The 144,179-nt window shown below is 37.2% G+C and overlaps 1 protein-coding gene, 1 long non-coding RNA gene and 1 pseudogene across 3 annotated transcripts; 2 read left to right on the forward strand and 1 right to left on the reverse strand.

The window, feature by feature from the left end:
* Nucleotides 1-26,332: 26,332 nt before the first annotated feature.
* On the forward strand, nucleotides 26,333-28,136 carry LOC117072660 (annotated as a pseudogene).
* A 5,730-nt stretch (nucleotides 28,137-33,866) lies between these two features.
* On the reverse strand, nucleotides 33,867-113,575 carry MACC1 (MET transcriptional regulator MACC1). 2 transcript variants are annotated; one of them, XM_033193025.1, is made up of 5 exons: nucleotides 113,391-113,575; nucleotides 57,560-57,682; nucleotides 54,016-56,057; nucleotides 49,765-49,953; nucleotides 33,867-35,007 (listed from the first exon to the last, which is right to left on the reverse strand). In XM_033193025.1, the coding sequence occupies exons 2-5, from the start codon at nucleotides 57,672-57,674 to the stop codon at nucleotides 34,795-34,797; spliced, it is 2,559 nt and encodes an 852-aa protein (XP_033048916.1). In that variant the 5' UTR covers nucleotides 57,675-57,682; nucleotides 113,391-113,575; the 3' UTR covers nucleotides 33,867-34,794. The 2 variants fall into 2 exon arrangements, with proteins under 2 accessions (XP_033048916.1, XP_033048915.1); XM_033193024.1 differs by lacking the exon at nucleotides 113,391-113,575 and adding an exon at nucleotides 72,463-72,581.
* Nucleotides 113,576-113,609: 34 nt separating this feature from the next.
* On the forward strand, nucleotides 113,610-117,824 carry LOC117072661. The gene is made up of 4 exons (XR_004432898.1): nucleotides 113,610-113,714; nucleotides 114,330-114,437; nucleotides 115,685-115,858; nucleotides 117,451-117,824. It is a non-coding gene; the product is annotated as an uncharacterized LOC117072661 (long non-coding RNA).
* The last annotated feature ends 26,355 nt before the right edge of the window (nucleotides 117,825-144,179 follow it).

Raw genomic sequence — 144,179 nt, forward strand, 5'->3', positions numbered from 1 at the left:
AAGCACTTGTCAAAGCTTTTGTATACCTCAATTCTAGTTCCTCAGCTGGCATTCAGTAGCTGTGTGACCTTGGACAAGTGTTTATTCAATGCATGCCTCAATTTAATCACCTTTAAAATAAAATTAATAACAGCTGGTCTGCCCACATTAAAAAACAATGTATGAAGATTCTTTAAAAATTATAAAGCTGTTTATATATTATAATTATATATATATATCATATAATTATTGTTATGGTTTGACTGTGTCCTCCAAAATTTACATGTTGAAAACCTAATCCCTAATGCAACAGTGTTGAAAGTGGGGCCTTTGGTTAGGTGTCTGTAGGTGGAGCTCTCATTAATGGATTAATGCTGCTACAAAAACAAAACAAAACAAACAAACAAACAAAAAAACCTTAGGTGGTAGGTTCACTCCCTTGTGCCGTGTGAGGACACAGAGTTTGTCCCTTTTTACCCTTCTGCCTTCTGTTATGTGAGTATACAGCAAGGAGACTTCACCAAATGCCAGCATCTTCATCTTGAAATTTCCAGCCTGTGAGAAGTAGATTTCTGTTCCTTATAAATTGTCCAGTTTCATATATTCTGTTATAGCAGCACAAAAGGCTAAGACAATTAGGTGATTATATTATATTATTAGTAGTAAATATAACTATTAATTTTCAGAATAAACACCCATGACCCTGAATAAGCTAGGTGAATGAACAATAGACAAGCCTCCAGCATAAACAGAGAAAGATAAATTCACAGTGAGAACTCTGTGTAAGGACAAGTAAGGTGAAGTCAACACTGACTGTTTATGTTTTGAGAGGTTTTACTGGAAGTGCATGTGCAGCAAAACACAACATTCAAGCAAATGAAAATAATCATGAAATTATCTTGCCAGGAATGAAATCTTAGAGGAGGGGACTTCCAAGCTTTTATTTCTTTCCCAATTTTAGTTGTTTTTTTTTAAAGGTGTAAGATCTGGAACTACATTCTATTTTCTGTAAATTGTGCAGAGCAAGTGTGTGGTGACCGTTTTTTCCCCTCAAATTTTAATCTACTGGATATGCCCATAGAGTTTGCAGGAATAACAGCTGGTTCTAGAAGCTGTTGGAGATGTGAGATAAGGAAAGGTGAGTGTGTCATAAATGTTTTATGTGAATCTTCAAGAAAAGATGGGAAAAGGGGACTTGTGCATGTTTATTTCCTCATCTTATAGACATCATTTTTCCATTTTTAGTATGGCTATGTATACATTTAATGAAGTATTTCTTACATACACACACCCATGCGCACTCGTTAATAAATCGGTACATCTGTCATGGAAGGCATATTTAAGTGATGAAAGAAATACGATATATTAACTAAGAGTGGTCACAATTTTTTAACAATCTGTCCAGTAAAAAACAAAAATAATTCTTTTGCAAAAATGTTATTATTTTGAAGGGGATAATCCATTCTTCATTCATTCAAAAGACTTTTATTAAATACCTACTATGTGCTGGTCCTGTCCTAGAGAAACAAATACATGGGCTCGTAGAGGAGGATGTGAGGAAGCCATCCTATGCAGAAAGGCCATTCTTGCAGATATCCCTGGATTTACTCTGCCATATTCCAAAGAACTTGCTCAGAAGTCATCTCTTTATATTGTCCTTCCTGTTCTCTTCCAGGCCTCTGATTCTTTGATGTAGTTCATTTCCAAACCAAAGATCATCAAGCCTCTTAAAGAATACTCTTTAATCCACTTTTATCTAGAATGAGATGGCGGTGAATGATTCTGAGCCTCCACCCAGGAATCATGACCTGTTAAAGTGTGTTCTTCCACAGGAGTCACAGTTTGCTTTCCAGAGGATCCCCAACCAGCTCACATAGTCATCAGTTCACTCCAATGAAGTTCAAGATTAAGTGCTAAGAGTAGAATCCCCTGGTTCGCCCCTGTAATCCAAGAACTTTGAGATGCCAGGGGGGGTGAATCACTTGAGGTCAAGAGTTTGAGACTAGCATGGTGTATGTGGCGAAAGCCCATCTCTACTAAAAATGCAAAAATTAGCTAGATGTGGTGGTGCATGGCTGTAATCTCAGCTACTTGGGAGGCTGAGACAGTAGAATCGCTTGAACCCTGGAGGCAGAAGCTGAGACTGTGCCACTGCACTCCAGCCTGGGCAAAAGAGTGAGACTGTCTCAGAAAAACAAACAAACAAAACAAAACAAAACAAAACAAAAACAGCAGAATCCACAACAGTTACCTTAGACCTAAGGAATAAAATTTCATTTCTTCATCGTGACATTTAAGGCTTTAAGAACTTAGGATAAAACAATGTTCTCAACTCTTTCTTCCTCTTACCTTCCATATAACTCCATCTATTATAATCAAATGTATCTAATGTCTGCTTATTTGCTTATTCCTGCCTAATGCCTTTAATCATGCTATTCTTCCATTTAAAAATGAGAAACAAATACAATAAAGTACACAAATAAAGTACTCAATTTTTTCTTATATATCTATAAACCCATTTACCCAAACCAAGGTCCAAGACATTCTCAACACTGCATAGCACCACCTCTTCTGCCTTTCCTGTTATCACCTTCCCCAGAGATAATTATTTTTCTCATGGGTATTAATATAACTAGTTTTTTTATAGAATAGTTTGACTTGATTGTCTAAGAAGAATGAGATAATGAAAGGAAAGGGCCATATTGAAAGGAAAGCATAAATTAGTTCTTTATGACTGGAAACCTTTTTCAGTAGCCACTTCACTATGTAACAAGACCATGAGTTGAGCCTGGGTTACCATTTAGCTATTATAATATCCCAAACTAATAAAAACTGAATTTAAAAATTCACTGCTGCAGTAATCTCTTCATAGTTTTCCCAGTAGTTTCTGTGAAATAGGCTGGCCAACGTGTGACCCAGGAGTGAAAAGTTCCACACTGACTTTTTAAGAAACTATCTTATAAAAGGATTCCTTTTATTTCCTATAAAGAAATGAAGATATAAAAGTCTGTTTGAAGAGCTTATTTAAATTTTATACTTTAATGGTATATTTTTGTGTGCTTTTCAATGATGATACAAGCCTCTAGGATGCTATTCTGACTTATGTAACTCAGATAGAGAAGTTCCAGAATGGCATTCCTGAATTCTCCCCACAAAATTAGTCCTCCTTTGAGCCACTGATCAAGAGACTGAGAGTCTAACTGTTCAACCAGCTGTCAATCTACTTAACTGTACTATGAGCTTAGGTTTCTCTGACTTTTATTTAAGGTTATCACATGATAGTTTATTAAATTCAAATTATTATGTCTATGACATCTCTGACCTATGCAGTGATTCACACAAAAAAATAGAAAGTAAAGAAAGAGAAATGAGACCAGTTTGAAAAAACAATACTTTTACCAAATTTCTACCAAACTTACATCATGTATCCTGACAATCAACATATTCATTGAGGAACAGCTATCTGTAGGGCACCACACTAAGCAAGAAATAGAAGACAACTCCATTCTAAAGCCAATTGTGATCCTTAATAGTGAAGATACAAGTACGAAAATGATTACCACCTGCAGTCACGTCAAGACAAAGATATATTTCTCTATGAAAGGAGATTGTTAAGTAAAGAGAGTAAAATTTTAGGGCAATTGTGCTGATGGCCTTTGGCAAGTAAATATGATGCAAGGACAGAAGTTAGCAGTGTGAGAGGCAGAAGAGAGTCATTTTGGCAAAGGTACCAGGAACCTTCAGGTATCCCTAACAACCAAATATTTAGAACTGAAATGTGTCCAAGCTCATAAAGCCTCTTCTACTTCTGCCACCAATTCTATTGTTCCTGAAGCTGAGAGAGAAGAGAGAAAAGAGAGACAGAGAGAGAGAGAGAGAGAGAGATAACCGAACAAATGCTATCAAAGTCCTGTGATTAAATACAAGGAGTCTAATCCCCAGGGTCACCAGACATGACAGAAAATAATATTCCCAACTTTACAAATGCTCTTTGCCCTTTGCGCCTTGACTGGGCAAGTATAGTAGAAATTATAGTCATATAATTTTCCTTTTGGTTGATAGGAAGAAACTTAGGAGTCATCCAAAGTTTTCCTTTTGGTTGATAGAAAGAAACTTAGGAGTCATCCAATTTCAGTTAATATCAAGTCAATTCCTATTAGTAGAAAAATCCAACTCAGCATTGCATTTTCCGCGGCTTGAAAACTGATATTCAGAATTATCTGGCTGGAATTAGAGTTCAGCTTCTCTGCTTGTCTATGTGTTGAGCTGCAGTTAGTCTTGTGATGTCAAGCAAAATTATAATTAAAGCACTGAATAGGTTAATCCACACCTAGCCTTAATGTTTTAAAAGGACATTTAAAATGTACCTTTATATTTATTTGACAAAGAAATGTGCATAAACACCTAACTCTTTTTATATCTCATTTCATCTAGTCCATAATAGAACACTTTGTATTGTTTAAGCCTTTTGGCTGTACAGATGGTTCTTAACTCATAATGAAAAAAAAAAAAAAAGATTTGTCAGCTTTCTGTTCAACCTGTCTTATTTATATATCATGAGGACAAAGAACGTTCCCAAATGGTTCAGAGAGGGAGAATTAGTATTTGCTGCTCTTTTTCCCTCTTAGCTTCTCATTTTACTTTTAATGTTTGATCCAAAGTCATCTCGCTCCTACTCAACAGTATGGAACTTTCTTGCTTCTCTTGCCTCTTGCTTGGACTATTTGAGTCAATCCAGAATACTTCTAGAGGAAATTTATGTTTGACTGTAACAACTCTGAGCTTAACTTGGAATGGTGGTGACCATCCTTCTTATGAAAACTAACAGTTCATTACTTCCCAAGTCATTCTATTTGAATTTTGAGTCACTTTTATTTTTAGAAGTTTGCCTTTATCGAGCCAAAACCCAGCAATGAATCATTGGTCCTGTTCTGCACTATGAAGCCAAACAGAATCAGTCTAATGATCCTTCCATATACAAATCTATAATCCTTTAAGGAATCTATAGGATACTAGCTTTTTTCAGTTTTTAGTTAATTTGCTTTGTTTTGAAACAAAAATTTCCAGGCAAAATAGTGAGATTTTTCTAGAGACAGAAAGAAACAGAAGTGCCAGTTTTCTTCTAATTTTCCATCTAATTACATTTTTGATTCCAGTTCTCCATTTGACAAATGAGAACGTCCACTTCCAACTCTAGTCTTCACAAATATATGCAAGACAGAATGGTTACATTTTAAAAAGCCAATTTAGCTCATTATTCTCTACCAATAGACTTAGTTCACATGCTAGAAAATTGAAATATTTGATAAGTTAGGAAGAAAATATATGTGATTTTACAGGACTCTTGAGCAATTTTTAAAAAGAAAGGAAAGGAGTGTTTTTCCTTAATTATCTAACTTAAATTTCACCTCCTCTGTGAAGCCCTGTTCTTCCCCAGCTTCCTTTATCCTTGAGTCATCATCTATTTCCCTTTGACGTTTTGTGTAATGGTCATAGCCCAACTTTGGATTATAGTTCAATATGTAGAAACTGATCTCTAGTCTAGCCAGTGGGCTACTGGAGGACAAGAAAGTTAACCACTTGTTGTATCTCAGGCACATTGTGAGGAATCAATAGATATTAATTCACTTGAATTAGAAGTTGAATTAACTCTATTTCGCAAAGACAAGCTGAATAGATTCTATTGATTTTTTACAAGGTCATAGATGTTGGTGGTTTAGAATGAAGCTGATTCAGCTTTCCTGGTCTCATCTGGACAAGCTGATTCTATACACACCGTTTGTGCATTTTGTGAAACTATGTTCCTAAGAAAATATATTAAGCTTTCATCCTCACAGTATGCATAATAGTTGTATTTTGCAACTTACGATATTGGCTATACTCAATAAGGGGGCATTTTCTACAAGTATTGCTCTCAGATGGACACCATGGATGGCCACACACTTTTGCTTTCCATCATTTTCAGCAGAATCCTAGACACGTCCTACAAATTCATATGATTTTTAGATCATAACTCATACTTTTTAATTGCGTTGGTATTTTTGGAAGGCTTTTCCTAGCCAGGCAAAAAGACCATTCTAAACCAAAAGGAAAGCTCCATTTGGGGCTGAAAATGAGCAGACTAAAAAAATACATCCAAAGGGCAAAAATAGATATCTCTGTGTCCGATTTTTTACACCAGTCTCACAAAATCTATGCCTAGAACATTTTCACAGGACACCGGTACCGTGGAGAGATCAAATGATAAACTTATATGGCATTTGATTGGATTAAATTATACCTAGCCAGATTCTGATCAAGTAAAGAAACACACAGAGACACGTGGCACAGAGCTAAGTTCTAGGTGTTTTTACCAAGGACCTTTTCAGCCCTTTGGTGGCAGAGGAGAAGCAAGAATTGATTGGTGAAGACTATCCTTGCCCTTCTGAAGAGAAGTGATTTCTTCCTACCTCAGGATGTCCATATATAGCTGCCAAGCAGAGCCAAGGAAGCCGTCAACCTGGGAACAAATTTTGGTGGTATTGAACCACTTCTGTCTTATTCCCCCTTACTGTCCCTATTGATTTAGGGACTGAGCCCCAAAGGTCAGATATTTTAAGGAACATTCAATAAATGAGAATTATGTAGTGAACTATGGAGAGTATGAAGCAAGATGCTTTGAAACTCTGTGTCCAATCAAGTGGTGTTTCACCTTGTCTAAGCTTGTTTCCTAATTAGTAAAGTTAAATGAAGAAATTGAATGATTTCACTTAATTCCTTAAATAAATAGCAGATTGGAATCAAACTTCCTATATTTAGCTCCTCCTACACTTTATTGCTTAGGATATGTCAATAGCAGAAAACACAATTACCAGTGAGGAAAACTAAATCATCACCACCATTGTCACCATCATTGTCATTGTTATTATTATTGTCTTGTTCATCACAGCATGGAATAATATTTTTCAGAGTTTTAATTCTGTTTCTTAGAGAAGGCAATTTAATATACCCAGAGTTACAGTCATTGACCAGTGTTAAGGGAACAGCTCAATGCCTGTGACCCAATCCTTACATAACTTCAGGTGAAGATTTATTTGTATATTTATCTTTGTTGAATACCTCCTAAGTTTGTCATCTATCCTTTTTGACACCTCTTTTATTACTTAAAAGTTAAGATAACGGTAAGTATGTATTGTAATAATAATAATATATATTTTAAAAATCTGTAATTGGCATTTCCAATATTTATTACTCAACTCAACTTTCTATATATATAACTTCTGGATTCTTTCTAAATTAGTATGCTTTACATCATAGAGGGCACTCAGAACCTGTCTCCAGGCTTCACTGCTATATGCCAGATGCCAATAATACATATACTAGAGGACTCTGGAACTCTAAAGAGTCCATACAGAATATTAGTGATTCTTTTCTCTGTGTCATTTGTAGGATATAGTCTATTATTATCACGTTTGAGTTGTAGCTCATTTGGGTTTTTTTCCTTTTAGATATGAGTATCAGAAGATATATTATAAAAAAGGGTTAAATACATCCCCATTCCACTATTCCAGCTTTAAATCAAATGCTATCAGATAATGTAATATACATAATATAAATACGATTTTCTTAGTCATTTACAGTAACATTTTCACAATGACATGAAAGTGATATCTCTAAAATAAAAGTCTGATTATAATGCTGCCTTTTCTAAAACATTTCAGTGGCATCCTACACCTCATTGTTGAAGCTAAAACTCCTTAGTATGAAACATAAGAGTATCTGTTATTTTGCTCTTGCTTATTGCTCTATTCCTTGTCCCTTAATGCCACATCCCACATTCATGGGTTTTTACCCTCAGGTGTAACAATTTATGATATTTGTTTTCAAAGACAGTGATAGATGCAGGTCTCCATGTGTGATAGCAGTTACAGTTTGTTTAAGGTATATTCTAAGGTCTTAGATGAAGCATGAAGCATAGATGCTTTATGATGTGAAAATATCTGTAAGTCTATTGAGTCACAGAAACCAGGAAATAGGGACTTTCCAGGTGCTCTGTTAATCTATGTTGTTGTAAAGATGGATGATCATTAACTTCACTGAAAGAAATGGTAGCCCAGTAGAACATTTCATGCCCCAGCATAGTTCCCATGCAGGATCTGAGGAAAGGTATGTTTGTTTTCATTAATTCACATTTCTGGAAAAAAAAAATCCACAGGGTGTCTTGTATTGTGCCACAAGAAAAGGAGAAAATGTTCTCAATTACAAAGGGTCACTTTCTTGTTACCATTAACTAGATTTTTCCTCATGGAATGAATGATATCACTGCTTGTTTCCTTCTGAGCTCTCCCTAAGAAAGCCCTTTTCATTTCCCTCTGAGCTATACCTAGAAAAGCCCTTTCATTTACTGCCTATTACCAAGGAAGGGTGAAAAATGAGTTTCCTCTAAGTATTTCTGATTCACAGTCTCCTTTTTCATTTCTCTATTGTGACTTGCTTACACACAGCATATTTCTGTGATTTAAGGTTCTTCTTGTAATTCCTTTTTAGCACCAAAACAAAATGTGTTGTCTATCTTTTTATGTATATGATGAAGTATACACATTGAAAAAGTGAAAATATGCATTCTCTGTTGCACCTTGCTATTTATTTTCCTAAAAGAATGAATCCTTGAAAAAAAACAGCTGGGCATTAAAATAGCAAACATATCTAGTACATGCCAGAGAAAATTTATAATAAATTTAGAAAATAATCTTTTTATAATAGGTCCTCGGATAGTACCCTAATATCGCATATGCCTTTTCTAATAGTCCCTACAGCCATCTGAGATTGCGAGAGAGTTAGGAGCCTCACTGCGTGTGCGAAACACTAAAGTAATTGGAGCTGAGGGGAGGCTATTCTAAAGAAAGCCTGTATCTCAGTGGGGAGCTCCCTTTTCAAAACCATCTTGTACACACAATCCAAATGACATTTGGAAGCAGCAGCAGTTTTGGACAAATTGGAGCTTTTTGCAAGTACAGTCTCCAAATCTGGTTCTGCTAGAGTTACAGTCCAAAGACTCAAGTTAGATTTCAGGGCCTACCACTTAAACTTACAAGCTGTGTGACTATAAACTATTTACTTTACTTCTCTGTGTTTCAGTGCCCTCATAGATAAAGTGCGTAAGATTATAGTACCTACACCTCATAGGTGTAGGTACTATATGAATGTTGAGACAGTAGAAATGCCTGGCATACAGTTAGTGTTTAACAAACTTTTATTATTACTATGATTAAGGTAGCTAGATATACAGAAAAGAAAAAATGAGAATCACTTATGGAATCTATTCTCATTAGATTTATCTGGTATCAATACATTATAGAGCATACAGTTATTTCCTTGGTCTCTTTAGCTTTCTATGGTTTCACCGCTGTCATTTCCAGGAGAGGTCTGAATATTCCGTGGTTTTTTAATCTACATAAGGGTAACAGAAGAAAATACTTGAGTTCCAGAAATGCCTCAGCAATGGAAAAGTTACCAGATATTCAGAGCCACTCTCACAGGAGCTGCTTTCTAGCCATCTCTTCGGAGAGCAATGTCACACTGAGAATACAGAGAGGACCATGATGTAAAAGCAGAAGTCAGTGGCTCCTTTCTGTCAAAACTAGTACTCTGTTCCTGCTTCCTTGCAAAAGATGGAATAAAAGAGGAAATGACAGGGTTTCAAAGACTTGATTAGTTTGTGACTAGAGAGTCAGCTCAGGTGAATAAAATGATTAGTATGGGACCAAAAAGGGAAAAAAATACCTTAATCTGGATTCTCAATCAGATTTCTGAGATCACTTAACTCATTAAAAACCATCTCCATTCAAAATCCTTTTACATCAAACAACATGAGAAATGGGCACAACTACAAAATGAAACACAACAAAACCTCGGATGTTAGGAGGCCACGTTCAAGGTTATCAGTAAAGGCATGTTGGGATCCTCAAAGATACAACATGTTAATGAAGTAACAATGTGGACTGGGAAAACAAACACCCTTACCTACCTAAACAGCTGGCTTGATATAAAAGAACACTGTGTGCCATTCTATTCTCTTCATAGTAGTGTTCTCTCTCTTGACCAAATAAAATTTTGAGTTTTATATCTACTGTTTGAGATTATACTGAATTTGAAGACTCAGTATATCTCAATATATTTGAGGTTATATTGAATTTTCTGTTTATATTTTCTAGAGAATAAATATAAAACATTAATATTACTATTTTAAGACACTGTGGTTTACTTTTTGGAAAGAGAAGAAAGGGCAAAGGGATGGGAACTAATATAGATATACCAAATTATGTGCAACACACACATAAGTAAAGTTCATTTGATTGGTTAGTTTGCTAAATACCTAAATACTGTACATGAACTATCATGTTAATCCCTGCAATAACCCAGTAAGGTAGGTTCATTTTTATTCCAATTTTACAAATAAGAAAATAGTCTCAGGGAAGGTAAGTAATTTGCCACAATAATCTCAGTAGCTTGCAGGAGAGAGGGCCAATCTAGATTCACCTGCCTGGGAAACTTTGCTGATTGCAGTTCACCATATTCAGAGACTCTGAATAAACTCTTCCAGAGTATAATTTCTAGAAGGATCTAATTTAATGGTTAGCTCTCCAAGAGAAGCTGCCTTTCCTCTAGAGGGAAGGCATTGATAATTCTAGACAGTGATGTAAGCCTCTGCTCAAGGCTGGTTTCCTCTTTGTTGGTGAGAGCTGAATTCTCCTGGTTCAATCTAAGAAGCACAAAACCAAGTGCACTGCCTCACTGGGCAAGAGAAAAGTGATGAGCATGCAGAGAGATTCCTGGCAAAGAGGATTACAAACAGCTTGTTTGGAAAGAGTATTTGAACTTTAGAAAGAAATAGAGTTCATGCTTTTAAGTAGAGGAATGCAAATTTTGGCAATAAACTTCCTGCTTAAGAAATAAATTATCAATCCATGCCCCAGGTTGTAAAGAATTCAGTCAGATTCTTCCCATAACCTAGAACTCTCTTTGTTAGTGCTAAAATTACTTAGGACTTTGTTATTTCATTCCAATAATTAGCACTGACAACTGAGAAGAGACTAAGGTAAGAATGGCCACTAAGAGTAAGCTGGTTTTCCACATTATTCATTAAATCCTTTTAGACTCAGTCCAAGCCTCATCACTGGCATGTCTGATCCCTGGGCTCCTCTTCTAGACTGAGGATGAACCTCACCATCTCACTCTTCTTAGAGACTATATGGATTAGTAATTATCTCATTCTCATGTACTACATTTATTATATCTTTCAATTCTGGGATGCAACAAAATAGTGGAAAAATACAAGTGATAAACCAAAACAATGTATTTGGTATTATAATCTTTCACAAACCTATCATGGTTCTGAGTATACTGAATCACAACATTTTACCACAGCAATTTAAAAAGCTGAGCCCTTTTATATTTGCCAGTCACTGTTTTAAGGACGTGTTTGTATTATTCTATAAATTTTTCATAAACACCCTGTAAGATAGGGACTGTAAAGGCTCTTAGATGCCCCAGTCTGACTTCTGAACTTACTTCCTTTACACTCTGCTACTCTCCCACCTACTGAGAGGACTCAGAGCTAGAAAGAATATCTTCATTTACAAATAAAGAGGTGAAGAACCAGAGAAGTTAACTGCCTTGCCCATGCTTAAACTATTACTAGCAGAACTGAGCTAGAACCCAGTTTTCTGATCCTACTTTCAAAATTATTTGATTACAACATACCTTCCTGTAAGGGAAGTAATTCATTTACATAAGTTTTGTGCAATTTTAATGTTTTAGAGGAAACCCGTAGCACTTTCAAAGTTTCTCAGCCCCTTGCATACTATCTTCATGGCATATGTGTTATCCTTTATAAAACAGTAATACGTAATAATGTATTGTCTTAAAAATAGCATCCTTACCTCAATGCCAGATGGAAGAATATTTCTCAACTACTAAATGAAAATATTAGCTGTGAGTGATTTGAGATTCTGTTTGATGAGAAAACTGTTAGCAGAAAAAGTGGGTTTAGGCTTTGTCTGTTGAATTTTTAATTCATATTTACTTAGATAAAACAAACATATAGTAAAGTATGGGATATACTACTGTTAATGCAAGTACTCGTGTACAAAAATACCTAAATTAAACATATATTAATACTTTGCTAAATATGGTTTAAAGCCCCTTTAGAAAATAAAAACAAAAAACATTATAAAAACAGCTAATGCCTTACTACCATCTGCTTTTTCTTTCTACTAAATGTGACCGCTGTTCTGAAATGGCCATACATCGTCCCTACGCATGTCTTACATACTTTTCCTACTCACGTATGCATGCAGTCATAGGTAATGCACAATAATTTTACATGTTTAAAAACGTATTTGAAGGGGCCGGGTGCGGTGGCTCACGCCTGTAATCCCAGCACTTTGGGAAGCCGAGGCAGGCAGATCATGAGGTCAGGAGATTGAGACCATCCTGGCTAAGATGGTGAAACCCCGTCCCTACTAAAAATACAAAAAGTAGCTGGGCTTGGTAGCGGGTTCCTATAGTCCCAGCCACTCGGGGAGGCTGATGCAGGAGAATGGTGTGAACCCCGGAGGCAGAGCTTGCAGTGAGCCGAGATCACTCCACTGCACTCCAGCCTGGGCGACAGAGCGAGACTCCGTCAAAAAAAAAAAAAAAAAAAGTATTTGAGGAGTTATCTATTATACAAATCCATATTACTTTATGTTATTCCCTGACGTCATGTTTTGTTCTAGTTTTCAGTAAGAGAGTGCTATCTTTAGGTATATAAATGATATCCCTAGATGTTAGGGCATATGACAAATGTGAGTATAAGATATGACTGTGAAGGAAAACCACATATTTAAATAACAGATTCCAGTAAGGCAAAGACTATTGTGTATCTTATTATGTATTTTATCATCTTTAATGCAGATAGAATACTTCTTAAATAGAAATGAAAAATTGACATGATAAAAGTGGAGTGGAGATATAAACAAAACCAAGTATTCACACACAGAGAACCAACTGCTAAAATATCATGAAAATCTAGGACAAGGGAGGTCCACCAGAGAAGGGTAAAGACTTCCAAATGCTCTTGGATTCTAGTCCTGCTGAGCCACTAGGGCTATTGCCCATCCACTGCTCTGGCCTTTCCAATACTCCTGTCCCCACCTATCTTACTCTCCTGTGCTTACAAGCCCTCTTTATCTTCTCTCAGCCCAGCTCTGAGTTTTGGCCTGAGAAAATGCCAGTGGAACATCCTCTTCCTTTCTCTTGAAATTCTGTCACCCAACAAAGCCTCCCAATAAGTCCCCTGTCACTGGAGTTCTTTTGCAAACATCCTCCTGTTAACTACGAATTATTTTGCCTTTCTGACTTGTTGCATTATTCATGCTTTTAGCCTCATAAAATAACTCCCTAAGGCATGTTATTCCTTTTGACACAAATTTTTCATTTTCTATGCCTATTTTGTGTGACCAAAACATAAGCAATCATAAGTAATAACTCGGTGGCTTCTGGAGTGATGCTTCTCCAGAACTCTATTGTCATCCCATGTAAAAAGTATAGTATGGATTTTTCAAGTGGAAAGATTAATATCTTATTATTCCTATTAAGACTTGTAAGTCTGAAGTTAAAGATGACAATAAGAGTACTGGTTTATAACTCATTCTAATACTAGAGGAACTCCAGGAGCCCCACGACTGGAGCCAAAATAACTACAAAGTGATAATACACATGTGTATGTCACTTAAGTTTTGTAAATCACGTTTGCTTACATTACTTCATGCGATTTTCACAACAGTAAGAGGTTTAAAAATGAGTGACATGCAGACTATTAGCCTTTTACTTTGCTTCTATTTTCACAAATACATCCTTACAGAGTTCTGCAATCAAAAGCCAGAGAGAGTCTTGCCTTTCGCAAAGCCAAATCAAAAAGATGAATGTATAGCTCACTCAGAGAAACAAACCTTATGAAGGCAGTCTTCGCTACAGGGGCTTACTCATCATGCAATACCTCCTCTTGGCTGTGGACATTTTGATGAAACATTGAAATTAGAGTCAACCAACCTAAATATCTGTAACAATATCTGGAAAGGTGTATAATTCAGAATTGCATGAAGACAACAAAAGATTGGTGAACTTTCTATAGTCTACACTTAGGACTGGCAATTCTGTGTGTGCTCCTGTAACCCCAGCCACATGTAACTCCATGCCTGGAGAGTTTTCTGGAATCTGGGTGTATCTTCTCTGGAGTATTCAACTTGTCTCTTGAATGCCGTACATGGCAATTTTGTATGCTGAATTGTGTCCCCCCCGCTCCAAATTCATAAGTTGACCTCCGAACCCTCATTATTTCAGAATATAACTGCATTTTGGAGATAAGGTTTATAAAGAGATAATTAAGTTAAAATGAGGTCCTAATCCAATCTGACTAGCATCCTTCAGAGAAGAAGAAGAAATTCTAGGGGTCTGAATGCACAAAGGGTCAACAATGTGAAGAGGTGTCAAGATGGCAGCCATCTGCAAGTCAGAGAGATAAACCTTACGAGAGACCAACCTGCCAGTGCCTTCACTTTGGACTCGCTTCTTCAGAAATGTGAGAAAATAAATTTTGTTGATTAAGCCAACTAGTCTGTAGTACTTTGTTATGGCAACCCTAGCAAACTATTCCAACAGCAAAGAACATTAGTCCTGGATATTTCAAGTGCACCAAATGGCCAACTCTGTAATCAAGATATCACAAGGGTCCTGCACTTTCACCTTCCTCATCCAAAAACCCTCAATCTTGGTGCCCAGTCACCCTCCACCAACGCCCTCCTTCTCATTTTGTTTGGTTTTGCCTCATGGCTTGTCAGTCATCCTCTGTACCATGGATTTTGGTGATGATAGGGGCCCAGTAGCTTTAGATTCTGAGCATTGAAAGGAAACAAGTTCTATATGGGCTGGTCTCCAGGCACACTGTCTAAAGGGTAATCAAACATTTTCCATGAATTGTAGCCACCCTCTTACCATCATATCTTGTATGTATTGTTGTACAGAATATGTTTTATCAGTTCTTCAATGTGATTTGCCATGATAAAACAACCCCTTCTTATTATTTGAACTTTGATATGCAACATACTCCAAGAGGAGGTTAAATTTCGTGAACTGGTTGTGAGTAGGGTTAGGAAACTCATCCTACCATACTCACAGTACTATAGAGGCAAATGTGACATCAAATTATATCCTTGCAACTGCTTCTACCAGATTTATGAAATTACTCTACAGTTTCTGATTTCTTCTTACTAAGGTGCTAGTGATAACCAGTAATGAAGGTAAACCTCTGCCTAGTCCCGCCTAAATTCCTTCTCTTCTGATTTCTGTTTTCCCATGTTGTTCTTTTCCCTTTGAGGAATGAAAATTTCTCTGTGCCTGGATCCTTACTTCTTAATCTCTGTTTGTACAGTTCTCCAAAATGTATGCAATAACATTTAGCAATAAATGTCTATAAGCTCTTTTCATCTTGCAAAAACTTGGCTGCCTACAAATTTATCATCCTAGAAATGACATCTGCCTGTTCTATCAAGTTGGAAATGCTGCTCACCAATCTGAGCACTTGTGCCCTTTTCTCCAACCTGCTGGGAAGTTGGAGGAGCATGGATCTCTTGTGGGAAGAGCCTTTCCCAAATGGTGCCTGAGCTAAAAGCAGATCTCATGATGGCAGGGGTGATATCTAAAATATTTAATAACTAGTAAGGTACAAGCACAAAAACCAATCAATACCGACACATATTATGTGGCAATATGAAGCATTTTCAAATTAATCATGAGATAGATTTAAAGAAATATTAAAATTTACCAAATAACTTACTGGGAGTCTCTGGCTTTGTTATAGGTATATCATCACGGTACTTATTAGCCACTGGAGAGGCCAGAATTACATCAGAGATACAACCAGCCTGCCACTCATTGGCCTGTACCCTCTGTGATGTTCCTGACACTGCCAGCATCACCTCTCTATCACAGATTTACAGCTTCCTCCAGCTGCGAGAAACCCTGGTCTTGCTCTTATCTACTAAGCAAATGAATATTATAATCTACAAATACATGAGCTTGATTAGGTCCTCGTCCACTTATTCACTCATGTCACAAAAATTAACTGAATTCCAAACATGGACCAAGCACTAAATTCATTTTTTAAAATTTCATGAATAAATAAAATAATATGAGTAGATGCATAAGTGAACAAATGACTAAAACTACGGTGATTACTAATTCTCTTTTGTAGAATAAGTATGGATTATTCTCAAAATAGAGAGTATTAACACAGAAGACAAGGTAGGGAGGAAACTTCTACCAGTTTTAAAGAGACCAAGAAGGCAGAGAAGGGACATTTAGTTCTGAGACATCAATGATAGGACTGTGTTACAGATTCAGAAGCTGTCATTACTTGAGAGCAGAAGGAAGAAACAAAACAAAATGTTATTAACAATGACGGCAACATGTAAGTATAGTTGGTTCTACCATAAATATTTGTATAGACTTTGCTATTTTCAAACTAATATTGATTATAATTCTATCAGTTTAGCTTACCTCAACCCTGAAGAGGTTTATATTGCAATCATTCCACTCTACCTATTAAAAACTAATTATTTTGCAACTTCTATTATTTCTTTTAAAGTTGCAGATTATTTGCTTATTTCAGTGAATTTTGTTGTATTTGGGCCTATGCCTGGGGCCACAACTCCTTAAACTAACACAAAAGAAAAAGTTGAGTCACAAGCCCATCAAGACCCATTTCCTTATTTGCAAGGCACAGGCTGAATTAACGGGACTATGTTGCCCACAATTAGAGAAGCAATTGTCTTGTTCAATCGTTTGGGACTTCCTTTAGAACATAAACTTCTGAATGAAGTTTAGAACATAAACTTCTGAAATTATGGGCATATTCACATTTGCCTGACCTGTAACAGATGCCAAATAAGTTTTCCAGATAAATGACTCAATGAGTAAACGTGCTCTGGACAGACCTCAAAAGACACTTGGTTTAGCACTAGTTGGGGCAACTATTTGAAGAGGAAGATAGGCAACCCACTGTGAAAGTAACATGCAGAGAAGAATCTGAAAATTCTTTATTTGGAATGAGGGGACTTAGGGTGTGCAGCCTAGTGAAGAAATGTTTTAAAACTTTGTGGGAATGATTGTTGTCTCCAAATGTCTGAAGGAAGTACATGCAGAAGGGCATTAGTGAAATAGTTTCCTTCCACTGAAAGCAAAATTCATGAGAACAGGGAATGAGTCATATCATTTTATCTTCAGCATTTGTGGTACAGATTAGGTACTCAGTGAGCATTTATTAAATGATGAATAAACGAATGAATAAGGTACAAAAGTCAGAATTGGGCTCAACTACAGGCAGATCTTCATAAAAGGAGAATTGTTCAAAAACGGAATGCCCTTCCAGGGTGGCAAGTTTTACAAAATGTAGGACATTAAAATAAAATGTGGATAACCATCAGTTGACTTTAATTCTAACATTTCCTGATTTATGCCTGGGACTTCCAATGAGTTACTAAATATTTTCTGGGCCAATTGGTTCTGAAAGTTATACCCAAGTATGAATGTGATTGATAATCACACAAATTGCTTCACCAGTGAGATTATCCAGTCATGTAGAAAATCATAGTATTAATCCAGAGACCTCCAGAAAAGATACATAAATAGATAAATTCAATCCATCATTACTGCCAAAAGAAAAACATAGGAACGATAACAAGATTTCAAAGTAGGTATTCTATTAAACTCTTTCAATAAAGCACTTCAAACAATGAAAAGTATGTTTTATGTGGAAAATACAATTGTTCATGAAAATAGACAAATAAAAACAACAAAAATCTATCCTATTACAGATTTCTATTGAAAAATTGCTGCAATATGCGGACTGATTGGGCCATTTTAAATAATACTATACAATATATAATTTTAGATAATCCTCTCACAGACATGTTTTGATAGTCTATAGTTTTGTTGGTTAGGATGTTTTAGGGAGCTATATTGACCCTCCATGCCCCAAGAATTCATGCCAATTACTTTATCTGATATCCAGAAAGAAAATATTCATTTTTTCCCAATCAACAAAATGTTTATTTCGGTTTTTCTGATAATAAGAGCAACTCTGTCTAAGTCAAATCTTCATAGTTAATTATAATTGGATGTCTCTCAAGGTCCTGTCTTGTGTGAGGTACTCAGTGATCTAATTATTTCTACTTGAGTAGTGTTTAGTCAGGGTTGTAGTTTTTCTAAGATTTTTTAAACACTGGAATATTTTGGAAATATAATCTCCTTTATTAATGTAAGAGCCATGCCCGTAAACTTGAGCTAATTCTGTTAAGTCAGGGCTTGCTGATAGATTCCTGAATTTACCCAGAGCTTTAAATGCTACATTCCAAGTGCCCTTTGCTCTCAAGGAATCAAGGAGTGCATTAATGTACTTGTCACTGTAATATTTAATAAGAAACCTTGCTTAGGAGTTTAGAAACTTTCCATTTGAAGGTGTTTTTGCTACTAAATAGTATAGAAGCTATCAATATACAAATAAGGCTGAGAAGGCAGGAAAGCTTGTGGATTGTGCTTACTCTGCAATCCCAGTGCACAGGAAAATGGAACTTAAGAAGCAGGTGGTCCAGAAAGAATAAATCTTCAAGTCTGCTGTTTTTACTATATGCAATAGTTGAGATTAACTGTCAAATCAGGTTTTAATCTAGCTAAGGTAGATATATTTTTTAAAAAAGCAATTTGCAGTTAACACAAGCATGTCTGTTATTGTGGCACAAAACTACAAAGGAAGCAACAGGACTGAATTGTAACGATGACAACAGATCTCATTACATTTCATGTTTAACATGTTTTGGAAATCCTTTAACACAGAGAGCATTAATTCAAGGCCTCTCTGTATGTAAATTCAATAACTGATGACCAATTATATTTTATGCCATGTGTATAAATATTTGTCTAGCTCCTCCATGTGATTAAAAATGGCCTAAAAATTGAAAGATGTTCTATAGTCATGTCTTGTGGTGAGCATAGTGCTTTGCTAAGAATAGACATACAATTAACATTGTTTTCTCAGAAGTAGTAACTTCATCTATTGTTCTAAGAATAATAGGTCTATCCCTCTGATTTTTTTTTTTTTTTTTTTTTTTTTGCCAATGAGAAAAAAGAAGAGAAAGAGTAAAAAGAGAATGAGAAAGAGAAAAGTAAAGGGAAAGAGGAAGAGAAGGAAAATAAAAGCAGAGAAAGAAGAGCCTGACATTGACTGGATTGCCGTAATTAAAACAATCAATTCTCATTTAAATTGATTTGGATCATTGCTCACACTTATGGTACCTGGATTGACACCAATTAGTGTTCCATAAATGCTAACTGATGGGTTGGTTGATAACTGCAAAATCTGTATCCATGTTAAGTCACTGTCATGCTCTGGGGAATCTGGAGGATTTGCAAAGACCCTTTGCAAAGATGGGAAAGTTAAACAATGAGCTTTCTCTCTTCCTCTCCCTCTTGCAAGTTAAAGCTATCTCTATGTTTTAAATTTATTGTGCAGATAAACAAGCCTAATACTAGTTTCCATAAATTAAAAGGAACACTTCGTCCTTCCGATAAACTAGCTGTTAGGTTTATATAAAGTTACAAATTGCTTTCACTGCTGTATTTATTTTTTGATGGAATGAAGTGCATTGTTTTGTAGTCAAGAGAAACTGGTAATTGAGTAAGGAACTTCCAGATACCCTTGCAAGAATTATCCACATCAGAGTGGCGTGAGCTGCATCAGGTCTGGTCCTCAGCCTGTTTGTCCTCAGTATCTCTCCCCGTCAATTTTTGCATCTGGTACTTTCTTTAAGTCTTGCCCATTCTGGGTACTTTCCATGATTCCCTTCATCTATAAAAATATCTCATGTCCTTTGCTTACCATAGGTTTAATATGGTGATTATTTAAGCTACGGCACAAAGAGCCTGATAATGACATGGTGTTATCTTTCCCAGTTGCCACTTTTACTTTTAACAGGGACTTCAGTGTTTTGTACTTATGGTGGCCAATTGTCTTGGTTTGCCTGAAACTTCCCTGGTTTTAGCACTGAAAATTCCACGTCTCAGGAAAGCCCTCAGTCTTGGGCAAACTAGGAAAGGCTGTTCACCATAAGTGCACTGAAATAATTCTGTAAAAACTGGCAATTGAGAAAAACTTTTTAGCCTTCTATCTCAAATTGCAGTTCTCAGTTGGAGATTTTCTTAGCCTGTTCTCTCAAATCCCTGCTTAGGATAATCTACCAGGTCTCCTCAGGAGTTCAGCACATCCTGTCTTTTTTCTTAACCACCACACCCTTCAAGAAAAATTTCCCAGATGCTTGGCTGAGTGTGCTCTCTGGGTGATCCAAGCCTCCCCTTGTTTTTGTTTGTTCTATAAGGGACATTTGCTTCCCAGCCATCCCAGTGTTCATCAACAAGAACAACAACAAAAAAAAATCAAAGGAGTGACAATCTGTACTTAGACTGCCTTCACAGTTCCCCACCAGGAAAAAGAGTATTCTTTTTCTGCAGCACTTAAATTCTATAGTGGCAACAATGAAAACCCAAGGGAAATTATCTACAAGTATGAACAGACAGTCCCCAATTTATTTATGAGTTCGACTTACGATTTTTTTTTGACTTTACAGTGGTGTGAAAGCAATACTCATTCATTAGAAACCAAACTTTGAGTACCCATACAACCATTCTGTTTTTCACTTTCAGTATAGTATTCGATAAACCATATGAGCTATTCAACACTTTATTATAAAATAGGCTTTGTGTTAGATGATTTTGCTCAACTGTAGGCTACTATAAGTGTTTTGAGCACTTTTAAGGTAGGCTAGGCTAAGCTATGATGTTCTGTAGGTTAGGAGTATTAAATAAGTTTATTTTTTATTTATTTGTTTTGTTTATTATTGTTTCTAGAGATGAAGTCTTGCTATGTTGCCCAGGCTGGACTGGAACTTGTATTAACTGCACCAATATTGTTTACCATTAATTCCCATACGCAGAGTTTGACTCTTTTTTTTTTTTTTTTTTTTTTTTGAGACGGAGTCTCGCTCTGTCGCCCAGGCTGGAGTGCAGTGGCCGGATCTCAGCTCACTGCAAGCTCCGCCTCCCGGGTTTAGGCCATTCTCTCGCCTCAGCCTCCCGAGTAGCTGGGACTACAGGCGCCCGCCATCTCGCCCGGCTAATTTTTTGTATAATTTAGTAGAGACGGGGTTTCACCGTGTTAGCCAGGATGGTCTCGATCTCCTGACCTCGTGATCCGCCCGTCTCGGCCTCCCAAAGTGCTGGGATTACAGGCTTGAGCCACCGCGCCCGGCCGAGTTTGACTCTTTATCATGCCTGAGTTAAAAGAACAATGGCAGTTCCAGCTGTGTAGGTCTATCATCTTTCTGTATTTCAGATTAATCTGTGGCTTGGAATGCCTCCCATTTCTCAGGCATTGAGGATTTTATGGTGATAGAGAAATAAGGGGGCAGAAATGTTAAAAGGCTTATTGTAGGGTTGTTTAAAATGCATTTGAACAAATTAGTTGATTTTAGTAACAACAACAAAAAATCCTGACCAAATAATTTTTGTTATGGGCTGAATTGTACCCTCTCTCAAATTCATGTTGAAGTGCTAACCCTTGGTGCCTAAGAATGTAACCATATTTAGAGGTAGGGTCTTTCAGGAGGGAACTTAAATGAGGTCAGTGGGTGGGCCCTAATCCAGTATGACTGGTGTCCTAAAGAGATAAGGACATGACACATTGACACACTCATAAAAGGAAGAGCATGTAAAGATATAGGGAGAAGATGGCCATCTTTAAACTAAAGAGAGAGGCCAGAAATATATTCTTCCCCATGGCCCTCAGAAGAATCCAACCCTGCCAAAACCTTGATTTTATTTCTAGCCTTCAGTATTGTAAGAAAATACATTTCTGTTTACTAAGCCACTCAGTATTCCCCCTATCTGCAAGGGACACATTCCAAGACCCAAGGTTGATGCCTGAAACCACTGATAGTGCCAAACCCTGTGTAAATTTTTCCTACACATACATTCCTATGATAAAGTTTAATTTATAAATTAGGCTCAGTAAGAAATTAACAATAATAATAAAATCAAACAAATACAACAATATACTGTAAAAAAAAGTTATGTGAATATGATCTTTCTCTCAAAATATCTTATTGCATTGTAGTCACCCTTCTTGTGATAATGTGAGATGATACAATGCGTACCTGATGAGATGAAGTGAGGTGGATGAGGTAGGCATTGTGATGTGAATGGAAATTTCCAGAAATAAACAATTCATAAATTTTAAATTGCACGGCATCCTGAGTAGTGTGATGAAATCTCACTCTATCCTTTTCCGTAATCACTTAGTACCCATCTTAGTTATCAGATTGACTGTCACGATGTCCTTGTGCTTGTATTCAAGTAACTGTTTTTTACTTAATAATGGCCCCAATGTACAAGAGTATTGATGTAATATTTTCAAAACAAGGATGGCCACAGGTAACTGAACCCGTGGAAAGTGAAACCACAGATAATGGGGGACTACAGTAATGCAGTTTTTTACTAGATAAGCACAGAATATACTAAGTGCTCAAAACAGAGCTCTCATTAAAGATGGATTTAAAACTTTGCTCGAGACAGGAACCCAGGGTGGGTGGATTAATTATGTGCAGTGGATTTGCACCTGTCTCACTGGAACCTGGACTCTTATCCCTAAGCATACAGTAACTTCTAAGCAATCAAATAGAAAGAAATATAGACCTTTTCTAACAGTGTGAAAGGATATTCGATTTTCGTTTTTCTTCCAAACTATCAGTGAAATCTCTTGAAAATAGCTTTAGGAATGTAATATCAAGTGTATCTTCCTCTTATAAATAACCTCGATCACTAATCTCTTATTTCACCACAACCCACACCATTCCATTCAACCTTGAAAAACCTAACAATATCCGATTTCATCCCAAAGAGCATTCCTCTATATACAGCAAATTATGAATATAGTTGAACAAACATTAAACAGGAACTATATGTTGAGAAAAAAATGACTATAGGCTCTTAAAAATAAAAAGAAAGGATGAATTCTGTGACATGTTGATTAGATCTTAATAAAGCTGTCAGGTATTTTAAAAAATAACAAACATGCCACCAACAACATTGGTTGTTGTCCTTTACATTTTGTCCTATTTTTTGATGATGTCTTAGAATCATGTAATCCACTTTGATTGCTGTTGCTGTTCTACTTTCCCCTTGGGCAACATTTTGGGGTTATTACTCAGTCCAAAGAAGAGATAAAGATCTCCAGTGAAAAGTCACATGGCTGAGAAAGGTGAAAATACCACTGAGTCGGACCTGCCTTCCTGGTTTCATTTGGGAAATGTTTGAAGTAATTTGCCATGGTTGTTTTTCACTAGCAGGTCATGACACTCGATTCTAACCTTACAATGTTCACAATCAAGCATTCTGGGAACTCCTCCTCTGTCTGTCTCTTCCCCTCAGCTTCTTTCTGGCAGTAGGTGAAGTGCATCTACTACGTTATAGGTTCTGCTTGAGAGTGATTGAAGTCATAGGAAATCTGCCTCTGGTCCTCTTAGGCCAGGTGCCCGTGTGGCCTTAACGGGGTTGTAGGTGGTTTCGTCATGTCATCAGCAATTCGTAAAGTGGTATGCAGAGAGCAGATATTGCCTGTGAAGTTCCATTTACTTATCATTTGGTTTATTGCAGAAGTGTATAGAAAAGCAGGCCCATTGCCAGTCTCATACTAAGGACTCAGAAAACTAGCTTCTTGAATTGCACTTGAGGGAGAAAGATTTCCTGATGCAGCAAATAGTGCTGAGACTGAGAGATCCTCTCATCTCAGCTTCCCCAATAGCTAGGACCACAGATGTGCACGACCATGCTCAGCTATTTTTTAAAATTGTATTTTTTGTAGAGATGGGGTTTTGCTGTTGCCCAGGCTGGTCCCAAACTTCTGGCCTCAAGGGATCCTCCTACCTTTGTTTGGACGAACGGAGGAAAGATGGTGCACTTCCGGGTTCTTCTTCACCAACTTTTCCCCCACGCGCGAAAATGCAGCCTGCGCCCGGGAAGGTGCAGACCAACTGGGCATGCGCCAGGTGACGTCAATCCGAAGAGACCAACATTTACCTGGTCGCACCTGTGGAACGGCCCCCTACACACCCGTGCCCCGCCTATTGCCCTCCCACTCCTAGAAAAGCCGCTCCGGAGGGACGCCACGCCCGGCCTTCCTCAGTCCTCCACTCCTGTCGGGATGTCAGGACTGCAGGAACTCCGTCCCAGAGCCCCACCAGGGGACTCTGTCGGCCTTCTTTGCCGGAGGCCGACAGACCTCTTCCCCACACCTTAGGTGACCAAAATAAACTTGCAGTTTTGCTCCTACACTTGCCTAGTCGCTGGTTCTTTTGTGCCCGCTCTGGTGGTCTTAGAAAAACAAATCAACCTTGGTCTCCCAAGTGCTAGGAATACAGGCATGAGCCACAGTGTTTGGCCTGGTCTTTTTACAAATGGAAAATACAGTATCCTTCCTTCTTTCTCTTTACCTGATTAATAAAAAGATACCAATTAATTGTTGTTTGTTTTTCTCCCGGATGGATTTAATGCTATCTAAGATTGTTTTGTAAAACACTTAAGAAACTTCAGCTAGAGCAAACGCAGCAGCCCTACATCAAAATTGTCATTTATCAGTCTTTCGAGAGCTGCTGTCAGAAAACCTATTTTAAACTGGATTAGGCACAATGAATTTGTCTCTCACAACTAAAAACTCCAGGAGGCAATTTCAGGCATTCCGGTATCCAAGGCTTGAAGCGTGTGATCAAACTTGTGTTTTGTTCTTGTTTTGTTAGTTCTACTATCTGCATTTGATTGTATTAGTTTCATCCCTGGGCTCCACAAAGCTGCCCCGCAGCTCTGGGCTTTCCCTTCTTGGGAACAAAATGGCTGCAGAAGCTCTAGCCTCATATCTCCTCATGTTCCAGTTTCAGGGTGTCATGGCCTTGTAACTTCCCCTTGGCTAAACTAAACAATGTTTCCCAGGGCTTCCTTCACTGAGTATCTCTGAGTGTTGCTGATTAGAGTTGACCACAGAGAAATCTAAGTAAGATTTGGAAGGTCACTATGGAGCAGGAGCATTGTTACTCTTGGAAGGTGGATGTAGGCCAGGTGATCATTGCATCACTGCATTCCAGCCTGGGTAAGACAAGGAGATCTTGCCAAAAAAAAAGCCAACACAAAGAGAAGACAGAGTTTCCATTGTCATGAATAGGCAGACTTCTTTCATTAGACCATAATCGAACTCTTCCCTATCTCCCCTTCACCCCTTTCTTGATTTTTCATCATGATGTAAAACGTCTGAGTGAGCATTGAGTATATATTTCCTGGGAGTAAACCCATAGAATGGGTTTTTCTGCTCTGCTAAGAAGGGGTGCAATAGCTGGTTCTATTAAGTCATTTAACCTAATATGTGTAAGGTAAACATTACATCGGACTTGCCAATTCCAGATTCTGCTTAAAAGACTGAGTTTGGTAGAACCAGTTTAAGTAAAACCAATAACTCAATCCTAACTAAAGCTTTGATTCTTCAACGACTCACTATATTTTCATGAACAAGTTAAATGCCCCAGTAAATTCCATGTATTGAGTTTAAGTGAGCATGTAAATATTAGGAACACTTAAAATCTACTTCCAGTCACAAAAGGGCAGAGTCTTGATATCTTTGAGAACAGAAAAAAGGAAGCCATAGATTCTTCCAATCACCTAAAGAAAAACAATTAACAAGGAAATGATGGCAGAGGATGAAATGTGCTACATTAATCTCAAAGTGAGGTGGTTCAGCTTGCCACCTCTTCTCAGTCGCCATCTCTTTAAATGTGGAATATGATCCTTGGAAAGAACATCTGACCACCTTATTAACACTTTCTAATTCTACAATGAAGGCAGGGCATATAGATAGCTATATTGAACACATTGATCAAAAACACTTTTTTAAAAGGGAAAAAAATACATTTAACAAGAAATTCAACAAATGACACACTAGGGAAAACAAGGCTTTTTCCAAAGATATTTTACAGAAACAAATGTAATCTTATGTATAGTTTGTAAAATTATCTTAAAATTATGCTGAATAAATGTCCCAAATTATTGTTAACTTATTTTTATTCAAATATGTTTACTCTTTAAATGAAACACAGATATTTTAATTACTTTTACAATCAAAATTATTTTTGTAGGCCTTTATTAACTCATGAAAAGTTCATTTGCTATAAATGGAGCCTTAATATAAAGTGAGTTTTGGTTCTTTTGTACAATTTTTAAAACGATTTCTCCAATAGAATTAGGTGAAATTGGCGGGATATGGGCCCTGCGCTGCTGGGCTTTGGGCTCTGGGCCTCCAGCGCTCTCTGGCCCAAAGTGCTGAACTGCCAGAGCGGCCGCCTCTGACGCTGGGCCACTGGAGGCTGCGGAACCCGGCTTCTTCACTTTGAGTTTCCACCGCGAAGGGCCAGTCGAGGGCCCAGGAGGGAGCCTTTACTACTTCTTCCTGGTTTCATTCATGTTCTGAGGAGGGTGTCAGAAGGAGCCATGGATCCCATAGCGTTGGTGGAAGCCATTGTGGAAGAAGTGGCCTGTCCCATCTGTATGACCTTCCTGAGGGAGCCCGTGAGCATTGACTGTGGCCACAGCTTCTGCCACAGCTGTCTCTCCGGACTCTGGGAGATCCCAAGAGAATCCCAGAACTGGGGTTATACCTGTCCCCTCTGTCGAGCTCCTGCCCAGCCAAGGAACCTACGGCCTAATTGGCAGCTGGCTAATGTTGTAGAAAAAGTCCATCTGCTAAGGCTACATCCAGGAATGGGGCCGAAGGGTGATCTGTGTGAGCGCCATGGGGAAAAACTGAAGATGTTCTGCAAAGAGGATTTCCTGATAATGTGTGAAGCCTGCAGCCGGTCCCCATAGCATGAGGGCCACAGTGTTGTGCCAATGGAGGATGTTGCCTGGGAGTACAAGTGGGAACTTCATGAGGCCCTCGAACATCTGAAGAAAGAGCGAGAAGAGGCCTGGAAGCTGGAAGTTGGTGAAAGGAAACGAACTGCTACCTGGAAGCTACAGGTGGAAACCCGATAACAGAGTATTGTATGGGAGTTTGAGAAATACCAGCGATTGCTAGAGAAAAAGCAGCCACCACATCGGCAGCTGGAGGCAGAGGTAGCAGCAGCTCTGGCCAAGCCTACAACGGGAGGTGGCGGAGACCATGCAGAAACTGGAGTTGAACCATAGTGAGCTCATCCAGCAGAGCCGGGTCCTGGGGAGGATGATTGCAGAGTTGAAAGAGAGGTCGCAGAGGCCTGTCCGCTGGATGTTGCAGGATATTCAGGAAGTGCTAAACAGGAGCAAATCTTGGAGCTTGCAGCGGCCAGAACCAATCTCCCTGGAGTTGAAGACAGATTGCCATGTGCTGGGGCTAAGAGAGATCCTGAAGACCTATGCAGTTGACGTGCGCCTGGATCCAGATACTGCTTACTCCCGTCTCATCATGTCTGAGGACAGAAAACGTGTCCACTATGGAGACACTAACGAGAAACATCCAGACAATCCTGAGAGATTTTACTGCTATAATATTGTCCTGGGAAGCCAGTGCATCTCCTCAGGCCGACACTACTGGGAGGTGGAGGTGGGAGACAGGTCTGAGTGGGGCCTGGGAGTATGTAAGCAAAATGTAGACTGGAAGGAGGTGGTCTACTTATCCCCCCACTATGGATTCTGGGTGAGAAGGCTGAGGAAGGGAAATGAGTACCGAGCAGGCACCGTTGAGTACCCCCTACTGTCTTTGCCAGTCCCTCCTCGCCGGGTGGGAATTTTCATGGATTATGAGGCCCATGACATTTCCTTCTACAATGTGACTGACTATGGCTCCCACATCTTCACTTTCCCCCGCTATCCCTTCCCTGGGCGCCTCCTGCCCTATTTTAGTCCTTGCTACAGCATTGGACCCAACAACACTGCTCCTCTGGCCATCTGCTCCCTGGATGGGGAGGACTAAGAGAGTTACCATCCTAACCAGAGAGGATGGAATTGGGCCTGGCCCCCATGGGGCTTGGAGGATCCAGCCACTGACAGGTATCCCCTGAAACTGACCTGAAATCAGAATCCAAGGATTCCTCTGTCTGATTCTTTGGTCATTGTTACGGCTATGTCTGTCATGAAACCACTCATTTTAAAAAGCAGAGGCCCAGTCAAATGAGCACTGCACCCCCATGAGGGAAGCGTGACAGGGCTAGTGGTGAGGATCAGAGCAGTTCTAAGGTGACTTGTTGGGGTAAGGATCAGGACTTTCCAGTGCATGGAGTAGCCAACCCCCCTCTTCGCTGATTCCTGTCCGGTGTCACAGTTAAGTCAGTGAGGATGATGAAGTAGACACAATCTTCAGGACACCATTATATAGGCTTTCCCAATAGGCCAAAAAAATGCTGCCCATACCCAGAGCTGGTTGTTGTGCTGAGGCCAGTCAGAGGATGCTTCCCATGAGGTTTGCTACAACTAAGCAACCTTTATGTGACCCTCACTCTCTGACCACCTGGCAAGAGAAATTCAGTGCAGCAGGGGGACACAGAACTGCCCAAGCCACCCCACTGCCATTCCCTCTCTGAGCACAAGCTGGGCAAATCACTGTCCCTTGGACTCCCAGGAGACCAGTGTCCTAGTCCTGCTTTTTTTTCTCTAAGTGGCAGGATCAGAAAACCTGTGAGCCTTAGTTTGTATTTTCACTTTATGAATGAGGAAACTGAAATGGCCTTAATGGAGCAAGTTATTTCTTTTTTCTTTTCTTCTCTTCCTTTTTTTTTTGAGATGGAGTCTCGCTCTGTCACCCAGGCTAGAGTGCAGTGGCACAATCTCGGCTCACTGCCAGCTCCACCTCCTAGGTTCACACCATTCTCCTGCCTCAGCCTCCCAAGTAGCTGAGTCTACAGGTACCTGCCATCACGCCCGGCTCATTTTTTTGTATTTTTAGTAGAGATGAGGTTTCACCATGTTAGCCAGGATGATCTCGATCTCCTGACCTCGTGTGCCACCATGCCCAGCAAGTTATTTCTTACAAAGCTGCTGAAGATAAGATTATAAAAATTATAAAGCATTTTTCACACTCAAATGAAACAAGGTTGACAAATTCACTTCACAGGTCACATGCCTGTACATCTTTATGATATTTGGGTCTGAAACTTCTCACATGTTTGGAAGGTTTTATGTGTACTCATTGGGAAAATGGGTGTAATTCAGCATAAAACCTCATATTATTGTCCTGCCTCATGGAGCTGTTGTATAGATCCCAGATCCATCCCGTGCATTTGTTCCATCTGAGGCACAGAGGCAGGCACGCCACAGATTTTGCACGTGGTGACCTTGCCACTCTGCTACGATACAGTCTGCATCTTATAGCAGTGCCTTTGTCTCAGGGCCTCTCCTGACAGTCTTGAGCCTTTTAGGCAGAAAGGTGCTTCAAATGGCTATGATAAGGAATACTAAATATTGTGTTTCTACTTTATTTGTATTGTATTGGCTGTTCATGTATGTAGGAGTTAAAACAGGCTAAACTGGAGAAATAAACTCATTCTGCCCCCCCCCCAAAAAAAAGAATTAGGTGAAATCTCATTTATCTTAAAGCAAATTAGAGGACTTATCAAAAATCTTTCCATTTCTATAGAGATGAAGGAAATTTTGATACAGTGGTTCTCAAACTGGGGTGCCTGGACCAGAAACATCTGCATCACCTGGGAACTGATTAGAAATGCAAGTGATCAGGCCAGACCCTCTGAATGAGAAATTCTGGTGGTCGAGCCCAGCAGTCTGTTTCACCAAGCCCCCCCAGATCATTTTGCTGCTGCTGCAGTTGAAGAACCACTGCCATAATGATTGCCTTGTCTAAGGCCTTGAAAATGAGACTGGAGCATGTTTGGCAGCGTGCTTTGAGAAGCTCTTGGTGAAACTAATGCTGACCTCCTAACTCGGTACTCAAGCACCATACTCTAGCTTGTTTTAAATAGCTGGAAGTCACCTATTATTCAGAAACAGTGCATATTACATAATCAATTTCAAAAAGATTATGTAAAGAATAAATGAGGATATTTGTAAAGTGCTTAGTGTGCTTATGTATGTGCGCTAAATGTGCTATGCCTCACACATAGAGAACATTATTTTAATGTGGATAATTGGTATTCAAATTATTACTCTTAATTCATGTTCTCTTTTCTAAAAGCAAAACACAATACATTCTACTCATTGAACATTTATAGACATTTAAACCCAAGGGGAACACTAGAGATCATTTGGTTCAAGCTCCTTGTTTTACTGGTGAGAAAACTGAAGACCAGAGAGGCCACGTGACAGGTCCACAGTCTCATAGGGAATAATGGACAAAGATTAGAAACCACGGCTCTCAACTCCTGGACTAGTGTCTTGTAGAGGAAGCCTTTCATGCTGTACTCACTATAACAACAATAATATTTACTATGAAATTTTCTCCTTTGGCCTTACTAATTATTAGCCAGTGCCAACCTCTCCATCTCTACTTCTTCTCACATAAACTGACGCTACTACTCAAAATTACAAAATTATTTATTGGGCTTAAAACTTTCTAGATGTACATAAATAGAAAATCAATGTAAAATATACATGCAAAACATACACATTTCTACAACGTTCAGTGAAATCTTGATGCTGAACATCAGATACATATCAGATGCTACATGTGTACAAATTCAAGTTTCCTGTGTATATGCGGTCACTTTATTTTGTGTTGTTGACAAGTAAATATATATGCAAGAAATGAACCTTCGACATGCCATTTTATTCTGAAAAAAAAAATGTCTTTGGATTATCCCACCAATCATATTGATGTTCTTTAGAACTTCACTGTCACTAAACCATACAGCAACATGTGGGAGAAAAGTTCATACAGAAGGAGGAGGAGGGATTTACCTATGTATAAGAAGAAGAATGATCTATTTTAATGTAAAAAGCCTCCAGTGACATCATTGTTCATTATTCTCTTTTTCTTTTATATTGCCTCAAATATTCCTTAGATATAAACAATTACAGAAAACGTAATTTGCAGTAGCACAATATAAAAATTCAAGTCCTCTAACTTCCAGTTACAGCATTATACAAATTTGAATGTATGTATTTTCTCTATTGTATGTTCACGTCACACATTCAAGGCTGATTAGTAGCAGCAATGTTTCTCAGCCCAATGCCATCCATTGATTTAGCATTCTATTCCTTCCAGAAACCTAGTCATCCCCAAACTGAAAACTTTATATAGTATGTTCTACATTACAGGCCATGAAAATGTGCTGTATCCATTTATTAGTATGAACAGTTAATGATACACTATTGAATGCTCCTCCTTAATGGTTTCATATAAAGGCTTTAACACAAACGAAGTAGAGGATCTGTGGCTTACACAGAAAAATTATTATGTTTCAAGGTGGGCACTGAATTAAAATCTTATCCTAAGTCATGCATCATTAGACAAAAAGCCTGAGGAACTGAAAGAACCATGTAAGCATTTTCTACCTTCAAAATGCTTAAAGAAGTTTTAGATTAATGGAATTTGATGCTTTCAATGATGTCAAAGATTGGATATAAGTGCCGTATTATTTCATTGACTTACTGCCAAATATTAGAGGCAATTCATGATTACTCATTTAATCTTTTCTGATTATGAAAATCCATTATAGCAAGAAAAAATATAAAGTTCAGAAAAGTATAAACTATTTATTAAAAATTAGTATATATTTATACAAATAGAATATTTGGACATGGGCTTAAAATTCCTCTGGAAGGCTAGGAGCGGTGGCTCATGCCTATAATCCTAGCACTCCGGGAGGCCGAGGCTGGTGGATGACCTGAGGTCAAGAGTTCCAGACCAGTTGGCCAAAATGGTGAAACCCTGTCTCCACCAAAAATACAAAAATTACCCAGACATGGTGGTGCATGCCTGTAATCCCAGCTACTTGGGAGGCTGAGGCAGGAGGATTGCTTGAACCCAGGAGGTGGAGGTTGCAGTGAGTCAAGATCGAAACACTGCACTCCAGCCTGGACAACAGAGCCAGACTCTGGCTCAAAAAAAAAAAAAAAAAATTTCCCCTGGAAGGATTTGTTACAAGATTATGAAATATATTTGTGTGTATTAATATTTAAACCATTGTTTCATCCTTAAATTACAGAAATCTTGTTTTTCATTTTTTTAAACTCTTATTATTCTCAATCACAATCATAATACATGATGCAAGGTAAACCTGAAATTATTTATTTGATCTTACAACACTAATCAGCTAACAAGATCTCTGTTTTCTCAGATCTTGGAGCCCGGAAAAACCCAGTTATTAATCCCCACTATCCCTTCCCAAAATTCTCTGGTTAGCTGACGTGTTAACAAGATTCCAAGAATGTTCTAAATAAAGCAAAATCATCACTAAAAATGATTGTGTTCTGAAAGTAAAAATCCTGTTTTCTTTTTCCTTCTCTCATAATTTATTTTTAATTAAAATAAATTCTGTCCTTGAATGTGTGTCGCCCAGGCTGGAGTGCAGTGGTGCGATCTCGGCTCACTGCAAGCTCCACCTCCCAGGTTTACGCCATTCTCCTGCCTCAGCCTCCCGAGTAGCTGGGACTACAGGCACCTGCCACCACGCCCGGCTAATTTTTATGTGTTTTTAGTAGAGACTGAGTTTCACCGTGTTAGCCAGGATGGTCTCGATCTCCTAACTTCGTGATCTGCCTGCCTCAGCCTCCCAAAATGCTGGGATTACAGGCGTAAGCCACCGCGCCCGGCCAAGATTATTCTTAAATCCCAATTTGAATTACCATTGCCAGCATACCAAATATCCCAGGGTGGGCATATTAAAAGCTCTAAAAAGATTCTGTTTTTATTTTTTAGTCAAATGGACAGCTTTTATTCAGGTTCCCAAAACAAAATCCTTGTTTGGCTTACCCACATTTCTTTGAGACTGTGTGTTTTCTTTCTAAATTCTAGCAGCTTTAATGGCCCTAATGTGGCCTCTTGTTGCTCCATCCTCATCTCATCCTTGAATCTTTTATACTTTCACTTCTTCACCCCTGCTTCCTGCACCTATTCAGCTCCCACCCATCTAAGAGCTTCAGTGCTTTATGAGATCACCGCTTACACCCCACCACACCAGGACAATGCCTACTCTTCCTTCAGGTTCATTATTTCTTTCCAAGAGGAAACTTCCCTGACCCACCCCCACTTCCAGTTTCACATGATGGCATATCTATGTTTATGTGTCATAGCATCACAGCCTCTCCCCATTGCAACTGTTATTACGCATGCCATTTTATATTTAACGGTGTCATTTTTCCAAATTATCTATCACTTAGCACTACTAAAGTCAGAGTTCATGCTGGGTTTTTCCCCATTATTAGCCTCAAGCATCTATATGCCTGCCAAAAAATAGACACATATACTCTGCCTATTGACTGAATGACAATAAATGAATGACTGTCCAAATACACACATAAACACTGACAGGCAACCAGAGATTGAACAGATGAGTAAGCACAGAACATCTCTTTGTGAACTTTGCCAGCCATTAGCATTTATACTGACCCAGGGTCCTATATAATTTTTGTCCTATATAATCAGTTAGGCTGTGCTTTATAAAACACTGTGGTACACACACACACACACACACACGCACACTTGTTTGCATGAGCATGCCAACATAAAGATATCAGTATTTTTGGTGGTTAAGACCTCTCTACTCAACAGTATAATCAAGTTTCTGGTGGTGGTTGTTTTTAATAACTCATATTATTAAAAATCCCCAAGAGCTAAAGAACTATTTTATATTATAATCCTGCAGAAAAAGTCCCAAGTTAGGTAGGATTTAGAGAGGCCCCAAAATGCTGAAGGAAGCTGATGAAAACACTAGGTCCATGCACGCAGACAACAGATTTCTGATAAGTCGTATTTTCCTTCTGGCAGTCTTTCAAGAGATGATGAAAAAGAGTAGCAAGTCTCACTTAAAATGAAACGGCGTCTGTTTCCCTGTAAGTCTTAACATGCATTTTGTTTTTACTATTCTGTTATGCAGTATGATTTTTTAAAAAGAAATCGAAATAGGTTTTCAAGCAGAAAACCTACTTTGTACTGGCTGTGTAGCCTCAGACGTTCTCTCCGTTCCTTTGTTTCTTCACATGAAAAATAGGGGTGATGCTGGTGAAGCCCACTGATGAACTGAAGAGGTCAGGTGTGGAAAGCAGTCAGCCGTGACTGGCCACAGGGTGTGTGCTTGCTTTCCCCCTTTCTAGCTGCCTCCTGGGAACACTGCTTTGTTCATGTTGATAGCCTCTAGTTTACCCAGGTATCTGTGTGATGTAATTATTCAAACAGCTTTAACTTAGTAAATTTAAAATAACACTGAAAGAGAGAGAGGGCACTTTTCTTTTTTCTTTCCTTTCTAAGAGCAAAGCAGCCTAATACTTGTGTTCGAAACATACACAAAAATACATATTTGAGGATAAAACCCATCTTGCCTATCAGTTAGGCTGTGCTTTCATCAGAAAACAAAATTGGTTTTGAACATGAAGGAAATTAATATAATGCTTTTCTGAGATTCTTTCTTTCTTACACACAAACACACAGACACACACACACACACACACCATTACCTCATTTTCCCCTTACTATTTTCCCTCCCATCAAAAACACACCCTTTATTTCTATACTTCCTCAGAAGTGGAGAATGCAGTTACTCTCAAAATCTCCAAAGAATTTACTAGTACTAAAGCTCCAGTTAATTCTCTCCAGTGTTTGGTCACAGGGTTTTTCATTCTGTCCAAAGCTGATTGAAGGTCTTGTAACACATCTCTGTAGTTATTTCCATAGTGAGCACTCCAGGTATACAGAAAATCATAGGCAGGCTTCCACATCATCTATAAAGAAAAAAAAAAAAAATAGATCGGAGTAGTGTGGAAGTAGAAAGGAGAGGAAAATAGTTTTTTAAAAAAAGATGTAAAAAGCCTCTTAAGATTTAAAAGAAAACAGAATGCCAATTATACATGAACTTATTTGATGTCATAGAAAATATGGTTTAATAACTATCAGCTTCCTGCTATATCCTTGTATTTTTAAAACTAGAGATTTTAAGAATAATAACTACAAGTGAGGCCTTTTTTCCATTGATCCATCATCTATACATTGCTGTTGCCTTAATGTGAATATAAAATTCCTTGCACAATTTTTTGATGATAACAAATGTTATTGAGATAGCCTTTTTAATATTTGAGAGATTTTTAAGGTTAATTATTATTATTATACCTATCTGTGGTGAGTTTTATGACACCAAATAATATATAAGGGAGAAATAGTATATTTAACGTTTTAAATCATTTTACTCCAGCAAGTCTATAAACAAGCAAAAATCTAGCTTCTTGATCAAGTCACAATGAAAGCAAAAATACAGTTCTCTAATTTAAAACATTTCTTTCATGATATGTTTTATAATCCAAAGAAAAACCAATATTCAATGCTGCTTCTTTTTGCTTTTCCTAAGCACCTACCCATACCAATGATGTCATTGTTTCCATAGAAATAAATGTACGTCAAAGAGAAACTTCACAGACAAGCATGTATGTAATGGTAACCAAGGCAACCAGGCTAGAGAGAGAATAGAGACAAAGGCAGACCAAATAAGACAAATTGTAAAATACACACACACACACACACACACACACACACAACAGCTTAAAATGAATTTTCTCTAGGGAAACAACAAAATGAACCCTACGCTTATAATTGGAATATTTGAAATAGAAGCTTAGTTATTTGCTTATTTTGGGGGATTCACTGAACTAATTTGGTTGTGATTCTATCACTTCCAAAATATAGGAACACAGACTCTGAGCTAAATATTACGCAGAACTGCCCTTTTAAAGTAGAACCTCTATCATAGTTTAGTGATATCACATGAACTAAAGCCTTGGCATCTAATTTTCACCATCCTCCAATATCCTCATACGGTCTAATTTTAAAAATTAAAGTTAAAAGAATTAAAGACCTAAATAGGGAGTTCCATTATGTATTTGATTCAACCCACATAAAAGGCCCTAAGGACAATTTGATGTTATTTGTCCAAATTGACACTCCTGGGAAGCCATGACAACCCATTCCCTCATCTCTCTTGGCAAAGCTTAATTTTGCAAGGTAGAGAATAAAAGACAATTATGAAAGTTATACCACGTCGGTATATGATGCAGCAACAAAAATCACCTCAGATTTTTGTATGTAAGTTTTACCCTCACCAACCAGATTAATAATGTATCTTCTATGTCTGATAGAATGTGAATGAGGTATCTGCTCATCTACATTTCTGAAGATTGACATTGAAATCAAACTTCTCAAAGTACAATTGCCACTAGTTTCTCAACAATGGACTATCAGTTGAGACACAATGGAACCTTTTTGTCAGACTCAATCTTGGTTGTCACTGCTCAGTTGCAAAGAATCACTAAACAAATAGATTATTCTGTAGTGGTATTCTGTCTGTAAAATCTCTGAGACATGGATACTACTTTCCATTCACTTAAAAGTCCCTGATGCTCAACCAACTGGTTCAAATTGTCACGTATTTTTTAAAATAATGGTTTTTATAGCTAAAGGCTTCTAAGACTGTTCTAAGTCCGTTAGTGATTGAGTCTGACAAATGATGTATCTGGAGATATTTTATGATAAACAGCAACTTAAAACATTTCTGTAAAAAGGGGATGGCATAGTAGATAGCATAAAGCATCGCAGAAAACAGATGTCTCAAGAATTATAAATGGCTAATTTTATTTTGGGTTGTCCACTACACTACAGATTCAAATACTTTTACAGTCAGAAGCAGCCAAAATGGCCCCACCTACTTTCATGAGTAGAAAAGCTCTGTGTCTATGACTATCTTGCTGCAGGACTGTGAATTGCTATGTATAGAAAAGCCCTTAGGCACACTCAATCAAAAAGCAGCTCCTCCATGCTGCTGAGGGCAGGAAATGCCAGAGGTGATGCGAAAAATAGAAACTACAGATTCAGGAAAGGTCCAATGACACATCTACTCATGCATTTATGCAGAGCACCATATAACGTCTTCACATTTGGCAATTTGCACTCACAACAGCGTAGTGTCCACAGCTTTTGCAAATCAGAGAAATTTGGATACATTACTGAGTCCCAGGCCCTAATTAAGACTTTTGAAGGTGTAAAAACTTCCCAAGTGTCCCCTGAATTTGTCTGAAATGCAAGGCAGAATATTGCCCTAAACCGATTTGAGATTCCCTGGAGTGTAAACCATAATCTGGCTAGAAATGGATAAAAGAACATTGGGGTGAAAACAACAGGGCGTTGATAAACTTTATGATATACACTAAAATATGAGCATATTCTGCATTCCAGTTTTCCTCCTCATTGTAGCAAATTAAACCTGAATATTCCTTTGGTGTAAAATTTCATCTTCTATATACAAAAATCATTGGTAGCTCTCAACAAAGATGATAGAGAAACGCTTTGATAGCACAAATACAATGAAAATATTCAACATTATCATTGTTCATTAACTATTTCGCTTATTAAATCAAGGTTTATTGACTACCTTCCACTACAATAAATTTTGTTATAGTAAGAAATAAAATGATGAATATTGCATGACTCTTGCTTTTAGAAGCTTATAGCATAGGAAGGAGATAGATACTTGCACAAACACTGGCACAATGGATATAATAGGATGTGATAATAACAGAAAGACTCAAAAATTACTTGCATATTTTAAATCAGTGTGAGAAAAAAAAATGATTGTTCCATTCACTGAGAGGCATGATGCCATAATGGAAAGAAAGATAGGTTTGGGTGTCAGAGTCCTGTGTTTACATCTGAGTTCCGTTGCCTATTTGATAGGTCAATTTGATAAACTAATCAAGTTATCTCAGGTTGGAATTTTTTTAATCTATAAAATATGGATAATCATTCCCAAATTTTGTGTTCAAAATACCTCAGCAAGTATCTGGCATATAGTTTGCATTTATACTTTTTAATAGAATAGGGAAGAAAGTACTTTTTTTTTTGGTAAGGGCAAGCTAAGGAGTTATTTTCAGTCCTACTGAGCATCAAGCAAAAGGGAGGGTATCTGATAAAAAATTATGATTGGAACGGGGAGATGACCTTGAGAGGACAGACAAGGGTTTGGCACCACTTGTGCTACAAGGACAGTAAAACACGAGAGTAGAAGAGAATGCCAAGGAAAAGAATAAAGGGATACAAAATTTAATTCTCAACTAAGTCAATGATTAGTGGCTACAAGAGAGAAATAGAAGCAATAAAAGGATGGGGAGAAGCTGGAGTCAAAGGGAAAGAAAGTGAATCACATGTTTCATCTTGCAAAAGCCAAGCAGTATAATAACATCCAAAAAAAGACATGCATTGGCTTGCTGGAGCCAGCTCACACAAGCTCCCTGGATATCCTCCCAACTCCATGTTCAGTGACACCACAATGGTAGGTTAAAATGATGTCCGATCGGAATATTTACACTAAGAAAATTAACAAAAGCTATAAGTTTAGGGTTTTTCCCTTTGCAGGGCTGGATGTTAAATATGCCAGTGTAACACTCATGTCTTCCCTTTTCTGTTATCTCCACTGCTACCTGTAACATCAACAATGTGGGAATATGAAGAAAAACTTGGCAAATCCAGGATTTTGGAAATTAGCAAGCAGCAGTAGAAAATAGAGGTATTTTTAAAAGAAAAAAGTTTAAGTAATATTCTATGATGGCAAGGGGATTTGGGGTTTGAATCTTAGCTTTGCCATATGGAGAATTTAAGGTTAATGAGTCTTAAATAGGTAGCATATATGAAGCACCCAAGAAGAAAGGTTAACTTCCTTTGGCAGAAACATAAATACAAAAAGATGTTAAAATCATTATGGAGTTAGGGCACAAAATTAGAGGGGCAAGTATCATGAGAAATTGAGAAAGAATGGGAACAAAAGCATATGTCAAGAGTTATATACTTAATACACTGATAGAAAATATTAAATTTGGGGAACTATGTTTTCCCTTAATAAGTAAATCTCTAGGCCGGGGGTGGTGGCTCACGCAAGTAATCCCAGCACTTTGGGAGGCCAACATGGGTGGATCATGAGGTCAGGAGTTTGAGACCAGCCTAGCCATTATGGTGAGCCCTGTATCTATTAAAAATACAAAAATTAGTGAGGCATGGTGGTGCGTACCTGTAGTCCCAGCTGCTTGGGAGGCTGAGGCAGGATAATCGCTTGAACCCAGGAGGCAGAGGTTGCAATGAGTAGAGATCACACCACTGCCCTCCAGCCTGGGTCTCAAAAAAAAAAAAAAAAAAATCTCTATTTGCCTTAACAAAACCTGATTAATAGTCCAGGTCTCATCAATACAATAAATAGGCTAATCAGTTGTTTGATTGTCCTTTGTGGAATAGATGGAATAGATATATGAACATTTGGACACAAGTTCTAAAGATACTTTTATTTTTTCTGCATTTTTTATTAACTCATTTCATTCTAGTCTTCTTAAAAAGTAAATACATATCATCCAAGACAGAGACATAAGAGGTAATTTGTGTACATTAATTAACAATAGACTCTATGAAATTAAGCCCTAAAATACCTACCCAGTTAGGTCACAAAAAATTCTAGATTTTGTAACAAGTTGCAAAGAAAATGAAGTCATCTTTTCTGGAAATATTTGAAGAAATAAAATGGGTAGAATAAATAATTTTCTTTCTAGACTGACTAACATTTAATCCTCCGAAGGCTAGAAAGCAGTTACAGACCGCCAAGATCTCTTCCAGATTTATGTCATCCTGTATCTATTCTGTGTTTTAAAAATAGTTCTTCCTCTCTTGCTCAATGTTATGATTCAGAAAAGATATGCAGAAACTCTGCACTTGTGTTTCGAAAAATCAAAAGGAAAGCATGCTCCTGAGGGTTTGTTTTTTAGTTGTTAAGTTATTCTTAACCACAAAAATACTCTCAGCCTTCTCATTTCTATCACAAATATTTAATACATAGACAGCATTCTTACGCCTCTATTCTTAGATTTTTTATTATTATTATTATACTTTTAAGTTCTAGGGTACATGTGCACAACGTGCAGGTATACCTGTGCCGTGTTGGTGTGCTGCACCCATCAACTCATCAGCACCCTATTCTTAGATTTTTAATGGTAACTTCACGATATTGCAGTTTCATTCTTAAATAGGAAGCGTGAGGCTGATAACATAGTTGTTAACTTTTCATCTATGTGCTTTTCTCCTTATTAAAAAAAAAAAGGGCAGCAGCCTGAGTAAGTATTTAACACAGGAAGTTCGCAGTTTTCCAAAGTTCCAGGTTTTGTGTGGAAGAAGTGTGTCTTAGGTTATCTTGTCAGTGTTAGAGGACAAAGTAAAAAGTAATGGAGCAATAAAAAGTAATAAGTGGGGATGCTGAAAGAAATTAAATAGGAATAAAGGCAAAAAAAATATAGTTTTCCAAATTTAGAGTGCTCATTTCCAGAAGCCAGTAAGACTCATTAGATAATGCACTAGAAAATGAAATGCAACATGAGTAAAAGAAATTCAGATTTGAGCATAGCATTCTGTGTCTTTTTTTCCCTTATAAAATATGAATAGCAAAAAGAATGCAATTGGTTTTAACTACTTTTGGATAATTACATTTTGTCACATTAAAGGATTAGTAATCCACCTACTTTTCTCAGAAACTTATAGGAACAACATTTCATTTTCATTACCATTAGCTGAAGAAGTATTAAGGCAAGGCTGCCTTCTTAATGATTAGTACATATGTTCTATCCTCAGTACATCATTTACAATATTCAGGTAAGCTTTAACATTTCCTATAATTAGTAAGTACATAAATATTGTTGAAGGTAAGATTACTGTTGTCTTCAGAAGAGAAGGGAGGCTAACATATCTGGGGGCCCCTATGTCCTCACCAAGGAGATGCTGCTTGGTTAAAACTTGACACAATATTCTGTTGAAAAAATATAATTGGGGACAACCAGCTAAATTTGGGTGAGAATAACCACTTGGAACTTCAGGGGTTAAGCATGAGCCAGAGGAAGACAGAGGACCTATTCCTTGCTAGTGCATCTGCTTAAATAGTCAAACATTGTAGGAAAACCTGCTGGTTAAGCCATTCTTACCAACTCCTAGTTGGGAGGATTCCTCATTCCCTCCTCATCATCACTGCCACCCATGCCCCTGCCAAAAACATATATTCATGGAGACAACTGACATCAGTGTTTAGAGAAACTGGGCTTCTCCAATTTAATTTTTCAATGTAAACATTAAAACAAATGAAAAAATATAGTGTCAAGAGCTCTGGATTTAGAGGCAAACATCTTGGTTTAAATCTAGACTCTTAATTTAGCAGCTCCAGGATCTTAGGTAAGCTATCAATTTTCTTTACGCCCTTGCTTTCCTCTTCTGGCAAATGAGAAAAAAAAAAGGTGTACCCAATGCTATAAAAGAATTGCTAAGTATACAAAGGAATGGATGTAAATGTTTTCGGCACACACTAAGTGCTCAATTAATGCTAATTATAGTTGAGTTTAAAGTTAAGTAACAAAATCACAGTCAACTATCCAGGAAAAGAACCCAGGTAACCTTGCTATAAATCTAGGGCCATTTTATTAAAGTACTGCCACAACTTTATTTCATTATTAAGCAGTTCTAACAAATTCTGATTTTGGTCTTACATATAGCTGGATTTTGGTTGTCTGAAATTCCTTATTATTTATGTTCCCTAGTACTAAAACTTGAAAAAGAAAACCTAAAATCAAAAGTAGTGTCTTTAAATCCATTTTACATTTTCTTAATAATGTTTAACTTAATATGCTTGTTATTTCTATTTGATTTTCAGTGTATAATATAGAATTAAGTCAAAAATCATAGGAATATAATGTGTTACCCCAGAAATTCCACTGTGCTTTGTTTGCTTTCTTACTTCATTCCTCCCAAAATGGAGTATCTTTTTGAAATTAAAGGTTGTAACAAGTACAGAATTGTACAGAGTAGACGATGGTAATCTAATAACATCACTGTGCCAAATCTGTAGTCCAAACAATGAATATTTGAGATCTCATTCTACACATTTTACAACTGGTATGTGAATTTCCATATAATACTTCTCCCTTCTCTAAGAAATTATAAATATATTTCTCATTTCAAAAGAACAGCAAACAAAAGAATTAAGTACCAAGGCTAGAACTGAACCAGGCCCCGATCAGAACTTGATAATTCAACATCCCTGTAAGCAGAATCCAGAAGTTGCCAAGTAAGCCAGAAAACCATATAGCCCAAGGATATTTCTCTTAACTTTTGCGAGAGATAATTTCCAAGGAAAATTAAATGTTGTTAAGCCCATAAGAAATAAGTTGATCAGCCAAGCCTTTATCTCATTTTTTTTCCATGCATTGCTATTCTGCCAGTTTCTCAGATGAGAAACCTTGAAATAATTGCTAACTTTTTCCTTACATTCTTCCTATAGGCACTCTCAGTCATATTACTAAAAAAGAGTGTATTTTATTCTATTTTCCAAAAATTACTCAATGTTACATAGTTGTCAAATTCACCTTTTCCTCTTCCTCTTCGTTAAAATAATAAATAACATGTATTTAGTGACTATAATATGCAAAACAGTGTCCCAAATATTACACATTTGTTATCTCATTTGATCTTCTAAATATCCAATGAGTAAGATAGTATTATTTTCCTTACTTCACAGACACACAAAATAGATTCCCAGGAAAGTAAAGTAATTTGCCCAAGGCTTGAGGGGTAATAGATAGTAGAGGTGGAACAGAAGTCCAGCCAAGAATCTTAACCTCTATGCTCTGGTAGTCATTGAAGACTTCCCTCCATTGATACCAACATATGTACCTGACCACATCACCCAGTAATTATTAAGATGAAATCTCCCCTCCCGGCCACATCACTGATATTTAGAAGCACTGAAGTCTACTTCTATTCCTCTCCAATTACTCAAAGGCCACCCATCCTTCAAAGCTAGGATGTGTCTTCTAATTGCTCCTCACCACTTTGATATTTTTTAAATAAGTTAAATTTGAAAGGGCTTACCATTAGTATAATACAGCAGTTAGGACTTTATATAAGACAAAGTGAATTCAGATCTAAATACTTGCACTTAATAGCCATGTAACTGGATAAATTACACAAATACATTCACCCTCAGTTTGCATATATGTAAAGAGCAGATGGCTATAATGTTTTCCTTACAAAGTATATTGAAATAATAGAGATATTGTGAAGAAAATGCTCATAATGACTAGCTGACAATGAACACTTGGTAAATTACAACTATTACCATTGTCATCTAATCATATACTTTTAAGAAATATTATAACAATTCAAATATTAACAGTTTATCCCAATTCCCAGGCCAAAATAAAACCTGGTTTTTAAGGAAAAATAATCATATTTTGTGTTTTTTATGGCTCCAAAACCAGTGTTCAGAACTGATAGACCCAGAACAAGCGTTAAGTATATGGACGAATTAAATACTGAAGGCTAGGACACAGATATAAGATACGAAACAAGTGGAAAGAATTCCATGTGGAATCTTTTATTCACTTATAGAAAATGAATAATACTGCTTGAAAATCAACAACTTTCCCATCTTTAATCTAGACTTGGAATAAAGTACTTTGAACTCTCTAGCAGCCAGTCAGAAAACGAGGAACAGGTTGTGAATAGAAGATACAAAGGAAAATTAGACCTGCATTGATTAAATGGTGACTACAAAAAGACGTAAAATACATCTTCCTAATTATGAATCTCTGCAGGTGAGTAGTTTCTGAGATAAAAAAAATTACCATAAGGAACATTGACTTCGCTGATTTCCACTGGGAGAGTAGCCCATTCTGGCAGGTTGGATAAGCAACCATTCTCGACAGGACTATTGGTGCCTGTGGTTGAGATAGAGCCCAGTGGGCAAAGGTAATTTAAGAAAGGAAGTGAGGCAAGAGCGGTGGTTCACACCTGTAATGCCAGCCCTTTGGGAGGCCAAGGTGAGTGGATCACCTGAGGTCAGGAGTTCGAGACCAGCCTGACCAACCTGGTGAAACACCCGTCTCTACTAAAAATACAAAAATCATACAGGTATGGTGGCATGCACCTGTAATCCCAGCTACTCAGGAGGCTAAGGCAGGAGAATTTCTTGAACCTGGGAGGCGGAGATTACAGAGAGCCAAGATTGTGCCACTGCACTCCAGTCTGGGCAACAGAGCCAGACTCCATCTCAAAGAAAAAAAAAAAAAAAGAAAGGAAGTGAAACTTTAATGTCCTTAGTGAATATGTGTCCTTATTAAACGAGATAAAAATAGCATAATCTATATTGTTACACAAGGGTGCCAATGAGGGAGCTGAAGAACAATTGTTGTCATTTGTGGTAACCATCCCTAGAAGGCTCAGTGAAGAGCACCCAGTTTTGGCCAGTGAATTTCTTATCTCTGAATCCCCAGCACGTCCCCTTGTAAAATTCAACATTTAAAAAGTGAGCTATTTTTCTAATATTCTATTGATTCCTTTTTTAAAAAATTAAAGCTCTAAATATATTCCGAAAACTCCAATAAATTTTCACTAACTTTCACAGAAGAACCTTAGCAATGGTGACATCTTTGTATAGCATAAGTGCATTTTTTCCTGAAAGAAATGCTCTGAAAAACACACTTTGTTTATTATCAGATTCCAAGCTTTACAGTTTTGCTTTTAGGTAGTATTATCATGTCATTAGAAAAACTGAGTAACATTTCTTAAAATTTAACTTGAGGAGGTGGTTAATTTAAAAAGTGACATTCTCAAAAGTTTCCAAAGAGAGGCTTTTTCTTCACCTTAGAAAAAATTAAGAAATGGTTAAGGTATTCAGAAAATCTGACAAAATCGGTATTGATGGAACGTACCTCAAAATAATAAGAGCTATCTATGACAAACCCACAGCCAATATCATACTGAATGGGCAAAAACTGGAAAAATTCCCTTTGAAAACTGGCACAAGACAGGGATGCCCTCTCTCACCACTCCTATTCAACATAGTCTTGGAAGTTCTGGCTAGGGCAATCGGGCAAGAGAAAGAAATAAAGGGTATTCAGTTAGGAAAAGAAGAAGTCAAATTGTCCCTGTTTGCAGATGACATGATTGTATATTTAGAAAACCCCATTGTCTCAGCCCAAAATCTTCTCAAGCTGATAAGCAACTTCAGCAAAGTCTCAGGATACAAAATTAATGTGCAAAAATCACAAGCATTCTTATACACCAGTAACAGACAAACAGAGAGCCAAATCATGAATGAACTTCCATTCACAATTGCTTCAAAGAGAATAAAATACCTAGGAATCCAACTTACAAGGGATGTAAAGGACCTCTTCAAGGAGAACTACAAACCACTGCTCAGTGAAATCAAAGAGGACACAAACAAATGGAAGAACATACCATGCTCATGGATAGGAAGAATCAATATCATGAAAATGGTCATACTGCCCAAGGTTATTTATAGATTCAATGCCATCCCCATCAAGCTACCAATGAGTTTCTTCACAGAATTGGAAAAAACTGCTTTAAGGTTCATATGGAACCAAAGAAGAGCCCGCGTTGCCAAGACAATCCTAAGTCAAAAGAACAAAGCTGGAGGCATCACGCTACCTGACTTCAAACTATACTACAAGGCTACAGTAACCAAAACAGTATGATACTGGTACCAAAACAGACATATAGACCAATGGAACGGAACAGAGTCCTCAGAAATAATACCACACATCTACAGCCATCTGATCTTTGACAAACTTGAGAGAAACAAGAAACGGGGGAAGGATTCCCTATTTAATAAATGGTGCTGGGAAAATTGGCTAGCCATAAGTAGAAAGCTGAAACTGGATCCTTTCCTTACTCCTTATATGAAAATTAATTCAAGATGGATTAGAGACTTACATGTTAGACCTAATACCATAAAAACCCTAGAAGAAAACCTAGGGAGTACCGTTCAGGACATAGGCATGGGCAAGGACTTCATGTCTAAAACACCAAAAGCAATGGCAGCAAAAGCCAAAATTGACAAATGGGATCTAATTAAACTAAAGAGCTTCTGCACAGCAAAAGAAACTACCATCAGAGTGAACAGGCAACCTACAGAATGGGAGAAAATTTTTGCAATCTACTCATCTGACAAAGGGCTAATATCCAGAACCTACAAAGAACTCAAACAAATTTACAAGAAAAAAACAAACAACCCCATCAAAAAGTGGGCAAAGGATATGAACAGACATTTCTCAAAAGAAGACATTCATACAGCCAACAGACACATGAAAAAATGCTCATCATCACTGGCCATCAGAGAAATGCAAATCAAAACCACAATGATATACCATCTCACACCAGTTAGAATGGCAATCATTAAAAAATCAGGAAACAACAGGTGCTGGAGAGGATGTGGAGGAATAGGAACACCTTTACACTGTTGGTGGGATTGTAAACTAGTTCAACCATTATGGAAAACAGTATGGCAATTCCTCAAGGATCTGGAACTAGATGTACCATATGACCCAGCCATCCCATTACTGGGTATATACCCAAAGGATCATAAATCATGCTGCTATAAAGACACATGCACACGTATGTTTATTGCGGCACTATTCACAATAGCAAAGACTTGGAATCAACCCAAATGTCCATCAGTGACAGACTGGATTAAGAAAATGTGGCACATATACACCATGGAATACTATGCAGCCATAAAAAAGGATGAGTTTGTGTCCTTTGTAGGGATATGGATGCAGCTGGAAACCATCATTCTCAGCAAACTATCACAAGAACAGAAAACCAAACACTGCATGTTCTCACTCATAGGTAGGAACTGAACAATGAGATCACTTGGACTCAGGAAGGGGAACATCACACACCAGGGCCTATCATGGGGAGGGGGGAGGGGGGAGGGATTGCATTGGAAGTTATACCTGATGTAAATGACGAGTTGATGGGTGCTGACGAGTTGATGGGTGCAGCACACCAACATGGCAGAAGTATACATATGTAACAAACTTGCACGTTATGCACATGTACCCTAGAACTTAAAGTATAATAATAATAATAATAAAACAGTAAAAAAAAGAATAAAAAAAGAAAATCTGACAAATGTATTATTAATATACTTAATTCTTTAATCAGCTTGAGGCTTGGTAAAGATTTAATTTTGAGGCCAATTTTGATACTACTATGGCTACTTTACATGGCCTGAAAAGAGGACAAATATAAAATGAAATGAGTTGCTTAACCCTGGTCGCACCTTCTGACTCTGCAACTTAGTCACCATGTTAAACAGTGATGGACAGAGTGCAATGGTTAAAGTCATGGACTCTGAAGTCAAATGTCTGTGCTCTAAACATGGTTCCAGGACTTTCTAGCTGTGTATGTTTAAGCAAGTTACTTATCCTCTCTATATCTTAGATATTAGTGTCTGCCCCATAAGTTTTTATTGAAAGGATTACATTAGTTAATTTCTGTAATATTTCCAGAACAGTGCCTGTCATGGAGTCAGTGCCAGATAACTCTCCCTAAGACACAATAAAAATAGAACAAAGGGAAGAGAAAGAAGTTAAAGGAGAGAAAGTAAGTGAAAGAACCCAACTGTAGGTGTTGGCACACATAGAAGGCAATTTTTGCAGTGTGTGCCCTCTGAGGAAATGAGATACAGGAAAAAAAGCAGCCCAGTAACCGCTAGACCTGGTTATCTCCCTGCCCCAGTGCACTTCCCCCGGCTCTGCACCCCCTACCCAGAACTAATATCAGTGTGCTTTGAAATCAACTACTTGAATTGTAAATTGATCATATTTAAGAATCTCCTCCCAAAGAGAAAAATTATACAGCTGTTTTTTTAGGAGGTTGGAAATTAGCATATATTTACCCATTAGTTAAGTGACCTCATAGGTAAGATTTCTGTAGATTATTTGGAATGACCTTAGGCCAATATACTGTGGATTTTTCTAAGTATTGAATAACATGAATCTGAGTGATGACTATTACTATTAATCACAATAAGTTGAACTATCATAGAAAGTCACCTAGGGGCTTTCCTTTCTCCTTCTGAGTGTTTGTCAGCCTCAGGCAAAGACTTAGTCATTTATGATTTGGGCTCTGCAAAAGTAAATAATGGAAAAGTAGGTGGTTTGCTGGCCTCCGTGAAGATTTAGGGGAAGACAAACTATAAACAGCCACAATTAGAAAGAAGCCAGATGCTTATGGAGGCTGACAGAATAAATAACTCTGATAAATAACTCTCAACAAAACTCTTTCAAAACAGAACCTTATTAAGAAAAAAAGGTCCTGCTTTCAATTAGACAACTTTTTAATCAGTTAACTGAAATGTCCGAATCAGAAGAGCGTATCCCTCATAATATTTGTTTTTCCTTCTCAAAGGCTTCCTATCTTTCATCTCATTCTGTAAACACTTGAGTCCATTTTGTGTACTGCACTGAATGCTCTATTATGCTTATTTATAGGCTGTAATGACCTTCTAAGTTTATGGAGTTAAATGTGGAAAGATATCCTCAGTCCCTGGCTGCTCCTGGCTAAAGAGTCTTATTTTGGAGAAGTCCTGGCTGGAAAGCCAGGCTGCAGGAACTCAGAAACCAGCCTGCTGACACTTCCACTGCAGCTGCTGGAATTCAGCTGACTCGATTTGTCTCTACTTTTCATGCAAAGGTGGCTTTGCCCTGTTCACCCAACTGGAATGGTTGCATCAAAGTAAGAAAATTTTCTCCAAAAATGAATTCCCAGCTCTCTGCCAAAAACAAAGTGAAGAATACCTCTTCTGCCCTCACCAAGTCATCTCTAATAAGAGAGAGATTTCCTTAAACATAAATATCTTCAAAATGCTTGTTCATTTAGAGAGAGAGATACAGAATATTTTACATGTGCCCTTCACTGGAATATTTTTATTTATTTAATTCAACAAAAATTGACTCACAGTTCTTTATGGTAATCTAGAGAAAAATATTTAACTTGTGCCTAACAGCATACATTTGTTTTGATAAAAACAATATTTTCATGGTAAATATTTACTTTGTACTAAGTGCTATCATTCTGCAATTGATGCCTGTCGTTATTGTAGGCAACATTCTGAAGGAGATAATGAAGCTCTTAGGTATCTATTTCTCATCACCAGTGGCTCTATATCCACTTTCTTAATGCTTCTTGTCACTGAGCATTAGTTATCACAAGTGACTAAGTCTATGCCTGAGGCCGATAAATACATATTATTATACTTTCCTCTATTGTCCTGACTTGATACTGTCTCCCACCTTCAAAATGTACCTGTTTTATGACTCAAGTTCTTATAGCCATCCCCACTTACTGGCCCAATTTGATCAATGAATTCATTGATCAAAGGCCATGAGAATATGAAATCCAAAAGAAGAAATATCAATGTTTCAAAGGCTCTCAATGCCTTTTAAGAGAGTGTGTCTATATTTCAGATAGTATTGAGGAGTTACTAGCGCAGTGATTCAGTTAGTGGATCAACTTGGACACTCCCACAGTGAATTCCTGAATGTGGTACGGTTTGATTACATTAGTGTTACTTGGTCTGCAGCTTTTCACTATTGAATTACACAAATAAGTCTTACCTCAACAGCAACATCTCCAGTGTTTCCTCGATGAGGAATTTCATATGCCTCCATTTGTTGCTTTGTGAGTCGTACTAACTTTTCAGCTAGTTCCCTCCAGCCTTTTCCAAGCTTGACAGCTGAAGTCAGAATAGCAGCTTCTTGGATGAGACGTGCAACTAACCATTGGCAATCCATTTTCAGAAGAGCCTGCAGCAACAATTACATGTCACAATTAAAAGCAACTAACTTGGGTTTTTTCTCTATAAATTGGCCTTTTTATTACATATTCTACAAATGGGAGTCCTTTTTTCACTACATACATAATTGAGTTTTCTAAAGTTCAAGAAGTTGATTCACATTTAAGCAAATTCTATAAGCAAACTACAGTGGACATAACTAAGTCAGAATTAGGGGAGATTTAGAACTAATTCAGTGGCTAATTATAGGACCTTGGATAAACCACTTAACTAATATGTGTCTTTGTATCTTTAATTGTGAAAAAAGGAAGTTAAAGTACACACTTCCAATGGTACTCTGAAGTTCCAGCAGTCTAATTTATCAATCTAGAATTGGTTATTTACTCATGAGAAATAACGCCTTGCTCTATGAGAGGACTGGCTACAAAAATTTCTCTAAAGTGTATGTGAACTGGTGATGGTAAATATTGTTCTATTTTCACCAAAATATGACTTAAAACATCCCAGAATCATATCTGTTGTGAAAAAAAAAGAGGCATTCCTTCAACTTTGAACAAAGCTATTGATGTTTATAAGTTTAAAAAATATATATGTTTATTAAAATACTCTCCCTCATCACCAATAGAATGGTATTAAACATAAACTACAAGGTATTAAAGACAAAACACCAGCTGGGCGCAGCAGCTCACGCCTGTAATCCCAGCACTTTGGGAGGCCGAGGTGGGTGGATCACGAGGTCAGGAGATCGAGACCATCCTGGCTAACACGGTGAAACCCTGACTCTACTAAAAATACAAAAAATTAGCTGGGTATGGTGGCGGACACCTGTAGTCCCAGCTACTCCGGAGGCCGAGGCAGGAGAATGGCATGAACCCGGGAGGCGGAGCTTGCAGTGAGCCAAGATCGCCCCACTGCACTCCAGCCTGGGTGACACAGCAAGACTCCTTCAAAAAAAAAAAACAAAAAACAACAAAAAAAACACCTAGTCTTCTACAATGCAAAATAGAAAACCATCAGACTCTTACTTAACCACGCATGTTTCAAACAAGTCTACAAGTTTGTGTTTTGCCTTGAGTACTATTTTTAAAATATGGGATTACATCTATCCATACTTCTTCTTTGTTCAAATGAGAAAATAGAGTAGCTCCCCCTTAACCAGGAGACACGTTTCTAGGCCGCCCAGTGGATGCCTGAAACTGCAGATGGTACCAAATTTTATGCACACTATGTTTTTTCCTATACATACACACCTATGGAAAAGTTTAATTTATAAAATAGGCACAGTAAGAGATTAGCAACAATAGTAATAAAATATAACAATCATAACAATACACTCTAACAAAAGTTATATGAATGTGACCTCTCTCTCTCAAAATACCTTATTGTACTCCACTCACCTATTTGTTAACCATGGTTGATGGTAGGTAACCAAAACCACAGAAAGTGAAACTGTGGATAAGGGGAACTACTGTAAATATGCTTTGTAGCCCCTCATTATTTAATGACACTTTGGGGCTTTATCTACCAATATGAAACAATAAGTAAAAATGAATGAGCAAGTAAGGCAACTATGAAAGTTGATAGCATGTTCATTCCCCTGGAAGTATGCAGTTAGAAGGACTACCCATGGTTTTGATACATAAATGGATCCAAACCTTTATACTGAAGAGTTACAACCTCAGTGAGAAACAATACTGAGCCAGCGGGTCCCTGGTGGTGCTTTTAGTAATCTATGGAGTGGGGTTACTATTTTATATTCCAGTTTCTTGTTTTAGAGAAAAGATCTGTACTTGGAGTCACAAAACATGAGTGTAAAATCCAGCTCCCCAAAGTATAAGACTTTAAATGCATCACACAATATCTCTATTTAATGATTTTAAAAATTGATACAGTGTTAATTCTACTTTGTCTAAACCTCCATAATCATTGTGAAAATCAAATTGGATGCTGAAGTGCTTTAGAGAGTGTCAAGCATGAAGGACAGCCAGTCTCAATGTCGAGAGATGACTGAAGGATTTGGATCCCACAATCTTTTTCAGCTTATCAGGTCTCTTCCTGCCACCCCAAATTAATATGCAATCCTAGGAAAATGTATATTTACCATGCAAAGAAAGTTTCAAGAAACAACTCTATACCCCATGCTCCATTACCTGCCAGCCAGAGAACCAGGCCTGAGCCTCTTCAAACAGAAATCCTGAAACCTCCACTAAGGCTTGGAAACTCCCCACTTGAATGGACTCTCTACTAGATTTTCTAGCTAGACACTTGAGGCACTCTGATAATTATCATACCCCAAAAAGTACAGGTATGATCAGGCTTGAATTCAGACCATCATTAATGACCTTTGGGCATTACAACATTTTTAGGCCACTAAAAGAACAAAAGAAATTATTCTTCCAATTCAAACCTTTGCAGGTGAATATTGAATATGAGCTATGAGAGTTAATGAGCTATTACAAAATGCACATGCAGCTTCCACCAGGTAGGGCAGCTTCTAACATTCAGTCTCCAATAGTTCTGAATGTCCCAGGGTAGGAAAGAATGCAGCACACCATAAAAAATCTATCAACTTAGCAACTGGATATTGGAACTTTTGAATTTCAGCTCCTCTAAGTATCATTGTAGAATCATCAAAAATATTGAAAGACAGATAATGTTATATATATTTATTTATTATATGAATCATTGTTAATGCCACAGATTAAACTTGTCCTCCAAATATTTTCTACTTCTTTTGCATCTTGATTAAAACTTTGCCCACTTGCATGAACCTGCCTATATCATTTTATTTACCTTCTACAGAGCACCAGCCTTTCACAATTATAATGGTATTTAATACACATACCTACACATATATAGTACTTATACAAACATTTTTATACACACACACATTACTTTGTTTCATGAAGGCATAGTGGCTTTAAACATGAAACCAAAAAATGTTTAAATCCCATCTCTAAGAATAGGCAGCTATAGGACTTAGGCAAATCGCCTAACTTTCTAAGACTTGGTTTCTTCCATCTGTAAGATGAAGACACTAGCTATACTTACCCCATAGAGTTGTTAATGGCTAAATGAGCACTAGAGAAGTATTGACAATCATTATTTTTACACTCATGTTTTAACCATTTTTAGAAATATGCTCTTGATATTTTTTATTTGTATAAAATATTGAATTTCTACTTTAAAGGTAAAAAGTACTTTGTAATTCTCCACTGAGCCTTCCACTGGGTTGGATACTACATTAAAGAATTTGACCCTAAGAGTCCTATTTAAACATGAGGATTAAGATGAGAATACTAATATCATTATTTGGGCTGTAATGCATTGCACACATAAGAATATTAAATTGCTAAAGGATATTGGTAATACATTTAAAAAAAAAAAGAAATAGCCAGGTGTGGTGGCTCATGGCTGTAATTTCAGCACTTTGGGAGGCCAAGGTGGGAAGATTGCTTGAGGCCAGCAGCTCAAGAGCATCTTGGGCAACATAGTGAGAAAAAAACAAAAAATACCCAGGCATGGTAGCACCTGCCTATAGTCTGAGTTACTTGGGCAGCTGATCCCTGGAGGTTGAAACTGCAGTGAGTCGTGATCATGCCACTGCACTCCAGCCTGAGTGATAGACCCAGACTTTGTCTCAAAAAAAAAAAAAAAAAAAAGAAAAGAAAAAAATCCCACACACACTGAAAAGTGATCTCTAACAATGGCCAAGTTAGTTTTCTTTAGCTTGCTTTCATGTTATGGAGCCTCTCTGGTATCTTAAGAGCTGTCTAAATATTTGAGACAGGAAGAGAAGTCGTATCTGAACTGTTAAGCCCAGCACAAACAGAACTTTTAATTTTCTTTTAAAAGATGATCCAGTTTTGGGGGGAAATCACAAGTGAATCTCAAGTTTAAGAAATCAGTTTTATGATTATGTAGGAAAAACTAATTTGCTATAAAGTATCTTTAATGTATTTAAGACTGCTGAATTTTTAAACATTTCTCCTCTCACATGTTTGGTTATAAATATTGTCAAGTTAATATAATTCTCTATGGCAATTCATTACTATGATCAAGCAATACTCACCACAATAAGTTCATACAGAAACTTCCTTGTATTTCTCTCTGTGTGGCAATCTTCCTTTAACTTCTTTATAACATAAGAAACTTTTTCTGATTCTTTGACTGCTTGAAATTGATGAAAATCTTCCAGAGACAGATGTGAGTAACCCAGGACATCAGCTAAAACTTTCCAATCATAAACTTTTTCTGACACCAAGGTTAATACAACCGAGTAGATATAAGTCAACTTTTTTAAAGGCAGGGCAATTTGTTCAAGAAGATTTCTGGTTGTTAAGACACTATCTGACATAAACATTACTTGTTCCTTTGAAATCACCTTGACATTTTTGCAGTGTACAAGTCCAATCTTACCTCTGAGGACTCCTATATACCATTCTTTCACTTTGGACTGCCCAATAGCTTTTACCTTACCTTCCCCGAGGAGAGCTATTGTGTCCCCTTTGAAATATTCAAGGAAGTAATCAATCTTGCTTTGTCTTAGCACTGCCTTCAGGGTTACCCCATAGTTGGTAAAGTTCAATGTTTTATCTTGAAATGTGGGATATTTAATAAGCATTTTTGGTGATAAAGGAGCAGGCTTGATTTCCTCCTTCTTCTGCAAATAGCCTGGCAGATTTGAGAGCCTTTTTAGATTTGGAGTTGGATCAGGAGTAGTGACAGAGAACTGTGCAACTGGTTCACCATTGGGAGGTTCCATCTGAACACAAAAATCAAACAAGTGCATCTCTCTGTGCTCAACTAAAGAAAATAAAAATTGTTGATGAACTATTTCACCTGCTTCCAATTGGTTTTGTTTAATTTCTTTCCTTTCTCCTTCTGTCTTTACTTCAAAATCAGGATCACAGGAAACAACAGAAACACTTAAATCTTGTGGCTTGTCAAGTAAAAATGACTGCTTTCCCCAAAGCTGAAACACGACTGAAGATACGTTTTTTCCGCCCTTCTTAATATCAGAAATTGTAAGTTGTCCTGGCATATAATTGTGTCCACAAACTGTTAAAACAACAGTAAAACTGGGATGGATATATTTGGGTCCATAAATTCCAATTGAGGTGGTTTTGTGGATATAATCCCAAATGGTGGCAACTGGTGACTGAAGAGCTTTAGCTTGTGCAGCAACCACTAGATACATTACCTGACTCAAGTCGATTAGCTTGACTTGGATGGTGTCTTTATAAATGTAGCAGTTGCTTAAAACTTTAAAAGGGCCTTCTTTATCCAAGCTGTGTAAACACACCATTTCTGTCATGACTTGGCTGAAAGGATCCTTTCTCACTTCAGCCCCAATTTTCATCTCCAGCAAAAGGGCTTCCATTGTATTGAGGTTGCCTAACATGATTTCCAACAATGGGCTCACAGTGCATGAAAGATCATGGTTAAGCATGTGTGGCGGATCAAGGAAAGCCCTTAGAGACACCTCTTGGAATTCCCCCACAGCCACATGACCTTGGGGCACATGAACAGTGATGTCTGATTCAGGTAATTGTACTGATCCTCCTTGATGGTTTACTTTGCAAGTTATGGTGACCTCTGCAAGTTGTGTCTGGGCCCATCCAGGGCTCTGACTAATTGTATTCAAATCAAGGCAGGAGCGGGCCAGCTGGCGTTGACTTAACCAAGCCATTTTATAAGCCTCTCGGTCATTTTTAAGCCATTCTAAGTCTTGTAGTAGAATCTGTTCAGAGTTATGTATACTGTGATGGGAACGTACTGTGTCATCTAAAATGTCCAGAAGTTCTGAAATGCTTTTAGATCTTCCAGATTTTCTTGAGGAAGACTGCCTAAGTAACTGATGCACATCAAGTTCATCACCGGAGGAATCAAAAGAATTCCCATTTTCTATTTCTCTAAAGAAAAGAAAAGGATCTTCCTTTAAGATGGAAATATTATTTCTCTTCCTATTATTTCTTAGCTGAGTTATGTCATCCAAAAATGGGTTAGAAGCAGACAGTTGATTCCAGAATGGATTTGTAACTTTGGAAGCATTATTACCATGAAGCGTGAAAGCATCCGGCCGATTGTGAAGCAAGTCTGGATCTTGGCATTCTTGTTATTTAAGGAAAGACAAAGCAAAACAAAGATAAGGTGGCATTCTGAGTTATAATCAAGATCATTTTTTCCCATAGCTTAAAAATTCAGGACTTACTTTTCATTTTTCTTTCTGATGTCTAGTCTACCAGCTAACACAAACTCAATGTTAAATTTGGTCAAATTTGTATGTAATGAGAAAAGAATATTTTTTCTACCAGGTTATTTTTTGAACATATGTAATGTTATTTTAAGACATCATGATTTGTAAACTAAACAAATAAATATTTAATAGGATGTAATAATATATTTAGCACATTTTCTTGAAAATGACTCAGACTAGCATGTGTTTGTGCTTTATTATTTTATGTATCATGTTTACAAATGCAAATTTCTGGTCAAACAGAATAAATCAGTTATTCAATTATCCACATTTTTCTAAACATTGGATTGTTGGTCTCATTACATTCAGAATATTAACTTAATGTTTTCCTTTTCAGATAATATTCAATATGTAGACAATATCAGATACATCTCAACATTTAAAATAATATTTAAAATAATATACTAAATTAGAAAGTCATTAATTTATTAGATAATTCTGTAACTTTCTATTGAAAAATGTTCATAATATGAACATTTTTCAGGAAAATGAACTAATAAAATGAACATTGAAAATTTAGACCACCACTGGTTTTATTGATCAAAGGAATTTGTTGCACTCAAGATTGCGATGGCAAATAATAATTTTACCACTAGAAATTGAAGCATTATTACTTCGGAAAGTAAGTGTCTTAAGAATTTGTAACATTAAAATATTTACACTTCTATTATAAGAATTTCTAGATAGCTCACAACATTGAAGCCATTTTTTGTGTGTGTAGAGCCACTCATACTTGTTCATTTCTTAGTAAATAATTATAAAGACTCTGCAGACTTTGTGAAGCTGGTGCTGCTTTTAGAGACAGGCCAACCAAATTTTCAGAAGTTCTACTGAAAAAATAATTCAAGCTAAATGTCAGAATTTCTTTTGTTTAATATACATAGAACCATTGTCTTGAATGAAATGTTTTTAAGTGTTACATGCTAAAAATTAGAAGCTGGATTTTGAAAAATAAAGATGGCATTTCTCTTACATTCACACTTTTCTTTAATACAGTATCCCCTAACTCTCTTAAAACTTACTTTTCTTCTGAGTATCAGGTTAATTTTTTGATGCTCCATGAAGATTTCCTAGGTCGACCAACCTTCAGAGAGCCTTTTTGTCCCCAAATTCATTATAGTTATTGCATATAACACTCATTTATTAACAACATTTTTCCTTTTTATAGTATTTATCAAAATCTGTTGGTTGCGCTATTTTATTTTGCATACCTTTTTAATTACTTTTATGGTAAAAACAAGATTTTATAATTCTTTCTATCTTCCAAAGCATTTTTAGAGGTAGACCTTCAACAGTTATTGGTGATGAATTTCATGTACTTACATGGACAAATCACAACAGTAATAAATTCCCATACCTGTAATATTGCAACTTTTTGAGAGTTTTCCAGCTTCCATGTCAAACGAATTTGCTTCAGACTTACTTTGTGCAATTCTTCCTGACAAAAAATGTTTTCTTTCAGTGATTAGCATTTTTCCACCTACAGAGTAAATAGATATGTATTTTTTGTAAGCATACATATACATGCTGGCAGAGAAAACAAACTCAAAGACATTATACATATTTCTATAAAGAACTGCATGTGAAAATCCTCTATATAAATCTTCTACTCCTGGTAGGATACTTGACTAAATATATTAAAATACGTATTAGCACTTCATTAAAAAATGCTCAAATTCCAGATTAATATCAATAAGCAAATCTGGAAATGTATTACTGATCCCATATAAAAGTAATTAATGAGAATCCCAAGGACAACAACAACAGCAACAACAACAAAAATAGTAAGTCAAAAACTCAGTAAATAAACATTTCCTGTTTGGTGATTGGAGGACTAAATATCACAAACTAAAAATTTTCCCCTAAATCCTTGTATACATTCAATGCAGTTCCACAAAAGGTTGCATGTAATGTATATGTGTATTTGTCACTTATTTTTTAATAGTTAAAATTTTATTTATGTCTTACTGGATAAAATTGTATGTATTTATTGCATACAGCATATTGTTTTGAAGCATGTTGTGTTTAACAATACATACAGCAACAATAACTTCTTAAACTATTTTAATATTTATATAGAAAAACAAGGAGCTAATACTCAAGATAATCCAGAAGAAAAGCACGACAGAAGTAATATGCACTACCTATCAGATATCAGCGTTTATTTTAAATAGGCTCTAAGTAAGACAACATGGAAGTGGAACATGAATAGATGAAGGACATAGAATAGAGATCTCAGAACCAGACCCACCCTTATACAAAGGATTGATACATGACACAGGTGGCCATACAGAGTGGTGTGGAAATGGTGGATTATTCATTAAACAGTGATGTTGCCATTGGTTGTGTATGCTTAAAAAAATTACATTGATTACTATCTCAACTGGTGCACAGAAAATAAATGCCAAAGGATTAAAAAATCTAAAAGTGAAAAAAAACCTTTAAAATTTGAAAGATAATCTAGAGGTTGTCTTTATGTTTTCTGGGAAGGAGAGAATTTCTTAAACAAGGCACATACACTTATGCAATATGCAAATCCTAAAAAATAAAACCACACATTAGAATAAGACATCCTATATATCAAAGGACATCAGTAAAAACACAAGCCAAAACTGGGACAATTTATTTTCAATGCACATGACTGAAAAAGGAAAAATAATGGGATTCCAAAACATATCAAAGATTCCCACAAATCAATAAACAAAATAAAACAGCACTATAGAAATTTTTGAAAAAATTCTGCGAATGAACATTTCTCAAAAAATGGAAACACAAATGATCCCTAGATATATGGAAATATGATCAATCTCCTTGGTAATTAGGAAAATGCAAAATGAAACCCTAAGAAACACAATTTTTACCTACGAAATTTGCAAACATTTTAGTCTAGCCACACCAATTATTGACAAATAAGTGCAACAAAGGGAAAGTCTATATATTCATCGTGGAAGTGTCAATATGTGCAACCACTTGGAACTTAATCTGACATTGTCTAGGAAATATGCTTACAGCCTAGTACCCAACAATTCCAATTCCAGTTATTTGTTTCAGTGAAAACTCTGCAGATGTGCATCAAAGAGATATACATGAATATTCATTATATTATCAAAAAACCCTGAAATCCTTAGGATATTCCCCAGAATATCCTTTGCCATATAAGTGGATAAATAAATTGTGGCATATTAACGCAATGAAGTATCATACAACTATTGAAACAGATGAATCACAACTGAAAGTATGAACACATACTAGTAGTCAATATCTCATGTCTGGGATTCAGTCTTCTTTACCTATATAATTTCTCTTCATCCCATGACAACACTGAAAAATAGGTGTTATAAATATGACTTTCAGAATCTCAGCAATAGAATGTAACTAAACCACAAGGTCAAATAGCAAGTGAGCCACTGACCGGAAGTTACTTGTTCATGTTACAACTACTGCATGCAGCCCATGACTTAGGACGCCACATATCCTATGTCAGACTCAAGGTTCCCAATGTAACTTCTGAGACTGTCCCACCTTCCAGTTCACATTTCCAGCTATTTTTTTAATTATCATTATTTATTTATTTAGAGATGAAGCCTCGCTACTTCGCCCAGGCTGCAGTGCAGTGGTGCGATCTCGGCTCACTGTAAACTCTACTTCCTGGGTTCAAGCGATTCTCGTGCCTGAGCCTCCAGAGTAGCTGGGATTACAGGCACCCACCACCAGTCCTGGCTAATGTTTGCATTTTTAGTAGAGACAGAGTCTTGCCATGTTGGCCAGGCTGGTCTCAAACTCCTGACCTCAGGTGATTTGCCCACCTCAGCCTCCCAAAGTGCTGGGATTACAGGCATGAGCCACCACGCCCAGCCCAGCTACTTTAAACCTTATCTTTTGTTATCCTTTGTGTATGTTGACCACACCTCCTTCACCTGTGACCCTTACTTTTTTGTTATACTCTTCTTTCTAGTTCTTTACTTTTTTTCCTTTCAAGTAGTTTATTTTATTTTTTAAAGAAACCAAAAGCCTTTTCTGATCTATAAAAATGAAAGAAAAAATTAAAACAAGATGGAAAAGAGGGAAAAGGAATAAAAGAAAAAGAAAAGGAAAAGGAGGGAATCATGTGTTTCCAAGCATGATAATTAAATAAATCCAAAAATTGTCTCATAAGGTGGTATGCTTAAAAAAATCCAATGTTGCAATAACAATTTTTTCCCTGATTAGGGAAACTACATCAAAAAAATGGGTAAAATGTTGAATTATGCAATATTCAAATTGCACTGAAACCTCAAATTTCCTGGCAGACCTTCCAAATGCTGTGGTTGATTTTACCAAATATAATGTCCAAAATTAAAAGTTTTTAACACAGTATAAGTAGTCAAAACTTTGAGGTAGAAAAGCTGAGCTCAAGTTCCTCAGCAAAATGTAACAAACTAAATTAAAATGAGGAACAAATGTTTAAATGGAAAAATATTTCTGAAAAGATAAAATATATTTTTAAAAAATCAACTTAGTAAACTACCTAAACACTTATTTTTTATGAGGAAAGAGCCAAATAAGCAATATATACTGAGGATTCCATTGAGGTAAATAACCGTTGATATGAAAAATAGTTATAACCAAATGGTATGTAGGTAGAAGTCCTCAACCACATAAAAAGCAGGAACGATGCCTTATGCAGCTATGACCTTGAAGGCTCATAACCTCTCAGAAACAAAGGCACCAAGTGGTCATTAGCTGAGGTTCTTTGTGGATTATCCCTATTCTCCAGTCACTCAAGCAGGTCTTCACTGTCCTTCAAGGTAGTTGTTCCAAATCTCAGTGGCACCAGGATCACTTGGAAGGCTTAATCAAACAACCCTCTGGAACCACCCCAGTGTTTCTAATCCAGGAGGTCTGGGATTGTGCACAAGAATTTTATTTCTAACAAAGCTGTCAAATGATGCTGATGCTGTGGTTTGGTTCCAGGGGGCACTTGCTAAGAACCACATTCTGAAAGCCATTCTTAAAGCTCCTTCCCTAGCCAAATGGTTTCCCTAGTCACTCTCACTATCCCCCAACAAATCCTCCCTCTCACAATCTTTCTCTACACAACACACCCCTCACGGTACTATACTAAATCTAAAATTTTTTTCCATGAATCCAAGGAGAGGTGGTATGGGGGGGGGAAAGAAAGTCCTTGGCTGGAAGGACAAAGATCTGCCTGGCCGGTGGCATTGCTTGTTTACACAGGTGCAAATCACACTAGCCACATTTAGCATTTCCCTGTGTTTTCTTCCAATTAAATCCCATACTCAATGACAACTGCTGCCCAAAACAGGATTTTTTTTTTAACTTTGTCTAGAGAAACATGAGTCAGTCTTTGTTGGAATGAGTAAATGAGAATAGAGTACTCTAGTATTCACTTAATTTGGGACATGGTTTTTCAATACGCCTTTTAAAAACACTTATGCTGATTTTGCATGATCCATTACTTTTTTCCTTAAAAAGCCAACAAAGTTTTGCCCTTATTTATTTTACTATTTAAACTAGGCCCTAAGCAACTGGAAACATTTACCAAATGTACAACTTAGCAAACAAAATGTCAGAAGATATTTTTGTGAGGGTAAGGGGTGGGGAGCAATGCAGCGTTTGGAATAAGTAACCAAGAAAACAATGCCACTTAAAATAATTATTTATTTAAAATGTGCCCTTTGAATTGTTTATGGTAGTAATTACATAGTGAAAATTGCTAGTGTTAGCCAGGTGGTAGGATCAAAGTATTTTCCAATTAGTCCTTGAATACCTGAAACCCCGATGATTTCCATGAATTTGTACTGTATTTAACTCTTGATCTATGTGATAATAAAAACATGTCCTTGTAGGCTATAACTCTTATAGGTGACTGAAAATACTAAAATGTCAGGAGAGCAACTGTTGGACTAGTAGACCTTTCCTTCACCCCCCAAATGCCAAACCTGCTCAAGTAACATTGTATTACTTATAAATCCAACCAGTGTTTTATTTTTTTAAAAAAAGGCCCACAGTTATACATGATATAAACGTTATGCACATGTACCCTAGAACTTAAAGTATAATTAAAAAAAAAAAAAAAGAAAAGAAAAACATTGAAGACAGAAGGAAGTGGAATTTTTTTTATGTGCTAAATGTACTGCAAACCTAGAATTCTATCTGCAGTGAAAATATCCTTTAGGAATGAAGGTGAAATGAGGATATTTTCAGGTAAAGGAAAAAAGAAGTTTCGGCCAGCAGAACTGCTTTAAAACAAGTACAAAAAATACTTAAGAAAGTTCTTTAGATAGAACTTCTGTCTGAAGAACAGAAGAGAAAGAATACCAGAAGGAAGCATGGAATGTTGGAAAAGAAGGAAGAATAATAGACATTAAAACATCCGTATAAATACAGTAGGCTACTGTTCTCAAGTTGTTTAAAAGATAAGTAAGGGTTGAAAGAAAAAATACAAAATTATCTCATGAGGATATATATGTATCTGTCATACATGCGTGTGTGTGTGTGTGAGAGAGAGAGACTCAATCCAAAAGAAAGAAGGGAATGTGAATAAAAAGGAGAGGGCACAAACAGAAAATAAAACAGTAGAAAAGGTTAATTTTACTACATGCTAATTTTAAAAATAAAATTAATATAAATAAGGAAAAAAATAAAAAAATAAAAAAATTAAAAAAGGCCCACAAAGGGATGATAATCAGCTGATGATACTCACCCGGTATGATTTTATTGGACATTACCATGCTGTGAGTGGGCTTACTGGATCCTACCCTAGGGCAACTTCTGATGGACTAGTGGCACTCTCTGATTGATAATTTTTAATAATATACATACATACACAAGCACACTTTCTCCCAGTTATTAAATACTTTGAGTGTTGCATCTCATTTATTCTAACCAAATATTTAAAAGACCTGACCCGGCAAATGTCAGCAGTTACTTTTCCCCAAGGCAAAGGGTTTCAGAAGACTCTCCAGGAAAGGGAGCAGGCCCCTCAGTGCATTAAGCAGTATTATAAATCCATAATAATTTCTATGATACCTCCAACCCTGGGAACTCAAAATATTTCATCAATACATTATCTTGTTAATATCACCAGGTCAAGATGTCTATCACTTCTTGATATCTTATTATCCTTCCATCACTGGCAGAACTGAAGTTCAGGAAAATCATAATAATTTCGCAGCATAACATCATATTAGTGAGAATAAATCAGGGATATAAAAACAGTAGGTCAGAAACTGTTTGATGTGTAGCTTAGTGATGTAGTCAAGGAACATTCCCAGAAACCTAGGTCTGGAAGAGAAGGTATAAAGGACTCTCTGAACAGATACACAAAAGGAATATCTTGGGCCCGTAAAAAAAAAAAAAAAAGATAAAATAGAATCAAAAGAACTATTAAAAAAAAGAAAAAATATAACCAAAAGAACTATTATTTATTATTTATTTGGAGCATGCCACACTTCTGGTATCATGCATAGCTTTTCTTGTTCACTTGCAACAACTCTAGAAAGTTGGCTCTACCATCATCCTTATTTTTTTAATTTATTATTATTATTTTTTCAATGGAGATGGAGTCTCACTCTGTCACCCAGGCTGGAGTGCAGTGGTGTGATCTCAGCTCACTGCAACCTCTGCCTGCCGGGTTCAAGCAATTATCCTACCTCAGCCTCCCAAGTAACTGGGACTACAGGTGCACGCCACCACGCCCAGCTAATTTTTTGTATTTTAGTAGAGATGGGGTTTCACCATGTTGCCCAGGCTGGTCTCAAACGCCTGAGCTCAGGCAATCTGCCCACCTCAGCCTCCCAAAGTGCTGGGATTACAGGCATGAACCACTATGCCCGGCCTCCGTTATCCTCATTTTAAAGGTAGGGAAATAAAGGCTTAGGGACATTATATACTCAAGATTATAAAGCTACTAAGTAGCAAAGCCAGTCTTTGAACTTAAGGATACTAGATACTAGCAAACACATTTTTTAACTCTACACAATGCTTTCTACCTATGGGTTAAACCTTCTCTTCCGGAAGAAGTGAAATTTGAGACTATACCCTGGGCCTGTTGCTGGAGAGTAGTATCAAGCCTCAATATTGATCCCAGAAGATCTCCAAGTTCACAGCAGGACCTGCATCATGGGCATGTGACCTGTACAGTAAGACCGAGCCCCACTCTCGAATAGGCCCCATGCTTGGTGTAATGCTCTGCCACTGCCATCTTGAACTACCTAATATGTTTTGAACAAGAGGTCCCATATTTTCATTTTTCACTGATTCTGCAAATTATGCAGCTGGTCCTGGTTCACAGAGTTGGCAACCTTTACTCTTCAGACCCAGAAAAAGGATTAAAATTACAAGGGGCCATGAAGAAAGGAGAAAAGCATTATTTTGGATGAAAAATGCTCATTTTCAGATGATGAAGGCAGGCTGCAAAGAGGTTGCTAGATATTTGTCTTTTTTATTTGAATTCCCTACAGTATGTTCATTTTACGCACATACCCACAACACACATGCCCTTCCTTGGCTTAAAAATATTTTGAGAAATTTACAAATAGTCAAATAACACAATGAGTTTAAACAATGAGTAAGTGTATATTATTCTTCAGTAAAAAAAAAAAATTTAAAAACAAAATAAGTGAATAAATAAGGGTGACATTTGCAGGAAGTTAGTAGGACAACTTCAAATAAAAGCAACTTCACAAACATCATGCTGTAAATTCCAGTATACCTACTAGCAACAGCCCACACATTTGGCTCTCCAGTTTCTGAAAGTGACCAAAATAAGGCAAACATGATTAGTTACAAGCTTCACAGTGATCATAGGATACAAAGAAGCCACTTAGCAGCAGCACCAGCAATACCCGGAATAAAGAGGGGTGAAGAGGAGCATGTAACTACTGGGGACAACATCCTCAGCCCCGCCTTTTACAGTATGTTCAACAGTAAATCTCTTTCACGGAACTCTTTCTTAATGTGTGTTGATGTCATCTCACTCAAAGGCAATTCTGTCAAGCCAGGTGGAGAAGATTGGGCCCAGATAGGCAGCTGTCTGCCTCCGTATTCTAAGACAACCACACATGTCAGGTTACAATCCCAAAAGGACAGGACCTAGTCCAGTAAAGTCCACTATACTTGGTTCCTCTCAACAGAGTTTCCCTTTCCACTTTTCAAGCCAGAGCTGACTGAGACATTCTAGGCCTAAGATCCAGAGCAGCTTTTTCTCTTGAAGACCCAAACAATTCACTAGGTTAAAGATGGGAGTCATGTTCTCTTGTAAAAATTGAGATGAGTAAATTTGAGATGAAAATTGAGATGAGTAGCTAAAATGTAGCCTGAGATCATTCTACCTCTGCATGCTGTGCCATGATATGGACTGCAGTTTTCCTCAGAAACAGTTTTGTTACTGCTCCCACACAAGAGCATACATTTCCAACTTTCAAGGACATAGAGCAAAGCTGTAGTACTTTCATTGTGAAAAACATTTAATGACTTCTTTTACCTAATCCCCACTGTTGCCATAAAATATTCCCAGTGATACATCTCTCAAGTTTAACTTTAAGCAATAGATGTTTCAAGCAAACGCTAAGGAATAAATTAGCTACGAATCTTGTCCCTGGGATTGGACAAGTTTAACTATTGCAAGAGTAGTTGGATATGACTTTGTGTAATTATTCACCTACAAGTCATTTTTCTTTCCTGTACCCTTCTATGCAAAAGACGTTTTCTGGGTTGTATTTTTCAAAAGATATAAAGATCAAAGCCCAATTCAGAAGGGATGGACAAGACAGGGGTTTATAGTGTGGCTAATAAAGCTGTAAATGTAGGGTCCTCACGTGCATGGCCTTTTCTAGCGAATTGAGCCAAATTCTGTATTTGTTTTCTCTGCAAAGCTCCACTGCTTCCTAGAACGCTTGACAGTAAGTCAGGAGACCTCACTGGTTGTCATCAACCAGGAATGTCTTTCCTTTCTTATATGGAAATGCATTTTTGTAAAGTAGAAACAATATAGGCTTTGGAGTTAGAATTCTCTGGTTACAGTCCTTCTAGTATAAACTTGGAAAAGTTACTAAACATTTCTGGAACTCTACTTATCATCTGTAAAAAACTAAACTATAATATACAATAATTAGTATTACTATTAACATATAATAACCCCATATACTGTTCATAAGGATCAAAGGAAATACTGTATAAAAAATGGCACAAGAGGACCCCTTGCTTTTCCTAAAAAGTGGCACAAGAGGACCCCTGCTTTTCCTCTGGTCTCTCCCTCCTGATTATTCCAGTGCATATAGAAATAACTTTGCCAACTGGGCCCATTCCAGAATCTTCTCCTCTTAATCAGATGGCTTGATACTCCAATCTCTAATAGCTTACAAGTTGTGTCTTGGGACCCTGTATCCTATTCTTCACTCTTCATAGAAAATTTTACCAGTGCCATGATTCCTGCCAAAAGAGTGACTGGACTCATCACAACAGAGGCACTGGAGTGCAATAGAAAGGACACTGTCTTTGAAAATAGACAGATATAACTTCAGACTAATGCTTAGAAATGAATTCATTGGTCTTAGCACCATTTTCTAATCTACAAAATGAGGGTAAAATATTGTCTTCAAAAAGTGGTTACAATGATACATGAAATATATCTCAATAAAGCTTTTTTAAAAAATTGCTGTAAATATTAAATTAAATAACATAAATCCCCAGTGAACATCAGTTGCTGCTTAAAATGATAATTCTTCTCTGTTTTTTACTTCTGTGCCAATTCTGTTGATCTTAGCCAATGTAATGAGTTGTTACTGACAAAGATATGTAAAGAATATTGGAAAAGAGGAAACAGAATAAACACTGTGAAAGTTTGTCATTTTAGCTTAATTATTAAACTTGACAATACTTTTCACCTCTCTGAAGGGGTAATGTAAAAATTACTGTATCATTTAAAATTAGATTTGTATTAGTACTTTTACAGTAAAATCAAGTATTTTTAGCCAACACTTGCTCAGTTGTTACTGTATGGAATTAATTGTAAGATTCCCAGCATTCTTTGCCAAGAGAAAAACACTCTGACATTTTGTGTATATCCACAGTTTTCCTTGGTTTGAACTTCAAACACTAATGTGAATCATTTGAATATCATCTGACAAGGCTACCTACTTGAAAGAGAGTAAACATGAATCTTTGGTCACTGTTAAGTGAAAACAGAATGTTTACGCACCGACGTTTGCTGTGAGAAAGAGCCTATGAATAAAATTTGGTAGAATGGGCAAGATTAAAGAGAGACTCATTACACCACACCATCCAATTCTTAAAGCAGGAATTTCCCTTAAATTCTCAACAATTTATTACATCTAGTTTTTAATGTTTCAGGGAATCACAGCGTTTCTATTTGTTATTTTTGTAAACAGAACGGTGTGCAACAGCATGAACTCTTTGTCAAAGCACTGACTTGAAGAATACTAATGTGCATACATGTGTGCATCTATCTATTCAGAAATATAGAGAGCTAATAGAGAAAGATGGATATTGATATATACATATATACGATTCAGCTGAACAAAAATATTTTTGTTATTATTAATGTTCCACTGCTTTCTGACTACTAGAAACTGGAAGATTCTTTTCTTTTCTTTTTTTTGAGGTGGAGTCTTGCTCTGTCGCCCAGGCGGGAGTCAGGCTATCTTGGCTCACTGCAAGCTCCACCTCCCGGGTTCACTCCATTCTCCTGCCTCAGCCTCCCAAGAAGCTGGGACTACAAGCACCCGCCACCACATCTGGCTAATTTTTTGCATTTTTAGTAGAGATGGGGTTTCACCATGTTAGCCAGGATGGTCTCGATCTTTTGACCTTGTGATCTGCCTGCCTCGGCCTCCCAAGGTGCTGGGATTACAGGCGTGATCCACTACGACTGGCTGATCATTTTCTTTCTTAGAGACAATTATATCTTTTTTTTTGAGACGGAGTCTGGCTCTGTCACCCAGGTTGGAGTGCAGTGGTGTGATCTCAGCTCACTGCAGCCTCCAGGTTCAAGCAATTCTTCTGCCTCAGCCTCCCATGTAGCTGGGATTACAGGTGCCCACCACCACACCCAGCTAATTTTTGTGTTTTTAGTAGAGATGGGGTTTCACCATATTGGCCAAGCTGGTCTCGACCTCCCGACCTCAGGTGATCTGCCCATCTCGGCCTCCCAGAGACAATTACATCTTCAAAATTTCACTTATTTCAACACAGTATCAAGTAGTGATGTAAGTTACAAGAATTCTGAAGGAAAAAACTGAGAGAGAGGAAAACTGCCCTGGGTAAGAAAGGAAACCAACTGAGGAGACTGAGGATCGGGACAAGTGATTGCAGTCTAAAAGGGAAATACGAAATAAAAGGCACAACTAATGAGAATATTCTGAGGGAAGTACTGAGAGGTATGCATCGTCAACCCTAGCATCAGTTCTCCCACACAATCTTCAGAAAAAATCTATGTTACTCACTGATTCAGGAAACATTTGTAGTGAAAAATAAGAGGTGTTGAGTCCAACTTAACAACAGGAATAAAAGGAAAACACGGCAGCCCAAATGAACATACGGGTTACAAGTAGGGTGAACCGCCATTGATCTGGGTTTGCCCAGGACTGCCCTGTTTTAAAATTGAAACCTGCCAGTTCAGAGCAAACCATTATGGCTGGTTACCACAGTTACAGGAACATGTTAGTACATGAGTACATAGTCCAACATAAAGAATGTAAAATATTCAATGTAAATCTCTTTTCTATCTGTATGGACTTTTAAAGTATTTTAAACCATCACGAGGAAGAAAATAAAATATATAAAGATATATACACATATATTATATATACACTCACATATATATTTGAGCTATATAGGAACGACTTTAATTTCATGTTTAAATTAATTATGTTTTGTTATTCTACTTTCATGTGTTAAATTCTAGTGGAAACAGAATAAAATACAAAAGAAACCATTCGGAATAGAATAGGCAGAATTGCCCATCACTGTCATTTTTAATTCTTTCGATCGACCTAAAAGTTGAACCCCATCACTTAACCGCCTGAAGTGACAGTGAACCTCTCTAAGAAGGAGCTCTTCCCCCTCCTTTCTCCTCCATCCCCCGCTTTATTTAATGCAAGTGGAATACTTAAGGTCAGGAGCCTGCCTCCTTGCTGAGAGCCTGTGCTGCTCTGGGGAAGCTAGTGGGTTCCTTGTGATCAGCTGGGGAGACTGGAAAAAGGCTCAGAGTTGTCCCCACAGCACCACCTGGTGCCAGGTTGGGGTCTTCCTGGACTGCTGCTTAGGAGTTTCGTCCTGTTCTTGCTTTCTATCTCCTTATCATTTTCCCTAACCAGTTTAGTATAAAATTGGGGATCTCAACCATTCCTCTGCATCAAAATCAATTTCAGAGCTATTTTTAAAAACACAGATGCCCAGAAATCATCCCAAAAGTCCGAGATGGATCCCAGGCTTCATTTATTTTTATAAAAAACTCCTGGGAGATAAATTGAGAGCCACCAAATCATAAGTATGAGGTGACAACATACCTATTTTGTTTTGTGTTATAAAAGCATATTATTAAACATAATAAAACATATGGCAGCTGAAGAAGCCCATCCTTACCCTGGCACAAACATGTCTCGGGACACTGTGCTAGACATAGGATTTCACTATGATAAAGGAAAAATTTATGGCTCTCTTTCTTGTGGCATGGCCCTTTCTAGTATAACCCTGTGATTATAGGAAAGACTAGTTTTGTTCCAGGTTTTAGGGACAAATTCTTCCTCCCTTAGTGTGATTGCCGGGGTCAATATCTTTGTGTTTCCTTTGAATTGTAAGGTCTAGATAGAGACACTTCTGGATAGTAAGGTGATGTAAAGGTTGCCATTGGCATCAGTCCTTGCTCTGCCTGTAGCTTATGCAAAAAGTGCATTGCAAATAGAGTGCGAGCTCAGCCACTCATAAAATTGTGTGTTTGCCTAGCATTATCTGCTTCAAACCCATTGTGCTAATGGGCTATCTGATCTTGGGTCCTAGCCACATACCATCTTGGGCCAACTCACCAGTAGTATCTAAAATGTAATAAATTCATTTAAATTATGGTGCCATTAATCTGTTTTAGTACTGACTGGGGTCACTGAGGTTGATGCTCTTGGATGTGATGGGGAAACTAGCTCTGAAAGTGAGGCTAAAGGAACTTTCCTGTCTTTTGAGGAGCAGTTGCATCACATGAGTATGTTCATAACATGGATAACTGTCTGCCTTTGCATATGTAGATTCAGATTTGATTTATAAAAATTGGTTTGGGTGTATGGTTTCAAAGAAGCAGGTAAGTTCATGGATGGTTAGTTGGATGAACAGACAACATTTAGCACTTACGTGTGACTTCTTGATGATCTGAGGTTGCCTGAATCACAGGGATTTTCTCAATCCTCTTTAGACCCCAGCACTTAGCATAATTCTAGAATAAGTTCTGAATAAATATTGGTATAAGTATTAAAATGAAATGATAATGCAATATGTGTGTAAAGACAAAAAAGAACCAGACAGAATTTGTCAGTGAATAAGATGACAGTTCATCTGTAAGAATCATGTTGGGAAGCTTTGCCCTGTCAACATCTGGGAAAACTTAAATATTTCTGGGGAAGGAATGTGAGAAGTTCATTTAAGACTTCTAGGATCAAATACAATGAATCTACTGTTTAAATTCAGGTAGGAGAAATAAATTTTAAAATGGTTAACTAAATTTTATGGCCCCAGCAAAATCAATGTTATAAAATTATAACTATTTGGGAAATTGCAGATATTATGTTATGTGCAAAAGCAAGATATAAAATATTTTATATGGTATAATGCCTTGTGTGGGTATACAAACATATACAGCTTACAGAGTTTTTAAATAAAGAAAAGTATGAGAATAAAATACAATTCTTGTCGCCAAAATCTACTATTGATGTTTTGTTTCATGTGTATTATTTCAAGTGGTATTTCCCTATTCACATAAAATATTATTAAAAAGGGAAATATAAAGCATATAGCAAAAGTAGGTACTGTGTGGGTATCGCTGAATGTGAAATAATGTTCACATTTGTGTATGACTATTCATGGTATCAACATTCATTTAAATACTCTTTTCACTTTGCCTTTCAAGAACAATTTACATCCTTACATTTAAAAAATATATATTCATTATTTTGTATTTCTTTTGGAAAATCCTATACTACCATTTTCCCAGTTTTCTGTTGATAAACTTGAAAAATATTCTAATTCTAAATATATGAACCCTTATATGTTGAATATCACATATCGCAAATATCATCTCCCAGTATCTTCTCAGTTCTTCTATTTTATTTATGATATTTTATGTCATATTCTAATTTTATGTTGACAAATCTATAACTCTTTTCTGACTTGGCCTCTGTTTCTATAGAAAGATATCATCTACCCTGAGATAAAATGAACATTAACTTATATTAGCTTTGATTCCTTATGGCTTTAACTTTTTTTGATGAACTCTAACCCGGCAATGTTTTATTTTGGTTTATGACGCAAAATTGAAAGCACTATTTTCCAAACTATCCAGTATTCCAACAACCACTAAAAGAAATCTGTTACCACCAATATCATAAAATAAATGTGTGTGAATATGTACAAAATACATACACATATTTAATCAATGTTCTGGTTTTTCTGTTCTATTTCATGGATCATCAACTTTAAAAAATGACAGGCAAAGGCAGATTTAAAACATTGATCTAGCAATAGAACATAAAAAACACTTTATAGGTTATTTTCAAGGATATCTGCATCTAATATATATAACTCTTGATATATTTTCAAATGTATTGCAAAATCAGCATTTTCATATAATTGCATACATGCATATATGTTCATAAAACTATGCATGTATATTTATGTGTTCATATATTAGGGGGTTTTGTGGCTCTGGCACTGGTAAATAACCAAGAAAAATTTTAGGTAACATTTCATCCTCTCACCAGAAGACTGTCAATGTGTTTAATCTTAAAAGCAGGCTTTTCTTCTATTTCTCCTTCTTATCTTTCACTTGGATGAAGAAATAGCATTTTAACATGACTCTTGGCCCCAGTGATAAAACCTAATGCTAATATGTTTGCTGACAGTGAAGCTGGAGCAGTCTTAAATCAGTTCCTTAGAACTATTTGGAATATAGTGAATATTCAGCTGGAACACTAATAAAAATCTTTCCATTGTAGGCTACAAAGAAAAGTCAACACTGAAAATCAGAGAACTGACCTCTTCCATATCCTTGGGTATTATTCCACCTCTTGAGCCGCCGTTTATGCTGTGGTGCCCATCTCATAGGGCAGGTATGGAAATCAAGTCAGATGTTAAAGATGATAGGGATTTGTAAACTGTAAAAAAAGTATTAAGTACAACAAATATTCTCTCAAAACTTATAGTGATTTGTAAACTGTAAAAAAAATTATTAAGTACAACAAATGTTCTCTCAAAACTTATTAATAGAGTATTTTTTTAGGTTTCTGAATAGACTATTATTTTATGGTCAGACTATAATTTAATTTCATTTTACAATGTATACAAAAAACATGTTGCACATCTTAAATATATACAGTCTTCATCAATTATACCTCAATAAAGTTGGTAAAAAGAAAATATAGAGAAGTCTATACATGAGATCAAATGGCATAGAACTGTAGCAGGGTTAATTAATCTGTCAAGTCTCACTGTTGATGATGGCAGTGCCAGATTCAACCCCTATTGAATTGATCAAGTCTATTGTTTTAAAAGCCTGGATTACTAATCATCATGTTTCTCGGTTCTTTGAAAATAGGGATAAAATAATAGTTAATTTAAAAGACTAGCCTCATGCAATGTCTTTTAAAAATTCAACATAAACTTCCCATATGCCCAGCAATCACCCTGGATGTTTATCCCAGAGAAATGAAAATTTATTTTCGTAGAAATGTATTTGCACAAGTGTTTATAGCAGCTTTGTATTTTATAGCCCCAAACTGGAAACAACCAAAATGTCCTTCAGTGAGTAAATGATTTAAAGAACTGTGTTACATCCATACCATGAAATTTTATGCAACAATAAAATGAAAGAAACTATTAACACATGCAACAACTTAGATACATCTGAGGCATTATGCTGTGTGGAACAAGCCAGTCGCATAAGGTATGATTTTATTTACATGACATACTCTAAATGATAAAACTATAGCGATGGCAAGCAGGTTAGTGGTTGCCAGAGAATAGGGATGGTGAAGGGAAGAGGAGTGGATGTAACTATAAAGGGGTACCATAAGGGAGATCTTTGTAGTGATGAACTGGTTTTGTATCTTAATAGCACTGGTAGTTATACAAATCTACACATATGATAAAATGTCAAAGAACTATACATGCATACCTTGTACCAGTGTCAATTTCCTGGTTTTGATATTGTGCTACAGTTATGTAAGATGGTCCCTTAGGGGAACTAGGTGAAAGGCATATAGGATTTTGTACTATCTTTGCAAATTCCTGGGACTCTATGATTAGTTTAAAATAAAAAGTCAAAAAACTGGAAATACACAAGCACAGAATGTTTGAAATTAACTAATGAATTATAACATTAGGCATGAAATTTCTGTCTCTTTGTATCTAATTATATCAACTTTTTCAACTATGCTGTTCAAATACACTCTATTCTTATAATTATTTTATACCTGTTTAATTTTTAAGTTTCTGTTGAAGATGTGATAAAATTTTGCACCATGATTTTGAAATTGTCTCAGTCTCTTGTAATTCAGTCAGTTTGTGCTTTCTATCTTAAATAGTTCAGGGCTTTGCTGTTAATCCATGTAAGTATGTGAAGGTTATATTTTCTTAGGATTTTTTCTTTATTTTTCTCTGGTGTTTCTCTTTATTCCTATTAGTGCTTTTTTGTTCTAACTTATATTTTATGTGATATTAATATTGCTATACCAACTTTATTTTGATTATTGTGCTTTACCATTTTAACACACATGTTTTTCACAGTTTAATGTCTCTGAAATTGTGATGCATATGCAATTAATTTTGGAGTTTAGCTGGCTTTTTTGGTACTATATAAAATAATAATGTATCTTAAGATGGGGGAAGTCTTAAATCCAACGAAATAAAGTATTTACCTGACATATCTTTTCCCATCTTATTTCAACCATTTGACTGGTTGTTCCAGCCCCAAATTGCTGGACTTTTTTAAACAATTCACACTGACTGGAAGTCTTCACCTTTAAATAGTTGAGTTCCATCCCTTTAACATCATTTAAAAACATCATTTTTTAATTTCTCTCCATTACCTTATTTTGTGTTTACTTTTTTGCTTTTATTTATCTCTCCCTTCTATTAGATGAATAAAATGTTCAATAGCTCCTCTTGTTCCCAATTCCAGGTTTCTAAACTCTATACATTTTGTGGTAAGTTTTAAGATCTCAGTTTACCTACTTACTTATAAATATTCATCAGAATGTATAAATTTATTTTATATTTCTTACTAATACTCAAACAAAAAAAGATCATTAAAATCTCTGCTTATTGAAAGATTGCACACTATTATTGTTGCCCAGAATGTTAATCTTATTTCACACACACACACATACACACACACACACACACACACACACACCCCAGAGAATAATTGATTCAATTTATGCCTACATTTTATACAATTCTGTGGTCATAATTATTCTTATGATCTATGCTTTTGTCCTGAATTCACAAGATTTATAGTTGTATACCTTCAACATTTTGCAGACATTTTTTCATTATCTTTTGGCATGGATTAGGTTGATGAGACATCTTCCATGGTCTGGTTGGTGTTCTTTTGTAGGGAGTTTTTTTAATCTTTCTGTTAAATTTTAAAGAACTTCTCTATATTCTTGATAGGCTTTAGTTTCACTTTGGAGTACACCTATGCAGATTTACCTTTTGTTTGTTTGTTTTGTGTGTTTGTTTGTTTGAGATGGAGTTTCGCTCTTGTTGCCCAGGCTGGAGTGCAGTGGCACGGTCTCGGCTCACCGCAACCTCCGCCTCCCAGGTTCAAGCGATTCTCCTGCCTCAGCTTCCTGAGTAGCTGAAATTACAGGCATGCGCCACCACGCCCAGCTAACTTTGTATTTTTAATAGAGACAGGGTTTTTCCATGTTGGTCAGGCTGGTCTTGAACTCCCAACCTCACATGATCCGGCCGCCTCAGCCTCCCAAAGTGTTGGGATTACAGGCCTGAGCCACGGTGCCCAGCCCAGATTTACCTTTTTATCATGCTGAGAACCCATACCTTTCTTCAATACTGAAAAATATTCAACTATTTTTTCGATCCTAGTTTCTCTGAATTTTTTTTTCCTGGAACTCTGATGAAATGAATACTCCTTTCTTCATATTTATTGATGTTTATGAACTTTTATCTTCTTTTGCTTCGTGGTGTGTTCTCAACAAATAAATCAGTGCTAATGTCCAATTTGTTGAGGTTTTCTTTTCCCATATATTAGGTTTCCATTACTATGATTACATTTGTCAATTCTAAATTTTCTGATTAGTGCTTTTCCTTTTCCATTTGTCCTTTGCATAAGGTCTTGCTATCTTACAGAAAAAAAAAATCCATCATTTAAAATCTGATTCTTTTCAGATTACTTTACATAATTAATTCATTTTGATTACGGCTATGCTAGATATTTTACTCAGAATTCTATTCAAATGTTTCAGATTTTTGGTTTCCAAGGTCATGTTAATTAGAAGGTATTTTGTCTGTTGGGTTTCTCTCCTCAATTCTGTGCTCTCTTCTCTCTGTCTAGTGGATTTCGGTTGCCTCCACTTGGCTTCTCAGGTCACTAAATGGTATTGCTTCTGTCCCATGTTGGTATTAGATATATTGCAGATCCATGCAAAAAGCCTGGTGAACAGTTAGTTCAGTTCCTGATTGGAGGCTGTTTCTGAGTATTTTCAATTTCCTAGGCTGCTTCTTGTTATCTGAAGCCCCCACACAGAAGCCAGCAGGAGTTTTTTGTTTTGTTTTGTTTTGTTTTCAAAAGGCTTCCATGATTTGGGGATGAAGGGTAACTGATATCAACCAGTGGTTTCAACCAACAAATAAGATTCTGGTCTTCTGTCTCAAACAAATATCTTTTATAAGACTCAATCTACTTACTGAAGCCAAAATTCAGCGGCCACTCTTGCTTTCACACACAAAGTATGGTAGGTCTGTGGTTTCAATCACCTTATCACACTGTATTTCTACTCCAATTCTGCTCTACGAATAGTCAACTTTGCTTTGGGGCCCAGATATTTTTTTTCTATTTTAATATGAGCTGTTTATTGATATTTTTAGGAGAGAGAAAATAGTGTCAAAGCCTGAAGTTGATCATCTTGATCAAAATTCTGCTAATTTTTTTAATTAAAAAGTAAAATTATTGTCTTGTTCAGGAGAGAATATACTTATTCACTTCAGATAATGAAAGAAAGTATGTTCAAAAATGTATAGGCATGGCCAGGCGTAGGGGCTCACGCCTGTAATCCCAGCACTTTGGGAGGCCGAGGCGGGCAGTTCACGAGGTCAAGAGATTGAGACCATCCTGGCCAACATGGTGAAACCCCAAATAAAAAAATTGGCTGGGCATGGTGGCACGTGCCTGTAGTCCCAGCTACTCGGGAGGCTGAGGCAGTAGAATCACTTGAAACCAGGAAAAAGAGGCTGCAGTGAGCGGAGATCGCACCCTGGCACTTCAGCCTAGCCACAAAGCGAGACTCCATTTGAAAAAAAAAAAAAAAAAGGGAAAAGAAAAAAAAAATATAGGCTTAAATTAGCAAAGCATATAAATAGCAAAACTGAAATACTGTACATAAAACTAGCAGTTTAACTGATCAATAATTCCAAAGTGTGGCCAGGCACAGTGGCCCCGCCTGTAATCTCAGCACTTTGGGAGAACAAGGTGCCCCCACTGATTCCTGATCAGTGATTCCTGATCACTTGAGGTCAGGAATTTGAGACCAGCCAGGTCAACATGGTGAAACCCCATCTCTACTAAAAATTTTTAAAAAATAGCCGGGTGTGGTGGTGCGTATCTGTAATCGAAGTTACTCAGGAGGCTGAGACAGAAAAATCACTTGAATACGGGAAGCAGAGGTTGCAATGAGGTGAGATTTTATGACTGCACTCCAACCTGGGTGACAAGATGAGACTGCATCTCAAATAACAATAATAATAATAATTCCAAAGTATGATTCATTAGGAAGGCAAATATAAATTGGCAAATGTTTATGAAATATGTGTAGAAAAAAAGAAAATCAAAACAAAATCAAAGAAGGAACGTAACTACAGATTCTAAGAACAAGAAATGATTTTGAAAAAGCATACATGTAACTTTAAGCTAATAAATTTGAATGACTATACTACAAATTGTTCTAAGCATGTATGTGTGGTGTGTATGTGTGTGTGTATAATTAACACTTAGTTACAAAGTAAAAATTCTCAATGTACAAATAAACGTGAAAGAAATAGGAATGCCAGCTAAAACTATGTTCTAAAAATGACCTGGACAATTTGATTCCATACCAGGTTCTAACAAAACTTTTAGTGATAAAAATCTTGCATTATATAAATAATACCTATTACAAAGAAAAATGGAATCTTTGTAACAAGCATTATATGATAGAAAGGACAGTTACAGTAAAAATATTGTAGTGAAATCCCACTGAATATTAGATTAAATATTGTACATAAAATATTAACAAATAAAACTTATAAGTGTATTAAATGAATAATACATCTGACAAAGATAGGTTTCCCAGGAACAAATGACTGCTTAAGCATTTGATAATATATTCATGCAATCATTGTATTAATTTAATATGTAAAATCTATGATTATCTCAATGCATTCTAAAAAACCATTTGCTAGAATTCCATATTGAATATCATAAAAATATGCCAACAACCTAGAAATTGATGAAAATTTTTATCTGGTAAAGAGTATTTACCATAAACCTTTCTCTTATATCATAATTAATGATAAAATATTAAAAACATTTGCATTTTAAAAGGTACAATATAATGAGATTCCATATTACTGTTAATTTCCTTCACAGTAACCAAAGGGTTTATAACCAATGCAATGAAACAACAAAAATAAATTAAAACATAGAACTTTCAAAAGAGAGAGAAAAATTATTATTTCTAGACTGTATGATGATACTCCTAACCAATTCAAGAGAATAACTGACAGATTATTAGAACTAATGAGAAGTCTAGGAGGTCAAATAAAAGATAAATATTAAAAATTAGTGATAAATCAATTTGATAATGTGGACACAAAAGTGACTCCATCATGGCTGCTAACCCACCGTGTTGACTTCTGATTAACCCCAGTCGCATGAGTGCCTCCTGATTCCTATTTGTTGTTCTTAGTGTAAGAACATGTCAACCTTAATATTATTGCACAAATTACAGGATACGATGCACATCGCATTCTTGCCTACTCTGGAGAGTTGCCTTTAATTGTCTTGTTGGACCATATATACCCTTTCCTACTGTATATAAGCCCTGGGCCTGGGAAGAAACAGTGCGAACAGTTGCCTGTCTTGCTACCACCCAAGGCCATGCTTCTGTTTGTAAGTTCCCGCCGTAAAACACCCAATACTAACAACCTTGATTTGTCTTCCTCATTCTTTGGTTTCTGGGCTCCTTTGACACATGGGAGTCACTTTTCATATATGGCCCTTTCACAGAATAGACAATGTAATGAAAAAAATCCCATTAACAATAGCAGCAATATCTACAATACACAATATTTACAAAAACGAATGTGGAAATCTTATGTAAAAACAAATTAAACTGTAGAAAAGTTCTTATTCTAGAAAGATATCAATCTTTCAAATTAAACATTTAAATATCACTTAATTGAATTTGACTAGTGGGGTAGCCTGAGTTCTAAGATCACCCCCAGTGACTCTCAACCATATCAATCCCCTCCTGTGAATGTGGGTTGAGTCTGCTGTTATGATAAGATGCCTCATTCACGATTGTGTTGCATTATACAGCAAAATGAAATTTTTGTGGATGTACCCAACTTAATCAAGTAGGCCTTTTAAAAGCAGAATTTTCTCTAGCTCGTTGCAGAAGAGGAATTCAGAGATTAAAAGCATGAGAAGAATTTGACAAACCATTGCTGGGATGAAGACTGAGGGATATGAGCAGCCTCTAAATGCTGAGACTGGCCCCTGGCTGTAGTTGGCAAGAAAACAGGGACTTCAGTCCTACAGCTGCAAGAAACTAATTCTTTCCACTAACAAAAACAATCTTAGAAGCAGATTTTTCCTCGGAGCCTCTATAGGAGAATTCAGTTCAACTGGACACTTTGATTTTGGCCTTGTGATACCTTCAGCAGAGGGCCAAGCCTTATTGTGCCAGACTTCTGACTTGCAGAACTGTGAACTAATGGATGATTATTGCCTTAAATCTCTAGGTTTAAATGGTAATTTGTTTTGTAGAAATGGAATCTAATGCAATGAGATGCTTTAACATTCATCAGAAGGAGAAATTCTCCACAACGTATTTTTCTTGCTTTCGCTTCTTTCCCTGTAATATCCTAATTCCGAGAGTTAGTCAAGTCAGGGTCCTTCAATACCTGATTCTAGCTTTTTTATTTTTTGAGGGAGAGTCTCACTCTGTTGCCCAGTCTGCAGTGCAGTGGCATGATCACAGCTCACTAGAGCCTCTACCTCCCGGGTTCAAGAGATTCTCCTGCCTCAGCTTCCCAAGTAACTGGGATTACAGGTGCCCACCAACACGCCCAGCTAATTTTTGTATTTTTAGTAGAGATGGGGTTTCACCATGTTGGCCAGGCTGGTAGCAAACTCTTGAACACAGGTGATTCATTCACCTCAGACTCCCAAAGTGCTGGGATTACAGTCATGAGCCACCGCACCTGGCCCCTGATTCGAACTTTTAAGGATGATTCCTCACTTAGTTAGGTCCTTCTTGGCTTCCTTCATCTGTTTAGATTTTAAGTTCCAACACTGTAGGCATTTGCTCTCAACTCTCAAACACACTTAAAAAAAAAAAGTTTCAATAGCTTTTGAAGTACAAGTGGTTTTTTTACATGGATGAATTACATAATGGTGAATTCTGAGATTTTAGTGCACCCATCACCCGAGCAGTGTCCCGAGACCACTTTTATTCAGTCATACTCATTTGAGAAACCCCAAGATTAACAACATCCAACTCATTACCTTTTGCTGAAATGGGTTGGATTTAAACATGAGCAGCAATCTCAACTGTGCCCAACAAAGACTACACCAAATTTTATATCCTTCTACCTAACTCACCCTCCCACTCTCTGAAACAATTTTCTCATATCTTCTACTCTTATTTCAAACTTGCAAAGCTCCTTTTTTCTTTCTCATTACCAAATAAACTCTTGGCTAACTACTTCACTAAAAAATAGAAGCAAGCAGTAAAGAATTGTTATAAATTTTCAGCCCATCTAATTAATTTCTTGCATTTATATCTGTATAATTATACTCATGCTATTTCTTGAATATTTGTTCAGGAGAATGATCCACAGAGGGAGAAAAATATAATTCAGCTCCTTTTATGATAGAAATGTTTACCTTTTGTCTGCTGAAATATTTTCACTGATTAAACAACACTCTTTACTCTTAACTAGAAAAATTTTTCTTTGTGTAGGAGCACTGTTTTCTATCAATATTGGTAAAACATTGGAAAGAAATGACATAACTTTTCCCAAGGAAAAGTTATTCAAAAGGAAACAGGAAGAAATGTCTTTTATAATATTTCATATTATTTCTTATTTTCTTTAAAGGTATATTATAATTGATTTTATAATAAAGGCATGCAATTTAAACATTATTATACTAAGTCTTAGAGACAAGAACATTCTCAAATTGAACTTACTTCAGGTCAAAGATTCTTTGATTATGATTCACAGAGAACTTGTCCTCTTTAATCGTGAGGGTAGAACACATGCCATTACTTTTCAATCTCCTGGTAAGATTGTGAAGAATAAATAGTATCAGTTCTCTCTAAGAGGTAGAAAAACTAAGCCTGAATTCCTCCAAAAATTGTTATTTGTTATTTGAACAGAGGCTTACATTTTGCTATCATAAGAACTCATAAGAAAGATTGCTCTCTCAAATTCTATCAATATCCCAGCCATTTCTCCTTTGGAAGCTTTTAAAAGAATATTTGAGATATTTATTCTTGCAAAATCTATCTTCTGGTATTCAAACAATATCAAAAATTGGCATTACAATTACCTAAACCAAGGAGGCATCAACTGAATGAAATTGATATGTAATCATAGAAAAGAACAAGAAATAAGGAAAACTCTTGGGATTGGGTTGGACACCCAAGCTAAAAATGAGATGACACTTACAAAGTTTATTTAAAAAAAAAACGACAAATATTTTATTTAAACAGATTTTAATTTATAAAGAAATATGAAAAAGAAAATTTTCTGCTTTTTTATAAAGGGAGGAGGATAAAAATAGAGAATGAAGTGAAATAAATTACTTTTAATATTTTAAAATCATTACCAATAAGATAAGATATGAGAAAATAAAGAAATTGAAAACATAAGAAATCTGGCAAAAGTAAGGAAAAGACTGTCCAATGTACATTAACTTGAATCTTCAGAAACTTATAATAACTAGCAATTACTGGGCATGTTCTGTGCAGGCAGGCTTCTAAATGCATGGCACCCGTTATCTCCTCTAACCCTCACAGTAATACTGTGCAATAGGTAACAGTATTGTCCACATTTTGCAGTTGGGGGGACTGAGATACATAGAGATTAATTAACTTACCCAACATCATCCCAGTAGGAATTAAAGAAGACAGGAAAAAAATCACAAGATTCTTGCCCCAGAGTCCACGTTCTCAATGATTACAGTTTTGACTACACACAAAGTCACATATAGCGAATGTCCTTGGACCCTATTATAGAAAGCTTTGAGTAGCTCTTCTGAAAGAATAACTACAGAATTACCACCTAACGGACAGAGCTACTATTACATTTCCAATAGAGTTCCAGTTCAGTAAAGCCTAGCTTCTTGGCTGCACAAGTTGTTTTTCTTCCTTACTCCCTCCTGTTACCGTTCCATAAACCTCCTGTAATCTAAAATCATATTTGATTGTTATGAGGTAAAAGGGACCTGCTAACTGGGACACTTTCCAGGTTTTCTAATATAAGTAATATGAGGTGTTTACAACCAACAACATTCTAAACAGGATTGGATACTTTCAGCAGAAAAATTGGTCCAATACTACATTTACTAACTATACTAAGTAATTAAAAATTACAGTATTGTTATAATCACCAAAACAATAATAAGGCTGTGTGAATTTATGGCTTTGGTCATAATAGGGCAGCATAAAAAATGTAGCATAATATTGAAAAGGTAAAATAATGAAATAAACGAGAGTCAAACATACTAAAAATGGAAAATTAGTCTATTATAGTTAAATCCATTGGAAGAATTATTAAAATACTATGTGGAAACTGTGACAATTTCTATAAATAACAACAATGTCTAAGGAATTAGTTTGAGAAAACTGAATTAGTCTGTTTAAAAAAAGGAAGAATTAACTTATAAAGGTTCCTTAGGGAATATAAATAACACTTTTTAAAAACCTATATATAAAGATGTTAATCTCTACTCAATTTTAATACCCAAATTAGTATAAAAATCCTGTAATGTAGACAAAATTAATTATAAAACATTCCTTCATTGGAATATTGCACAGTCATTAAAATTAATCTTGATGAAAGTATTTAACAGCATAACACACGCTTAGGAGAGTATAGTAAGAAGAAATAACTTAAGACATGGTACAAAACAAAATACGTAGAATAATTACTATCATGTTTTATAAAATCAGATGAAAAGAAACAAGACTGAAATGACAAAGAAAGCCCCTGACTTACAATGGTTCAACTCAAAATTTTTTGAATTTACAGTGGACTCATTGGGATGTAACCCACTGATAAGTGAAGAAGCACCTGCATTCAAAATTATTGCCAGTACATGTAAACACATGTAAATGGGAAGATCATACTAATTTTGTTTAACTTTTCTATATTTTCTAATTTTTAATGACCACACATTATTTTATATTAAGATATTATTTTACATAGAGAGGACAATAGTAATAAAATCATAACTAGTTTTTAATTAAAGAGGGATAGGAATACATTTAATGAAAAACAGAGTGAAGAGGAAACCACAACAGGAACAAAAAAAGATTCTTCAAATTGAGGTAAACTCTAACATGAATTAATATTTCATGGCAATCCTTTGATTCTAACAATCCTTTCACTATACAGGACCAGCAACCTATCAATCTGACAACCTTCTTTTCCTTTGCCTGCCTTTCCCACAAGCCTTCTCCCTCTTTCCACAACTTAAACTCCAAGGACAGTCAGAAAGACCTTGGTGCATGCCCCTTTACTCCCTAAAAGCTCTATTAGTTTCTTTGATAGTGGAACTGCAGTAACACCGTGGTGAAATTGAACACTCTGCCCAATTATTGTAACCCAGAAGCTTCTGGGAACTGAAGGAAAGCACACAATCCTACTGATCACGACTTGCTTTCAATTGGGGTTGCTAACCCCAGCTGGGCTCTTCATCCTGCCAGACAAGGCAACTTTATGTTTCTGGCACATACACCTCCCTCTCCTTTCTTGTGGAATCTCCAACACCCTTCTCTGTTGTCATGTGCCCCTGATGACTTCACTTCATATTTTAGTTAAGAGGAAAAAACTATCAGAGAGAATGAATTAGTCCATTCTCACCCTGCTATAAAGAACTGCCTGAGACTGGGTAATTTGTAAAAGAAAGAGGTTTAATTGACTCACAGTTCTGTGTGGCTGGGGAGGCCTTGGGAAACTTACAATCATGGTGGAAAGGGAAGCAAAGACATCTTTCACATGATGGCAGGAAGGAGAAGTGCCGAGCAAAAAGGGGAAAAGCCCCTTATGAAACCACAAGATCTCCTGACAACTCACTCACTATCCCAAGAAGAGCACAGGAAAAACCACCCCCATGATTCAATTATCTCCACCTGGTTCCACCCTTGACACGTGAGGATTATTCCAATTCAAGGTGAGATTTGGGTGGGGACACAGAGCCAAACTATATCAGAGAGCTTCAACCTGTTTCTAACAAAACATTCTTTCGACTTTCTGTATTGGAACCCCTTTGCTTGGATTTCTTTCTCATTACTGTGGGTGAGCTGCTCATGCTATCAGCCAAGTCTCACCTCTCAAGAGGACTAGTATGTCCATTCCTGCTCCTCGACTCAAGGAAGTTGTAAAAACTCTCTTCCATCTCTCTAGCATTACAAGTGTATTTTCCTCTATTGCACCTTTTCTATAAGCATAAAACATAATGATGCTTTTTATATCTTTAAAAAAGGTCAAATAAACCTGTCTTGACCTTTCCTCCTTTCTTCCTTCTCCAGTTCCCACCCCTACCCTTTACAGCAAAAACAGGCACCCACACAAAGTACTTTCTCTCTTTACCCACAAATATTTTTCTTCTCTCTCTCTAACACCTTCTATTGAGTTTCACCCATTCTCCACTCCACCAAAAGTGCTTTTATCAAGGTCACCTGTGACCTTCTGTTGCCACAGTGTCTAGTAAACTCTCATTCCTCAACATGCTTGACCTGTCGTCATGTGAGACAGCTTATCACTGTATCCTCCTTAAAACAGTCAGATTACATTACTTGGGTCACATCACTTGTCTGTTCAAAATCTTGTAATAGCTTCCTTTGTCAATCAAGCAAAAGCTAAGGTTAAATACCCTATATAGCTTTATTCTTTAACATCTGGCCTTGTTTCTTGGGTGAATTCATCTGAGGTCATCTCATGTGACTCTAGTCACACTGGCCTTACTTTTTGTTCCTTGAACATACCAGGCATGTTCTTGCCTTAGGGCCTTTATACTTGCTAGCTTCTCTGCCAAAAACACTCTTTCCTCTGGTATGTATGGTGACTTCCTCATCATATTTAGGTATTTGCTAAAATATTGCTTTACTTATGAGGACTTTCCTAGCCTTCTTATATTTTTTTTAAAAAAATATACATTTCCCATTGCGCTTCTCTGCTTTCTTTTTCTTCATGTTACTCACAAAATATAATATGCTATATGTTTGACTAATTTATTTTATGCCCTATCTCATCATACTAGAATGCAAGCACCAAAAGAGTGAGAGTTTTTTTATTTATCTGTTTTGTTCACTCTTGTATCCCTAGAGTTTAGAACAGTTTCTAGCACATAGTAGGTGCTCAAAAAATAATTGTGGAGTGACTGTTGCATAAATTTCATTTCCCCTTGAAAACTGAGAAAGAAACAAATTACATTTATAGAAAAAAAGTCATTGCAGCAGATCAATGGAGGTTTGTAAAGATTTTCTAGGTGATTTCCCAATCTAGTTCAAATGTGATATATACATAGTTTGCCTGAATGGCTTTCTTGAAAGAAGTGCCAACAACAGTGTGAAAGCTCTGGAAAGCATAACTAAGAAGTAACATCTTTAAATTCCACCATCTCTTAGTTCTAGGCCAGAGTAGGAGTGGGACAAAAAATGGGGAAAAGAGACAGAGACACACACTCACAAACACACACACACACACACACACACACACACATACACAGAGAGAGAGAAAAAGAGAGAGTAGAAGAGAGACTTAGCTCAGTCTTCTGTAAAAAAGCACCTTCAACTGAGAGGCTTAAACATTTTTTCTCAGCATTTTGGAAGAAGATCAGGGTGTCAGGTGGGTGAGGTTCTTGGTGAGGGCCCTCTTCCTTGTTTACAGATTGTTGTCTACTTGCTATGTTTTCATATAGCGGAAAACTCTGTGTCCTCTTCTTATAAGGACACTAATCCTATTCATGAGGGCCCCACCTTCATGACCTCATCACTTCTCAAAGGCTTCACCTCCTAATTCTGTCACAATGGAATTAAGGATTCAACATTTTGGATAGACATAAACATTCAGTCCACAATGGAAAAGTATCCAATGAAGTACATGAGACTCTGATTTCTATTTTTCTTTACTCCAATCGCTGTGACCTTACCTATTACCTTTGTGATAGTCACTAATGCCATTTCTATCTGCTGAATATCAAAGTTAATTGCAATCATGGCAAAATAAATGTTTAATTTTGAACAGTTTTCCTCTTAGCTTCCTTTTTTCAAGACATTTTGATCCTAATCATTTATTGTTTAGCATTTGTATATCTAATAACCACAAATTAATTAATAAATTGTTATTGAATCTTGACATTAAAGAAAAACTTTCTTTTAATACAAATGTAGTGGAACTGGCAAATGACTATATGAGCTAAGGCATAGCAAATAAACATTTCTCTTTGAGGATTCTTGTTCAAAACAGAATTAGCACTGGCTTTTTCAGTTCCCACAGCCTGCAGAGGTAATCCTAAAGCATAAAAATTCTGGAGCAGTTCATGGCTTTAAAATGGCAACAAAGCCAAAATTGGTTAGTTTTTGTCAAAAAAAAAAAAAAAAAAAGGAAAGGTTTTCATCACAAGCTCTTTTCCTAATAATAGCCCACTTTTTCATTTTCCAAAGCCTGCCTGTGAACTGTTAATGACAGAATAATCAGTGGACATATTCCTGTGACTTCAGCTGTTATAAAATGCAACTTGACATTGAAAAGAAACATAAGTATCACTCCCAAGAATGTTTGCTTTCTGTTTTGTAAAAATACAATCTTTCTTTGTGAAACACAATTGTTACTATGTACACAGAACATATAAACAAGGGAAGATATTAAAAACACAGAAACAAAGCACCAATATTTTATAAATGGCTTGCTGATATAATCACCATTCTGTCACACGATTTGCACTAATCTAAGCATTTTTTCTTAGTGGACATTCTACTCATATCTGCAAAACACTAGCAGTAACATAGCACCTACTCTATCACTCTGAGTCCAGTAAGGAAAGTAGAATCCACATGAGGCATTTCAAGCAGAGGGGACTATTTACAAAATGTTTAGAAGGCTGAAAGAGCAAACAGCAGAATGTGAAATAACCCAGCTATTAATACCTGCAGGAAGCAGTTACTATCCCCAGGGCCAGAGAAACAGCAGGGAAGAGGAGGTTGTAGAACCCATGAGCCCACTTGTACTTCTGAAGTGTCTCAGGAGGTCCTGGAAACACAGGAGGGGATATCCATGTTAGTTTGGGGAGCATGGATGGGTGCCAGGCAATAAGTGCTTGGATAGCTGGGATGAAGTGTGTTTTGCAGCAGTCTGGAAATGCAGCCTGGCCCTATGTAGCTGGCATTGCAACTGATGATGAGGTGCTGCTCTGTAGGAGTTGGTGCTATCAATGGGTCTCTGCTTACAGGTGCTGGTATAGCCAAGGGGAGTGCCACTGGACAGGGGCTGGAACCAGGGAACAGACGCACTATGGGCACTGAAATTGCCGGAGGATGCAGGCATCATAGCTTCATATTGTTGTGGAAGGAGGCCCAGGACCTCTCACTGGCAAGATCTAACTAACATACAGCTGGCAATAAAAACTTGGAAAGGTAATCTGTGAGGTATCAGAAACCTACAACACATAAAAGAAGAACACAGGACAGAAATCGACACTGAAGGCAAGGAGGTAAGTGTCTTGCACATCTACTGTCTTCAATGCCAGTTTTTCTGTAGTATTTATTTAGGATCACTGTGCCTAAAGTTGCTAATGGAAAATTGATATCTGTTTTTTTATCATCTTACTAAAGGAACAGAATAATAAATGAATACATAAATAATATGATGAAGGATGAGGATATAAAACTATAATATGTAATATTTTAATAGAACTCTAAGTGACTTTAAGTCAACTATTAAAGAAATTCTGATTTTTCAATGTTAAGGAAAGTACATTTAGTAGATTTATGCAAGTTATAAAATAATATCTTTTCTTATTTTCATGAAGACATGTTAATATTCTACTTATATCTTTATTATTCTTTCAAATTCCAATATAGGATATTATTGAGCAGGTAAACAGGGAAAAAGAAGGAAACAATTAGGGAAAAAATATCACCCTGTGGTTAATGATAGCCTCTAATTCTTTGCTGTTCTCATTGAAATTGCCCTTGAATCTAGATCAGCCCCATAGTGATTCACAGATTTCAATATCTAGAACAATTGCCCTGAGATCATCGTGCTGGAGAGACCATATAAAGGAGCTCTGCTTATCAGTCCCAGCTAAGCCCTGACTTCTAGTCATCCCCTCCCAAATGCCAGACATGAATGGGTAGCCATCTTGAACTTTCCAACCACTCCATCTACAGGCTAAGAACTACAGTCTATATTAGGCCAAGTAGAAGAATCACCCAGACAATCCCTAACTAGATCTCTTAGCCACCAAATTGTGAAATATAATACGACCACTGTTTTGAGACATTTAGTTTTGGAGTAGTTTGCTATGTAGCAATAGATATTGAAACACAGCCTTTTTAACAATCAAAGAGATGCACACTAAAGCAAATTATTCACGTTAAATGTAACCAGATTAAATTGTGCTACACTTGTTGAACATAATTAAATCAGAAAACCCAGTACTCATGAAGATTCAGGATGAAGTACTCATCCCGTACTGATGAAATTGAAAAGTATTACAGAATTTGAGGGAATGTCTTTGACAATATGAATCTGACACAAGCTGATCTTATGGCTCCTCACTGTGATGAGTCCCTTCAAGGTGGAAAGTTCCCTAGCAATTTATGTTTATAATTTCATATTAGTTTTCTTAAGATGCCCCTGCTGCCAAATGATATAAACTTTAGGCCCCACAAAATAGAATCTGTCCCCAGAGGGTATACATTAGTATCATAAAACTCTTCTGGCCCTTCTCAGTAATCAGTATTTTCTCCAAGAAAATAAGAAGAAGGGGGACAGCTATGCTTATAAAACTATTTATCAGAGCATCATGTATAACAAAAAAATAAACTGAAAATAACCTAAATGTTTGGTAATGAATGAATAATTAAATAAATTATAAGCTATCAACTTACGGGGTGATGTCATCTTTATAAAAAGTGGTTACAAAGTTTCGAACAACATGAGAAATTGTTTATAATATGACTAAGTGCAAAAGCTAATCTTGAAAGTTTATATAAACTGTGATTACAAGTATAAAAATGTGTATATTACAGATAAAACTTGGAAGGAAATTTGAAGAAGTGAAAACAATTATGTTGAGGTGAGGGTCATGAGATACAAGTTTGCTCTTAGGTTTTGTTTTTCAATTCTCATTTCTCATTTAAGTTGCATCCCATTATAGACAATGGTAAGTGATGCAAGCTCTTTCAGAAATCAGCCTCTGTGGTTTATAAGAGATACGCTGTCAAAGCTGTAGCTAAACTAAGGGAATGACTGCAATGCCCAAAGCACGGGAAGGCAGGCCTGGTTGTGGAGGGTCACTTCCCACTTTGTAAAATGTGGAAAAATAAACATGTCATTAGGAAGGTAAACTCAGACTCTTGGGGAAGTTTGGCCTCTTTCTATTTTTTTTTTTTTTTGATTGTTGCATGAATGGCAAAATAAAACCCTTAGGAGCCAGAAAGCAAACAGCTGACAGCACTGTTCTCCAACCCCGTCTCTGCCATCTTTATGCTCCCCCACCCACACACACACTTTTAAGAAGACGTGTTTAAAGAAAACATTCGGTATTTTAATAATTTTGTAGATATGCTAGAAAGGTAGAACAGAAATAGCAAGCTCTGGAATCTAGGTAAGGTTTGTGGCCAGCCATTCTCTCATCTGTGCTGACTCTTCACTTGCTGGAAGCCTCCATATCTCCATCTGCAAAATGAGGAGTTTTTCATCACAGAACTACCAACATCCTATCTTGTCACTGTTATCTGATTCAGTTGTCAAATACGATGGAGTCCATTTGAAAAGCAGAGAATTTGGGAAGCCACGCTGCTCTGAAGGGTTTTTGCCTCATTTTTTATATCCTAATTTTATATTATAGAATCTTGGATAATAAAATTTTAAGCAATACAAAGAAAAGAATTAAAAAGAAAGCCAGGTTCTGACACAGAGATCAGTGATGTCAGAAGGCAGGGAGCCCAGCTTGTCTTCACTCCAAACATAGAAAACATGATCACAAAGGAGTATTCCCCCGATGTGTTTGTTCTTTCTAGTTTTCATTAGAAAGAAACACACGAAGAGGCATTTTAATCTTCTCCCATGGCAAACATGTGAAGAGCCTCACTTAACGAGGCTTCGCTCCTTTCGTGGTACCCTTAAAAGCTTACATCTGACTCACTCAGTTGCTGGCTCCACCTCAACCTCTTGGCCCATCCATTCGAGATCCAGTGAAAAGCTATTAAGCAAATCCATCTCAGGAATTTTACATTCATGCAAAACGTCATTTTGCTGTCTTCTTGCAACAATAAGGAAAGATTGTCTTTCAACTATGTCTTGGTAATGAGAATTTAAAATTGCCTACCATGTAGTTTCCATTAAAAGCCATCTTGATACTAGAAGAGGATATGATAGCTATTCACAACTCACAGCTCTCCTAGTTTTATGCCTAAATCAATTGCAATCAAAATGCAGTTTTAAAAATAGAGCATGTTACTTCAACCTCCTAACAAAATTGCCTTTACAGAATGATGGCTTAACACTACTTCCTTGATTTTTTACCTGTCATAAAGATGAGATGTGGAATTTGCCTATATTTTTAGTAAACCTCTAATAAGAAAAAACTTGCCCACTGTGTCACGCATTTTCTTTCATATAAAGCCATATAGAAGAAATCATTCTCAAAATTTGGGGACAGTAATTTTTTTTCCCTCCTAATCTTAACATTTTCTCTTATTAAAAAAAAAAAAACTAGTATCCCCTTATGCTTTAAGTTTTACCTTGACTATCAGGGAAACGTGGTCTGGGTTTTGTGTGCAGTAAATTCTCACATCTCTGATTTTTCTTGTTTGTTTGTTTAATATAATTATACTCCTCTTCCAACCCACCATACCTTGCTATTATTGCATGAGGTTGTTAACTTTAAAAACTACAGGATTTATGAGCTTAGAAAGGAGACCTTATTTCTCATAAAAGATTATAGCCTTCAAGGTGGCCATTCCACAGGCTGAAAAGCATAGCATCCGACAAAGACCAGAGACGGCTACTTCAAAGGAGTAGGGTTTAGATGGGAATTTAAGTTTAATAAATTGAAGTAACATATGTATTCACAGTCTATAGGAGGAGCTGTGAATATTCATGAAGGGGGTCCTGACACATGCGTATTGAGCAAATATGCGTATGCATGACCCATGTTTACCTTGGGGTAAAGACAACATTTAAATGTACTACAATTAGACCTTTTTAGGACACAAAGGCACACAAGTGTGCAATCTATGGTTTGTGGTTTTATCAGGAGAATGTTATTGAAATCAAAGCTGTAGGTATGGCTTGTCGGAGGGGGATCAGTTAGCTTCTGTGAGCTGGATGTGTTGTCATTCTTTTAATATTGCTTATCTCGAGGCCAATGCTTGTTTAGCTGCTAGAAAAAAAAGAAAAACCTTGTTGCAGCTAGAACATAGTTTATTCCTGAAGTGTAGGGGTGTGTGACTTAACCTTGCCTGGCATGGTTTTAGGTCCTGTTTATAATTAGGTATCTTATTGTCATCAAGAGTCCATTCTGTCAGTCTTGTAATCTCTATTTTAACATTAATACTGGTCAGTTGTTGTGTCTAAACCGCAAAAGGATGGGGTATAACAAAGCATGTCTGACCTCCTGTCTCATCATGGTTGGGAACTCAGTTTTCAAGACTTCTCTGGGGTCCCTTTGGCCAAATAAGGGTTTGTTCAATCTGTGGGAGGTTTAGGATTTTATCTTTAGTTTCCAAGACTTAGTTTTTATTGGTAATAATTTTCACTTTTATTGATTATGTACTTTTGTATTTAGATACATTAAGTCACATTGGAGAAAGATAGTGTATAAATATATAACAATGTATATATGTGTATGCATGCATGTGTGTATGTGCTCTACATAATATATATTACAATTAATTATCATAGTAAAACATCTTTAGAATTAAAAAGAGCTTAGCAATCATTTAATTAAATGGTTCCAAACATATATCTGTCATGCATGGAAAACCAATTTTCTCAAATGAAATATGGCCCAAAACTTAAAAAAAAAAAGAGGTTGAAAAATAAATAAAGCAAAGTTCCTTTGACTTAAAGGTAGGAGGATAAAAGCCCACAAACTTCACCTTGTAGCCACTCACTTTCACTGCAGCGGAGCATTCTGAAGTCACCCCACAAAACCCCTAATTTTCTATGATACACATTTAACTATTACTAGTCAATTTTAGTCACTGTCTTTGTAAGTATGAAAAATGATGTATGATGAAGTTGCAAATGATCTATAAACATTTACCCAGTGAGTGACCAGGTCACCCCACCAGAACTCAAATTCCCCGATTTCTAGAAGTTTATTTTTGTCCAACTAGAAAAGTCCATCCCAGTATTGGCTGAAAATGAAAATTCTGGTCTTTGGAAAGAGTTGGGCTATTTGGAATTTATGAAAAAAACTAAAGAGAGTCTAAGATTTTCCTAAACTCAACAAGTCAGTTAATATTGTCTCTCAGGCCCAGCACTGCTATTTCCCCTCCTCCCAGGCCTATGTGCAGCAAAGGCCTGCCCTCCCATCTTTTCAGATTTGCTTTCAACTGCTGCTGTGTTTGTCTATTCCCTTGGAATCTCTATTGGATCTCAATTTTTTGACCCCTTCTGAGTAAAGAATCACATGGCCTTGTGGTTTTTGTATGTTAAATATACTTAGCCAAGATAACAATTTTGTGGAATCTTAGTGACTATTTGTTTTTCTTTCTCGAGCATTTTTACATGTTGGCCTGACTTTAGTTTTTAACACTATGGATATCAAGATCTCTTGTCCATTTAGTAAAGCCTGAACATGTTCTTGTATGCCTACTCTCAATAAACTTGGACTGAATTAACCTGAGAGTGTGGCTTGTTTTGCAAACCCCTCCAGACAAAAACTGAGTAAAATGTACTTGCATGATGAACAAAGATTTCAGATAAACTCTGGATAGATCATGGAAAGTTTAAGAAGTCCTATTTGAGCTTCAAATTTCGAAGTCATGATTTATAAACTCAATTTCAGGTGAAACAGAAAAGTTTCAATCACATATTTATCATGACTTAGTATCATGACTTAGTATCATGGCTTTTAGGAGAAATGTTTCCAAATCTGCCATGCATTACTTTTATTTTTTATATTATGCAGGCTTATATTGTTCACTAGAAAATAGGCTATTTCGTTTATAGAAATATTTCATGTAATAAAAACCATTTCAACATAAACAATTTCAATGATCGTAAGAGGAAAATAGCGCCCTCTGGTGGTGAAACCCTTAAACAGCAAAGGCCTGGGGGCAGAATGCCTGCAGTTACCACGGTGGCTAATCTAGGTGTAAAGGGAATGACAGGAGGCTCTGATGCTTGGGTATTGGCAAGAAATCTCAAGAAGACCATATCATCTGGAGATCCCTGAGGGCATGTGATATGTGGGTATGGAGGAGAGTAGTGGAAAGAGAAGCAAACCATTGCCAAAGAGATATTGATCAAAGCAATGTTTTATCCCCTTTCGTGGGAGCTGGGAAAACCAGGCACTAATTAAACTAGTGCCTAAGTAAAGTCCCCAGGGGCTTTTCTGAACCAGGATTAGGCATCAGATCCAAAGACAGCATGGGAGATCATAGAGGGATAAAGAGCCAAGCATATCATGCTAGTTCAGGATATAAACAATGAACAGAACAGGACTGCCAAAAACTAGAGTTTAATGGATGTTGGTCTCCTAGTGGGCAAGAGAAGATGAAAGGGGATCAACTGGCCAATGTAAACATTTAAGGCTTACCAGACAAGTAAACATTTTGTCCAGGCTCCACCCTTTGATTATTCAATTGTGTCTTGATAAGCTCCTGGTCTGCCCCTGGTCCAAGCCTCCATTCTGGAGTTCTCCTTTCAAATCTCAGCCTCATCTATAATTTCTTCTGCCACTTTCTAACAAGGCAAGATTTTTACAGGGTTATCAATTTCTAAGCCAAAATTACTTGTATATTATCTAATTAATTCAATATAAAGAATAAATCCCATGTATCCCGAAGAGACTTCATGTAGAACAATTCCTTCAAATCAGAGACAGCATAGGACTAAAAATAATAATAGTAACTTGATTTGGCAAAACAATGAAGACTCAATGAGAAAGAAAGATCCACTGAGGATCCCTAACAAATCTTTTATGCACAGAAGAGTGGTGCTCAGACTGTGCAGAGAGAAAGGCTTGCCTAAATTAATGTTATAAAATACTTCTCAAAATGTAAAGGTCTATATAAATACAATATTTTATGTGAATATATTATTCAGTTGCCAGTATGTAGGGAGAATGGCAATAATAGTAATTTGAATTTATGGAGGGCCTATCATCTTAGACACTTGTGCTTTTGAAAGCCAGCTTATTAATCCTCAGGACTATCTCAGGAGAAAAGTAGCCAAGATTATTAGCTCCATTTGCAGATAAGAAATTGAGACAGATGCAGATTTATGTGGTTCATACAAGACTTGCACAAGAAATCTGTGAGAAGGAAAAATTATTAGCTACTAAGGTAGAAATGTGATCCACAGATAAACAGTTGGCAAAGTTTGATCTTCTCCTGTTCATACTCATGGAAAAAGTAAGCACTGTCCCAGCCAAAGCTATCTAAAGAAATATTATGTATATTACATGGAGAAGGGACCTGGTGTGTATGATAGTACTGGAGGCTTCAGTTCAACCCAGAAGACAGCAGTGAAGTGCTCAGCTTGCGTTGATTGGCAGAATGGATGCCTTGGCAACCACTGGCCTGAAACCAACCTGCCCTCTCCAACACCACTATCCTCCACCCACACCCTTGTCACACAATCATCAGGAAGCCATGCTCTGAAATAAGGATGAAATGACAGAATAAGTAAGTCTTCAAATGAAATAGGAAGCACACTGAGACAGCAGAGCACTTATTAACATGAAATTAGAAACCAAAGTGATTGAGGAGGACCTCATAGAGGTGAGTCAAAGAGTACAGAGTCATTCAAAAATGTTGATGAAGAATTCACTTTAAATCTTTACCCTTTTCTTGTTCTTAAAGTAAAAAAAACAAAAACAAAAAAACAAAAAAACTTATTTTAAAAGTAAAAACAGGTATCTTAAAAATAAATTTAAACAATAAAATTAAGTGTTCTATAAAATGAATCAGTCAGAAAGTAGTGAGTTATACATGCTTTTGTAAAGGAAAATGACCTTGCAAACCAAGTTTTAAAGCTCAAATGAATTAGCCAAGTCCTATACAGTTATTAACAAGATAAAGAATAAAGATAAACAAGTGGCTATACCATTATGTGTGTATGTGTATGTATACGTATATATGTATATATATATATACACTGTGATGTGTGTGTATATATATATACACCCCGTCATTCAAAAATGTTGATGGAGAATTCACTTTAAATCTTTACCCTTTTCTTGTTCTTAAAGTAAAAAAAAAACAAAACAAAACTTATTTTTAAAGTAAAAACAGGTATCTTAAAAATAAATTTAAACAGTAAAATTAAGTGTTCTATAAAATGAATCAGTCAGAAAGTAGTGAGTTATACATGCTTTTGTAAAGGAAAACGACCTTGCAAACCAAGTTTTAAAGCTCAAATGAATTAGCCAAGTCCTATACAGTTATTAACAAGATAAAAAATAAAGATAAACAAGTGGCTATACCATTATGTGTGTATGTGTATGTATATGTGTATATGTATATATATACACCATGATGTGTGTGTGTGTATATATATATGCCCCATAATGTATGTGTATAGACACACACACTCATTGAAAAGATTACTAGAAACGAACAGTTATAGATAAAGAGATAACAGTTATATCCCTCATTAACAAACACTATTAAGCTATATTTCAAAATACTAATAAATACCAAAGAAAACAAACAATGACTTCCAAGGAAAAAAGAGGTTACTGAGAGATCTTTAGTATCAGTATTTCCAACCAACTTACTGGTCATAACGACAAATCCTGGAAGAGAAAGTAAGTTGTTGTCAAAATGTAACAGGCAAGAGTGTGTAGGTCAGTCACAGGAAATTCTTAGTTTAGGAAACTGCCAATCTCATCACAAGACATGAGAGATGGGGTGATGTAATTACCTAAGAAAAGGGATGAAGTAATGCACTCAACCATCAGCACCTGATTTCTTTTTGCTTGAGCCAGAAGAAATCTTTCCACTGATGCCCAGTCAGGTACCTGAGATATCCCCCACGACCCCAGCTAGAAACATGGGTGCTATCTAATCCTGGAAGTTTCTAAGACCATTCAATATTTTCATGCCTATTCTCTGCTTCCAGGCAGGGTGGATATCCAATAAGAACACCTGAGTACCATCTACTGTCCAGCATCCATTCTGACAGTTCAGGTATCCAGGCCATACTCATTGCTGAATATTTTTAATATCATTTACATTCAGGAAAGTATCAACCTAAGTCTACCATGGAAGTGTTCATCTCCCTGTTAAAAACTTCCAAGATGACTAGGTGTTATTTGGTGGGATGGATTTCTATTATTATGCTTTTTAATTTTAAAAAATATTCTAAAGGGAGAGAAGTGGTACTATGTCATCTGAATTGGTGAATCAAATTTAAGAAAGACCTTGATGAGAGCTGGTCACACTCAAAAGAAGTATGTGACACAGTCTGAGGTTTTAATTAAAGAGAGGGAAGAGAGAAGCAGCAGGCTCATGCAATGCAAGAGGCCAAGAGGGGTTCTCAGTCTGTCCCCCCATGGACTAATTATGCAGAATTTATGAAATGGGTTCTGGAGGTTGAGTTATCTGGGTTCAAATGCTCCACAGTGAAATTTGTAGGGAGAAGCAGGATGCAGTGCTTCAGGTAAAAGGAAAATGTTCCACAATGGTGTAAAAACAAGAGTGAGGAGAACTCGTTCAGGAAGCAGCAAGCAGTTCAGTAAGACTGAGGCATAGCAGTGGGGAAAGGGGCAGAGGCAAGGATGGGGGAGGGGCAAGAGGGAAGGATGCAGAGAAAGGCAGAGGCTGGTCATGACACACTTACAAGACAGACTGAGGAACTTCAACTTTAGCCTAAAGAAGACACAGAAGAGTTTAAGTTCAGTCAATAACATGATCTCATCCGTGATTTACATTTTAGGAAGGTGGAAAGCAAAAGTTGAAGCAGAACTAGAGACAAAGAACGAGGGCAGTAGCCTGAACTAGGAAAGTGCTTGTAACAATGGAGAGAAGTGGACAGAGCCCACCTTGTCCCTTGTTTTTGACTCCTAAACTCCAAGGTTTACAAATTACCCGCCTGAGGTTTTGCATTTGAGACCACCTTAGATTCCATTTTTGAGCTTCTGTCTCCAAGAATGCAAAATGTGAAGCTGAATCTCTGTACCAGTTGGACCCATGTCTTCCTGTAGGGGAAATGAGTTTCAAACCTCACTGACTGCTAATTATTCTTTATGTTTTTTCAATTGGCCCCTGTATTTCCTGTCCCCAATAAAACTGTTATTCTCACACACTCCTAGGTGTTTAGTGTGAATAAATATTTTATTGTGAATTTTATCTATCTTCATTTGTAAAAGCTCTCTGGGTTCAAATGCCAGCAGAAAACAAGTTTGGTCTCAAAACCATGTCCGCACATTCAAACCAGTGAATAGTTTCTTCGACAATCCTACCAAAATGAAAGGATAATGTAGACAAGTGCAGTTATTTAGCAATTCACTAATGCTATCTAAAACTGCTTCCATTTGTTCACAGTCTTTTGGTTATATTAACTTCTGTAGATAAATTTTACGGATTGTAAAATGGAAAATATTAGAAACAGATACAAGACTGTGTTTGCCATCAAAGCTATGACATGGAGATGGGCTTAGTTTCCTTCTTTTAGAAATTTCTAGATTCCAGAATATGCCTCTTTATATTTCGGACATAGAGTAAAGTGGTTGACACATTTCATATTTGCCTTGATAGTCAATGAATATGTGTTAGAGGAAAGAAAATGTGGCCCAGAACCAAAGAACCTGATCGAGCTTCTAAAACTCTCCAATCTTCAATTTTACATCTATTAAGTAGTAATAATTATTATTATTATTCCCTTTCCACTATATTTTATGAGAATTAAATGATTTACTACCTGTGATGAGAACCAAAAACTTTTTGATTTTGGAAATGTTCTATGTCTGTCCTATCCAATCAGGTAGACAATAGCTACATTCATGTCGCTGTTGAACACACTTCATGAGGCTGTTGAACACTTGAAATCTAGCTAGTTTTACTGAGAAATTGAATTGTCAATTTTCATCAGTTTAAAGGGCACTTGTGGCTAACACTTACCTGACTGGAAAGTGTAGCTCTAGAGTACTGATTCAGTTTCAGTTATTCCTAGTCTAAATTCATTAATTCTACCTTTGCTCTGGAAATCCATAGCTAGTATGTTGTCTTTGTTTAAAAATGAATGCTCTCTTTATATGTGAGCAAAGATAAGTATGTAACCTTCTTAAGAGCAATTGGTGAGATGTAACAAAGTGCAACTGTGTTTTTGTCCCCCACTGTGCTTTTAAACAATTGATTCGTCGGGGGAAATTTTTTTAATACCACTGATGAAATTTCCCCAGTTGGTCCCATGTATCTCCTGGTCACTCTTAGATTAAAAATAGAAAAAGTCCTGGGTTATTTTAAGTTTCAAAATGCAGTATTATTTGTAAATTTTCATCAGCACGCCAGTCTCCCAGGGCAAGACTGATCCTCCCCTCTCCACACCACATGGGTCTACAGCCTTTGGAGAAGAGGGGTACAAGTGCATATCTCCTCTTTTTCCACCTCACCTCTTCCATCACCCAACTAACTAGCTAGCTTCTGCTACTGATGGCTCCGAAGTTGGAAGCTTCGACAACCAGCAAATATTTATTGCTGCTGCTGCTGATCATGAAGATGGTGTGTGCGTGCATGCGTGCACTTTGGAAGATCCTGAGAAGCTTTCAATGGCTATACCTGTGAAGTGAATGATGCATCCCATTTTTAAGTCAGCTAAAGCCTCCCTGAGCTCTGGTTTCCAGGCAGGCAAACACACCAAGCTTTCCTGGAATGTGCAATGAGGTGAAGCAATAGCATTCTTCGTCTCTTCACCTAGCCCTCTGGATTAGGATAGTCCTTCAAAAATCATTCTCACAAAATCCTCTCACTGTTCATTCCCCCTTTATTTTTTCCTGCAACTTGGAAGTCAGCGAGGAGCTCAAGATTTGTGAAAATATTGCCAATTGGGATTTTTGTCAGATACCTCTTTCTGGTATCTGAAATCAATCGTTCTTGGAATCTTAATGAATTTTTTCAATTTAACAACCTGTTTCTATGCAAAAATGATCATTGTGGCTCTGGTAATAATAGATAATGGCTGGAAAATTACATAATCATAGTGGAAAGAGTGGTACCTTCATAAACAATGTGGGCTCATCACTAAAATATATTAAGTGAAAAAAAAGGAAGCCAGACATGTTTCCATTTGCATTTTAAAATGTAAGTTTTATGTATGTACATGCTTTTATATTATTTGGATTTTTAATTATACAGAAGAATTGCTTTAGCGTTCTCCTTATTAGCTTTATAAATATTATATTTGGATACATATTGAAGCTTGAATTTATTGCTCAATTTATTGCTCAATTCTTTTTTTTTTTTTTTTTTGTCTGTCACCCAGGCTGGAGTGCAGTGGCGTGATCTCAGCTAACGGCAAACTCCGCCTCTCGGGTTCAGGCCATTCTCCTGCCTCAGCCTCCCCAGTATCTGGGACCACAGTCACCCACCACCACGCCCGACTAATTTTTTGTATTTTTAGTAGAGATGGGGTTTCACCGTGTTAGCAGGGATGGTCTTGATCTCCTGACCTTGTGATCCGCCTGCCTCGGCCTCCTGAAGTGCTGGGATTATAGGCGTGAGCCACCGCGCCCGGCCTGCTCAATTCCTTAGAATGTGATCTTCAAGTCTTTCTATTTGGCACAATATCTCAAACATCTTTTTTCATCCTGAACATCCTGAGACATTTGTGTCTCAATCGAAGTCCAAGTGGAAAGCACTTGCCACATAATTGATCAATTTGTTTATAAGATCAACCTGGAAAACTGAATGAAACGCCAATGATAGAAAAAGTGAGTATATTTTTTGGTTAGGTGAGCTGTAACAAACATACTTTTCACAGGCGACTACAGAAAAATAGGTTGAATTACAGGCAAAACATAAAAATTGCATTCACACTGTAAGTTTGTAAGCTTCATGAAAATAAGGAGGAATTAAGCACCACATCTTAAAGATGATACTTTATACTTGATATTCTAAAACAAGAATATGTGTACTGCTTTTTCGGTTTATTAAAATTATCCAAAATGAGGACAATCTAGTGAGTAGAGACTGTACATTTTTCAATTAGGAAAGGATAAAGAAGCCTTTCTTAGCACCCCAGTTCAAGGATCTATAATTAAATTTACACCGTGGTTATCAATGAGCAAATTTCAGTAAATTTTTAAATTTTTGATATATGAATTCATACTTTATTGGATATTAATATATAATTTTTTTAGAATGGAAATAAATGTGAAGAGAAAGTCTTGTAAAGTTTTAGCTCTGATGGATTTTCATGAAGTCAAAACATTAGTTTCTAGCAATGTGCCTTGATCATAAACTTTTTGCTGTAACTTCAGTTGGGAGGAAACTAAGTCAAAAGTTATTGCGTAGAATTAAAGTTAGGTGTTCAACTTCATACTGAAAGAACATAGAATCTGGAAAAAAATAACTCAAAGACAACATTAATAAATCACATTATTACAGTAGATATTCTTAAAATATATTTTCCAGGACAAAGCAGGAATTGGGAAAAGCCCAGATCCTAAGGGATTTCCTTGATCCTCTTCCTGCTTGATCTGTGGTGTGGTCTCATTCGGTCATGATCTCAATTTCCTAAAACCAGTTCATCACCTCACCTGTAATTCAATCGATTTTTTTCAAGTAGCCTGTGAAAAGAAAGTTTGTTTCTTATAGCTCACCTAGTTACCAAAAAATATAAACTCATTTGAAATAATATTCTTATTTTCTTGCTATTGCTTTGATCATCTCTTCCCTGTTTTCTTCGGTGGCTCCTCCTGTGATATCTGTTTATTTAAATATTTCTCAAGGGTTTTTTGGTTGTGTGTTTCTTCTCAGTTTCAGTGATCTCCTTGAGTCGTTCCATCCTTTTCCATGATTCGAAATCCCTGTTTTTATGCAAAAGCTCAATGATGTTTGTCCCCAACCAAGACCCCTCCCGAGAGCTGCAGAACTGTAGCATTCACTTTCCTGATGTCTCCATGTGAACACTGACCCTACCCTCAGGCACCTCCATATATATACCTCACATCAGTATATCTCTTCTTCCTTATCTCCATTAACAAAAATGCCAATTTCTTCTCCTTAGCTCTGCCTTTTGGGATAGTTTCACTATCTTCTCTGTCGTTTTAAACAAAAATCTTAGAGCCCTCTTGAAGAGCCTTCTTGAGCTCCATCATCTTTCTCACACATTATCATCATCTACTTGATAAATCCACTACCTAGTAGCTTTCTTTCTGATATCATGGTGCCTGCCTTGGGTTAGCCTTTATTATTTCCTTTCTGGGGTCCTGATCCCATCTTCACCACACTTGTCTCCCACATTATTGTATTGTCTCTTCCTTCCCTAAGTCATTCTGTCCATGGCGAGGACAGTCATCTTCCTGAATCACAGGTACAATCATGACATTCTAGTGCCTATCCCTGCCACTCTACTGAAACTGCTCTAGAGAAGACTTCCAGTGACATTTAAAGGACATTTTTCTCTTTTATTTGGCATTTCTGTGACATGTGACACTGTTAGCTTTTCCCTTCTTGAGAAGTTCTCCTTCTTTGTCCTTATTCACTCTACCTTCCATTGGGATTTTCTCTTGTTTCTCTGATCTCTCCTTTTCAGTCTCCTCTATGGCTGTTTCTTTCTCTGATTAAACTTTAATGTTATCAGAGGGCAGCACCATAGGCACCCTAAACTTCTCATGCTGCCATTCTTAACATCCGTGGGAGAGTCACCCACACCCGTGATTATAGCTACACTGAAGGATTGCTGACTTCCACGTCTGTTAATCTCTAAACCATTTGCCCTCCTGACTCCAAGACCTGTTCCATTGCTCAAGGAATTTCTCCACATGGATGGCCACGGGTACGTCAAAGTTGGCCAACCTCAACTCATCTGTTCTTTCTTCCAAACCTGTTTCTCTTGTCTTTCCTGTTGAAAGGAGTGAGGACATCACCACCCACCCAATCAGATACCTATGTCAGAAACTGAGAGGTAATCCACAATCAGTTTTACCTCCTGTGGCCCCCCCAGTCACTGTTGCCAGTCCATGAACTTCTACAAAATTAGTATCTCTAAAATCTTCTGCCACGTTCCGTTAGTAATTCGACTTCTTTTGTGCAGGTTTTATTATTTTCTCACCTAGATTTTCGTGGTAAATCTGACCTGGCAAACTGCCTCCAATCTTTTCTATTTGCCCTTCAAATTATTTTTAGGATAATCTTTCTAAAATGCAAGTTTCATCAATTCAATCCCTTGTTAATTTTTTCTTTCTTTCTCTCTCTCTCTTTCTTTCTTTCTTTTATACAGAGTCTTGCTGTGTCACCCAGGTTGGAGTGCAGTTGCACAGTCTCGGCTCACAGCAACCTCCACCTCCTGGGTTCAAGCAATTCTCCTACCTCAGCCTCCCAAGTAGCTGAGATTGCAGGCATGTGGCACCCCATGTCTGGTTAATTTTTTTTTTAAGTAGAGACAGGGCTTCACCATTTTGGCCAGCCTGGTCTCAAACTCCTGAACTCAGGTGATCCCCCCACTTCTGTCTCCCATAGTGCTGGGATTACAGGCATGAACCACTGTGCTCAGCCTATTTTTAAATCTTTTAAAAGGATTTTCCTTCTCCTCTATAATATAGTCAAATGCTTCTATATGTTAGGACATATAATTCAAATTCTAGAAATTTATCTTTAAAATAAATCAGATATGTCCTAGGATTTTTGAACAATGTGCAACATGGTGCTATTCACAATAACAAATATTAGAAAAAAAAACAAGTGTTTTCACCAATAAAGGAACAAAGGATTGTTTAAATTATGACATACAAATGAGCAAAGTTTAAACTTGTATTATAGAAGAATATACAAAGATATCAAAATTGTGTAATACCCAGGTAAGTGAACTAAAAGTGTTACATAACTTTTATAAATTATTCATTCATAATATCTATTATTGGCATTAAAAGGTTAACAGGATATACACACTGATATGGTTTGGCTGTGTCCCCACCCAAATCTCATCTTGAATTGTTATCCCCATAATCCCCATGTGTCATGGGAGGGACCCTGTGGGAGGTAATTGAATCATGGGGGAAGTTTCCCCATGCTGCTCTAATGACAGTGAGTAACTTCTCATGAGATCTGATGCTTTTATAAGTGTCTGATATTTCCCCTGCTAGGATTCATTCTCTCTCCTGTCGCTCTGTAAAGAGGTGTCTTCCACCAAGATTGTAAGTTTCCTGAGGCCTCCCCAGCATGCAGAACTGTGACTCAATTAAACATTTTTCTTTTATAAATTATCCAGTCTCAGGTATTTCTTCATAGCAGTGTAAACACGGACCAATGCAGTAAATTGGTAAAATAAGTGAGGTGCTGCTATATGGATACCTGAAACATGAAAGCGACTTTGAAACTGGGTAACAGGCAGAGGTTGGAACAGTTTGGAGGGCTCAGAAGAAGACAGGAAAATGGGGGAAAGTTTGGAACTTCCTAGACACTTGAAGGGCTCAGAAGAGAAGAAAATGTGAAAAAGTTTGGAACACCTTAAGAGGCTTGCTGAATGGCTTTGACCAAAATGCTGATAGTAACATGGACAATGAAGTTGAAGCTGAGGTGGTCTCAGATGGAGATGAGGTACTCATAGGGAACTAGAGTAAAGGTCACTCTTGGTATGCTTTAGCAAAGAGACTGGCAGCAGTCTGCCACTGACCTAGAGATCTGTGGAACTTTGAACTTGAGAGAGATAATTTAGGGAATCTAGGAGAAGAAGTTTCTAAGTGGCAAAGCATTCAAGAGAAAGCAACGCATTAAAGTTTGGAAAATGTGTAATCTGATGATGCGATAAAAAAGAAAAACTCATTTTCTGGGGAGAAATTCAAGCCTGCTGCAGAAATTTGCATAAGTAATGAGGAACCAAATGTTAATCACCAAGACAATGGGAAAATGTCTCCAGGGAATGTTAGAGACTTCATGGAAGCCCCTCCCATCACAGGCCCAGAGGTCTATGAGGGAAAAATGGTTTTGTGGGCAGGGCCCAGGGCTGCTCTGCTCTATGCAGCTTTGGGACATGGTTTCCTGTATCCCAGCTGCTTCAGCTTCAGTCATGGCTAAAAGGTACAGCTCAGGCCATTGCTCCAGAGACTGTAAGCCCCAAGCCTTGGTGGCTTACACATGGTGTTGAGCCTGCAGGTGGGCAGAGGTCAAGAATTGAGGTTGGGGGACCTCTGCCTAGATTTTAGAGGATGTATGGAAATGCCCGGATATCCAGGCAGAAGTTTGCCACAGGGGTGGGGCCCTCATGGAGAACCTCTACTGGGGCAGGGCAGAAGGGAAATGTGGGATTGGAGTCCCCACACATAGTCTGCTCTGGGGCACTGCCCAGTGGAGCTGTGAGAAGAGGGCTACTGTCCTCCAGACCCAAGAATGGTAGATCTACCGACATCTTGTACCATATGCCTGGAAAAGCCACAAACACTTAATGCCAGCCTGTGAAAGCAGCTTAGAAGTGGGCTGTACCCTGCAAAACCACAGGGCTAGAGCTGCCCACGGCCATGGGAGTCCACCTCTTGCATCAGTGTGACTTGGATGTGAGACATGGAGTCAAATGAGATCATTCTGGAACTTTATGGGTTAATGACTGCCCTACTGGATTTCAGACTTGCATGGGGCCTACAGGCCCTTTGTTTTGGCCAATTTCTCCCATTTGAAATGAGTGTATTTAACTAATGCCTGTACCCCCATTGTGTCTAGGGAGTAACTAACTTGTTTTTTGTTTTACAGGCTCATAGGGAGAAGGGACTTTCCTTGTCTTAGATGAGATTTTGAACTTGGACTTTTGGGTTAATGCTGGAATGAGTTAAGGTTTTGTGGAGGGACTAATGGAAAGACATGATTGTGTTTTGAAATGTGAGAACATGAGATTTGGGCCAGGGTGAAATGATATGGTTTTGGCTGTGTCCCCACCCAAATCTCATACTGAATTGTAATCTTCATACTCCACATGTGTTGTGGGAGGAACATGATGAGAGGTAATTGAATCATGGGGGCAGTTTCCCCTATGCTACTCTTGTAATAGTGAGTGACTTCTCATGAGATCTGATGCTTTTGTAAGTGTCTGGCATTTTCCCTGCTGGCACTCATTCTTTCTCCTGCTGCCCTGTGAAGAGGTGCCTTCTGCCATAATTGTAAGTTTCCTCAGGCCTCCCCAGCCATGCAAAACAGTGAGTCAAGCCTCTTTCCTTTATAAATTACCCAGTCTTGGGTATTTATTCATAGCAACATGAGAACAGACTAATGCACACACAAACCTTAAAGGTATGCATCCTTGGTAAGTATAATTGTGATTCATAGATTTTCTATAGTGAATATGCAATGCTTTTGAAATCAGCAAAACACATGTTATTTTATAAATGTCTAAATCAAGTTGGCGGATTTTTTCAAGCAAATTTCTTTACCCAAAAAACCATGTTAGAATATCTTCCACTGTCCTCCTCTCTCTCCTCATTGCACATCCACAGCCTAGGTTAGGTATCACTGTCCTGTGCAAACCTCTGGCACAGTTCTTACATTGTATTATAAATTTTATATATATATTTGTCACTTTCATGGCACTATAACCTCTTTCATCCCTATGTACCCAGTGCTAAGCAAAATACAGGTAAAATAAATGCTAACTGAATAAATGATTGAATGGTGCTACTTATGTCTCAGTGACCCATATTGATTCCCCACTGCCTTCAGGAAATAACGTGCACACTTCTTAGGCTGGTATTTGAAAATCCTTTAAAATTGGATGTGACATATCCTTTCAATCTTTTTCTTTTCATATTGTTGCCCCCATTTCCCCAAGTACATCTCTTAGCACTGCCATCAATGAGGAGGGATGGCATCTTGCTTGTTCACTGCTGTATCCCAGAATGTAGCCTCAGAACCTCTCAATAGATGGTCAGAAATTATTTGTTTAATTAAAGATTAAATAAATTAATTAACTTTCTCAAAAATATTCTGTAGTTGCCACTTTCCCATATTTTCTAAAGAGCTACTGCCTCCAATTTTTGCCTCATTAATCTCCTCTGTCAAGACTCCAGGGTTTACTAAAGTTTAGTCACCTATAAGAATCATTTTCCAATCTTCCTATGCAAAACTAAATTATTCTCAGTACAAATATAGCACTTATTTGATATCTCCCTCTTATTATGTGTGTATGTATGTTCTTTTGATATTATTTACATAGTAACCAGAGTCTAAGCTTTTAAAAGTTAAAGATTGTAATAATTTGATGTCTCTCTTCTCAGTTTGCTCCCATCTATCATTTCTCAACTGTCCTAGATGGAATAGACGAACAATCTCTATTTACTATTAACATAAGGATTCCTGGGAATCAGTTTCTTCTTCTCTAAAAGAGGTATAATAGCATTATCTGCCCCTCCCCAAAATTAATTAAACAATATAATATAATTAATACATTTGGCATATAGTAAGTACTCAATTGGCACTAATAGTTACTATCAATATTATCATTATCATTATTGTGATTAATATGATTAATACTAAAGTAAGTGCTTGTTAAATGGAAAAGTCATATGATTAATACTAAAGTAAATGTCTGTGGAAAAGTCAGTCAATCTTTAACATCACAGGTTGAGAAACAGAGAGGTGATTTCAGATCAAATTTTGCACTGTATTTTAAAAATGGGAGTGTTCCAAACATATCTGAGTCTCCCAGATGCCACAAGCATCTGGCTTTCAGTTACATCTGGAAAGATTATTTGATTAGAACATTTGAGATAAACAAGTGGGTTGAGAATAGAAACAGGAACTCCTATTTTGGCTGGGAATATAATGTGTTATAAATGTTTTGGAAAGCAATTTCTCAATATCTCATAAAGTTGAAGATACACATGCCCATGGTTCAGCAAATCAGTTTCTGGAAATATTCACTAGAGTCAATGTTTCATTTGGACACAAATAGGAATGTAATATAATATTTTTATAGACTACTTATGATAGCAAAATGCCATACAGCCATGAAAATAAGTTGTGCGATAAGAATAGACATGGATTAATCTTAAAAGTATAATGTAGAGAGAAAAGAGCAAGTTGCAGATGAATAATGCATACTTCATTGTTTCCATAAAATTTTCAAACATTCAAAACATTATTATAGACTGTTTATGGATATCGTCACATACACAGCAGTTGAAAGAATAAAAGCATTTAAAAAACTAATAAAAGAATAAAAACATACACTGCAGCGATACCGACAAAGATAGGATAGTGGTAACCTCTGATGGTGAAAAGAGAATAGGATTAAGGAGGGTATTTTTTAATCTTTAATATTTTATTTCTTAAACTGGGAGGTGAGTACATAAGTCTTTGCAGTATCTATTTTTAAGTGTCTACTACATATTACATATATTGGGGAAATATCTAAATTAGGTGTTTTCCCACTGGAAATAGAAAACATACAAAACTCTTCTACTGTTCCTGGAAATTAAACCTGATGTCTGTTCTGGCTGGAGATGAAGATGTTTCTGTTTATTCTAAGGAAGGCCCCTATAAAGAAGCCTCTTATCTCTGGGCAAGGTGGTGGCCATAGTAACCAAGAGAAAACCCCAAAGAGAAAATAAAACCTGGGAGGAAACAGTCAGCATGCCCTTCCTCTGTCTTCCCGAGTACCTGAAGATTCTTTCTTCAGCTCTCTTCTCCTGGAAACTTAAGTGGAGCAGGAGGAAAAGCAGAGCTAGGTGTCATTTTAATAAGGAACATATTTGTCTCCTCCATTTATCTGGCCCTCCCTGATGGCACTCCAGAATTCCAATCCCACATGATTAACAACGTAGTTTCCCTTTTCTGCTTGAAGGTCCATTCTCCTCTCAATTTCAAATCACCTGAGATACAAAGCTGCATTTTCCCACGAGAACAGTTCCCTCTCTTTTCCTTCAGTGCTACTGTCCTTCTCTCGGACTACCAAGCTTAAAATCTCCAGATGCCTAAACAACAAAGATGGCAGCCCGCTCCTCCCTCTGAGAGTTCTGGCCCAGGGAGTTTTCAAATTTCTGTAGATGGGAGAATACTAGCGGGAGTGGCTGGAGGGCCCGGTTAGCAGGTTCCACCCAGGGAAAAGAAATGAGATCGGGGACCTGCTTAAATAAGCTGTATGGTCATGCTTTCATAGAGCAGCTGTTCTGTGCTGGGATAGCACTTCCACTTTGGTGACCTGGCATCTTCAACGCCCGCAGGCTGGAACAACTAAGACGTGGAAAATGCAAAGATGGTGGCCCACCCTTCCCTTTGGAAGCTCTCTTTTCAAAAGAAGACATACATGTGGCTAACAATCATATGAAAAAAAGCTCAACATCACTGATCATTAAAGAAATACAAATCAAAACCACAATGAGATATCTTCTAACACCAGTCAGAATGGCTATTACTAAAAAGTCAAAAAAATAACAGATGCTGGCGAGATTGTAGAGAAAAAGGAATGCTTATATGCTGTTGGTGAGAGTGTAAATTAGTTCAGCCATTGTGGAAGACAGTCTGGCAATTCCTCAGAGTCCTAAAGACAGAAATACCATTCGATCCAGCAATCTCATTACTGGGTATATACCCAAAGGAATATGAATCATCCTATTATAAAGACATATGCACACGTATGATCATTGTAGCACTATTCACAATGGCAAAGACATGGAAGCCCATCAATGATGGACTGGATAAAGAAAATGTAGTACATATACACCGTGGAATACTACATAACCATAAAAAAGAACAAGATCATGTATTTTGCGGGGACATGGATGGAGCTGGAGGCCATTATCCTTAGTAAAATAACCCAGAAACAGAAAACCAAATACTGCGTGTTCTTACTTATGAGTGAGAGTTAAATGATGAGAACACATGGACACATAGAGGGGAACAACACACACTGAGGCCAGTTGAAGGGTGGTGGGTGGGACGAGGCAGAGGATCAAGATAAATGACTATTGGGTACTAGGCTTAAAACCTGGGTGATGAAATAATCTGTACAACAAACCCCCATTACATAAGTTTACCTATGTAACAAACCTGCGTGTGTACCCCTGTACATAAAATAAAAGTTAAAAAATAAAATAAAATAAAAACTCAAGAGCAGCTTGGCCATCACTGTCATTATTATCATTCAGTTTTCTTTTTTATCGAATGACTCCTTCATCCTCTGCTTCTTTTCCATTTTAATTCCTACCACTCCTCATCTATTCATGTTCAGCTTATGGAAACCTATTTCCAAAGAGCTCTCCTGGCGTCAAGTTCCCTATGCTCCAATCCTCCTGCACACTATGCCCAGGAGGAACCCACTAAAGTATGGATTTCCACAGTCAGCTCCTGGTCAGAACCGTTTTGAGCCCCCTGCTATCTAGCCGCTGAAGAATAAATCCCTTTAAAGCTTCTACAACCAACCTTATTCCAGCATTATCATCCAAAATCCCCTAGAATACCCTCCATGGAATACCCAATATCCCTCCTTTCTTTCCAGCTACACATAAAAATAGCCCATTCAATTTCACTTCCTAATTCTTGTGCTTGATATTCCCCCTACTTCAGTGTTTCCCAAACTTCACTCATTCTGGTACCTCATCATGATTTTTCCACTACCAACTGCCACCTGAACTACTTTTTACTTAATATTTCCTGTAAATTCACTCTTATTTTAAGTAAGATAAATACTTGAAAGGTTAATTTTTATTAGTACCATAAATGAAAAAAACCGATATCTATTGTAATAAATAGGCAATAACTATATATAAATGTTATTTTAAAGGAGCAATCATATTAAACCAAGTACTTTCTGCCTGCTAACATTTATTGCTTATTCTGTGAATGTTATAAAGGAAACTTAAACAAGTGTTAGGAGAACTTTAAGTCACATCAAAAACAGCAAAACTTATTTCTGAAGAATTGAAAGTAAGTCAAAAAATAAAACATTCTCAATCTGTCATCTTAATGTTATTGATTGATCAGTCCATCTGTTCCCAAAAATCATTTAATGTACACAAAGTTTGGAAAATACTGCTGTACATGAGATACTTTCATTACCTTTTCCTGCCAATCTCAGCTCTGCACATTTTCCCAGACCTGCCTAAAGTTCCACCACCTCCCACAATGTCCTCTTGAAATTCGGGGCACTGTGACTGCCCCTTCCTCTGACAGCCTGGGTACGCGTCTCTTCTGTGTTTTAGGAAGTCACTCCACTCTGCTTTTTAATGACTCATATACATCTCTCAAGTTTATTTATTTATTTATTTCGTCTCTGGTAATTATAGTTGAAAGAAAGGTTTTTGAAGGTGTCTTTTTAATCCCCTGATACTGAGCATCACACCTTCTGTGGAGTGACTCTATGAACAGCATGAATGACTAATGAATTAGCACTTACTCTCTTTAACTATTTATGAGGACATATCTCTGCTAGTAGATAAGGATCCCCTCAAAGGCTGTGGATGAGTTTCTTCTAGCCTCTAAACTCAGCCCAGTGGGAGTATATTGCAGGATTGCTAGAAATCTTTGTCAAACAAGTAAATGACACTTCCCAGAGACACTACACCATAGACAGCATTTGACAACAACAAAAAAGAAGCCACCCTTTTAGAAGCATACTGTGTTCAGTGCCTCTGCAGCTTTCCTCCACCTTTGGAGAATTACAAGTTTCATTCTAATGCTATCCTGGACTTGCTGACATAGTGTTTACATTTATTAATATGTGGCATATCACATATAAAACTCTGCACACTCATCTAAAATGCTGGTTGTTATCACCTTCAGTTATCACCAGATACCATAAGAGATGTTTAGTCTTCATAGACACCTAGGCATATGTGTGGTCTTTCAAGAAAAAATTCTCTAAAAATTCAACAGACATGTCTTCAAGTTCAAAATCAGTATAATTCCAAAACATCTTTTGTCCTCCAAATCAGCCAATGCATTTTAAGATAAGATGATGTTTAACAAACTTTGCCTTAATAGTTTACATTATCTCTAAAACACAAACAGATAAAAATATTCCATTTGTAAATTAGCTACAAGAAAGTTGAGAAAACTGGAATAAATAATATTTTTGCTTTAAGTTTTAAAAATGAGTCATAACTAAAGCTTTTAAGCAAATTGTAACTAATAATTATGACTTCAGAATTTCTAGATTCTGTACACTATCCATGAAATTATATTAAAAATCACTATTGGCTGGGCGCGGTGGCTCAAGCCTGTAATCCCAGCACTTTGGGAGGCCGAGATGGGCGGATCACGAGGTCAGGAGATCGAGACCATCCTGGCTAACACGGTGAAACTCCGTCTCTACTAAAAAAATACAAAAAAACTAGCCGGGCGAGGTGGCGGGCCCCTGTAGTCCCAGCTACTCAGGAGGCTGAGGCAGGAGAATGGCTTAAACCCGGGAGGCGGAGCTTGCAGTGAGCCAAGATCGCTCCACTGTACTCCAGCCTGGGCGACAGGGCGAGACTCCGTCTCAAAAAAAAAAAAAAAAAAAAGTCACTATTATGAATAAATGATAATCATGTAATTAAGTTAATGGGGGCATAAAAGAATCACTTTAAGAATATACCTGAAACTCATCATTATCGCCTAGTAATTGCTATGTAAAAACCAGACATTAACACAGATAAGTTAATATCAATCCTAAATTAGACCCACGGAATATAGACTTAAGACATTTTTAGGGAATTAGGAAGACCTTTAATAAATGGAAGGCACTGGAATTTTCACTACATGCTTTTTGATCTTAAAAATGAATTTGTAAAATCTATCTTTATTAATTGTGGTAAAAAACTTAACATACAATTTACCATCCTATTTGTAAGTGTTTACACTTACAAACTGTAAGTTCAATAGTATTAAATATATTTAAGTTGTTATACAGTCTCCAAGTGTTTTCATCTTGTAAACTGAAACTCTATATCCATTAAACAACTCTCATTTCTCCTTCCCCTAAGCCCCTGGCAACTACCATTCTACGTTTCAGTTCTGTGAATTTGACTACTCTAGATACCTCATGTAAGTTGAATCATACAGTATTTGTCTTTTTGTTTCTTTGGTGTGTTTTCCAAACTTAACTGAAACTTAATTAGGATGAAGCCAAGTTACCCTCCATCATTTATCACCTATCTATTCAGTACAAGCCACTGTGCTAATTTAATGTTATTAACCTTATGAGGTAGGTTATGCGCACTTTACAGATGAGGAAACTGAGACTTCGTGAGGTGAAACATCTTGTCAATGGTCACAAATCTAATAAGCAGTGGGGCTGCTGATTGCAACTTTATTTAACTTCAAAACACAGTCTTTTAAACATGCCTGTATGCTTTTTGAAATATTTAAACTTTTTAGGGGATTTCAGCCATCTACATATTTTAAGCAACTCAGAGTGTTTTGTTTTGTTTTTGCCTTTGATGGTTAATGCCACATGGGTTCCTGCTTTTTAAAAATTAACTACTTTATTCTAAACCATGTCTCAAGGTATTATTCTATTCTGTGTCATGAGGTTTATTCTAACACATGTACCATAAGCCCACAGAATAACAGTTACCTTCCCTTTATTTAAAAGCAAGACTTGATTTAAGCAGTTGGTTTGTTAAATTTTTCTGGAAATTATACAACTTCCTAGTGTGTAGCACATATCAATAGTGAAAGGAATATTATTTTTTAAAAAGCAGCACTTACATTTGTGGAAGTGAGCCCCAGCTTCTTCAGTTCAGACACATGGTTTTAGTGAATAGAAGGCACTCTACCAAAACCGGGTACTCTTCAAACACGCTTTGCTCCATATGCAGGCAGGCGACTGCACCCCTGCTTCCTGAGCCACCTGGGACTTGAAGTTCTACCGGTGTGGCTTCAAGGCTGCCCAACCAGAAACCCCAAAAGGCAAGAGAACTACGATACCCACAATTCAGGCTCCTCACCTGAAACCAGAAGAGGGCGTATGGCTAGAGTTTCACCCTAAGAAGAAAGGGGAAGCAGGTGGAAAAGCAATTAAAAAAAAATCAGGTGAGTATATCTAAAAACAATCTGTAAATATAATCTTATTTCTATGAAAGGAAATAAAAGTGGTTTAATGTTTGCCAGGGAGTAAGAAGGCACCCTCAGTCTTGGCAATAACTAAAAAATATTTATGCAAACAAATCCTCATGCAGCTGGAACTTGCCCCACCAGATTCTCTTTCGGTGATTCAGAGCTGAGGGTGCCTCACTGCCCTGTGGAACAGGTGAATAAAGTCTTCCCTGGTGAGTGACAGTGTCTAACTAGTTCCCCCTACATCAGCACTGTGACTGTCACTCAAAAGGTGCTATAGACATAATGGACACCTTTTGGCATTTCTCCTTCTAAAATGCTCTGGATTTTTAAGATAACACTTTAAAATGTAAGAATAAAGTTTTCTTGATATTTTCTTCCATTTTACTTTCCATTTCTGTGTTTTGTGTTTTACTTCTGTGTATTTCAGTATTATTTTGTTCAAAATTCAAGAAAGAGAAAATTAAGGAGAAGGGGAAGAAATGTAAAACTTAGTAAAATGCAATGTGCAATAATTGTTTCACATTTTTTTTCCAAAATCAGCAACAGAGAATGTTAAAAACAAATGTGTTTCTCCATTTGCTCATACAGCATCTCTCTCTAGCCTGTTATTTCCTGTTAGACACAGCCCAGAAAACGAATAGAGACAAGTCCTGGCTGGGTCTGGGTTCAGAAACATAACAGAAGGATTCATCTAAAGTAAGTAGATAGCAGAATGACATCTGCCATGTCATTCTGAGTGACAAAGAAAAAGTTTCCTTTCCCTTTTCTGCACTTTCTCTCCTACTGTTCTAACTGCCCCTTCCTCCCTGATGCATCCCGGGCTGTCATGCTGCCAAATCACCTAATCCACCCAGATTCCCTTTGAAGTTTCCCCTTGACTCATCCCATGATCCACACTGAGCTGTTCTGTTTCTCCTTGTCACAGGTTCCTCAACTCTCTACTAGAATCTAGCTTTCCTTTATGTCATTATATTTTTTTCCAAAACAAATAATTCTTAATTTACCTGACCCTACAGATGGCGTTCTGCATGGCATTTCTCCTCCCTGAAATTATCTTTCCTCATCTTTAAATGTTCAGAGATTTCATTTTTTCCAAAGCTCAGTGAAAAACACTCTTCACCAAGATGTCCTCCTCAGTTTGTCTTAATCTGAGTTATTCTCTTCCTCCTAATCAATTTCATAATATTGTATCTGCTCCTCTCATAACACATTGTGTATCTCGTTTCATTGGTTTACGTGGGTGTGTGTGTACACATGCAGCCTTACATTCCTATTTGAAGGCAAGACTTTATTGTATCCCCACCTCATTAACTCATTAATGTACATGTAGATGTTTGTGATAAACAATCAATGCCTAAAATAACTGAGATATTAACTCTAAGGTGTGTGTGTGTTAATGCCTAATGCCATTTTTATCTCTCCCAGAAAACATTTACATTTAAAAAACTCTCTAAATGCCATGCATGACGAGTACTGTTATCAGAATCCCCCTGCAGTCTAGTCTGGTGTGGCTCCCATAGCCTTTATTTGCAGAAAGGCAAAGTATTAAATCTAGCAATTGAAACCTTGACAGTACCCGAAATGAAAGCCTTAGTAGGTCAGCACTCACTGTTTACCAGCTCCAATCCCTGCTCTGCACTTGCCTTTCTAACAGCTTCCCAAGGACTGGGCTCCCTAGAGTCCTCAGTCCCATGGTCTTGGAGACCTGGCCCTACCTCTATCTATGATTTCCGATTATCAGCTCCAGCGTTTATGGATCCCTTCCCCTGTTACCTAATCTACTGGCTCTAAAGAACAAACTCTGCACTTTGGACTATTTAAATCGTTCTTAACCATTGATCTCCTCCCCCAGGGAAGGGAATTCTTTCAACAGTTGCTAGTTCCCCACACCTCTGCTTGTATGGGATTCTTCTGGTCCCCACATGCTCTGCTGTGTCTTCTAGCTATCAGCCACTGTGGAGGAAGTGAAACTTCTAGATCCTGCTGACTCATACAATGAGTTTTGTGTCGACCATCAGACAAAAGGGCTGGCTGGTGAAGGTGGCTGTTGTCTGGAAAGTACTCCCAGCTCTCCTCTAATTATGTCATAAGGACTAGAGGCCCCTTAGCCTGCTTGTGTGAGTATCACCAGCTATGTAAAGTTGGGGCCTTAGCTCATCCTCAGCACATGGCTCAGGATCACTTCCTTAAGAAAGTCTCTTCTGAGCTCCTTAACCCTACCATGTTTCTTGTACTGACTTATGCAATGGTTACAACCAACATAGAAGCTGAAATCCCAATGACTTACTGTCCCAGCTGCCCTTGTAGATAAGGGAGAGGCAAAGCACTTAGAATGGCAATCAGACATGGCTATCAGGGACCAGGGATTAGGAACTGATGACACAAAGAAGCAGGGACAGAAGAGAACCCACTGTTGTGGTGAGCAGAGGCAGCTGTGCAAACAACATGCTGTTCCAGATGTGACTGTGGTGGCCGTGGGGTTCAGAGTCCAGTGCTCATGGCGTTGGTCATGCAAATTGTGGTTCCTGGGTCTTAGCAGAAACAAGGAACCCATTCAGTGGCATTGCTTTGGCTGCTGCTCTGGCTTCATAAGCCATGTGCCTGATTCTTCAGCCCCTCTCAGCAATTCTGGGACTGAAGTTTGGTGTGTTGCTCTTCAGTCTGGATCTGCCACAGTCATTTGCTGTTGCTTGAAGCTAAAAACTCTGAGTGATACCTACCTCTCACACAACTCTTATCACATTGTCACTACCTACCCCAGTATATTTAGACTCCATCAGATCAAGTACTGGATTTTACTTATCTCTAAATATCCTAAATCTCCACAGTGCCTGGCTATAGTACATGTATATATATTTGACCTACATTAAACTGGTCAATGAAATGAGGAAGTCTTGCTTAAAGTTCCTTCTAACTTAAAATTTGCCTGACCACATGGAAGCTGTCAGATTGCTCATTAATGCAGAGGTAATTCTTTTCTCTTAACTACGGTTAGAATTTAGACTCTACCCCTTCTCTGTATCTCAGAGGGAGCAGAACTAGTGATATCCTACACTGGAGAGGGAACTCAAACACACAAGCTATTGCTTGTTGTTATTTAATAATCAAAAGGATTTTTGTTTCCTTTTTTTCTTTTCTTTTTTTTTTTGTAGCCTTCGGTGACCTGTGTCGTATGTTAAAGTCACCATGTTTGCCCCCTGTAGTACAAATATACCAGAAAGAGTGATAGGAAACAGCATACTCCCCCCTTGTTCAGATTTTTCTCAGTATGACATTATCTTGGAAAAAGAAAGGCCACATTTGCAAACTTGGAAGAAAGTTCCCCCTGGAGTTTTTTCTCTGTCCTGTTTCAGTATGTATTGACACTCAGAACCTGGGCTGCTATGACATCCGTTTTCTGGGTCACTTTGTCCCTGAGTCATTATCATCCTGTAACTTTCTGAAAACATTTGACTCTGCCATTTACCAGTTAATTTCAGTGAATAGCTTAAATCATAGTAAAATGTTAGGGCCAGAGTAAATTTAGGTCAGATTGATTTTATTTCCCCAGATTAAGAAAGTGAGCCAAGTTGTTGTAACAATTTCATAGTTTCCTTCATTACATTTTTTGGAGCTTTACTTAACCGTAAGATGAATCATCCATAAATTGACCCCCACAAAGCTGTGGCTTAGATGTTCATCACTCTTTTCTGTCATTTGTTGCTTTCAGGATAACACGCAAGGAAATATGGGCCAACTCTTCACATGAGCACAAGATATTTCCATGCTAGCCTTTTGCAAGTAACAGCAGAGAGAGCTCTGTGCAGTTCTCGCTGGAATGCCTATGAATTACTTGAGTCATAACTGTAATCTAAAGAGTTGTCCATTTGTTGACTCTTTTGTATTTGTATTGGTAGAACTGCCACTATCAAAACCAAGATCACTCTTTGGGAAGATCTTTAGCTGTCTTTACATCAGCTTCTCTGGAGTTTATGTGACTTTCCAGAAATTTCCGAGGCATAGTTTTGTCCCTAAGTCCCATGAATATGTAATATTTTGTGTCTCTCTATTAAAATAGCACTTTTTGTGCATTCAATTAACAAATATATGTGTCTGTGTGTGGACAAACATATCAATTACTTCACCCTGTTTAGCGGGAAAAATAATTTTCTCTGAGTTTCTGGAATACCAGATAGTGAGTAAGTTCTTTATTGGAATATCAATGTTTAATTATATTCTATAAAGCTCACAATCTAGAAACCCAAGACAAGGGGGTGGCGGATATTCCTAATTCATTTTCTAATATGTTTAGATAATAGGCTTAATTATCTATCTATCTATCTATCTATCTATGTAAATATCTTGCACATTTTTAAATTTTGCACAATAAAATGCAAAACTTTTAAAAAATATTAACATCTATTCACATACTGTTACATTCTGTGGACACCATCAGTGGGATTTTATGAGTAAGTAAATTTTTCTGACAATTGGAAACTCTGTAAGAAAGAAGCAGTACATTTTATATCCTGGTAATATTGTCTCTTATTTTTCATGTACCTAATAAGTGTTATGCCACAGTGAGGTTTATTCTCTAACTTGAGATTAAAAGGTTGAACACAGAGACACAGAGAGGTTCACTGACAAGGGGCCAAATCCCAGCGTTCTCTGACATAGAAGAGGAATGCTTTAAGTTACTCATTCAATACCCCATAAGAATTTCCACCTCGGATGTTGGAGTCTACATGAGGCTGGCTTCTTGTATTTTTACACATTCTTTTGGTGCTAACATGTTCATTCTAACTGTATTAGCTTTCAATTGCTGCTGCAACAAGTTACCACACATTTGGTAGTTTAAACCATACAAATTTAATGTCTTACAGTTTTGTAGTCAGGAGGCTGCTACAAGTCTCACTGGGCTAAATTCTAGGTGTCAGCAGGATCATATTTCTTTCTTTCTGGAGGCTCTAGGGGAAAATGCATCCCCTTGCCTTTTCCAGCTTCTAGAGGCCACCCACATTTCTGGGGGCAGATTTCTTTTTCCCTCTTCAAAGCCAGCAACTTCAGGCTGAGTGCTTTCTTTTTTTTTCTTTTTTTTTTCTTTTTTTTTTTTGAGGCGGAGTCTCGCTCTGTCGCCCGGACTGGAGTGCAGTGGCCGGATCTCAGCTCACTGCAAGCTCCGCCTCCCGGGTTCACACCATTCTCCTGCCTCAGCCTCCTGAGTAGCTGGGACTACAGGCGCCTGCCACCTCGCCCGGCTAGATTTTGTATTTTTAGTAGAGACGGGGTTTCACCGTGTTAGCCAGGATGGTCTCGATCTCCTGACCTCGTGATCCGCCCGTCTCGGCCTCCCAAAGTGCTGGGATTACAGGCTTGAGCCACCGCACCCGGCCCTGAGTGCTTTCTTGTCGCTTCTCTGATCCTTCCGTCATCACATCTCTCTCACTGACTACAGCCAGGAAAGCTTCTCTGCTTTGAAGGACTCATCACATTGAGGCCACCTGGATAATCTGGATCAGCCCCTTCCCACTCACCATCTCAAGGTACAGACCCTTCATCACAACAGCAAAGTTCCTTTTGCCGTGGTACATATTTACACATACCAGGGATTGGGGCAAGGACATTTTGGAGGGGCCATTGTTCATCTACCATAAAGGGTTACTTCCTCAGGAAATTCTCCATGTAACATTCTAGGTTGGAGTTGAGTGCTGTATAGGCTACTCATTGGTGAAAAGAGACCGTCTCTTAATTTGCTACAGGACCTGTGTTAGAAGATGTATGACTGAAGAAGCATAAAGAAAGGTATGGTGTCCCCAATACATCACCTTCCTCTGGGCTGTCACTTATTATTTTATTATGATAGACACATGATTCAGTTTCAAACACGGTTTGCTCTCAAAAACAATTAAATTAGATTAGTTAAACAAGATGATATTAAAACGGAAATACAACTTAAAGGGACTGCCATGGCAAGGATTAATCAATTGACATGTTGGCAAGTGTAAGTTTATAAACAGGGCTAAGTGGGGAAGGATAAGGAGAGAACTGAATGGAGGAATATTTATTCGCAGAAATAAATGCAGGAATCTGCTTGCATCAGAAAGAATTGCCTCTCACACACGTGGTTCCTTTCTCCTGAAAGAGCCGAGCCATGGACACAATTTTCCTTGCCCGGTGCTATGTGACTCCATTGCCCTAACTCACCACAGATGATTGACCACAGATCACTGGGTGGAAAATTGATGTTCAAACCAAAACTGGCCATCTGCAACTAGATCAGGATTTTTTAAATTGCATTGAAAGTAATGGCAAAAACCGCAATTGCTTTTGCACCAACCTAATATATTTGGCTAGTTTGTGGATCATTAGTCAATTTAACAACATTTTTAAGTGAAATACAATAAATTGAAATAGAATGGAAATGAGCAGATGAAATGAATGGAGTACAATAGAATAAATGAGAATACATTGAACTAAAAAGGGTAAGTATTGTTTCAGGAACTGTTCATTCTAATGTGTAGGTGAGTATATGTGTGAGTGTGTGTGTGTGTCTATGTGTGGTATGTGTGTGTCTTTGAGTGTTGAGTTCAATATAAAGTGGTTTCCTTTCTGTAGGCAAATTTGAAAACTATACAGTTAGATAGTGGGCTTATAAAATAATCTAGCATGAAAGCCGTGTCTTATTAGAATATTTTTGTATGGGATAGTAACCAACTAACTAACCAATCAAACACGCAAGCAGAAAACTTAAAGTAGAGGTACAAACTCTGGAGTATTGCAAAACCAGGATAAGCACCACGACAAAACAGAAAGCAGAAACTACAAACTAGTCAAAAGTTTGCTGTGGGAGCAGAGAGCAGCAGGATGGAGGGCTGGTGATTGGCAGCGGCAGTAGAAACAGACAGAGATGGAAACAGAATAAGAGAAAAGCTAGTCACAGGAATGGTAGGATCCTAGAATGAGGCAATATTAGACACCCATTTATAAAGGCAAGGCAAGGTGAGCTGTTATTCTCACATTCAACAAATACTTATTGACTGCTTACTGTGTGCCAGGGACTTTTCTAAGAGCTAGCTATATTGCATTGAAGAAAATAAACACAAATCTATGGTTTCATGAAGTCTGCATTATAGAGGATTGTACTAAGAGTTATATTCTAACCGATACTTAAGTTCTTCCTGATTGTGCACATGTGTTAGTGACTTATTGTGCTTCCTAAATGTGTTCCCCATCCTTTCAACACATCTTCATTATTTTTATTTCTTGCAACATGAAAAAAGCTAAACAATGTGGCCCAAATAAAAGTTAATAGTTGAGAGTTTTGCCTAGGGTCAGCTCTCAATGTAGAAAGGTCTTATTTTAGTGAATGTAAAGCCAGAGCTTATCTCTTCTTGTGGATGACACTAGGGCCAGAAAAGAAGAAAGAATTAAATTAAATATAGCGAAAGTGTCATCAGTGTTTCTTCTTTAATCATTGCAGAATTAATTTATTTACTCATTAATGTTCCAATAATTGATTCTTTATAAGGAGCCAAGAATTACTTATTCGTCAACATTTGCCTAACACTTTAAGCAATTCTCAAGGCAGATTCCTTCCGTATTTTTAAGAAAATTTTTGCAACCTACTCATCTGACAAAGGGCTAATATCCAGAATCTACAAAGAACTCAAACAAATATACAAGAAAAAAACAAACAACCCCATCAAAAAGTGGGGAAAGGATATGAATGAACAGACATTTCTCAAAAGAAGACATTCATACAGGCAACAGACACATGAAAAAATGCTCATCATCACTCGCCATCAGAGAAATGCAAATCAAAACCACAATGAGATACCATCTCACACCAGTTAGAATGGCAATCATTAAGAAGTCAGGAAACAACAGGTGTTGGAGAGGATGTGGAGAAATAGGAACACTTTTACACTGTTGGTGGGATTGTAAACTAGTTCAACCATTATGGAAAACAGTATGGCAATTCCTCAAGGATCTAGAACTAGATGTACCATATGACCCAGCCATCCCACTACTGGGTATATACCCAAAGGATTATAAATTACTCTACTACAAAGGCACATGCACACGTATGTTTATTGCGGCACTATTCACAATAGCACAGACTTGGAATCAACCCAAATGTCCATCTGTGACAGACTGGATTAAAAAAATGTGGCACATATACACCATGGAATACTATGCAGCCATAAAAAAGGATGAGTTTGCGTCCTTTGTAGGGCCATGGATGCAGCTGGAAACCATCATTCTTAGCAAACTATCACAAGAACAGAAAACCAAACACCGCATGTTCTCACTCATAGTTGGGAACTGAACAATGAGATCACTTGGACTCGGGAAGGGGAACATCACACACTGGGGCCTATCATGGGGAGGGGGGAGGAGGGAGGGATTGCATTGGGGAGTTATACATGATATAAATGATGAACTGATGGGTGCTGACGAGTTGACGGGTGCAGCACACCAACATGGCACAAGTATACATATGTAACAAACCTGCACGTTATGCACATGTACCCTAGAACTTAAAGTATAATAAAAAAAAAGAAAGACATATTTAACATCAAATATCTCTTGTGTTTTTAGTATATTTTACCTCTTTCTCTCCTTTGAGTCCTTCCTATCCATACATCTCTCTAGTGTCCCCCATTTTACAAAAATAACAAACATTTACATCTCTCTCAAGCAACTATGATCATCTTTGCTTCCTATCACTGATTAATGTTTCGACAGAATCTCTCCATATACACTTGCTGTTCATTTCCTTATCTTCTCAGTCCTCAACCCTTTCTAATCAGACTTCTCCTTTCATCAAGTTCTCCTTATGGTCATTTTTCTAAATTCAATGAATTTTTTTTCAATCTTTATCTTTCTTAATTTCTCAGCAGATGTTCAAACTTGTCAGAATGGTCTAAATTGTGCTACAGATTAAAAAAAAAAAGCAACAAACAAAAAACTTACAAAATCTCAGGCTCAGGACATAAGATATTTCTCTCTTGCTCAATTTACCTGTCTATTGAGAAGTAGTGGGAGAACTTTCTCTTAATCACTCAAGGACTTAGACCGTCTGAGCAGCCTTCATTTTGAACACTGGTGTCTTCATAGAGGGACAACTCTGGTAAACTCTACATAGGCAATTATAAACTCTTCCCAGAATCAACCCACATCATTTCTGCTCACAAGTCTTTTGCCAAAACTAAACACGTGGTCACATCTACCCACAGTGGGCCAGTAAGTAAATGTTCCCATGTTCCCGTAGGCAAAGAGCTGGAAAAAGGTGATGAGCTGGATGCAATTTCGACAGAAAAGTTCACTGATCATGCCTTGGAATTTACTCTCCCTTGGCATCTAAGAATCCATACTCTCTCAGTGCCTCCCCTCTCCCTGTGGCTGATCTTTTTCTGTCCTTGCAGCCTCACTCTCCTTCCTCTGCTCAGCTTGCCCTAGCACCTCATATCATTCCCTGAGCAATCTCCTCCTTTTCACTGCTTCTATTACCCTCCATTCATTAACAATTTTAAATCCGTGTCCCAGTCCCTCTCTGAGCCCCAGAGGCAAATATCCAGCTCTCTTTCTTTCTACCTATGCATCTCAGTTTTAAACTGGACTTGTAAATTAGCCCCCAAATGTTTGCTACTTCAGGGAGTGTGGTACCATAAGCCACTCAATTTTGAAAGCCCAAATCCCAGTACCCATCCTTCTTTCTGCTCCTCTCTCCCCCCATATCTAATCTATCACCCCCTGCTGTCAGGTTTACCTCCTAAGTAGATCTCACCTGTATTCCTCTTTCCATGTGCACTGACGCTGCCCTACTCCAAACTACCCACATTCCTTACCTGGAATACTACAGTAACTCAGCTGTCCTCTCTGTATCCATATTAGTGTTCCATAAATCATTTCTTACATTGAAAATAGTTCCCCTCCTCCAAAGTAAATGCAATGCTTCTGCTTTAAAATTCTTAAATAGCTTTCCTTTGTTCTCAGGGTAAAGCTGAAATCCATATTTGGCCAATAAGCCCTTCCGTGGTCTCTTGAGTTTCTTCCTATCTCTCCATTCTCATCAAGAGTCTTTTTAATAATTTGCTCTGCTCCAGAGGACCTAGTTTAGTTCTTGGAATTTTCTCAGCTTTCTTCCACTGAAGAAATGAAATGTTGTACCTCAAATGCTTTCCTCCCTCTTTACCTTTGGATTTTGCCCTTCCACAGAAAAGCCTTCTTTAGAGTGTCTATAAAAAAAGCTTAATTCCACAACAATTATTGGCTGGGCACAGTGGCTCACACCTATAATCCCAGCACTTTGGGAGGCCAAAGCGGGCAGATAACTTGAAGTCAGGAGTTCGAGAGCAGCCTGGCCTACATGGCGAAACCCCGTCTCTACTAAAAATACAAAAATTAGCTGGGCGTGGTGGCAGGCACTTGTCATCCCAGCTACTGGGGAGACTGAGGGAGGAGAATCACTTGAGCCCAGGAGGCGGAGGTTGCAGTGAGCTGAGATCATGCCATTGCACTCCATCCTGGGCAACTAGAGTGAAGCTCCATCTCAAAAAAAAAAAAAAAAAAAAAAAGTGAAGAATTCATGTTTGCTTTTCAGTTAAGTTCTAGGAGGCCAGGGCCTCTGTTTGTGTTTCTTCACCATTATTTTCCTAGCTGCAAGCATGGTGTCTGGGATACAGTAAATGTTTGTTGAACATAGCTTGCATGCATGACTGAATGGCAAATACTAGATTCCTTTTGTATATCAGATTTTAGTGGAAACAAAATTTATATCATTGTTTAAAATTTCCCCCCCAAAAAAGATAATATCAAAGAAATTGATAAAGAATTTTTTTTAGAAATATATGAGAGTTTTGCTAAAATGTATTTGTTAGTGGTATTTTAAGTGATAACCTCACTAATAAAAGAAGCACAGTTTCTCATCTTTTTCCAATTATATTTTACAGACTTTCTTCTTACACAATACCTAGGGTAATGACACACATCCAGATGTGTGTGGCCATTGCTGAAAAAGAGCAATTAACTGGAAAACTGTGACAGTGATTTCCCACTTTCCATTTCAGAAAAAAGTATGAATTACTAAAGTCAGGGCTTAAAGTCATAGAGTCCATATTAAATAAACACACGCCTGCAGATTTCACTAGCTTTCTGGGAAATGAAATTAGCCCCAGGCAAAAGAGATTGAGGTAATGTGTCACCCTAAATTCTAAGTTCATGTTCTTAGGAGGTCATCCTAAGGACTGATGTTGCCAGTAAGAAGGACATAGTTTATCTAAATTACATATATTAGCTTTTTAAAGTTAGTAAGATTCCTCTAGAGGAGTTTTAAATGCTGCCCAACAAATATATGTTATTCTTACTTTCAGGCATCCTAGAATTGAGTAATCAATTTCCCTTTAACGGTGTGGGCACTAGCAATTTTACATTGTTAAGATCAAAATCTACGTTTAAAGACCAGATGTAATAAATCAAGCTTTTTATAATAAACATGATGAAAATACTTTCAGTATATGTAAGAAAAGACAAAATATCAAATATGTTTAAGACTAAAACCAAAGATACTATTCATATTAATTATTCTATGCAACTAAATTATTTTAAACTTTTCATATCATTTTAAAGCACTAACTTCTTGAGGATACCTAATTAGTGAATTTTATTGTTATTATAAGAAAGTTATTTTATGTAGGGGCAAATACCTATTTTATACCTACAAAACAGGTATTATCTAAATCTATAAAAGAGATGTTCTCCTATTCCACTCAATTTTGCAGGAGATTAATAATATACTAATTATCTAGACAGTGGCCTGCTGGTCAATTTGTAATGATGCCAAAGCCATTTATAGATACACATGAAGGAGATTAGGGAGACACTAGGATACAATGTGAAGAGAGATTCTTATCTTTGAAAGGTTACTTAGAATTCCTTAAGAGTACCTTTATTTTGTAATTTCATGCAATATATATTTATTCATACGTGGAGGAGAAAAAAAGAATACCTTCCACTTGCCCATCACAAGGATTATAGCTGACACTCCTATAATAAAAGACGAATTAGCAGGAGGCTTCAGAAATGAAGACCTAAAGACCCAGAGAAAAACAGGTATTTTTTTTTGTGCTAGGGTTTGATGAAGAACATACAGTGATGTACAAATATGATTGAACAAAAAGGCCTGTTTGTTCAGATTCTTCTTGACCTCTCTGTAGAGCATCTCCTTTCTCCTAAGTCTGGGAAAGAACTCCTCCAGAATGAAGGTCTTAAGACCTACTTTCAGGTCAGGTAGGTCCAAGAATTCGTTCATGACTATGTTCACACAGAAAAGCAGGGGAAGGTGAGAAAGAAAGTGACCTTTCTAGGCTTTATGGTTTGCTTTAGGGAGAGGAATTCAAGCTTCTATGACCTACTTTGGGGAGAATGGAAAAAGGGTAAAGAAGGACAAGGAAGGTCAGGGAGGCATTGCTTCAGAGGCTCTCCCATTGTCCTTCAGTTTGAATTACTCAGCAGGCCAAGGCACCATACTCCAGAGTATCTTGTTCTAAGCCCTGACACATGCAACATACAACAATGTATGAAGCAGTACGACAAAATGGCACTCAAAGGAGTTAGATGAATTTTCTTAGTGGATGAACTGGGCTCTTGATCCAGTGTTCTTTCTACCATAGCATGATAATATTTAATATAAGGCTTCCTTCTGGAATCATCAATGTGCCAATACACTAGAAACCATGATACTGTATATTTTTAAATAAATGTTTTGTATAAGTGGTTAAAAGAAACCATTTAGTAAAAGGGGGAAAAAAGTGATTTCATAAAGTTTGTGTGGATCAAAAATACTTTAGGGGAATGCTTTAGGATTCCAAAGAAGAAATTAAACTGAGAAAAGTCCCTTTTATTTTCACTGGTGGGTAGATGAAAGTAAAAGTTTTCAAACATAAAAGAGCTCTGGGACTCATTTGGATATACTTGTTTGTATTGCCAAAAGGTAAACCACGTAATGCAGAAGATTTCTGGCCAATTTAAGAGCCTTACAAGGATAGTTTGTGGCATTACCACACAATTTCTTTTTATATTAATGCTGCTGATACTGATTTGTCTGTTGATCTCTCTCCTGGAAGATTTTCCCAATATCACTGAGGCTGTAGAAGTAGCAGAGAAATACTAGTTTGAAAAAGTGATTTCCAAATAATCTTTCTACACACAATCCCTTTTGGAGGGATTGGGGATGAGGAATTGACAGATCACTGCATTAACATAAGAAGAGTTGTGCCATATTTAAGCAATTAAAAACTGTAGAGTATATGACTATCGCTCACACAAAAGTCAGAAACATCTACACTAATGCTGTCATGGAATTGTTGCAGGAGAAGGACAATGAGAGCCTTCTTAGAATAATGAATGACCCACTGAGTAACAGGGTGGTTCCTCTCTGTGTTGACATCCATCCTTTCTCTCCCAACTGAGCAGTGGTCCCATGACTTTGACTCAGATTGTCCTAGAAAGAAAACTCCTCTTATGTATGTAAACAGAACTAATCAATCATTAGAAACTGGTGACTTCCATTGACATTGTGTTTCCATGCCCCTAAATGTTAAGGAGGCGTTCATAGGCTAGTCTAAGAATCTAACTACTATTTTAAAAACTGTCTCTCTGGGAAATTTCCTTCTTCTTGTCCCCCCAGAAATGATTCACACACATAGTTGATAAGAATTTTTAAAAGCATATATGATTTAAGTCATAAAATAATATGAACAGTAACAGTAAAGTTTGAGTGCTTTGAACATCTAGGCAGTATTTCAGTTCAAGTATTTGTGAAATTTTTCTCTGTTACTATAGATAAAAAACAAAAACAGAAATGGAAAAGGGAATCCAGGAACCTGGATTCATACTCCAGCTCTTTCACTTCCTACGCTATGTGACCTTGCCCCAAGATAATCTGAGTCACTTTCCTCAGCTGGAAAAGGGTATAATTTGTGTTCCATCACATCTCATGGTTGTAAGGCAGTACAGAGCAATTAAAGAGCATGGACTTCAAAATGAGACAAACATGGATTTAGATTTTACCTCCACCACTTACCAAGTTATTGAATTTATCTGAATCTCAGTTTCTTATCCTTCTGAATTTGGCGGAGGATTCCAAATAATATGTGCCTAGTAACTGCTGAGCTAATAAATACTTGCAGTGATTATAAGAGATGTGGATGTTGCTTGAAAACTGGTGTTAGTTAGCTAATACAACCGTCTAAGTAACATACTATTGAATATAAGAATATGTGCAACCATTATGCAATTTAGATCACAACTTGAAACCATAGTTACGTATACTGAACTTGATGCTTGCTGATTATCTATCTTTCTGACTAGAATGACTAAATATAGGCTATTTAATTAGGAGCTTTGTCTATCTTGATAATTATTTTATTCCCAGTCCCTAAAACAGTGCCTGACACACAGTCAGCCCTTGATAATAGCCTCATACTGATATAGAATCTATGTGTCAGGCATCTCATTTTCATAACAATCCTGTGATCTAGGTACTATTTGTTATTAGCCCCTATTTACAGGTAAGAAAACTGTGACACGGACCAATCTCACAGGCAATAAAAGGCAGAGGCAAGATTTGAACACTGTCTGGTTCCAGAGTCAATTCTCAAATGCCGCACTTACTAGAGATAAATATTTGTCGAATAAATGAATGAGTTTCCATCTTCATCCACAATTGTTTGGTGATATCTGAACCATAATAACATTAAGGATACAGTATTAATTAAATCATTTTATGAAAAAGGATAGCCATTTTCTTTCATCTTCATACAAAGTTATCCAGAAAACTTCTTGGAGAAATAAAGGGAAAATGGTTCTATTTTCTGAGCACACTGAAGGCCAGATTACACAGGGCAGTGAGGCATAAAAGAGTTGTCCACTGTGTCTTAGTAGGCTTTGGATAAAATGATTTGCAGTCTTCTTTACCTTAATTTAATCTCATAGAGTACATTTATTTTCCTGCAAACAGTAGAGGGAGGACACATGTTCAATGGAGAAGTCTGGCAGTCGAGGCTCTCCCTCCCCAGTAACAGACCCTAAGGAAGCTGCTAGGGCTAACGCATATTGTAGGAAGTAAAATTTTCATTTCCCATGTCACATTCTGGTTGCTTACTTTTGTATTTTTTATCTTCTCTACTCATCTAAGTATTTTCTAAGCTTGATATTATTTACCTTCAAAGTAAGCTCCTGTCAGAGAAAAGCTGTAAAATAGCTTATATAACCTTGCAGAACGCAAACTTCCTGAGCCTCTATTTCCGAATAATACTTTGTCCTTGGCCGGGCGCGGTGGCTCAAGCCTGTAATCCCAGCACTTTGGGAGGCCGAGACGGGCGGATCACGAGGTCAGGAGATCGAGACCATCCTGGCTAACATGGTGAAACCCCGTCTCTACTAAAAATACAAAAAACTAGCCGGGCGAGGTGGCGGGCGCCTGTAGTCCCAGCTACTCGGGAGGCTGAGGCAGGAGAATGGCGTGAACCCGGGAGGCGGAGCTTGCAGTGAGCCGAGATTGCGCCACTGCACTCCAGTCTGGGCGACAGAGCGAGACTCTGCCTCAAAAAAAAAAAAAATAAAAAAAATAAACTTTGTCCTTTCCAAGTATAGGTTTGTTGTACATCAATATGAAATAGTGCATCAAGAATTATAAATTGCTATACAAATATGAAAAATATCATTACTATTCTTACAGGGCTAAGGAGGTTAAATGGCACAGTGGTTAAATGCTGGAGCACTGACATAGCACGGCCTCATTCCAACCGGCTCATCACTCATGTGATCTGTGTCCTTAGGGTGCCTCAGTTCCCTCATCTCAAAATAACTGGTAATAATAAAACCTATCATCGGGATTTTGCAAGGATTAAGAGAGTTGACACATGTAAAGTCCCTACAGCAGTGTCTGGCAGGTGATAACAATGTCTTCATAAATGTCAGCTATTATTATTTCTAAAAATTGGACCACATTACTGGAATAGAAACATATGTGAGGCTTTCTTTCCTTCCTAGTAAATCTTTATGTTCCGAAAACACTTTTAGGTCTATTTCTCCACTGTTTTGCCTTCTTCATTTATCCCTGAATATGAATGTATTTTATATTTATGAATAATTCCTACTAGCCCCAATTTTGCATATTCAGGAAGGATCCTAAAAGTCTCAAGCACATAATAATTTGTCATTTTCTGAGGCCTATATCTGACTCCTGTGTTATCTAACATCTCTACTCAGATGTTCAAGTTAGAGTGAACTAATAAGCTTACATCTCAGTCCAGTTTTTTGTTCTCTACTGCTCATTGCATAAGTAGTCATCCTTATTCAAGTTTATTAGAGCTTCCCATTATCTTTTATGCACTTTTTCAGGGATAGATGGTTGGACTTCATGAGGAATTTGTATTTATAAATTTCATTATTCTACAATCTCTTGAAATCTATTATTAGTGAATGTGAGTCTTCTATCCAAAAGGTAGCAACATTCTTTAGTTCTGGATCTGTTTTCAAATATTTTTAGTAATTTTTACCCAGATGTTCACTGGAAAAATTAACTACATTATTATAAAATTAACTTCTTCCTCAAAATTATGTCTTCCTCTCTGCTATAACTAATAAATGAACATTATCATTGATCCCAATGTCTTACTCCACATGCAAAATTTTCCAAGTCTTCTTGATTCTGCCTCCACAGTATCTTTAGCATTTATTAGTCAATTTCTAGTTTTTCCTCTTTATTAGTTTGGGCTCTTGCCTTTTCATATGTGGACTGTTGCAAGTAGCCACCTAAGTGGGCTGCTTGCTTCCAGTATCTTACATATGATCATATCACCTCCTTACTCAAAATCTTTGAAAGCTTCCTTCTGCTTAGAGTGTAACCAAAGTATAACACCATAGCATCCAGTGCCCTTCGCAACCTGAGTCATGCATCCTTTTCTAACTTACCTATCCCAATGCCTCCACATACCCTCCACTTCAGTCATAGGGGACCCTTTATAGTACGTTTGCATTCATGCATACATCTTTGCCTTAACTCAATTTGTTCTTTCTGCTTCTTTTGTCCATCTTTATTGATCTTTCATAAACTTAGTCCATCCTTTAAAAAAAATCTGACACTTCCTTCCTTCTTGAGGAATACATCCCTCAGTCTTCTATGTTGCCGTGGCAATAATGTAGTCAATACCACACTGTTTTAAAGTTGCTATTAAAATATTATGTATCATGGGAAAATGTTTATTGCCTCGTGTCACTGAATCCCTAGAAAACAGTGTCTTCAGGTGAAACTAACCTACTGGCACTTTATTGACGACTACAGTGCCAAGGAAGCAAGAGTAAAAGAGAAAGTGAAATGAGGTAGGAAAAGAGTGAACCAAATACTAGGTGATTTTTCACTAATACAGTGGTTCCACATGGAGCCATTGTATCTCATACCAGGCCCTCTGGGAAAAAAAAGATGAGTGATTTCTTCTATTTACTCTTCCTTTCTCTCTTTCATTAGTCAAAGTTCACCTACAGGGCATTAACTCTCATAAAACCAAAGTGCATTGCCAAGCCCCTTTGGGCAGTCAGTGGACAAACCTAGGCCCCCATAGGTCCTGTTAGGCTGGACCTAGGTGCTGGAAATGAGTTCTAATGGCTTATCTCCTCTTAGAGGAGGCAGAAACAACTGATGCTTTTTGGAAATGAGGTGATTACTGTGATAACCTTTATGGCAGTAGGAAAAGAGTACAGGTAGGTAGACAGGCGATGCCAAGGAAATCTAGGTGATGGGAACATACACACTGGATCCAGTATACTTCTCTTTGTGCCCTGATACATAGCTAGGTTAATGTCTAAGTGTTTACTATATGTGGAATACAATGGTCATCAATTGCACTATTTTAAAATGTGATTTGAGGCAAAGCCAGATTACTTACATTTCACTAGGTAGTACAATCACGGCAAAGTAGCATACATTGGGTACGACTAAGTGCCAGGCACTGTACGGAAGCCCTTTATCTTCTTTGGATGAATCTTTTAGTCTAATACTCCCCATATCCTATAAAACAGGCACTTTTGACATCTTCATTTTAAAGGTGAAGAAAGCAACAGAGTTGTTTGTCCAAAGTCAAACATCTAATAAATTGCAAAGTCAAGATTCTGGCCCAGGTAGCCTAATTCCAGAGCTTCCCCAAATATCCCCTCATAGCCATGTGAAACTCTGTTTTAAAGAAGAAAGTCAGATCTAAACTTGGAGATGAGGATAGCTTGCATTATTCTTTACTTGGCAAATACAGAATCATTCTTGCAACCTCCTCCACAAAGCCTGGGACAACACAGAACTGAATAACGACTCTCCAATCCATTGTTGTGTGAACCCACTTTGCTATTTGTAGTCATTAGAATTCATCACTACAGAGTTCACCTGCTTTTTAAATTCACAGACTAAATTGATCAACACTATTTCTTCAGAAATCAAAAGATTTTGAGTGCCTGTGGAGTGACTTGCCACTGAAGTCACAATTGGCTATTTACTACTTGCTAAGGACTGTGCAATGTGCTCAGCTCCTGGGTTTCTGTTCTGATAATGAATTACTATAGTGATCAGGTGTTTATTTCCCTTTCTGCAGAAAGGATGACTGCTGTTGAGCTCCCACATGGACATCTGTCTTGCCTTGAGTGAAAGAGGTGTGAAGTCTATTTCAGTGTTCACTAAGTGTTTAATCAGCCAAGGAATCTGATTGTTGTCATGTCTTAGTGTAGCTCTCTAGGAAAAGCATGCTTAATCTCAAAAACATCAACTAGAAGAAGCCACTTGGTTTACCTGGAGCCTGATTGTGACATTGTTTGATTTACAAAATGTATCTCTCTCAGCATTCTTAGTGAATTTCAAATTTCCACCTCCTAACTTACATAGCAAAAATTCTACCAAACCACTGAGTTTTATTCTTGCCCTTTACGTTTGTAAAATGATTTTGTGTATGCAAGAAATACAAAAATATTGCAGGTGGATTCAGAGAAGTTGTATTTGATAGATACTCGTTCATCGATGAGACTAAGCAAGATAGTAAAAGATTGAATATAACCCCCGATTATCAAATGGCTGCAGGAATTTCAGACCTCTTGCACTCTTCTTAGCTTTACTTGAAAGATAGCTACAGAACGATAAGTTGAGAAAATACAGAGTTGTCATTAAAAAATTTGATGTTGAAGCCACGTCTTATGTGTTCCTTTGGAACTACTGATTAAATGTTGATTCAGACATATGCAGGTTAGAATCCAGGCTCTAACACACACTGGTAGGTTGGGGCAAATTTCCAATCTCTTTAAGCCTCATTTGACTCATCTGTAAAGTATAAATAATAAAACACCTACTTTATAAGTCTTGTGAAACTTGGATGACTAATATTACACTTAAAAAGCACTTAGCATGTCAGACTCTTAGTTACTTGCAAATTATCACACCAGAAGATAGCAGAGATTCCTTGAAAATATACACTGACTAATTTTTATGACTACTATCCCTGTTTTTCCCTCTCTTAACAGATGTTCAGTACAAGGAATAAAACAAAGAACTGAAAGTGTACCAAATATAAATAAAGACTTTTAAAAAACCCACTAGGTTCTTACTGAGAATAAAAAGATTTTAAATCACTAATATAGAAATGATTGTGAAAGTGCTGAAAATTCAAGGAATCTCTGCAATAGAAAGATGTGAGACTCAGGCCCTAGAAAACCTAAACGACTAGATAGGGAGGAAAAAAAGGAAACAAGAGTTGGTTAAGAAGAAAAATAAGGAAATCAAGAGCGTTTCTGAACATTCTTAGGCAGAGTGGCATGAAGCATTCTAATAGAAGAGAGATTTTTCAAAAAAGTTTCCTTCATCTATTTTAATAAGTATTGAGTGTGTAGTGTATGCAAAGCTCTGGAAAAACACAATGATAAAACATGTTCTCCGTCTTTAAGAGAATTTCAATGCCATAACAAGGTTATGGTTCAAGTTTGTGCACACAAAGGGGAACACAGAGGAGGGAGCCTCTCAATCTGCTTGGCCAAGGGAGAGTAGACAGGGCAGCCTTAAGAAAGCAGGTAACAGGTGGGTGTGAACAAGAAAGAAGAGTGGTAGTTGACTGGGCAGCATGAAGGAAAGGGTATTCAAAGACAAGGGGCTTGAAATAGCCTCACACACTCAGGGAACTGCAAGTCTGGAGTTGAGTTGAAGCCTACAATGAGAATCAAAGAGCGGGTGATAGTTCTTCCTTTTGGGGCCTGTGCACTGTCTGTGAGCTCTGTTCAGAAAGTTCACTTGGCCCTACTTCAAGTGTCCTATTCCAGTCATTCAAGCTTCAGCTTAGATGTCATGTGTGTAGAAAATCTCCTTAGACCGTACAACTGAACTGAGCTCCTCACTCTCCGCTCAGCAAATAACCCTATTTTCAGGCCTGAGCAGCATATATGTGTGAAGTGTGATATATGTGTGTTTGTGTGTGCATGTGTGTGTATTATTTAATTTTCCTATTGGCTTATCTGTTTATTTGTCTACTATATTTCCCCAGTAGTTTCTTAGGAGCAGGAACCCTAGCTTGTTCACCATAGCATCCCCACTGTCTAGAATACTACCTGTCATAAAGTAGACACTCAATAAATATTTGCTGACTGAGTGAAGTAGGTTGGACATGTAAGCTTTGTTAGATAGGGGAAACCTGTGCATGAGTGACTGTAGAGGAGAGGTTCAAAGTTTAATGCTCATGTAAGGCTCCTTGTTAAAATACAAGAAGGGACAAGACATAAAGAGATTTGTAGATTGTGATGAGGACTGTCTGTTTTCTCTAGGTGGAGAGAAACTGCTGATGATTAAGTAGGAAAAGAATATAATTTCCTGGTAGAAGGTCATTCTCATGATTATGTAGATGAAGCATTAAAGAAAAATGAGACTACTTTGAAATTCACTGAAGTGACTAAACCAGAACATCTTCAGTGAGGAAGGAGAAGAGGTGACTGATAAAAACAATTTTTAATAGTAAGGGCCTAAGGATAAGAAGAGACCTGAAGCAGGGAGGTGGTGGGGGCAGGTGGGGGGTGGGAACAGATTGGGTTGACTCTGGTTTATGACTCCTGCATAATATAAGTACTTAATAGTTGAGTTTTCTAAATGCTAAAGGAGCAGACAGTGCAAAGTGAAAGGGTAAGTGGCGGGGTGGGGGAGGGGCAGGGGCGGGAAAGAAAGAAAACAGAGGTACAGTTGTGGCAACGAAGGCATCATCAGTGACATTCCAGAACAGAGGTGTGGGTAGGTTTCATGAGCTTCCAACAATAATGAAAAGTGGTGGCTGTTGGTGTCTGCTTCTCTTCACCTTCAGCTCCATCCTGTATAACAAAGGGACTTGGACAGACAGACACATGTGTACACTAAGGCACATAGAAAAAAGCTCGGTCCACTCCCCTCCCAGAAACCTTTCCCTGGCTGTCACTCAAGTCAGAGAAGTATGAATACCACCAGTAACAAGACGCACCTTGAGAGACAGCCCAAGGAATTTTCCCTGAACAAGCATTGGAAGCAAGACTGGAGTACATTGGAAAGAGAATTTCACAGTCTTGGGTTCCTAAAGAAGGGGACAGCATGGGTTCTGGGTGTTCAACCCTCATGGCCTTTCAGATTCCTTGACCAGTGTGAAGAAGTAGAGCTAGAGGAAAGTCATAACCCTGGGTCCAGAGCAGAAACCACTTCTGCCTGGGTCTAAAGGCAGGACTGATTGCAGGAGAAACTCTAGTATTTATATTCTGTCATCTTGAAACCCCACAGTAAGGAAAGTAAGAACTCTTACTCTCCAGAAGTCCCAATCAATTCTGATTACTTCTCATTAGCTCTAAGTGGTCACAAAACAATCTCATTGTGGGCACCAGTTACCATGGTCAGAAGGAATGTTATGCACTATTTGACTTAAAGTGGTTATATGCAGTAGCCTGGGGGAAGGGTATGCAGCCCCTGGTCTGAAAAGGGAGGAGGGGTAGATCCCCAGGGAGGTAAGGAGAAAGGATACTGAGGAGAAAGGATACATGACTCTTACATGTGCACTACAGGTAGACATGAAGCCAGAGTGCAGAGTGTTCTGGAGAGAATATCTGAAGTAGCACATGTAAGGCCATAACAGAAAGGAAAAATATAATTAAAGCAAGGAAACAGGGGCAAGGTATGATGATAACCTTGCCAGATAGGGGAAACCTGTGCATATGTGAATGCAGAGGAGAGATTCAAAGTTTAATGTGCGTGTAAGGCTTTGTTAAAATGAAGATTCAGACTCAGCAAGTCTGGTGGGGGGCTTGAAATTCTGCATGTCTAACAAGCTCCTAGGTGATGCTGCTGGTTCATGACCCTCCCCTTGAGAAGCAAGAATATAGAGAATTAGACAGCAGAGAAAGAATGAGATTGGAGACGTGCCCCCACCAAAAAAAAAAAAAAAAGAGAGATGAGATGAAACTAACGATGCCTAGACAGTGCTCCTCTTTGGTCCGCATGTGATAAGACCTTTCCCCAGCAGAGAAGCACAAGGCAAGATTGAGGAATAATGCAGGGACATTCCAATGTTCTTTTAAGAATCCTAGAATATTCTGAACAAGCTTTTGTCTAGCATGGGCATGGAGCAGGAATCCTAAGCCCATAACCTTCTTGTCCTTCCCATGCTGACAGAGCCCCTGAAGTGTCCATATGACAGCTATGCCCAAGCCCAGGCTACATGGCATAGAACTTGGATAAGTAGCTGGAAGTTGCTCTGCCATAACAGTCTTAGAGAGAATGTAACTTCCGTGTGTGTGTGTGTGTGTGTGTGTGTGTGTGTGTTGGATTAGTTCAACAGTCTACCAGACGACCACAGAGTTTCAGTCACATTGTTAGTGGTTCCCTCATGACTTATTTTTTAATCAGTTGTATGCATAATGAAACTGAGTGAATTAGGGCTTCACACTGTCTTCTTTCTATAAATCAGAAATCTGAAAACCATGTAAATTTGCCAAATAATGAGGTGTCAGCCCCTCAGAGTAACAATACTAAAAAAGTACCTCATTAAAATGAGGAAGTAATCATTAGTAAAAATTTATTTCTGCAGTCCTTGACCTGAAACAAAAGTTATGTCACATTTTCCATAGATACTGACATCAGCAATGACTTTTCTGAAACATTAAATGGAGCACTGTCATGACAAACATTTTCAATAAAACTTTTTAATTGAAATTTCAAAATACTTTTAAAAACACATTCAACATCCCCAGTGCCTCAATTTACTACTGGAAAATAACATGTTTTTATAAGTATAGGTTGTGTATACTAAAATTTTTTTACTTAATACTTTGTTCTATAGAGAGTTATTAATTCTCTGGAAATAAAGTTTGTCTCAGGAGATCTCAAAAACCTGCTAAAATTTGACTACGTGTTTTTTTCCTTTACCTCCTCATGGTTCTTCAGTACATTTTATTCTCATTCTACTGTCATAGAAACAGAAAAGTGTAACAGAAATCACAGGATTAGATCTCTGAAAACTTGATTCATTATTGGCTCTGCAAATGAGTTTTTTGTTCTTATTAATCTATATTGAGTCACTAAATCCACCTCCTTCTATTCCTTCTACTTCTAATGGCAAGCCTTCCATTTTCTTTGCCTGGGCTTTCTTGACTAGCTTTTTCTATGATTTTATTTTATTATTTTAAAGTTTTTATTTTTAATTTTCGTGGGTACATAGTATGTGTATATTTTGGGAGGTACATGAGGTGTTTTGATATAGGCAAGCAGTATGTAATAATATCAGAGTAAAGTGGGGTATCCATCCCCTCAAGTATTTATAGTTTGTCTTACAAATAATCGGATTACACTTTTAAAATTATTTTTAAATGTACAAATGAATTATTATTGACTATAGTCACCCTGTTGTGCTATCAAATACTAGGCCTTGTTCATTCTTTCCATTATTTTTGTAACCATTAGCTATCTCCACCTCCCTCTCACTCTCTCACTATCCTTCCCAGTCTCTGGTAACCATCCTTCTAGTCTGTTTTTCATTATTTTCTGCTTCTCATCTTTCCATGTCACATTAGATACCACCTCTTCAGAGATATTTTCTTCATCTCTCTTTGCTAACTTGTTTATTTTCTGTCTCTTTCTTAGAATGTCTAGTGCATAAACTCAGGTACGTATTCTTTCTTGGTTTTGGTTGAAAGCTAGAGCCAAATATAGCATGCAATTTACTATCATAAAATGTGTTACATGATTATAGGAAGGAACAGAGAAATATTACAGAAGCACTATTAAAGCAGAAATTAGCTCTTTAATTTCTATTTTGGCCCACTAAATCAGCACTTGCCATATTGGTTGAGTGAGTAAATATGTGATCACAGAAGTGTCTGCAAAAATGAGTAATTTCACTCAGCATTAGCAGCCACAGGACACAGAAGAAGAAGCAGGACCAGAAAGTCATGGGTAATTAAGCCCATGTATCCACCAACCACAAGTACCCTTTTGATTCTGGTTGATATTTGTAAGGCTTTTCCCTGGTCTTTCCAAAACATGCCCTACAAATGCTTTACTAAGTCTCATCTAAGAAACTCCTGCAGTGAAAAAATTAGGTTTCTTTTTATATGAATCTGTGCTTATGTTCAACAACTTCTCTGTTATGCTCATGGGGATCACCCTCAAGAAGAAGAGACAAGTATTTGGAAAAGCCATGGTCTTTTTACCACATTGAACTACTTTCCTTTGGATCATGGCCAATGACCAGCCTCCGACATTTCATCCTTCATACCTTGCAGCTCATTTTTTCCACATTTCACTTGGAACCTGATCCGCAGTTTGTCTCATACAGATGGCTTATGTTTAAGACTCGAGACCCTGAATCTACTTGCTAGGGTCCATGCCTGACTCTCTTGATTACATACGTGACCTTGAGCAAGGTATTTCACCTCTTCAGGACTCCTACTCATAACATAAACATAATAACGTTTGAGTCATGGAGTTTTTGTTTTCATTAAATGAAATAATTTTATGTAAAGTACTTAGCCTACTGCCTGGAACATAGTAAGAGCTTGATATTACTGGTTATTACAGTTATTAGCATTATTGACTTTACATATTTTTTTAATTGTAGAGAGAAACCCTCAGATATTTCAAACAATTAGGGGAGGAAAAAGAAAACACTTTCTTCTTGCCTCAAGGCCACTCAGGAGCTCTAAATGCCATTATTATTGTTTCCTGAGAGAAGAGGGTGAGAGGAAGCATAAGATTCTTCCTTCTTCTCTATAACACACTAGAATTCCCCAGGAATGGAAAAAGCTTCTTTACAGTTGTACTGAGAATTCAGTGTGTTTTCTCCTTTGCTGTCTTTCTATTGTATTTTTTTTTCTTTATCTACTGGCTTTTCAAAGAATTTTTCATCAGCACTTAAATATGTTAACAATGTTAGATGACAATGTCATTGAAATAAATTAGAGTGAAAATGACAACACTCATAATGAAAAGTAATGAATCTCTATTTATAATGGCATTTTAACAATGCATCGAAAAAGCCATTATCATACCAATCTTACCAACACATTGTGTGTGTATATGTCTGTGCACGCATGAGTGCAAATATACTGAATGAAGTCCAAAGTACTACGGATAAAAGCATACTTTCTGTTCATACTTTCCTGCTGTGGTTTGAATTTGTTCCCACCAAAACTCATGTTGAAATTTGATCCCCAGTGTGGTGGTGTTGGGAAGGGGGGCCTAGTGGGAGGTGTTTGGATCATGGAGGTGGGTCTCTCATGAAGGGCTTGGTGTTGTTCCTTGGCAGTGAATGACTTGAGAAAACAACACCAAGCTGGAGCTGGGAGACTCAATCTCTGAATACCGGATTATTTCTTGCAGGAATATTTCTGCATGAGTCGATCATTAAACAGCGAGGACATCACTCAGGTTTTGCCTCTTCACATATGTCCGCTTGCTCTTTGATGTTTTCTGCCATGTTATGGCTCAGCATGAAAAGCCCTCGCCAGATGCCAAGCAGGTGCCAGTGCCTTGCTTCTTGTATTCAGCCTTCAGAACCATGAGCTAAATAGACCTCTTTTCTTTATAAATTACTCAGCCTCAGGTATTCTGTTATAGCAATACTAAATGGACAAAGATTCTCTCAAAATGTCTCAAACACATTTTCATTTGAAAAAGTTATACAGCAGAACAATGCATTCATGAAGTACTTTCCAAAATATTCTGTCTCCCTGCCCTGCTTTGAATACCTATTACTATATTACAGATTTGTCAACTTATTGATTGCTTGTATCCCTTACTAGAATTTAAGCCTTGTGAAACAAGGAATTTGTCCATCTTGCATTTAGCTATATCTCCAGCCCATAGTCGGTTCTTAATACATATTTGTGGAATGAATGAATTTCCCTTAAAACCTGTAGAAATACTGAGGCAACATATATATATTTATATGCACAATGCAAACTAGAAAAATCACTAGCTGAATCCAGCATAAGCAACAGTATAGTGTGGGTATAAATATTAGACTGGAAATATTAGCCTGAGTTCTAGATTTGGTTCTGCCATCAAACATGAAGTTTAGGCAAAGACAGTATGACTTTTATATATATCAAAGGACATGGATGATACATCATGTGATGTAAGTATGAACATATACATATTTATATACATATTTATATGTATATATTATGTATAATAATATATTTAAACACATATGTATATAAATATATACATATTATATTTATATATTATACATACAAATATAAGGCAAGCCTATGCTTTGCTGGTCTTGACTTAGTTCACTAAAAAATAATACCTGTTTGCTGCCCATTATCAGATGCATGTTGTTTGATTTGGGGATGGGGCAATGAGGAGATGGGAAGGAGATTAGTAGTAGGGGGAGATGGTCAGTATCTTTAAACAAATCTTTACACCGAAGAAGTTATTGGTGCTGAGCAGGAAAGAGGACAGGATAAGCACTAGGATGATTTTCTTTCTTTTTGTCCTTTTTTTTATTATTATTAAACTTTAATTTCTAGGTTACAAACATGCAGGTTTGTTACATATGTATACATATGCCATGTTAGTATGCTGTACCCACTAACTCATCATTTACATTAGGTATATCTCCTAATGCTATCACTTCCCCATGCCCCCACCCCACAACATGCCCCAATGTGTGATGCTCCCCTTCTTGTGTCCAAGTGTTCTCATTGTTTAATTCCCACCTATGAGTGAGAACATGTGGTATTTGGTTTTCTATCCTTGTGATAGTTTGCTCAGAATGATGGCTTCCAGCTTCATCCATGTCCCTATAAAGGACATGAACTCATCCTTTTTTATGGCTGCATAGTATTCCATGGTGCATATATGCCACATTTTCTTAATTCAGTCTATCTCTGATGGACATTTGGGTTGGTTCTAAGTCTTTGCTGTTGTGAATAGTGCCACAATAAACATACGTGTGCATGTGTCTTTATAGCAGCATGATTTACAATTCTTTGGGTATATACCCAGTAATGGGATGGCTGCATCAAATGATATTTCTAGTTCTAGATCCTTGAGGAATCGCCACACTGTCTTCCACAATGGTTGAACTAGTTTACAGTCCCACCAACAGTGTAAAAGTGTTCCTATTTTTCCACATCCTCTCCAGCACCTGTTGTTTCCTGACTTTTTAATGATTGCCATTCTAACTGGTGTGAGATGGTATCTTATCAGGATTTTGATTTGCATTTCTCTGATGGCCAGTGATGATGAGCATTTTTTCATGTGTCTGTTGGCTGCATAAATGATAATTTTCTTATTCTATTACTATCTACAAAAAATGAGTTTCCTCTTTTGATGATTCTCTGTTCTACAAAATAAAACTGATAAGAACTCAAAGCAGAATCTAGTAGAAACTGTAGAGCATAATAAAGCTGTTTATATGATAAGTATTTCAAAATCTCAGTTATTAATTTATAATTCAAAGGGCTGTGAATTTAGGCTTTTTAAATTAAAGCTTATAGAAACATAAAATTAGACATATGCAAATACAAACCTGATTCCTCCTGTTCATTATTCCATTAGTTCAGATTGCAATTTGGTTTAATGGTGGTCTTCCTTCACCCAACAACTCAATGAAAAGTACAAGCTGAAATTTTCATATTTTTTGTTTGCCTCAGAAAAGATTGTAATCATCTTACTCTCATGGTAGATTTGTGGCATTATAGTAAGTTTGTGATTAAGTGCTAATAAATTATATTTAGATGCTTCCTGAATATTTGGAAACCCAACATTATTTAATATGATCTGGAGAGAAATAATGGAAATCAGGTAAGAGATGCATTTTTTAAAATTTCTACACAGGATTCCACTGCTAAATCATTGCCATGTATTTTAATGCTTTGAAATAAAATCATAATATAAAATTCCTGATTCAAATAAAAGTATCAAAATGTACATTAGTTCCTGGCCCAAATACATTCTGCTGTAGCACTGACCTTCCTGGCAGCATTCTCGTACTTGGATGGCAAATCTCTTTCTATGGTACCTGAATATTGGGTTCTAGCACAACGTTTCAGCAGAAAAGGATGTGATATTTCCAAAAGCCTTCATAACCACAAAGCATAGAATAAATAAAAAGAACATAAAATTAAAGGATAACTTTGCATTGTGGTCAAATAAGGCAAAAGAAGAAACTCTTCACTCCGTATTTTCTCTTATATAATAAGAAAACCACATTCGTTTTACTGATGGAAAAAATAATTTTTTAAACTGTGATTTCCAGTTAATAGGCCTATATATTGTGTATATTACATCATGAAGCTCAATTCTAAGAGGCTTCAAAATCTTAGGAGAGAACTAGAAATGAACTACACACAGTGAAAAGTGAATCATAATAGTAAGTAGATAAGAGTGTGTCCCTGGGATAAATAATAACAAGAAGGTCAGGCTTAAAGTGGTATCGTCGAAAAGCTGGGATATTTTAGCCTATTTTCTTGGATAATATTAGCCCCTACTGACCTTGGGCACTTGCACCAGAGGCAGTATTGCATAGTAGAAAGATTATGGATGGACAGTGGAGCCCTGAGTTCTAAATCAGGCTCTGCCGATTTCTAGTGAGAAATCTGGGACGAACTACTTTATCCTGAGATTTATTTTTCTCACTGGCAAAAATGGAGGTGATACCTCTTGTTTCAAGGATTCTTGTGAGGATTAAAGGAGAGCATCTGGTACCATACTAGCACATATTCAACATTAAATCAATATTAGCTTCCCCTTTCCTTTCTCTAAAAATACAAAGCAGTCTGGGAAAAGCTAAGTGTTTTCCATGCTTATTGCACAAACATGTGAATATGTGAGTTTGGGTTTGGCAGGCGTGAACAATCTTTGTCAGAGGGGCTTTTGGTTTTTGTTTTGTTTTGTGTTGAAATCATCAACTCAGGGATTTTTAATGGAAATAATAATAAAAATTACTTTGTAATTCCCAGTCTAATAACCGACAGACACATAAACTATCCCACCAAAATGGATAAAAATTATTTTATTCATATATATAAGGAATATATATGAAATACTAAAGTCCAAAGTCTCCTCATAGTTACCTTAATAAAAAGAAGACGTTATGGAATTTTTAGACAGCAAATGAATTCTGGTTATAATTTTACATCTTATGAGCATCTCTTCTGAGCTGACACTGACTTCAATATGATAAACACATTCAAAAATAATAGCAGAATAGTGAAGGCTTTATGGCTTTATTCTTCCTCTTTTATTTTTTTTTTGAGATGCAATCTCACTCTGTTGCCCAGGCTGGAGTGCAGTGGTGCAATCTCAGCTCACTGCAACCTCTGCCTCCTGGGTTCAACTGATTTTCCTGCCTCAGCCTACCGAGTTGCTGGGATTACAGGCACTCGTCATCACACACGGCTGATTTTTATATTTTTATTAGAGACGGGGTTTCACTATGTTGGCCAGGTTTGTCTTGAATTCCTGACTCCAGGTGATCCACCTGCCTCGGCCTCTCAAAGTGCTGGGATTACAGGTGTGAGCCACCGCGCCCAGCCTATTCTTCCTTTCTTGAAATTTGCCATCTATTCTAGGGACTAGTGTATTAAAAGCAAAATTTAGTTTCTCTTCAAAGGATCCATAAGCTGTTAAGTTTGAAAGCTATCACTTTGGACTGGGATGGCAAGCCTTAACACAAGGAAATGGATATCCCCTCTTCTCTCCACTTTTCAGCCTAGTGCACTATAGGTTCTCAATTAATGCTCATTGAGTAACTAAATAAATGAATGGCTGACCTAAAAATATTCCAAGATTTTAAATACAAATCTATGAAGATAAATCACTTGGCTGCCATTTATTAATATTATAACTAAAGTAACCATAAGAGGCACTGCAGAACTGTTCAGAATGGATTATAAGTATATTTGCATCTTAAGAAAAGG

The sequence above is a fragment of the Trachypithecus francoisi genome, unplaced genomic scaffold, assembly GCF_009764315.1.
Source record: "Trachypithecus francoisi isolate TF-2019V2 unplaced genomic scaffold, Tfra_2.0 Lachesis_group4, whole genome shotgun sequence".
NCBI classification, from domain to species: Eukaryota; Metazoa; Chordata; class Mammalia; order Primates; family Cercopithecidae; genus Trachypithecus; species Trachypithecus francoisi.

What these genes read in the sequence shown, in the direction of transcription:
- MACC1 (XM_033193024.1), bottom strand. Translation starts at nt 72,529, where the DNA reads ATGAGATGGGCACCACAGCATAAACGGCGGCTCAAGAGGTGGAATAAT. An exon ending in TACCCAAGGATATGGAAGAG is followed by an intron (nt 57,683 to 72,462) that starts GTCAGTTCTCTG and finishes TTTACTCTGTAG; the next exon opens with GTGGAAAAATGCTAATCACT. An exon ending in TTCTGTATGAACTTATTGTG is followed by an intron (nt 49,954 to 54,015) that starts GTGAGTATTGCT and finishes TTGTTGCTGCAG; the next exon opens with GCTCTTCTGAAAATGGATTG.